Source organism: Lytechinus pictus, chromosome 12 (genome assembly GCF_037042905.1).
Source record: "Lytechinus pictus isolate F3 Inbred chromosome 12, Lp3.0, whole genome shotgun sequence".
NCBI classification, from domain to species: Eukaryota; Metazoa; Echinodermata; class Echinoidea; order Temnopleuroida; family Toxopneustidae; genus Lytechinus; species Lytechinus pictus.
Genome location: NC_087256.1, coordinates 6838461 through 6982639, shown reverse-complemented (window position 1 = coordinate 6982639; position 144179 = coordinate 6838461). Strand labels below are relative to the sequence as shown.

The 144179-nt window shown below is 37.1% G+C and overlaps 4 protein-coding genes across 4 annotated transcripts in view; 1 reads left to right on the top strand and 3 right to left on the bottom strand.

Annotated features, from left to right (window-relative positions):
- Positions 1 to 60050: 60050 nt before the first annotated feature.
- LOC129273247 (nanos homolog 1-like) lies at positions 60051 to 65540 on the bottom strand. The gene is made up of 2 exons (XM_054910272.2): positions 64882 to 65540; positions 60051 to 60128 (listed from the first exon to the last, which is right to left on the bottom strand). Exon 1 carries the CDS (start codon positions 65454 to 65456, stop codon positions 64908 to 64910), a length of 549 nt encoding a protein of 182 aa, XP_054766247.2. The 5' UTR covers positions 65457 to 65540; the 3' UTR covers positions 60051 to 60128; positions 64882 to 64907.
- Positions 65541 to 88038: 22498 nt separating this feature from the next.
- On the top strand, positions 88039 to 94258 carry LOC129273445 (actin, cytoskeletal). Its single transcript, XM_054910475.2, has 6 exons — positions 88039 to 88204; positions 90012 to 90178; positions 91060 to 91299; positions 91602 to 91848; positions 92296 to 92487; positions 93149 to 94258. The coding sequence occupies exons 2-6, from the start codon at positions 90053 to 90055 to the stop codon at positions 93472 to 93474; spliced, it is 1131 nt and encodes a 376-aa protein (XP_054766450.1). The 5' UTR covers positions 88039 to 88204; positions 90012 to 90052; the 3' UTR covers positions 93475 to 94258.
- Positions 94259 to 96899: 2641 nt separating this feature from the next.
- Positions 96900 to 120470, bottom strand: LOC129273444 (phosphoacetylglucosamine mutase-like). Its single transcript, XM_064108060.1, has 16 exons — positions 120400 to 120470; positions 118041 to 118170; positions 117665 to 117760; positions 115639 to 115712; positions 114902 to 115029; positions 114343 to 114501; positions 113652 to 113694; positions 112975 to 113055; positions 112376 to 112419; positions 109626 to 109739; positions 108567 to 108668; positions 107573 to 107628; positions 107137 to 107200; positions 105165 to 105287; positions 101847 to 102020; positions 96900 to 100661 (listed from the first exon to the last, which is right to left on the bottom strand). The coding sequence occupies exons 1-16, from the start codon at positions 120446 to 120448 to the stop codon at positions 100569 to 100571; spliced, it is 1530 nt and encodes a 509-aa protein (XP_063964130.1). The 5' UTR covers positions 120449 to 120470; the 3' UTR covers positions 96900 to 100568.
- Positions 120471 to 140430: 19960 nt separating this feature from the next.
- LOC129272879 (histamine N-methyltransferase-like) overlaps positions 140431 to 144179 on the bottom strand; it is a 6462-nt gene continuing 2713 nt past the window's right edge. Inside the window, exon 3 of the mRNA XM_064107854.1 lies at positions 140431 to 141073. Within this exon, the coding sequence (XP_063963924.1) occupies positions 140778 to 141073 (296 nt within the window). The 3' untranslated portion in view covers positions 140431 to 140777. The remainder of the gene's footprint in view (positions 141074 to 144179) is intronic.

Here is a 144179-nt window from a genome sequence, read left to right as displayed (position 1 = left end):
AGCAAAGGGGCGATTCATTTTATATACGTTACAATCACCTGCCTAGGTAAAATCGTGCAGACGGAAATAAAAGTCACGTTTAACACAAGTAAGCATTCTCTTGATCAATGGAAGCCTTAGGCAACAGTGATGGGAGTCAAATAAATACATGACACAGGAAACCCTGTTTGCATGAACTATCGTCTTTCTGTAAAGACAGACTATATTATTTAACAGACAGTACGTTATTAAGACGTCTTAATGATCACTGTCTGTAATATAGTGAACCAGCTATTTTATAGAATCATGCGTTATTTTTGTGAATTGAGTAGTTTCACATCTACCGAAGATGGCATGGGATTTCTTGAGTCATACGTTTGGTATGACAAAACTGAAATAGGAACAGGGAGCGTTTACAGATCATATATAACATGTGGCAACTAATTGACTTTACCCTATCAATTGAAATAGATCGAAAGCCTTCTTAATGAACATCAACATATTTTTAGATTTAGATAACATGGTAACGAATGATTGAAACCCGGGTTGGCTTGTCATACTCGGCTTACAAACAAATAGTTTATGATGCAAGAACCACAACATCCACTGAATTTCTATCTTGATCAATCACCATTGCTGAATTCATGAAAGGAATTGTTCATTATTCCTGACGCGTATGGTAACAATATACACCCGAAAAGAGCCATTCATAAGTCACCGAACTTGATGATTTTAAATTTTGTTTAAATCTACACTTTTTAAACAAAATTGTAAAGTGATCATAAAGGAATTGTTGGAATTATCGACAACTTTTCGATAATTTGCATAATGTTTTTTTACCGTCAACCATATCCCATCTTTTGCATTACCATAATCCCCGGATCAGTGGCGTACCTAGGATTTTCCACAGGGGGGGGGGGCAAAATTGGCCGCCAAAAAAATTGACAAGCAAAAAAAAAAAAAAAAAAAAAAGGTCTTTAATCAAAAATTTAGGTTTTTGTACCAGAAAAAAAATTGACAAGCAAAAAAAAAAAAAAAAAAAAAAAAAAAAAAAAGGTCTTCAATCAAAAATTAAGGTTATAGTACCAGAAAAAAAAATTGACAAGCAAAAAAAAAAAAAAAAAAAAAAAAAAAAAAGCTCGTCAGGGGGGGGGGGGGGCAATAAAGGTCTTCAAGCTCGTCAGGGGGGGGGCATAAAAGGTCTTTCAAGCTCGTCAGGGGGGGCAGTGATATGTATTTTGTATGGGTTGTGGCTCGTCAGGGGGGGCAGAGTGCCCCCCCCCCCCGTAGGTACGCTAGTGCCCCGGATCTATATCATATTAGTCTAGCATAACCCACTCAGAATATTCATCAGAAAGATAAATAGTCATAAAAATGCAGAAATGGCGATTATCGCAGCAATACGATATTTACAGTTAGCAAATCCTGGAATAAATCAATTTCTTTTAAAGGTTATACAAACAACGGGAGCAGTAAACTTGTGTAACCCATTCCAGAATTCCTGTTTATTCTTCATTTTATATTTTGTCTGAGAGACGCAAGGGGTATAGGCTTAAATCGACTTCTGCTTTGTGTAATTGTTCGGATATTTCAAGACCCCCTCCCTGAATGAAATTAATTGCATGATATGTTATGTTTAGAATGGGTTATACTTAAACAATTTTTATGTACTATCCAAATCAATGTGGCAAAATAGTGTTTAAAACTGAAAGAATCGTTAAATGCGTAATTTACTAAATAAAAAATCTTAATCCGGTACAAAGTGAATTGAAATGGATATACCACGCATTTTTTTTCAAAGTGAACTGTCTCTTTAATTGAGACAATATAAAGAGATAGATCTTGTCTTCCTTTCGGTCAGTGCACATCTATCAGAATGAAATCTGAATATTCAGGCCTAAAGATTTAGTTTCTATCAGGTCAATCTTGTCACTTTCCAGCTGAAATATTATCCTATAATCTGCTTTCCACTCCACGTATATCCTTTATTTCATTTCATTTCAACGACCAATTCCATCGCCTGACAAAATGTCCCTTAGGGCCTAGGGGAAAACGTCTTTCTCTATCACGTTTGTCTAAATTGAAAGTCATCAAAAGATCCTGCGATTAACAGTATTTCATTTGGAGTCCAAAAAGAAATCAAAAGATGCGGGAACATAATAAAACGAAGGTAGTGGTATTTTCTTAAACGAGGTAAGCTATAACATTTCTTCTAGTTTGAAGGAGGAAATATATCAGTTGGGTTTATTTGAAAAAAAATTAGCTCTTAATTCGTTATTCCTATCTATTAATATCTCTTTAGTTTTGTTACCACGCAGCTAAAAACACTACATCAACTAAGAAAAAAACCACATGGCAATCAATCATCCGGTTAAATAAATCGTACATCAAAACTGCTACCCAGCAAATAACTACAGAACTTTGGATTAAATAAACACCATCTGATCATGATCACATAAACAATCAGAAATGCATACACGAAAAAAAACTAATCCTGAAAGAAACAAAGAACAGATATATCGTGTCGTTTAAAGGTAAATTCCAGTTCTGGTAACGTTCTCAAAATGACTTTTTACAGAATCTAATATAATGACCACCCAAGTGTCTGTTTGAATGAATAAAAAATATTTGCCAAAGGATTCTGGAAGAAATTGTGTAATTGCTGAGAAATAAGCAAAATAAGCGCGGATTCGGTCACTTCCGTCGGGTCTTTATTCCAGCAACAATAATACACTGTCCCACGTGTGCCTATCTGTGTTGGCGATCTTCAGTGTGATCGTATTTCAGCTTAGATTGTATGATTTCACAAAGTTCAGTCTATGTAACTGTACCAGATCTAGATCCACGATGATATAGTCATACTTAACCTTGGTTTTACAGACTTTCTCACGAAGTTAGTGTTTTACTGCAACTACTGTCATTTAGTTTAACGTTTAAAAGATCATCTCAAAATTCCCAACCGGTTCAGAGAAAACAGTATCAAAGTCAGGACTGTTGCTCAATCTTGGTAGATTATGAAATTAATATCTTTCATGGGTTTATAAAGGGATTAACATTCAGTCAGTGTCCTCAATATGTCAAGACCAGACTAGATTCATTGCAGGGGTGTGACGCTTTGAAAAGTCATGACAGTTAAATAATCCCGCCGATTCGGAGAAGTCGCGGTATGTTTAAACAAGCAGGAAAACGTACACAAACGTCCTATGGGATGGCGTAATGTTTCTAAAAATATACATCCCTTGCGGGCATGTTTTATCCTGTGATGGGCGATTCCATGCAAGAATCGGCTATTTTCGCAATTTTCAACCTATTGTCCAAACAAACGAAGAACTTCAATTTGTTTTGTGGTAATAATAAAGTACTACTGGGTAGACACATGAAAAAATGACAACCAACAAAAATATGCTGTCCATGGGTGAGTTAGAGGTGAAAATGTTGCTTGTCGTACGGGACATTTCTGAGTCCCGTACGACACACAACATTTTCGCCCTTAATTCAACCATAATCAAATATTTTTTGTTGGTAATCAGTTTTTCACATGACTACCCACTACAACTTTATTATTGACCAAAAATGATTTTTCATTGCTCTAGCAATCAGCTAAGAGATTAGAAATTGTTGGCAAAATGTCCCGTACGACATGTATGGAATCGCCCTGATCCGGATTTAAGCATTCGATATGTTTCAGTGAAGAAGATTGTATTGTGCCAGACCTACCTAGTTTGATTCCAATCGATTTATTCAAGATTATTTTCAAACCCGCCCTGTTTACGAATTCGACGGGGTACGTTTGAGTCCCCAATAACCATGATTTCTGTTGTATGAAAAATCAACTCATGCATGCGATCTTAGGTATTCAAAAATAAAACTTCAGTTTGATACGTTGAGGACCTTGGGCGATCGATTATCAGGCCTACACAGGGCCATTATTTATGTCGTTAGGAAGCAAAATGGCATTTCATATATAAATAAAGTTATTTAGTTAGAAATGTGCGTTTCGCGCAAGGACAATCAGGCGGAAACGCAAACGGGCAGAAGCAATGAAAATATAATCACACCTTGGTATTACGTGTGGATGCCAATTATTCTAAATTTTATTTTACGCAAACATACGCCCACACAATACGTATTTCATATCCACAGAAAGCTCTTTGCCCACACTGAAATAGGCCGATCCCACGCAGTCGTCCTGTCATTTTCAAAAGAGGAGGTGCCCTTTTCCCCCTGTGCCGCCCTACCCCCCCCCCCCACCACCTTTCAACTTCGCTGTGCCGTCCATGTCGCTCTCATCTCTGTGATTTACTTCAAATTATAAGACATATAATCGTAAATGACAAGGCAAGGAAAAACAGCCTTCAACCTGTATAGCCAGTGTGTTCATTTGCATGTTACCTTCATACCGAAACAAATTCCACTGAGGACCCTACGGCGTTCTGGCAATCAGATTCCGATGGTTGCATCGAATCTTTGACTTTGGGCTATGGCCTTTTATTACCTAAATCAATAGCAAACCAAGGACGATAAACAAAACAATTACAAGAAAAGCGATGCCGGGTACAACGGCAGACAAAATCTCACATCGAATAAAAGAAGCAACGGTCAAACAAGAAACAAATATAAAGAAAAGAAAAGGTATTGTATAAGATTGATTATTTCTATTTACATGCAAATACTCCAGAAATAACGCATAAACGAAAATATGAAGAATCCCATCGGCGATTCTGTAATAGGATTTTTTTAATTTTCAGCCATCGTTATTATTTTGAAGTCACTTTCGTTTGATATATCTCTATATTTGATTGTTTAAACCATGAAAACAAACAACAATTTTCATAAAAAACGCAAGGGTCTGTTTTGAGGGACTGAATTTCATTATGATAGCTGGAATTTCAGTTCATCGATCTGACAGCAATTTATCCGGACTTGAGTCCAGGTGAATATTTAGTTTCAGATCACTAATCATAAATGAAGAAGGTCCAACATTGTATACAGAGACACATACCGGGTCCATGCATGCTTGCCGGGTGCATACTGGTGTTTGTTATATCACCCTAGTTGTTGCGGTACAGAAGATTTTTTTCAGGTGAAATGTAATTGAAAGAGACAATGGCCCGTATTCTGAAGTCGGGTTTAACTTAAACTCAGTTTTAAAGTTGTGGTTTAAGTATGGACCGCCAATTGTTACATAATCACTAACAGTAGATATATCATACTTCAGCTCATTCGGCTCTCAAATCATTCATAATTGTGTAGGAAGTATAAATAGATGATTGTCTTCACCATCGATGAATCAGGAAAGAGCACAGTAAACATAAGAAACATACAACTTAATAAAAATTTTGATACTTTTGGCTTCCCATACTTAAACCACAACTTTAAACCTGAGTTTAAGTTAAACCCGACTTCAGAATACGGGCCAATGAACTTGTGATTCTGCAGTATAATTCCCATGCAAATTTATTGCCCTTCAATGATTCAATTACACAAGAGTTTTCAGAGTGACTACACTTTCTACAATATTGTCGGGACACACATTCATTCAGAAGGCATACGAATAAAAAAAGAAAAAGTATGGATCTTATAATTCAAAGGGAGACAATTTGATATACACACACACACACACACACACATATATATAGTTCGAAGGACTTCCGCCAAACCTCTATTGGCAATAAAGTCAAACTAAAGAGAGGTTAGGGTCACCAAGCAATAGTCCAGTTAACACTATGTTTACAGAAAGTATAGTCCTCCCGCAACGTGATTTCTTGTGGAAATTCATTTTTCCTTGTGACACAACGAACGACATGCAGCTCGAGGTAAAGCCGTTGTAATAATAGTTATACTTTCTAGAGCCACTGGAGAAAAATTTCTATAGAAATCTTTCTCTTATTATCATTACACTCTCAATATCAAACAACTGAATAACTCAGGGCCTTTTCACACGTGAATCTTGAATCATCATTATAATAATGATTGCAATTCGTCTTTAGAATCATCGGACCTTTCACACGGAAAAAACATTATTTTTTACCCTGTGAAAGGGCGGTGACTTACTAGTATTTCACTTTCTTTTTTAACGTAGGAAAGAAGCGGTGTGCGACACAACACGATCATATTTTTGTAATTTCAATTACAATGGCAACTTTAAAAAAAGCAATCTCAAAACAGGTAAGCCAGGCAAGAAGAGCGATGTTTAGTGTACCAAATAAGGTCAAGAGACTAAGTTTTCCAGTTGATATTGCTTGTGATTTATTTGATAAATTGGTAGTCCTGATCGCTTTGTATGGCAGCGAGGTATGGGGATTTGAGAACTTGGTGCATATAGAGGTATTTTATGGAAAAATTTTACGGAATATTTTGAGAGTTCATAAATCTACAGCGAGTTGTATTGTTTATGGTGAAACTAGTCGCTATAAGCTGTCAAAACTGGTAGAAAGCAGAATGATAAGCTTCTGGTGTAGAATTTTAACTGGGAAACAAACAAAATTATCTTATATGTTGTATAAATTAGTTAACATTTTACATAATGATATAAATAAACCCTTTCATTCGAAATGGATCACCAAAATTAGAAATATTTTAGACACCTGTGGGTTGGGAAACGTTTGGGCACAACAGGAAGACGTAAATCCTACATGGCTAATCCCTGCTCTAGAGTTACGCCAAAATGACATGGCTTTTCAAGACTGGCACAACGACATTTTAAAAAATAACCAATGTGTAATTTACAGGATTTTCAAGGACACCCATAACTTAGAGCCTTATCTCATACAACTTAATGAAAAAGATCGAACATTATCTCTGTAAATTTAGATGTGGCAGTCATTATTTGCCTTGCGTCAAGGGTCGATATGAAGGTATTCCTAGACAGAATAGATTATGTAATCTTTGTAACCTGGGTAAGATTGGTGATGAATTTCATTATTTATTTGAGTGTTCTTACTTCAAATTAGACAGAAGCAAATATATTCCCTCTCAGTTTGCCAAACGTCCAAACACTTTAAAAATGCATAGTCTATTTAATACTAAAATTCCCAAAACACTGTCAAAACTAGCCAAGTTTGTTAATATCATTATTAAAAATTTGTGTAGATAAGTACCAAATGTATATACCTGTATATTAATCTGTTATTACATCCTTTTTCTATCTCTTTTTGTTATTCATGTGTTCAACAGTATTATCTTTTGCATTCAAGGCTTTCTTCACCTTTTTTTTGCCATCTTGTTATAGCTTTTTATATTTATTCATGTTTTGTTATGTATGTATTTATGTACGTATGCATACTATGTATGAATGTATGATGTATGTATAACTGTGTATATTCTCATACTCCGAAAGGGGTCGACAGAATAAAGTTTCAGTTTCAGTTTCAGTTTAAATATTTTTCATTTTGTCTGTAATCATCGACGTTTTATGTTTGGAGTTCACCTGCCAAGACTAATGTTTCATTTTCTATTCAAACGTAGGAAACAAGAGGTGTGCAACACGTGATGATCATAGTTTTTTTTTTGTAGCCGATATCTCCATTCATCATTTTTTTTTTCTGGAATGATCCACGTTCTAATTCTTAGAGTGCATCTGACAAGGTTGCTGATAGACCTAGGATGACTGATTTGCGTTTAAACATGATGTTGAGTATATAAATCGGTGATGTGATTAGAATATCAAATCAATTATCCGGAAATGAAATTGAAAAGAATAAAAGTGTTGAAGCATCTTCAACGAGAATATCAATAATATCGCTTAAAATTCTGACGAGCAACAGTTTCGGATTCAAATACGTGTTTACAGGGAAATCTATTTTCATTTGTTGCATATGACCAGACTTAATAGGCCTGCGTAATTTATAAAGAAATCCATCAATGCACAAAGGAAACCTAGAAAAATGGGGAAAGTAAGATATATAACAAAGTAATTCTGAAAGTTAATGTGTCTTCTGACAATCAAGTCCATTTATCGTAGATAAATACTCTAATTATCGAAGTCATAAGTCTTTGTCAGGAATTTATAATGAACTGAAAAGAAAGATAATCAGCTAAACATATAACATTTTCAGTAAAAACGGCATATTTCGTGAACCGAACGGGCGCCAAACCTAAAAATTCATAGCACCCTATTTGACCATGGAGCTATAAAACACAGATAGCTCCATGATTTGACTATATTACGACACCAAATGATACCTTGAATACCTAAAGGCGCGAAAAACCTTCCATGAATGCTTCCTGAACTTCAACCGAACTCCTCCAACTGTAAAAAATAATGCTTCCTAAATAATTGTTATGAGCTTTATATAAACACAAAATCAGCAGGCAAACCAGCTGTTCATCGTTAAACGCAGCCCCCATCTTATAGATGGAATTTCGCAACACAAGAAATTATCGGTCCCATGAAGATCCCATATGCTTTTAAAGTATGGCAGGCAGAGAAGCATATATTCCCCAGCTGATTAGAGCATGGACCTATATACAGTTTGCATCGATTTGTGTGTGTGTGTGTGGGGGTGTATGTTTGTTATTTTGTATGTTTTCAAACTTAAATTTGACTGATAATTCACAAGAGTTACTTTAATCAGGAATTAAAACAAATCTTTATCCAACTTTAAGCATTTTAGTCTGGATGATCGGTGCAAAAAATAGCAAGAATTGTTCAAATTATGGTACAAGCATGAAATTTGGCTGACAGGTAGAGTAAACAGTGCTGAACAATTTTAGCAGGGGGTGCCAACCTGATCTCTCCTTGTATAGCAATAGTTGCTAAGTAACATATTTACCTTAACAACCGCCATTTTGGGGTGTTATCTACATTTTAAAAACTATATTTTGACTTCTAAGTGCCAATTTAACAATCACATATCAAGCAACGTTCCAACCATGTACAGCAACAGTTGCTAAGCAACACATTTTCCATAGCAACTATAGGTAACCCTGATACAACATCTGTTCATAATATTTGAATGAAAATGGTTAGTAAATTGGTCAAAGTATGAAACCTGGGAGTAAAAAAATATCTCATAAGCCTGACAAATTCAGAGCAGTCCAAATAATTATAATATCTGCATAATAGTTGTATCTAGGTAACAAACCTAATTTTGATATACATGATTTAATTATTTTTCTTCATACTTTTTATTCATACATGACACAGCTAACACACCGACAAAAATCTTCACTGGGTCATTGAATGTGCTTACTATTTAATTATTATATAGGATCTCGCCTGTTATGAAAATGAGAAAATGAAACAGGGTATTGTAGTGAATGTACATGGAACACAGGTAAAGACACTGGACTTTTAGGGCAAAGGGAAGCTGAAATCGCTCCCAAATGACAAAACTTCATTGGAAAGCAATGGCGATCAATGCCCACACACTTACTTGTCAGTAAAGTTTTGATATTATTGACTGACTTGAAGAGCATGTACAGTAGACCTGAAACAGACTCAAGCATCATTGACTGTATGTGCACTGTTAAGCATGCACAGTAGACCTGAAACAGCCTCAAGCATCATTGACTGTATGTTCACTGTATAGCATGGACAGTAGACCTGAAACAACTTTAAGCATCGACTGTACATGCACCACTTGTGAATATGTCAGGAAGCAGTACATTTGTCGATTATACAACAAATTATTTTAAGAGAAATGGTTATCTCTGTAATTGACACTAATCATTAACGCCGCATCCTACAAATCATGAGATGAAGCGGTAATATGCAAGCTGTTGTATGTTGTACCAGGTCATCAAAAAGTATGGTTGGAAGAAAGCAATGTAAAGGTGTTGGTACAGAGCTTTCCGACCTGCTTGAAAGACTTTCTTCATCATTCTTGCCCATTATATTTAAGCATCTTTAAAAAAACACTAATGATTCTAATCCCAAGTTTACTTGAAGCAATTGCCACTTTATGTATCGCTTTTATTTGGTCATAATGCCGGGCACTTGAGTCATTTACATAATTTACATGATATTTTGCAAAAGTTTTCAGATAATGAGGGAAAATAAATTATTTATATTTACACTGTAAGCTTCCAATACCTTGGGACTTCGGGTACAATTCTAGCGAATTAATCGAACGTACATTTTATGTGTTGCACATGCCTAATCAAAGTAGGGCATAATTATATTTAGTCCAAAATTTAAGTTAAGACTGTCTGGGTTAATCATAAGTACGGGCAGGGACCTGAGAAGCGGGGGTGCTGGGGGTGCTGAAGCACCCCCAAAAATTATCCTGGGGGTGCTGCGTGTATTATTTTCCATAGGCAGCACCCCCACGAAATTAGGTTCCCCCTGTATTTTTTTTAATATGTTATAATGTACATAATTATCACATCAGGCAATCGCAAATCATTTATATAGTCTTTCACATATTCCAATAACATCCCTCCTATATAACGCGACTCAATCAAGCTCCAGCGGGGCAGCCACTCCACTCCGATACAGACGTAGTCGCGCGCAATACGTGATACACACTGGGGTGGTTGAAACTTCCAGGTTTTATGTCGAATCAAGTGAGCGCGCGCCCGACCGCCCGTGTATTGTATACAAAAATTACAAGTAATAGAAATCAAATTTCACAGTCTTTTTTTCGCCCTGCCCCATGGCCCTACGGGCTGGGAAGCGGGGGTGTTCGGGGTGAAGCAACCTCAAAATTTGGGGGTGCTGCGTGTGTTATTTTCCATATATATAGGCAGCGCACCTCCTGGAAATCTAGTGGTAGGTATGATAAATGACAGAAATGTAATGAAAATGAACGACGTTTTGTAGAACCCCCCCCCCCCCACTTCAGAATTTTCTGACACATTACTTGAAATAGTGTTTAAATTCACCCTCTTTCAGATCGGAATATCAAATGTTTTCTGCTCGCGCTTCGCGCTCGCATTATTGATTTTTATCATAAAAATTGTATTTAGAATGCCCAGATACTATATAGGTCTAACTCTAAACACGCGCACGCATGTTTTATTCAGATACGCAGCTTCACCAGCTTGATTTTTTTTTGGGGGGGGGTACTCCGGGCTGAAAATATTTATATCAAATACATTTTATCAAAATAAATAAATTTTATCAAAATCTGATAACGATTAGTTAAGTTATTTAATTCTAAAGTTTAGCAATATTTTTATGAAAATGGTGATATGCATGTCGTCATGAATATTTAATAGGTGGGCTGATGCTGTCACATCCCCACTATCCTAGCTGTTCCTTGTGGAATCAAAATTGTTTCATTTTTTTCATACCAGAATGAATGATATGTCTCCCTTATAATGAAATAAGTTGCAGCAAAGAATATCTAATGGACTAAATCAGTTGTCAATTCAACTGTTTTGGTTCTTGAAAGGAAAATATTGAATAAACCTAATTTTATATAATAAAATACAAAAGTGGGGAATAATGCTAATCTTTAAAATGCAATAACTGTGATTCCTTGTCTGATTTTAATCAAATCTTTATTCTTATGTTCGTCTGAGTTTTCTTTATCTGTTCAAACCATTTTACATTCAGTGTGGAGTTTCAGATCAGAATATCAAAAAATTTCTGCTCGCGCTTCGCGCTCACATTATTAATTTAAGAATATATCCAATTACCCATCATTTTCTTGATTTACAAAACATGAATGGAATGTCCCGTTTTCAGGTCTGAAATCTCAATTTTGTTTCCGCTCGCGCTTTGCGCTCGCATCAATTGTATAGTTATATACCTATCCTGTTCATGATTAGAAAAGTGCATAAGATGTCCCGTTTTCAGGTCTGAAATCTCAATTTTGTTTCCGCTCGCGCTTTGCGCTCGCATCAATTGTATAGTTATATACCTATCCTGTTCATGATTAGAAAAGTGCATAAGATGTCTCGTTTTTAGGTTTGAAATCTCATTTTTATTTCCGCTCGCGCTACGCGCTTGCATCAATTGTATAGTTTTATACCTATACTCATCATGATTAGAAAAGTACTTAGAATCTCTCGGTTTTTTTGGTCTGAAATCTCAATTTTGTTTCCGCTCGCGCTTCGCGCTCGCATCAATTGTAAATATACCTATCCTGCTCATAATTAAAAAACGTGCTTAGAATGTCCAGTATTTAGGTCGGAATGTCAAATTTTTCAGCTCGCACTTCGCGCTCGCATTATTTGATTGTTGATATATGTATCGTCTTCATGGGTAACTGCAAAACAGTCCTTATAACACGTCCCTTTCGATCAGGCCAGAGCGTATATAAAAAAATATCTGCTCGCGCTCACAATTATTATTTGTTACATACGCATCTTGGACCACAAACATTGCTCAAAATGTTCAATTTTCAGGACAAAATACATGAAATTTCCACAAAAAATAGCTCGCGCTTCGCGCTCGAATTATCTAATTATATATTTATGTTCTTTTATAAGAAGAAAGCCAAGAAGTGACTGTCATATATATGTATATTTATATATATGTGTGTGTGTGTGGTATGTGTAATTATGTTAAACTCAATTGTGTCTGTCCCCCCCCCCCACCTCTGAGGAGAGATTTCAGCACCCCCACTGAAAAAATCGTTCCCAGGTCCCTGAGTACGGGAAAACAACACCACTGTGAAACATGCAGTACACTTTACAAAGAATATCAGATGCAACAGAGGAATATATCAAGAAAGTTACAGTCATCATCCTCTTCGGTGGGACAATTAATTGTTAATCAATCAAAGTGTAAGAAACATTTCTCTCCATATGATAAGAAAATTATATTGCGAAATAAAGTGGTAGTGCCATCAGCAGAATCATTTCTATCTGAGTTGGACATTCCAAGAAGTATTGGAGGTATATGGAAGGAAGAAGCATATCTGGGCCCCGTTGTACAAAGAGTTACGATTGATCCGATCAATCGCAACTATGGAAAGCCAGCAAAGTCAACATACGAAATGCATGTTTGTTCCAAAAAAAATCTAGATATGAATGCATATCCATAAATTCATTGATTTCTTGACAATCTGGAGTGTTCTCCTTTGATTACAAAGGTCATTTTGCAAATTTCCTTTAGAAAAAATTATGTCACTGATGGATTTCCATAGAGTAACGATTGATCGGATCAATTGTAACTCTTTGTACAACGGGGCCCAGAACTTCATGCTACTGTTCTGTGACCGAGTATGGATCGCATCGAGCCAACCTATATCACAAGTGCTTCACATACGTAGGTGACAGAGTCAGATGCGCATAGTCCAGCAAGATCTATCAAGTCATGATCGATCTTGAAGCTGCAGGATCCCGGCCAAAATACCTGCAATTGGAACTTACAGGTGAAATCAACTTCTACACAAGCTTTCAAGTCATGGATCATGGAGGCTCCAGAATAGAGCGGGAAGAATTATTATTCGAGTCAACCCCTATGAACATAAATCAGTTCATCATATTCACCAGATGTTGAAGTGGGAAACTCTAAAGTCTCGTCGTAGGAGACACATGTACGCATTATTATTTAAAACATTCCATAAGTTAACGCCCGATTATATGACTGATAAATTTGTTTTTAACGAAAAGCACTATGGACTAAGATCAAATTCAGACCTAATGCTTCCCAAACCAAGAACAAATCAATGTAAACGTACATTCTTATATCGTGGATCTGTCTTGTACAATAAACTACCACTCAAGCTACGCCAGCTGGACACACTTAATATATTTAATAAACACGTTCAGATTTTTTTTGACTATTTTGATATTTGAAATCCGCAATCCCTTATTCACTGCCATACGATAGTAACCGGTGTAATAACAGACTAAATTGGGCGTTTAAGTAATCAATAGTAGGGTGGGTTAAAGGGGAGGGGGGCATTTCCACAATGGGATATATTTTAACCGTAAGTTAGTTTTAGTCTTTGCATTTTTTTCCTTGTTATGTTACTGATTAAGTATTGTGTATTTTTTTGTTATAATACGTATTTACCATGTTTACGTTGCAAAGGACCCCATGGAAGAACAGCGGCATTATGTTAATGCCGCTGAAATGGGCAATCCTCCATATTTCATTTGACGATTTTTCTTTTTCTTCTTGTAATTTGATTATGTATATTATTTGTTTTATATGGAAATAAATACATACATACATACATACAAGCTGCAGGATCCCGGCCAAAATACCTGCAATTGGAACTTACAGGTGAAATCAACTTCTACACAAGCTTTCAAGTCATGGATCATGGAGGTGCAGGATTGATCCAGGTCAAAACACCAGGAAACAGAAAGGACAGGTCCAAATCAACTTCTGCAGGATCGAGTCATGGTAGATCAATCATATAGCTGCAGGATCCAGGCCAACATGCCTAGAAACGGAACTGACACTGAGGTCCAAATCAACTCTAGCAAGATCTTTCACATCATGATAGATCCCAGAGCTACATTATTAATCCAGGTCAAAACACTGGGAATAGGAACTGATATGTCCAAATCAACCTCTGCAGAAGTCACAATATATCATGTAGCTGCAGGATCCAGACCAACACGCCTGAAAACGGAACTGAGTGGTCCAAATCAAATCTAACAGATCTTTGAAGTGATGCTAAGTCCTGGAGCTGCAGGATTGATCCAGGTCAAAACATTATCTAATGTATTAACCCTTGATTATGGAGTGCCTCAGGGGTCAATAATAGGCCCGCTGTTGTTCTTGATTTTCATTAACGATTTACCATTGTTCTTTACAAAGTGTAAGTTGCATTTCTATGCCGATGATACGGTTCTGTATTATTCCCATAATGATGTTGATGAGATTCAATCTGTATTAAATGAAGAGTTAGGTAACCTCCAGTCTTGGATGAATATAAATAGACTCATGATAAACTCTAGTAAAACAGTGTGTATGTTAATTGGAACAAAGAGTATGCTTTCTAAACGTCATACTCTCAATATCAAGTTAAATTCAGATAGACTAAATCAAGTGACGAATTTCAAATATCTTGGATTAAATTTGGACCCTGAACTTAAATGGAATATTCATATAGAGCAACTGAACAAAAAGATTGGGAAAATTATTGGTTTTCTAAGGAGACTGAGATATTTTATTAACGAGTCAAATCTCAAATTGATTTATTCTTCTGTGATTTTACCCCATTTCGATTATGCGGACACTGTTTGGCAAAGTACCAATAAAAATTATCTTGACCAAATCCAGAAGCTCCAGAATAGAGCGGGAAGAATTATTCTTCGAGTCAACCCCTATGAACATAAATCAGTTCATCATATTCACCATGTGTTGAAGTGGGAAACTCTAAAGTCTCGTCGTAGGAGACACATGTACGCATTATTATTTAAAACATTCCATAAGTTAACGCCCGATTATATGACTGATAAATTTGTTTTTAACGAAAAGCACTATGGACTAAGATCAAATTCAGACCTAATGCTTCCCAAACCAAGAACAAATCAATGTAAACGTACATTCTTATATCGTGGATCTGTCTTGTACAATAAACTACCACTCAAGCTACGCCAGCTGGACACACTTAATATATTTAATAAACACGTTCAGATTTTTTTTGACTATTTTGATATTTGAAATCCGCAATCCCTTATTCACTGCCATACGATAGTAACCGGTGTAATAACAGACTAAATTGGGCGTTTAAGTAATCAATAGTAGGGTGGGTTAAAGGGGAGGGGGGCATTTCCACAATGGGATATTTTTTAACCGTAAGTTAGTTTTAGTCTTTGCATTTTTTTCCTTGTTATGTTACTGATTAAGTATTGTGTATTTTTTTGTTATAATACGTATTTACCATGTTTACGTTGCAAAGGACCCCATGGAAGAACAGCGGCATTATGTTAATGCCGCTGAAATGGGCAATCCTCCATATTTCATTTGACGATTTTTCTTTTTCTTCTTGTAATTTGATTATGTATATTATTTGTTTTATATGGAAATAAATACATACATACATACATACAAGCTGCAGGATCCCGGCCAAAATACCTGCAATTGGAACTTACAGGTGAAATCAACTTCTACACAAGCTTTCAAGTCATGGATCATGGAGGTGCAGGATTGATCCAGGTCAAAACACCAGGAAACAGAAAGGACAGGTCCAAATCAACTTCTGCAGGATCGAGTCATGATAGATCAATCATATAGCTGCAGGATCCAGGCCAACATGCCTAGAAACGGAACTGACACTGAGGTCCAAATCAACTCTAGCAAGATCTTTCACATCATGATAGATCCCAGAGCTACATTATTAATCCAGGTCAAAACACTGGGAATAGGAACTGATATGTCCAAATCAACCTCTGCAGAAGTCACAATAGATCATGTAGCTGCAGGATCCAGACCAACACGCCTGAAAACGGAACTGAGTGGTCCAAATCAAATCTAACAGATCTTTGAAGTGATGCTAAGTCCTGGAGCTGCAGGATTGATCCAGGTCAAAACACCTAGAAAAATAACGGACAGTTGCAAATCAACTTCTGCACAAGCTTTCAAGTCATGATAGATACCTGAGCTGCAGGATCCAGGCCAGCACGCCTGAAAACAGAACTGGCTGGTCAAAATCAACTGTTGCGAAATCTTTCACGTGATGACAAATCCTGGAACTGCAGGATTGTTCCTGGTCAGAACACCTGGAATCGGAACTAACAGGTGCCAATCAACTTCTGCAGAAGTCATGATAGATCACGTAGCTGCAGGATCCAGGCCGACAGGCCAGGAAACAGAATTGAATGGTCCCAATCAATACTAACACATCTGTCACGTCACGATAGATCCCTCAGCTGCGCAGGATTGATGTAAGTTAAAACGCCTGGTCAAAATCAACTCCTGCCCGTGGCATTCGGTTTGGGAACGGCATGGAGAACTAATATGATCTTCATTACAGGCTACGGAACAGCGGAAGGGAGTGGGTAAACCAAGGCAAAGAGTGTTGGCTTTAAAACGAACGACTACTGTTAGCAAGGGATAACGTAGTATCCAAGCACTCATTCTGGCAAGATTTTGATGTTTGAAATAATTCTAAACTTAGTTGACTCAATCAATTCTTGGTGGTTATCTCTCTAAGATCAGATATATTTAGGTTGTAAGTACCTATGACCTCCTAGTGAGCTCTATATAGTAACCGTTCTTCTACAAGAGTGACTGACCTCTTGCTAAATGTTGATATTGTGGGATTCTTTCCAATGGTCGATCTTTTACATATGTTTAGGTTAATTCAAAATATGGTTCAAAATAGATAAAGATTGGTGTTGAGGTTCTTTTAACATGCAATAAATATTATTATACCAATAATATGGAACACATAGACATCGTCTTTGGAAATATGAACCATATCACGAGGTAGTTTAATTTGTGCAAGTTTCTACTTTTTAAGTATCTATTAGTACCTATATGATTTACACACATCAATGATCTTACCATACGACCTTTAACCATTGGTTGCTACAGAAAACATATTACTTAGCAACTGTTATTTCGCATGGGCTTGAATACATGGTATAATTGTTCTTGGGTTGTTGTGATTAATGTATTAATGCTTTAATAGAAAAGATGCGATTCATAGAAATTATAATCATGAAAAAGATACCCTATAATAATTGGTTACCGTGGAAAATGTTACTTAGCAGCAGTTGCTATGGTGTTCATTTGTGTCTACCTATTGAAACATTCATCACATGAGGAATCTATGGGCCAGATTTGATTTCTGAGCTATTCCGAGTAAATTATAATGATCTGAACTAAGATAAAGAATTTGTTGCTACGGAAGAGGGTCACTGAGCAACCGTTGCTATGAATAATGGATAAAAACTGTTGTGATACAAAGGAACATGCTTTAGATTTAAATTTGTATGACATATCGCTTGTGAAATTGTTACTCAAGCCCAATTAAGCTCAGTTAATAGGGTAAATATGTTACCTAGCAACCGTTGCTATGTTTAGTGAACTCACGTTGGCACCCCCTGCTAAAAATAATTAGAATAACTTACTCTACCTTTGTACCGATTTTCATGCTTGTACCATTTTTTGAACATTTTTTTCACCAATCACCTAGACTATTTGTTCTTAAAATTATCATAGGTTTTGCCTCAGGTCATACGGTAATGAGTATGCAGACCAGTCAAGTCAGAAGACTTTTATTACCTCTATTCGTATTAAGAACACGGATAGAATGAAAAAAAAAAACAATAACGGTTATTCTTCTTGTCAAAGGACAATGTCCTCTGATCACGCTGTTTGAACAAGCATTATACAACAAAACGAAATATTTTTATGTTGAAACAATCATGATTATGTTACTACATGGTCGAATGCCACCGATCTGAGGCTTAACAGAGTCTTCAAGCTTCAAGCCCCGCGGAGTCGAACCTGTTTAAATATATTACCCAAGTTCTCTTGGATTTCCCAGCACCTCGGGGGCATTCATGATCTAGGGACATAGTCTGATCTTGAAATGATATAAATTTGCGTCTTTATTCCGATTTGGGATGACGTGGGTTCCACGGGCTTTACTTCACCATGGCAACACACACCGCACATCGGCAGACGACATGCCTTGGCAATCGATAAGAATCCGCTGGGCGGGGAGAGGTGACACTTCGGCACTAGGTCACGTGGCAAACAAAGCAGGAAACTATAAATACGCCACCCCAATGATTTACCGCGACGTCAAACAAATTTCAAAGTGGTCTCGATGTGAACTTTAATTGAGAAGTAGATTATGGGGAGGTGGGGTGAATGCTAATTGGATTGAAGTTTTCCTGATAGCATTTAGTTCGTTTGCGATTTCATTCCAATCATAGAAAAGCCAACGTTAATGTAGGATCTTAGCAGCCAATGGTCATAATGATAATCACACAAATGGTATGAAGGAATAAAAAAAACAGCAGCATGCCTTCTTTGAATTATTTTAATTGCCTTTTAAATTAATTAACAATAGTACCTGCAGATTTTGTGCGCCTATACACTCTTAAAATGTTGGGCAACATGCTGTCCACGCAGCAATTGGTTTAAAACATTATCCAACTCTGGGTAGTTTTCAACCAATACTGTGTAGTTTTCACCAAAAGCACACATTATTGGTTTAAAGCTACTCAGAATTTGATAAAGTTTTAACCAATTGTTGTGTGGACCGTATGTTGCCCAACGTTTTTAAGAGTGTAGTATAAAGTTGAATAATATATGGCACAACTTCCCACTTTTGTTGGGGTGGACTTGTCCTTTAACAACATAAATGAGTCTTCATATAAAAATTACTGATATGTATTGTTAACAAAATGCAATTTTTCATTTCAAGAATAGAATGAGTGATATCAATGGGATTGATGAAAAAGAGAAAAAAAAGTCTGGTAATACGTAAAATACGTCGGCATGCTGGATAAAAAACGAAGTGCGACTACCCCCTCCGTTTTCTTCTTTTCTTTCATAAGTTCTCTTAATATCTGAGATTGGGGACCCTGACAATACTCGAATGGGTGATCGGCTGACCGTGTATCTGGACGTAACCCAACAACGTAGAAGTGTGTCGACTCAAAGGGCAGATAGCCCCCCCCCCCCCTTCTCTGACGTCACATCAACGATTAACAAGTGGACCGTCACCCTCACATGCACAATCCGTTGGCCTTTTTCAACCTGACGGATGATGTTAGTTCATGTGTTATCCTGTACGGTGTTCTCGAGTGGAAACTCATCCGTAAGGTGGGATTTTCAAGAGGAACCCGAGCGAAAGATCCACTTGTCCAGAGATTTACAAAATCCCTCTTGCAATTTAGGCGACAATGTATACGTGAAGGTTCGGGAACATCGTCAAAAGATCGTAAGATGCGAAAAAAAGAAAGCAAGGGGAAGTAGAAGAAGTAGGAGAAAGAGATGAAGATAAATAAGTGCGTGGTACCGCAAAATCATGAAATAGCCGTTAATAAAAACGGACATACTGAAGCTTTTCGACATGCACTCATCGGAGTAATATCGAGAGATAAGATGATGAAAAGACAGGAAAAATGTTACATGGTATAGTAGGAGAAAAAGAAGAATTGGAAATGGCGAGATGGTGAAAAGGAGTGAAAGAAGAAAAGGGAAAACAAGGGGAAGATAAAGATGAAGAGGAAGGGGAAGAAGGACAAGAAGAAAGAGAAGATATATTCTTACAAAGTATAAAGGAAGTACGGAGGAAGAAGACAAAAAGAAAAAGAAGACGAAGACGAACAAGCAGGAGGAGACGAAGAAAAGAGGAGGAGGAGAAGAAGCATCCCGACTGTCAGAAATTTGAAACTACCATAGAATAGAGAACGACAATGATTATTTCCCATTATACATTATTCAACGAAAAGTAGGTTCCAGCATGGCAAACGATGCAGCCCAAGGACATTTTAAACTAATTTTTGTGGAAACCTTCGGGGAATCTCGATCTACAGTATTTGAGTACATCTTGTTGGCGTCATTTTATACGTATATTTCACTTCATTCTTTACCCCGGCAAAATTCAAATGATCCATAATTACGTTTATATTGAATCTTTTACGTCACTTTTTTTTTCATTTTAAATCATTTTTTTTTCCAATCCTCAGAATCATCAGTAAAGGATCCACGGCAAAATTAACATTCATTGCAATATGTGTATGAACACCTTAGCCATCAGGGGAAAATACGCTTCCATGATTGCCGTAATAAAAAACATGAGGTCTGCATGGAATATCAAATAGGATAGATATTTTAAGTATTTATCAAATTGTCTTATAAAACTGGTCATTGTTTGTTAATAAGTCGTCAGTGCAACTGATATATGTGTATATTTTTGCAAGCCATAATGAAAGATTATATTTTCAAAGTAGATATGAAACATTAAAAATATATTGATAGTTCATGGATTATTTTTGTTATTATGAGTAGGCATTTAGTGTTGGTTTCTTCGTTTTTAAAAGACAAACAATTTCACTTTCATTCGCAATTTTTAAGTTATCTGGTTATATTATGCACATGTATCACTTACAGTGGTCTCGGTATCATGTTAATCATTTTAATTCTAAAACCATGAGGAGCCATACGCCTATACTAACAATGAGCAATGCCTCATCCTGACGAGACAACCATAACAGCATTTGTTTTACCTATTAAAAACAGACTTAGGGGAGGGAGACGAGGCGGAGAAAAATCTGTTTGCAACACACGATACCCTACAATCTTGGTGGAAACCGCAGTCACTTATGAGATGCTTTAATGGCTTAATGTTTCGCCTTATGAAAGGAATTTATACATACAGCTTTTAATTCAATCTTTTATGGAAATATAGGGATAACCGGAGGCTGAAAAGCATTGTGCATCGACAATTGGGATTTTCAAGGTCTACCACGGATGTGCAAAATGTGATTTATAAAAAGAACGCTGAATAATTTGTGTGACTTGCGATGACATTTCTAGTACCCGCATATAAAATGTATGAACGCAAAATGGCGTAATGTGTTTTCAACTGTAACTTTACGGAATAATCACCATTAAAAATGTAACATGACATTTTACTGAGGTGTTTCAGGACAATTTTGGAATTGCTTGCGCTATAAAAATTTGACATTCCCGATGGACTTTGCTTTATTTCATTATAATTCAAGAGATGTACATCCCACGCAGTTATGATGCACATGGATTTGGTTGATTCTTTATAAAGAGAAAACATGATGTCACTTCTAGAACAATCGTAGAGAGAGTCCCAAATTGAGATTCTTTGTCAAATCAACTGTGAATGCACAAGCGAACACACACACACCCACGTTCATTCAAAAACGCACAACCAAGTCCACGCAAGAACGCACGCCCACGGCAAGCAACCCACATCATAAATATCTCAGATCCCACTCATATCACTATGTTGCGTGACTGGGCTCTTTTTTATTTCAAATAAGCATATGATGAATTATTCAAACTTGCTGAATAACTGTGAACTTTGTTATTCCAGTCATATTAATGATTCACAAGAAACAACAGCAAACGCCGGCGATTGATAGAAAGGAAATAATTCACAAAAACAAAAAGCAAGAGAAATATTTTTTTTTTTTGCGCCAGATTTAATTATATAATTCTATCACTTTTGGAAGCCATGATACAATGTCTTTCTTGCATTGTTTTAATCTACGTCGCCGTATTTGACCAAACCGTAGCCAAAAATATGTCTTTGTCTATTTCCCACCTTCCATTAAGGCTCTTTCACATATGCATGGCACAGAAAAGACGAATTAAACGTTTAAAAGTTGCCCCCTAAGAAAAAGAAATATATTTGTCTACAAAAAACTTTGAAGAAAATCACATTTATTGAAATTTGACACGTCACTGGTGCGTCAATTAACGCGAGTGGTACAGTGGTACAGTGGTCTCATGACACCGTGGACCTCTAGCATGTCTAGGAAGAACAGAATCATTATCGATGGCTATGAATAGAGTGATACTTTAAGTTTTATATATTTAATCTTAATATTTTGTACAATGTATTTTGTTGTAATTTTCATACGGTAAATAAAACCAAGCCAACCCCCCAAAAAAAATGTTTCACACAAAAGGGGTGATGAGGGGTGAAAGCCCCCCCCCCTCGATATTTAACGGGATTACCATCCCCTCTTGATTTTTAACTACTTTTATAATATTATGTACATATTTTTAAATTCAAGCCAAAAAGCCACAGTTAGACGAATGAAGTACATAATTATTTCATAGACCAAGTGTCCATGTGTATGACAAAATTACCCCTGTTTTTCGATGATTATTTCACGAAAGATTTCAGCTCAATCGGTTCGCTCACTTGCAGAACACAGAACATTATAAAATCGCCGCTCGTGGTGTCAGTTTACCTGACCACTCATTAACAATTTCTTAACTTAATTTCGCGCGGCTTTATTTTCACGCTCTGTCGCGCGTCGTCCACATGGTACAAAGTGAGAGTCCATGCCAATTTTTACCAGATTTATTAAACTTATTGACCATGTTACAACATCAATTTGGCAATTGATATCGTTATCGCCATGAAAACAATAGTTAAAAGTGCGTGAGTGGAACACCCAAGAGAGAGAGAGAAAAAAAAACCCCGATGTATCCCTTCTCCTGAGGTGGCGTAAGTGGGTGGATGAGAAGGCCTGTTGCTTCTCATCTACGCCTCAAGCCATATGACAATTGAACCTGTATAAAAAGGCACCGTTTCTTTCATCCCCCGATGTCGATGTTTACAAACGCCAATTTTGGTAACCAGCCTAAGGCTGTATTTCTATATATCTTGATGTATATTTAGATCTATTGTTGATTCTTCCTTCATATCTTCTCAGTATCAGTCTAATGCCACCAAGTCTGGTAATTTCGAGGTGCAGATTATCAGGAAATTCAAGTGCACGCGGGCATTCGAGTGCAAGAGACAAAACAAAGATGGATCGGATGTTTTAGAAACTAGAATTGTAAGTGGATATGTGGGTGGGGAATAGCGTGCAAAAGTCCAATCAAAACCTTTGTGGAGTCAAACTATTTCTGGAGAATTACTAGTGGGAATACACCACAGATGGGACACGAGGAAGATATAATTATTCACATGCGGCTGTGTCCCAACATGCAAAATCTTTATATCCCTATACGCACATTAGGCTCTTTCTTTTTGCGCATACGATATGGAATACAAGAGGAACGGCGTGTGAATGGGCGTGGGGGTGAGGTGTGGGTGGGCGTGCGTGCGTGTGCATGTTGTGTTGCAGTCAGAGAAGCAGGGGTGAGTTTTGTGGGAGGGTATGGGTGTTTGTGGGAGGGAGTGTACCACGGAGAGACAGGGGATAAGGGTGTGTATACATGCATATAAACATAGGGGTGAGTGTGTGTGTGTGTGTGTGTGTTATGGGTGTACATGTACACGGCGGTATTAATATGAATAGATATGGGGGAGGGGCAGAATGTGCGATTCATGAGTATCAGCATTGCATTTTACCCTTTCCCAACGAAAGACAAAACACCCTGCTCAGAGCCAAGAACGTGATTCCGCCACTATCCGAGCGGACCTTTTCGATGTCATACGCCTTTGTTCCCTTTTCCTTTAAAAAAAAACAATTCTGACCGTTTTGAGCCTTTAAATGTCATCGTTGTATTTACATATCTCCCCATTAGGGCAAGTTTTTAATCGACCCGCAGGGAAATCAGAGTTATGAGGATAGTATTTAAATGTGCTGCCATGTGCAACGAAGAAAGCGATCAAGTATAGACTCACGTGACGATTTGGTCACGTGTCTCTGACGGAATGATTTTCTTTTTGATATATATTTTATTAAGGCTTCACCACCGACTCATTTTTATTCACCTTTTCGGTTTCCGTATTTAATATTTTCTAACATTAAGTCATGCATTTTTCTTTTCGTTTTAGTGATATTAGAAACCACGTCATAAGGGCAAGACAGTCATGTGAACAATGAGGTGCGGAACGGGCAATTAACCTAAATTTTCAAAATAAACAAAACATGGTCTAAGTTCATTGACCCTAAATTACCTTTGACCTTGATCATGTGACCTGAAACTCAGACAGGATTTATAGTAAAACTTTATTACCTTTATGTCCAAGTTTCAAGAACTAGGTCTATACATTTTCTAAGTTATGATGACATTTAAAAAACTTAACCTTGGTTAAGATTTCAATGTTGACGACGCCGCCGCGGCCAACGGAAAAGCGGCGCCTATAGTCAAAAAGACAAAAATGAGTACTCGATTTGATTCTGCGATTCGGGCGTCAGTAATCAATTAAAACATTTTTCTCATCTTATCGTTTAGAAATAATCATTTGCATTGATTTAAAAATAGCCGGGGAGCGTTTCATCAACATTTTCATCCGACAAGTTGTCAGATCTGACAACTTTCCTTCATTCTGATTGGCTTAGATGCACTGTTACTATGATAACTATCGCATAAATCAGGACTTGTCGGATCAAGTCCTTTCATGAAACGCTCCCCCGGTGGCATCATGTTCCGGACTTTTTCAATACCATTCTGTCCATTGCGGTAAAAATTGATATCATCTGGAAAACGAAAATGGAAACTGGATACTGGAACTTCAATATTGGGCTCTACAAATCATATCTGATAATGTAGATTTAAAGACATTTTCGAGGAGTAGTCTGGACATTTTTGCTCATTCCCCAATTAAGAGGAGGCTATCATCTAACATCCGAACTTAGAAGACATTTTCAGTGATATTCCTTTAGAAAGAGTTATTTTTCACTATTTAACCGATTGGAGTGAATTTGGTCTTCAAAAATGATTCAATTTTCAGTAAAAATTATGACGTCGATGCAACGAACAGCGATCGCGTTTGACGTCACGATGCACGGCGCTCACAATGTTTGACGCCACGTAGCACGACGCTCACAATTTTTGACGCCACGAAGTACGCCGCTCACAATGTCTGACATCACGAAACATGGCGCTCACAATGTTTGGCGCCACGAATCACGGCGCTCACAATGTTTGGTGCCAGGAAGTATGGGGCTCACAATGTTTGACCATACGGAGTACGCCGCTCACAATGTGGTTTGACATCACGAAACATGGCGCTCACAATATTTGGTGCCAGGAAGCATGGCGCTCACAATGTTTGATGCCACAAAACATGGCACTCACAGTGTTTGGCGCCACGAACCACGGCGCTCACAATGTTTGGTGCCAGGAAGCATGGCGCTCACAATGTTTGATGCCACGAAACACGGCACTCACAGTGTTTGGTGCCAGGAAGCATGGCGCTCACAATGTTTGACGACACGAAGCATGACGCTCACAATGTTTGACGCCACGAAACGCGGCGCTCACAATGTTTGACGCCACAAAGTATGGCACTCACAATGTTTCACGCAACGAAGCACGGAACTCGCAATGCCTGACGCCATGAAGCATGGTGCATACACGACCTTCTTCAGCAAAGTCGGGAATAGGTGGAATCGAAAAGTTATAGTTATTTCACCCTCTTTGATTTGAACGTAATACCCCTTAAAAACAGCACATAAGGCGGCAAAGGACACGTGTAGAAATTACATTTCGCCCACGGCAGAGTGAGAAGAATCGAAAAAGGGTTGGTTTTAAGGGTATTCTGAGTGATGGCGATGACATTTAAGGAAATTTCCCGGCAAAACAAGACTTGATATTTTCTTAAAATGTTACTTCAATCTAATGAAAGCATTCAATTCACGGCAGTTCTTCTGGCATTATAAGAATTAAAGGTCACATCTCTCTTCCTCCCCCCTCTCTCTCTTTATTTTCCTCCTGCATCCTTGAACGTCAAAGCTCTTCGGGAAGATCCCTATTGATTTGTAAAGAATACGGAAGCACGAGTGTAAACCACAGTGACGAATATTTTGATTTCATAAGACAAGATGTTCATAACAAATCGGAACTTTTAAACCAGAACATTTTGTTCTACGAAAAGTATCAAAATGACATTTTATCTAGATACAGCCAGATAAGTCAATTATGCGTACACAAGTCGAAATGCTTCAACCTAATCGATATCGTGGTTATTGATAATATAATTAAAGTCTTTTTCTATGTTGTAGTAACGTTCGTCATGATCGAAATTGATGATAAAGAGGTACAGCAATGCATGGCAGAATCTAGGCCTCAAAAGCCTGATGATAAATTGATATTGTTCTTTTTTTCATATAGGGTATTGATATCAATGGTAATTAATCATAATGTAAGCATACAATGGAGTTTACTACACCCTCTATCTCTGTCTTCTTCTCCTTCATCTTCTTCTTCCTCTTCTCTCTCCCCCGCTCTCTTCCCCCACTCTCTCTCTCTCTCCTTTCTCCTTTGTCCCTTTCTCTCCCCTCCCTTCCTCCCTTCCACCCCCTCTCCTCCCCTCCCTCCTTCCTTCTCATCGCTCTTTTAATTTCACGTTTGAAAAGGAGAACAATATACTTTTTGAACCAAACTCTGAAATAGGACAAGCCACGGTCCTGGGGGCCGTTTCATAAAGCTGTTCGTAAGTTAAGAGCGACTTTAAGAACGACTGGTGATCCTTTATTGTGGTAAATGGTATATTCATTGGCGATGGTTACGCGCGTAAGAAAGGTTCACCAGTCGTTCTTAAAGTCGCTCTTAACTTACGAACAGCTTTATGAAACACCCACCAGGCCTTGTCCACACGTGAACCTTTTAAGGGCACTCATAAAAATCGGCTTGTGTTTATTCTTGTGGGCATGGGGCACGGAAATGCCTTGTTGGTTTTTCACAGGGACCTTTTCATTTCTTTCAAGCTCACACTCTAAAGACGGAATTGAATTTCAGAAACCCAAGCAGGCGACGCCGATCTTGTGACAACACATCTAACCCTGTGATTTGCATACATATCGCATGCATTCAATTGAAGTAAAACCGCCAACTAACAGTATTGCCCTTAAAAGTGTGTGACGCTTTTCCGGTTCAAATAAGTGTACCACAAACTGTACTTTAATTTGACTTGATGTGATAAGTGAGTTTTATCAACCATTTTTTCCACTTTACGACAAACTTTATATTATGTGAACTTGGTTATGGACTCTGGCACCAAATTCTACAAAATGTTTTTTTTTTCTTTGTTGGCCATCGGGGTGGAAATCGTTTGAAATTTGAATATACAGACCCTTTGCATGTAACAATCCTTTTTTGAACAGCGCCATGAAAATTCCTAATTAAGCACACATACCAAACATGCAATTCCAAATAGATGTTTATCTATTGCCATTAGCATTAACACTAGTATTTTTCACGTGTGTTATGCTACAGTCACACCCATGATATTAAGCGCTTAGAGACATTCTTTGTGATAAGCGCTATATAAATGATGTTAATTATTATTATTATTATTATTATTACTGAATCCAAACCGATCGATGGTGTGTAATTTGAAATCACATAATAGATTTGGTCGGTCTGGAATTGATTTTGCAATTGTGACTGGGGCACTGGTTTATCTATATTCAGCTGTTCTGAAAAACTCACGGACTGAAGAGCGCGTTTTTTCTCTTATTGCACGATAGTTGAACTATCGCGCGACCTCGGAAAGTTGCACTCTCGGTAACGGGATTCTAATTATCGATTAACCTGGCGCAGCAGCAAGAATGATACGTTGCAAGCCGAATATTCGATGGAACACTCACATTTTACTGCGAATCGTGAAGCAAGGGTCCAATTCAGCAACGAGATTTACATACTTACGATTCTGGAGGATCCTTCTTGCCGGTCGGATCATTCTCCAAGATTCGCGTTTTAAAGTACAGTGTTTTGTATGAGGACCAAATATTAAAAAAACACAGGATACAGAATGGAGGTATAGAGGAAAACGTTATAATGTTACCGTTTATATACGTTGTGAGCATTATTATTAATGTTATATAAAATCATTCAGAATGCAGTCATAGTTTATTTGAAATCTTGTGATACGTTCATATTCATGGTTTGTATTGAATTTAAATCGCAACTTGACGATCAATCCATGAGAGAAGAAACGACAGGAGCGTCAGCCGGTACATAATTATGGACTACCCCCCCCCCCCCTCCCCCGTGATTTTGAACTGATGAAAACATAACAATGGTAATAATAACAACGAGGAAACAAGAAATAATATTGTGGTAAGAGGTGACTTTCTCAAGCAACTGTAAAGTGCCCCTATTTCTTATTCTAAACTGAAAATAAAATTCCCATCCGGATATAAGTTATGTTTAATGCCTCAATCCCTCTATATCAAAATTTCATGACGCCACCCCCGCAAGCCCTGCGAGGCACACCATGTCTTACAAGAATCACTAAAACGTCGAGTTGCGAACATAATAGCTTTAATTTTTACCAGGGGATTTGCACTTGATTTTATAGGGCTCACTTTTCTTTTCTCTTTTTATCCAGAATACCTCTTCATTATTTACGGGACTTATTTATATTGATGAATACCTTGGAACATCGTGATGATTACATGCACATTCGAGTAGAAATATCATACGATCATAGCCCCCGGTTTCTCCCTCGTGCATTATCAATCACATTCTACCCTCAATCAAAGATGAATGATTGTATGTTCCTTCGCAAGGAACATGATGAAAGGAAAAATGTTAGCACGATTCTTTAAAATGTATTTAAATCTAACCGCCCTTTCACACGGTAAAAAAAATCGTAATTTGAATGATTCCAGTGAAAAATAAGGCTAATTGCGAATTTTTAGCACGCCTGTAACCAAAATAGAATCACGAACCAAATCACAATCACAAATTCACACTCCACTCCGTATGTGAATTCTAGTTAAGTTTCACTCAAATTACGGTACGAATTTTCCATGTGAAATGTCCGATGATTCTAAAGATGAATTGCAATCATCATTACAATGATGATTCAAGATTCACGTGTGAAAAGGCCCTTACTCTGAACTGTACGGAAAATCTAAAGTGCCATGACGATATTGCGAAATATTGCAAAGTCGATTTGATTACCTATCATGTCCCCTTTATTTGTTGGTTGGTATGAGGAAGTCAATATCTTGCCAATTTCGACTTCTATAAAAATACATCTCAAGATGGTAATATAAATAATCTTACTACGTCGACTGAACAAAAAAAATAGTGTTGCGGTGCCAACATTTAACTTTTTATTTATGTCGTCATGTCCTAATGTATCTGTATAGAAGTCGACTTATCAACATACTTGAAGTCGTCATATCAACTTAGAACTTTTTTATATATTTTTCTTTACATTATTTTTTAATCACTGTGTCGTTATTTTTTTTTTTGAAATTGTACTAATGCTTTGGAATCTTTGGAAATGATTGTTGAATTTGATTGAATTGAATCACGGATTATGTCTTTTATGTCCGTGTATAGTGTTTTATAAAAATTTATCTAGTCATGCTAGTTCTATAATTTTTATATATGATTTTATGTGAAAACTTGTGGAAGCGTTTATTCCTGGGAACTGCGATTTAAAGAAGTACTCCAGGCTGGAAAAAAATGATTTGAACAGATTAAGAAAAATCAGACAACCAAAACACCGAAAAATTGATAAAAAATCGGACAAAGAATAACAAAGTTATGGCATTTCAAAGACTTGCATTATTCCGATGAAACAGTTCTAGGCATGTCTTCATGAACATGCGCGTATTCCGGGGTTGGTCCTCGAGGCCCCCACTCCCGGACAGACGAAAAGGGGGCGCCGAATAGATGTTCGACATAGGGCTCCAAATTGATGTTTTACCAATGGGCACCAATTGATGTTCGACATGGGGGGGGGGGGGAATTGATGTTCGACATAGGTGGGCGACGAATTGATGTTCGACCTAGGTGGCGCCTAATTGATGTTCGACCTAGGGGGGGGGGGCGCCAGATTGGTATTCAATCTTGGAGGCGCCGAATTGATCTTCGACATAGGAGGGAGCGTCACACTGATGTTCAACCTAGTGGGCGCCAGATTGGTGTTCAACCTTGGGGGCGCCGAATTGATGTTCGACATAGGGGTGCGCCGAATCGATGTTCGACATAGGGGGGAGTGCCAGATTGATGTTAAATCTAGGGGCATAAAATCAATGTTTGACATAGGTGGCGCCGAATTTATGATCGACCTAGGGGGGCCGAAATTAATGTTTGACCTAGGGGGGTGCCAAATTGGTGTTCAATCTAGGGGGGCGTCGGATTGATGTTTTAAGTAAGGGCGCCTTACTAATGTTCTACCTAGGGGTGCTGAATTGGTGTTCAACCTTGGGGGTGCTGAATTGATGTTTGACATAGGGGGGGGGGGCGCCAGATTGGTGTTCAATCTAGGGGGCGTCGAATTGATGTTTTAAGTAGGGGCGCCGAACTAATGTTCGACTTAGGGGGCGTCGATTTGACATTCGACCTAGGGGTGCTGTATTGGTGTTCAACCTTGGGGGCGCTGAATTGATGTTCGACAACGGGAGGGGCGCCGAATTGGTGTTCGACCTTGGGGGCGCTGAATTGATGTTTGTTCCAGGTGGGAGGGGCGCTGAAATGGTGTTCAACCTAAGGGCGCCGAATTGATCTTCGACACAGGGAGCGCAAAATTTATGATCGGTATAGGGGCGCAAAACTTTTGTTCGACCGGGGGGGGGGGACCGAATCAATGTTCGACCAGGAGGCGCCGAATTGATATTCGACCTAGGGTCGCCGAATTGATGTTCGACATGGGGGTGCGCCAAATTGATGTTCGGTTCGAAATAGGGGAGGCCCAGATTGATGTTAGACCTAGGGTCGCAAAATCAATGTTTGACATAGGTGGTGCCGAATTTATGATCGACATAGGGGGGCCCAAATTAATGTGTGACCTAGGGGGGTGCCAAATTGGTGTTCAATCTAGGGGGGCGTCGAATTTATGTTTTAAGTAGGGGCATCGAACTAATGCTCGACCTAGGGAGCGTCGAATTGACATTCGACCTAGGGACGCTGAATTAGTGTTCAACGTTGGGGGCGCTGAATGGATGTTCGTTCCAGGTGGGGGGGGGGGCGCCGAATTGGTGTTCGACCTAGGGGCACTGGATTGGTGTTCGACCTAGGGGGCGTCCAATTGACATTCGACCTAGGGGGGCTGAATTGGTGTTCAACCTAGGGGGTGCTGAATTGATGTTCGACAGAGGGGGGAACGCCGAATTGATGTTCGACCTAGGGGGGGGGGGCACTGAATTGATGTTTGACCTAGGGGCACCGAACTGGTGCCTTAGGGGGCGCCAAATTTATGATCGATAGAGGGGCGCCAAACTTTTGTTCGACCGGAAGGGGGGGCCGAATCAATGTTCGACGTAGGGGGTGTCCAATTGACATTCGACCTAGGGGGCTGAATTGGTGTTCAACCTTGGGGGTACTGAATTGATGTTCGAAATAGGGGGCGCCGACTTGATACTCGACCTAGGGGGGCGCTGAATTGATGCTCGACAGAGGGGGGGGAGGGCTGAATTGATGCTCGACAGAGGGGGGGAGCGCCGAATTGATGTTCGACCTAGGGGCGCCAGATTTGTGTTCAAGCTTCGGGGCGCCGAATTTATGTTTAACATAGGGGGGGCGCCGAATTAATGATGGACATAGGGGGCGTTAAATTGAAGTTCAATCGGGGGGGGGGGGGCACCGAATCAACGTTTGACCGGGGGGCGCCGAATTGATGTTCGACCTAGGGGCGCTGAATTGATGTTCGACTTAGGGGCGCCAAATCGATGTTCGACATAGAGGGCGCCGAATTCATGTTCGATCTAGGGGGGAGGCGTCGAATTGGTGTTCAACCTTTGGGGCGCCGAATTTAAGTTCGACCTCGGGGGGGGGGGACACCGAATCAATGTTCAACCTGCGGGGGGGGCGCCAAATCGATGTTCGAGCTGGGGGCGCTGAATTGATGTTCCACCTAGGGGCACCAAATCGATGTTCGACATAGGGGGCCGAAATGACATTCGACCTTGGGGTGCCGAATTTATGTTTGACCTGGGGTGGGGACACGGAATCAATGTTCAATCTGGGGGGGGGGGGCGCCGAACTGATGTTCGACATAAGGGGGCGCCGAATTGATGTTCGACATATGGGGGCGCCGAATTTATTGACATTCGACCTAGGGGTGCTGAATTGGTGTTCAATCTTGGGGGCGCCGAATTTCTATTCGACATGGGGGGCGCCAAATTTATGATCGATATAGGGGCGCCAAACTTTTGTTTGAACGGGGGGGGGGGGGGACGAATCAATGTTCGACCGGGGGGACCGAATCAATGTTCGACTGGAGGGGCACCGAACTGATGTTCGATCTAGGGGCACTGAATTGATGTTTGAGCTTAAGGGGAGTTGCAGAATTAATGTTCGATCTATGTGGGAAGCGGCAAATTGATGTTTGACAGAGGAGGGGGCTGAATTGATCTTTGACAGAGGGGGGGGGGGGGCGCCGAATTGATGTTCAACCTAGGGGGCACTGAATTGATGTTTGACCTAGGGGCGCCGAACTGGTGCTCAACCTTAGGGGGCGCCAAATTTATGATCGATAGAGGGGCGCCAAACTTTTGTTCGACCGGAGGGGGGGGGACCGAATCAATGTTCGACTAGGAGGCGCCGAATTGATGTTTAACATAGGGGGGCGCCAAATTTATGATTGACATGGGGGGGGGGCGCCGAATTAATGATGGACATAGGGGGAGTTGAATTTAAGTTCGATCGGGGGGGGGGGGGGCACCGAATCAACGTTTGACCGGGGGGGCGCCGAATTGATATTCGACCTAGGGGCGCTGAATTGATGTTCGACTTAGGGCACATGAGAGTAATTCATCTGCGCGCAAAGCATGTCGGACAGGCGTAAGTAAAGATCACATGACTTTATTGATTAAAATAATTCATTAAAAATAGAGCAAATGTTTGTATATCAAAAGAAGAACAATAGAGATGTTCATACTCTTTCATGATTAAGGCGTTTGGGGAGGCTAGACTGCATTTTTGGCTTTCATTTTAATTATTATTACCCACAATGCAGTTTTGTTTTTTCTGGCAATGAACTGGCCGAAATTATGGTTAGTCTTATTTCAGGCCATTTAACTTTTGATTGAGCTGGGCAAGTACCTGATTAACATATCAAGTCTTAATGTACTGTTAATTGTGACTAATGTCAGTGAATTAAAGCAAAATCTATTAAGGGATTGATTTTTAATGATTTTTTGATGAGCTATGATATAACACGTGAGTGAATGGGGGTCTGTAATACTCATGTGTGCCCTTAGGGGCGCCAAATCGATGTTCGACATAGAGGGCGCCGAATTCATATTCGATCTGGGGGATGTTCGACCTAGGGGCGCTGAATTGATGTTCGACTTAAGGGGCCAAATCGATGTTCGACATAGAGGGCGCCGAATCCATGTTCGATCTACGGGGAGGCGTCGAATTGGTGTTCGACCTAGGGGTACTGAATTGATGTTCGACCTCGTGGTCGCCAGATTGGTGTTCAACCTTTTGGGGCGCCGAATTCATGTTCGAACTGGGGGGGGGGGGGGTCACCGAATTGATGTTCGACATAGGGGATGCCAAATTTATGATCGATATAGGGGGCGCCAAACGTTTGTTTGACCGGGGGAGGGAGGACCAAATCAATTGTCGACCGGGGGGCGCCAAATTGATGTTCGACGTAGGAGCACTGAATTGATGTTCGACCTTACGGGGGGTTGCCAAAGTAATGTTCGATCTAGGTGGGAAGCGGCGAATTGATGTTTTACGTAGGGGCGCCGAATTGATGTTCGACATAGGGGGGCACTAAATGGATATTCGACCTAGGTGGCGTCGAATTGACATTAGGATTATTGGTGTTCAACCTTGGGGGCGCTGAATAGATGTTTAACATAAATGGGGCACCGAATTGATGTTCGACATAGGGGGCGCCAAATTTATAATCGATATAGGGGCACTGAATTGATGTTCAACCTTGGGGCGCTGAATCGATGTTCGACATAAGGGGCCGCCGAATTGATGTTCGACATACATGTAGGAGGGCCGAAATGACGCTCAACCTAGGGGGTCACTGAACTGATGTTCGACCATAGAGATATATACTAATAACGCTAGAGGGCGTACTTCGTCAAATCTCTGTGATTACGCGGAGACCGGCCGCCATTACTCGATAGGTCTTCGCAGCCTGCCATGCGCGTACAGTACCTAGGGCATGTACAGTGATAGCACAGAAACGGAACAAAATGATGACATATGAGCTCGAAAGCAAATGGAAAAGCAAAATTGTAAATCGTACTGGATTAAAGTTCAAATTAACAAAGAATCTATCAAAACTGAGGACAAAACTGCCTATATAGACCTATCTATAGGGCATAATATATCTATACAGTCCAACGATATACATCCCCAATCGTTTTTGCTTTGGTTATAACATTTAGATGTATCATATATATGACTTCTATTTTCTGATGATTTGGAAGGGATGAATATTAAAAATAACATGCAGCTAGGCCTAGGCATATCGTTCTAGGTCCTGCAAATTTAACATGATCTGTTGTTCAAGTTGACCTTATAAATTCCATAGGCCCTGTCACAGTTACTTGCATCCGAGACATAAGGTATCGAAAAAAACACGATTGCCTTTTTTTCAAGTATAGCTTCCTAATTACTATGATGCTGATAATTTATTTCTTTACTTTTGAATATTCTTATAATTTATTTTCCATATAGAGCTACACATAGAAATCATAGAATAAGGCCTAATTCTTTTCCCCATGGTTTTAAACGTCGATGTAACCAACATCACAATAACTCGTGAGTCATAAAATGACTTTTATTGATAATATTTGAAAATGATTTATGCATTGGTCCAGTTAATTGATTAGTTTATGATTTAAATTTCCAATGCTGTCAACATATTGATTATATACGTGCGAGCAATTTAGAAATGTTTGTTGACAGCAAAATTTGCATATCAAATGCGCGCATGCAGTAGTACAATTTTGCAATGTAGGCCTACAGGAGGCCATGGGGGTAAAGTGTAGGATGTTTACAGTGTATAATTGACTTCCAAAAATTTCAATATTTCGGAGAGTAAACAAATTACAATGCGTGTTTAACGCAACAATTTCACTTTGATTTTCTGGAAAATCTAAACTTGATTCACTCCGGCTGAAATACAATGCAGATCGGCAAACCAGCTGAAATATTATGTTGATATAATTATGGCCGGCGTTTGTGATCCTATAATGATTGGACCAATATTATGTGAACAAATCAAGGATAGAATAATAAGAAGGAGAGGAATAAGGAGGAGGAGGAGAAGAGAAGAAAAAAGGGCGGGAAGACTGAGGATATTTGTATTATACTACAAAGATTATTATTACTAAAACTGAGTGTATAAAACCAGTTGATAACAATATCATGAAAGAGATTCATAAATGCAAACTCAATAAACTTATCATATAAAAAACGGTTGCAAAATTGTGAGTACTAAAACCAAACATAATATTATTTGAATATTGCAAAACTGAAAATACTTGGAATAAGATGTTATACAAATTGTCAGCTGTTGAGTGATCATCATAATTACCTGTCTTGAAATTGTGTTAATTAACTGTGTCTGTGTTTACTTTATGGCAAAGATTTCAAAACACTAGCTGGCACCGGCCTTTGTCATAAACTGGTAAACACGCGTTTTGCATATTCAGTTTTGCCGTTTGTCATTTTAAAAGTATAACTAATTTGATCTTCTAATTTTCTTCTTTTAATTTCATTGGCTAGCCTATGGACCTGAGTTTGATTATTCAGGTTTGTTTTATAATAAGGTTTTCACGGATGAACAAAATTATAATATCATTTACATACGGGGCCGCAGAATGATTTTGAAACAGGGGGTGCATAAAATCACAATAATTTATTATGTCATGTTCATTTTCACTTTAGGGAGGGATCCATGCAGTCGCGCCCCTTGTATTTTATTTTGATCAGTGTGTCAAAGGTGCGTATGACACTTTAATTACACTAGTTATTAGAAAACGTCATTCTCTATATACATTTTTTAATCAATATTTCATTTTTGGTGCCATATAGGCCTGCAGATTTTGGGAATTTGTTATGTTCCTATGAGAAAAAAAAATCAACACGTACACTCTGAATTCCATGGATTTAAAATAAATCCAGATCGGCTGTGAATGGTAACCAGCCAAATTTTTTGTTATTTTTAATCTGTAGGATTAACTTTTAAATCTCAAATGATTTAAATTCAAATCTGTTAACTTTATATGTTTAAATCCTATATGGTTTAAATCTTAATCTAATATTCAGCTGGTCACTATTCACAGACGATCTGGATTTATTGTAAAACCTCGGAATTTAGAATGTACACTGGTGTAACGCCAAGAACAGTAATGAGATAGGCCTACCCTTTATACTACTTGCTATTATAATAGCGCATAATCAAAGATCAAAACACTAACTTATACAAATTATTGTTAATGATATATTTCTTACAAATTAAAGCAAGTTACATATAGTAGGCCTATATAGAAATTGAAATATTATATCCAACATAAACAAATTGGTCATGAGAACATCAAGTGACGTGAATGAAGGAAACTGGAAAAGGACGATGCAGTTTTAGGGATATCCAGCGGAGAAGGTGGGCTAATTCACTGTCTTTTCAATTAATTGTCCATCTTTCCATTAATGTACGTTGTATATTTTTATTTTTATCTGATATGATAAATATTGTTATCTATTATTATCTAAAATAGGCCTATAAACAGAGACTCTGAGGTAAATGCAAAAATTATATAAGAGAATTTCATCCCGAGAAGTCAGGTATAAATGCCAAATTCACAGCATAATCCCCATGTAATCACACTAATAGTTAATTGAGATGCAATTTGTCATTAATATTTTCGATTGTAATGAAGTTAGATTCTTTTCTTAAAAAAAAAAAGGCTGGAGACGGCATCCCTTTTTCACAGCGTTACAACGCACGAGCTATGTGTACATCCGGGTACTTCTGCAAATCAAGACCTATCGAGCAATGGCCGACCACGCTCCGCGCAATCACAGACGTTAAGTACGCGCGCCTATTGCGACTCCGCACTCTAGCGTAATTAGTATACATCTCTATGTGTTCGACATAGGGGTGCACCGAATTTATGATCGACGTAGAGGGCGCCGAATTTACGTTCGATCTAGGGGACGTCGAATTGACATTCGACCTAGGGGTGCTGGATTGGTGTTTAACCTTGGGGGCGCTGAATTGATGTTCGACATAGCAAGTTACGAAATGATGTTCAACCTAGAGGGTCGCTGAATTGATGTTCGACCTAGGGGGGCTGAATCAATGTTTGATCTAGGGGAGAGGCGTCGAATTGGTGTTCAACCTTTGGGGCGCCGAATTTAAGTTCGACCGCGGGGGGGGGGGGGGCACCGAATCAATGTTCAACCTGCGAGGGGGGGCGCCAAATCGATTTTCAAGCTAGGGGCGCTGAATTGATGTTCCACCTAGGGGCACCAAATCGATGTTCGACATAGGGGGGCCGAAATGACATTCGACCTGGGGGTGCCAAATTTATGTTTGACCTGGGGGTGGGGACATGGAATCAATGTTCAACCTGGGGGGGGGCGCCGAACTGATGTTCGACATAAGGGGGCGCCGAATTGATGTCCGACATATGGGGTCGCCGAATTAATGTTCGACCTAGGGGGCGTCGAATTGACATTCGACCTAGGGGCGCTGAATTGGTGTTCAACCTGGGGGCGCTGAATCGATGTTCGACATAGGGGCGCGTCGAATTGATGTTCGACATGGGGGGGGGGGGCCGAAATGATGCTCAACCTAGGTGGTCACTGAACTGATGTTCGACATAGGGGCGCACCGAATTTATGATCGACGTAGGGGGCGCCGAAGTTACGTTCGATCTAGGGGGCGTCGAATTGACATTTGACCTAGGGGTGCTGAATTGGTGTTTAACCTTGGCGGCGCTGAATTGTTGTTTGACCTACAGGGCGCCGAATTAATGTTTGATCTAGGGAAGAGGCGTCGAATTGGCGTTCAACCTTTCGGGCGCCGAATTTAAGTTCGACATGGGGGGGGGGGGGACACCGAATCAATGTTCAACTTGCGGGGGGCGCCAAATCGATTTTCAAGCTAGGGGCGCTGAATTGATGTTTCACCGAGGGGCACCAAGTCGATGTTCGACATAGGGGGGCCGAAATAACATTCGACCTGGGGGCGCCGAATTTATGTTCGACCTATGGGGGGACACAGAATCAATGTTCAACCCTGGGGGGGGGGGGCGCCGAACTAATGTTTGACATAAGGGGGCGCCGAATTTATGATCGACAAAGAGGGGCGCCAAATTTATGTTAGATCTAGGGGCGTCGAATTGACATTCGACCTAGGGGCGCTTAATTGGTGTTCAACTTTGGGGGCGCTGAATTGATGTTCGACATAGGGGGCGCAAATTTATGATCGATATAGAGGGCGCCAAACTTTTGTTTGACCGGGGGAGGGGGGACCGAATCAATTGTCTACTCGGGGCGCCAAATTGATGTTCGACCTAGGGGCACTGAATTGATGTTCGACCTTACGGGGGGGGGGGTCGCCGAAGTAATGTTCGATCTAGGTGGGAAGCGGCAAATTGATGTTTTATGTAGGGGCGCCGAATTGATGTTCAACATAGGGGGCACTGAATCGATATTCAACCTTTGGGGCGCCGAATTTATGTTCGAACTTGGGGGGGGGGGTCACCGAATTGATGTTCGACATAGGGGGTGCCAAATTTATGATCGATATAGGGGGTGCCAAACTTTTGTTTGACCGGGGGAGGGAGGACCGAATCAATTGTCGACCGGGGGGCACCAAATTTATGTTCGACGTAGGGGCACTGAATTGATGTTCGACCTTACGGGGGGTTGCCGAAGTAATATTCGATCTATGTGGGAAGCGGCGAATTTATGTTTTACGTAGGGGTGCCGAATTGATGTTCGACATAGGGGGCACTAAATCGATATTCGACCTAGGTGGCGTCGAATTGACAATAGGCCAAGGCAGGCGCTGAAATGGTGTTCAAACTTGGGGGTGCTGAATTGATGTTCGACATAGGGTGGCGACGAATTGATGTTCGATCTAGGTGGGGGCGCCGATTTGATGTTCGTTCTAGGGGAGAGGCGCCGAATAGATGTTATAACAATATAGAGGCACCGAATTTATTTTTACGTAGGGGCGCCGAATTGATGTTCAACATATGGGGGCGCAGAATTAATGTTTGACCTAGGGGGTTTCGAATTGACATTCGAACTAGGGGCGCTGAATTGGTGTTCAACCTTGGGGGCGCTGAATTGATGTTCGACATGGGGGGGGGGGGGCGCCGAATTGATGTTCGACATAGTGGGTTCCGAAATTATGTTCAACCTAAGGGGTCGCTGAATTGATGTTCCACCTAGAGGCGCTGAATCGATGTTTGACATAGGGGGCGCAGAATTAATGATCAACCTAGAGGGCACCGAGTTAATGTTTGATCTAGGTGGGAGGCATCGAATTGGTGTCCAACCTTTGGGGCACCGAATTTATGTTCGACCTGGGGGGGGGGCACCGAATCAATGTTAAACCTGGGGGCGCCGAATCGATGTTCAACAGGGGGGGGGGGCTGAATTGATGTTCCACCTAGGGGCACCATATCAATGGTCGACATAGGGGGGGGGGGGCGAAATAATGCTCAACCTAGTGGGTCGCCGAACTGATGTCCGACATAGGGGGGCACCAAATTTATGATCGACATAGGGGGCGCCTAATTTATGTTCGATCTAGGGGGCATCGAATTGACATTCAACCTAGGGGAGCTTAATTGGTGTTTAACCTTGGGGGCGCTGAATTGATGTTCGACATAGGGGGGGGGGGCGCCGAATTGATGTTCGACATAGTGGGTTCCGAAATGATGTTCAACCTAGGGGGTCGCTGAATTGATGTTCGACCTAGGGGCGCTGAATCGACGTTTGACATATGGGGTCGCAGAATTAATGTTTGACCTAGGGGGTTTCGAATTGACATTCGAACTAGGGGCGCTGAATTGGTGTTCAACCTTGGGGGCGCTGAATTGATGTTCGACATGGGGGGGGGGCGCCGAATTGATGTTCGACATAGGGGGTTCCGAAATTATGTTCAACCTAAGGGGTCGCTGAATTGATGTTCCACCTAGAGGCGCTGAATCGATGTTTGACATGGGGGGCGCAGAATTAATGATCGACCTAGAGGGCACCGAGTTAATGTTTGATCTAGGTGGGAGGCATCGAATGGGTGTTCAACCTTTGGAGCACCGAATTTATGTTCGACCTGGGGGGGGGGGGGGCACCGAATCAATGTTCAACCTGGGGGCGCCGAATCGATGTTCAACAGGGGGGCTGAATTGATGTTCCACCTAGGGGCACCATATCAATGGTCGACATAGGGGGCGCATAATTAATGATAGACCTTGAGGGCGCCGAATTAATGTTTAATCTAGGGGGAGGCGCCGAATCGGTGTTCAACCTTTAGGGCGCCGAATTTAAGTTCGACCTGGGGGGACACCGAATCAATGTTTAACCTGGGGGGGGGGCGCTTAATCGATGTTCAACAGGGGGGCTGAATTGATGTTCCACCTAGGGGCACCATATCAATGGTCGACATAGGGCGGGGGGGGGCGAAATGATGCTCAACCTAGGGGGTCGCCGAATTGATGTCCGACATAGGGGGGGGCACCAAATTTATGATCGACATAGGGGGCGCCGAATTTGTGTGCGATCTAGGGGGCATCGAATTGACATTCGACCTAGGGGCGCTGAATCGATGTTTGACATAGGGGGGCGCAGAATTAATGATAGACCTAGAGGGCGCAGAATTAATGTTTAATCTAGGGAGAGGCGTCGAACTGGTGTTCAACCTTTAGGGCGCCGAATTTAAGTTCGACCTGGGGGGGACACCAAATCAATGTTCAACCGGGGGGCACTGAACTGATGTTCGACATAGGGGGGCGCCGAATTTATGATCGACATAGGGAGGCGCCGAATTGATGTTCGACATAGGGGGTTCCGAAATGATGTTCAACAGGGGGGCTGAATTGATGTTCCACCTAGGGGCACCATATCAATGGTCGACATAGGGGGGGGGGCGAAATGATGCTCAACCTAGTGGGTCGCCGAACTGTTGTCCGACATAGGGGGGCACCAAATTTATGATCGACATAGGGGGCGCCGAATTTATGTTCGATCTAGGGGGCATCGAATTGACATTCAACCTAGGGGTGCTTAATTGGTGTTTAACCTTGGGGGCGCCGAACTGATGTTCGACATAGTGGGTTCTGAAATGATGTTCAACCTAGGGGGTCGCCGAACTGATGTCCGACATAGGGGGGGCACCAAATTTATGATCGACATAGGGGGGCGCCGAATTTATGTTCGATCTAGGGGGCATCGAATTGACATTCGACCTAGGGGCGCTGAATCTATGTTTGACATAGGGGGGCGCAGAATTAATGATAGACCTAGAGGGCGCCGAATTAATGTTTAATCTAGGGAGAGGCGTCGAACTGGTGTTCAACCTTTAGGGCGCCGAATTTAAGTTCGACCTGGGGGGGGGGGGGGGACACCAAATCAATGTTCAACCGGGGGGCGCCGAACTGATGTTCGACATAGGGGGGCGCCGAATTTATGATCGACATAGGGGGGCGCCGAATTGATGTTCCACCTCGGAGGGGATGGAATTGATGTTCGACCTAAGGGCATTTGATCTTCAACATAGGGGGCGTCGAATTTATGATCGACTTTGGGGGGCGCCGAGTTAATGATCGACCTAGGGCGGCACCGAATTGATGTTTGATCTAGGGGGGGCTGAATCGATGTTGACCTAGGGGCGCCTAATTGGAGTTCAACCTTTGGGGCGCCGAATTGATGTTCGATCTGGGGGGCGCCGAATTGATGTACGATCTAGGGAGGAGCGTCGAAGTGATGTTCTACATAGAGGGCGCCGAACTTATGTTTGACCTAAACGAAATTGAAACACCAAAGTGATTAAAACTCTATTCTCTCTGGTCGTTAAGTAAATTAAACAGAAAATCGCTCATGCTTCGTTCTCGCAATTTTTCTTTAAAAAAAATGTTATTACATAAAATTCATGGATATCTTTTTTCATGAACTTAATATCATTAAAAAGGGGTGGTCTCCAATTGTCTTTTTATATGATTCTTCAACATGCATTGAAGGCACCAACCTATGTTTGCCTGAAGGGAAGGGAGGCGCCATTTTTTGATAAGTAGCCCTATACTGGGGCGCCAAAATCAGGTCGCCCCCGGGGGTGCAAAATCCCGGATACGCGCCTAAATGAATATAAAATGAGCAAACTGATAATGTCATATTCCCTAGTTTTCGTTTGTACTTTATTACATGAAATTAGGATTATTCTTTTGTTTTCCTTCAAGAACCAATCATATTTGAATAACTAATTAAGTGCATTAGATATTCATTGTTGCAACTTATTCATTATAATGGAGACATACCATTCACACATGAAAAAATGAAATAATTATGATTTCATGTGATAGTATAAGAAAAAGGAAAGTTGGGGATGTGACATCATCAGCCCATGTTCATGACGATGTGCATGTTACTGTTTTCACAATATATTTCTAAATATTAAAATTCAATAACTTCGCTATTTGTGATCAGATTTTGATGAAATATTCAGCATTTTGCTTTTTGAATTTTAATCTATCTATGTAGATATAAATATTTTCGATCCGGAGCATCCATTTAAGTAGGTTTCCTTTCAATGTCTTTTCATTACATTGTATTTCGCAATTAACCTTATTTTTGTAATTGAACATTTTCAATGAGAATTTATATAATTTCAAAACACAAATGGACTAATGTATGTTGTTCTTAATAACAAAAAAATGTGTAAGAAATAATATACACATACAATTTCTTTTACACTTCACATTTAATGCTTAACCCTTATTAAACTGGGGGGGGGGGTCAATTTGACCCCCCCCCTCAACAAATTTTGTCACTACGCCGTCGCACGAATTTTTTTGACTGCGCCGCTCACTGACTTTTTGCTTTCAAGTCTTGCGCATCTTTTGAGACCAAATTTGCGACGCCCGGGTACGCGATTCCAAAATTACACAACGTTTTGTAAGTGCATGTCAGACCAGACATTGCTCAAAAACGTGATTCCGTGTAAAAAGTCAATGCAAATTGTGTTTTTCAACCAAAAATCATAAATGTATGATTATGTTTAGTTTCGTTGGTTTAAATGGATTTATTTTATGCTATTTATGATCGCAAAATGATCCTCGACAAAGTTCATCGGGAAAAACAATAAAAAACAAAGGTTTGAAAAAACAAAGAAATACATAAGAATTAAAAAAACAATAAAATACATAAGAAATTAATCATATTTTTGCTATTTTTTGTAGATAATTGTTAGAAATGTAATAATTGATACTCCCACCAAAAATTAGCATTCTACTAGCTATATAAATTGAGTTAAATGCAAATACATACACAAAAAACCAAATGCTTATTTGCATAATTAATTAATGAAAAATATATTTTTGAAAATTTTACTATACACTCTTGTAGTTTAAATCCGGCTCTACGCGCTTGCAAATTTAAGATATTCTCTGATTGCTTTCATTCCCATCTACACGATCTAGTCGTATCAAGTTTCCAATGTTTTAGAGATTGATAGGCCGTTCACACTCGCATTTCACATGAGTGATTGATGTAAATGCCTTTTTCGGATGTTGTATCCGATAGAGTCTGTTCTATCTGACAGCTACCATAGTAACAGTCAGTCACCAGCGTTCTAAGCCAAATATACAATGTTGTCAGATCTGACAATTGTTTGTTTAATGAAAATTATGTAATTGAAAAATACAATACAAAGATTTCACTGAAAATCTAGAATTTGGGGCTTGAAACCCATCCCCACCTACACTATTTACAAGTAGGCTACGCCAATGATAAAATCAACTTTAATCATTGTTCCAGATGGATGCATCATTCGATTAATGGAACATCATCAATTCCCCTTCGGAAAAGAAAGTTTAAAGGCAATAGAAAGTAACAAGGTTTCATCGATTTCCTTTAAAACCTGATCGAGCAGGTACTTGGTACTCCACTTCCGATTGCTTCTCCCTTTCGTTCACGAGCACAATTATATGTATTTTGCAGTTATTCCAACATAAGGTTTGATGGAAATTTGAAATATGAAATCGAGACGTAGGCCTAACTGATGATGAGCTAAAATGCAATGACAAATGTGAACGTGCAAAATTCAGCTTTTGGCTTCCAACCAGGCAAGCACATTAACTATTACATATATTGATTTGAGTCAGGTTGTAGGCTTTTTGAGTTTCTTGAAATTATCAGAGCTGTTATTTTTTTCCTATTTTTTATTTTGATACTTTAATAGTTATCTTTCTCACTTTCAGTTTACCGAACTAACCACAAAACCGATTCAATTCTGAGATTCCGTACATGTAGAAAATTGTAAATCAAATTATTCAACGCGTTTGCGTTTTTTTTTTATCGCTTGACATGGGACTTGTTTAAGAATATCTAATTTTAAGGTAAACCAGAGCAAGGTAAAACTCAAAAGGGATTTCAGTGATAAGATATTTTTTATTTGAAAACACCAAATAGGAATGGTTATACTCATCAAAATCTATACAGTTTTTTTTTGTCATGCCTTTATAATTGTATGTCATCCATTTTTGTAACTCATCAAAATCACTGAAATCACCAATTATTGATTCTTTTTCTTCTAATAATGGGAAAGAATTATGCTATTGTGCATCGATTTACCGTATCATGACTTTGATTAAGAAATGTAATATCGATCCTAATTGTATTATCATGGTCTTTATCACCAGTATTTACTTTTCTGACATCTTAATGGCATGGTTCATCTTTATCGGGTTTATTTCAATCAAAACATTTCATTTTTCTTAATTACTCTTAGAAATATGATAAGATAATCAAATACAAATCTCGGTTATTCAAGCCCAACGTGACGTCTACGAGAAATCTAGATGGTTGAGGGCAAACGCCAGACTTAATTGCTTTGGTCCGTAACCACTGATTAATGTCAAGGCGTATTATACAAATCTACGTCATCACTCTGTAAATATTGTTTGGCCATTTTTTTTTTACTGAAAAGAAAGTAATTACAAAGCACCAGTCCTGTAGATTAGTCTCTAGTGAAATCATGACTTAAAAGGAGATATTTGAAAGTTTATCTAATGTCGAAGAGAGGCAGTGGAAAGGTCATAAGCATATTATTTTGACAAACAATTCATTTTTTTTCTTGGATACGTCTTCGGTGAATCACGTATCTAATCTAATCCTTGCTATTCATGAATATATTTCAGTTTTATGTCTATCACAGATAATAACTTTGTAATTGCTTGGCATTATAGAATATCAATGAGCTACAGTCAGTGAAAAAAACAAGAGTATATAGGCTAACAATCATCATGTATGATATGAAACAAGACTTTCGAATAATTCTTACGAAATTTAATTACTATTTTTCTTTCAAAACTGAGAAATATGGACGAAACACATATGGCCTGAGGTTGAAAGCCACAGTTTATCAAGACTGACGTGTGCACACGGTGTAGTAGGCTTTTAATCAAACAAATTGGCTGTTTCATTCTTACTGCCCTCCGGATTACTAAATTTTCATTTTAATCATTTTTTTTTGTCTTATCGGTGGAACGGACGGAGTACCTAAGGTGTTCTCCAGTCTTCGAAGAAAAAATGAAAATCAGGTCGGTCAAAAATTGGGCTCCAGGGCAAATTTATAACGGTGTTTGAAGAAATAACGTATACGTGTTGATTGAAATTGATAAATTTATGACTTGTTTAGGTTTTTAATTTGCTAGCACTGTTGTATATTGCGATGTAATTATTTCAATTATACAATTTGTATGTCTTTTCTCGGTCGTCCAGGGACCCCATGTTCACATTGACACTTTAGTGGATAAAAGATATCTTAACAGTGAGAATACATTTTAACTTCTGTGCCTTTAACATTGTTCATAAACAGAAATATGATGGGAGCGATATTTTGTATTTTTAAACAAAGTCAAAGAGGCTTATTAAGTTTAAAAAAAGTTGACTCATTTCAGAAGAGACTTTAAGAAATAAGGAGTTATGTTTTCATCGGGTCTGAGAACAATGGAAACAAGCCCCAGCTAATACTAGCAATAGTAATACCGGAATATAGTGTTTTATTTACTAGAGTTTCATCGTCAAAATAAGTAGATTTCGTTTCCGCTACACAGAACGCATTCAGGAACACATAAAATGTATTAAACATGCTCGTCAAGTGACAAAGAACAACTGGAAGGTCTTTGTCGAAAATTGGTGAACCTGAGCAGCATTTTTTCGTCCCAAGTTTCGGAGCCGACGAAAAATTGCAAATATGTCGTTTGTCCAGAGTCCGGGACAAAACTACTGTTTTGTTTCACCAATTTTCGACAATGACTTATATACTGGTTGTCCATGTTCTCGAATCTGCCGTGCGTCGTGTAAACGAAAACTCCCCATTTTTGTTCACAGAACGAACGCTAGTTTTCGTAATAATGTCAAGGAAACCATTTTGACGGAATACGGTAGAAGTGCTCATGCATGCTCATCCCGATGCTCATCAGGACAGATTAAGTGATATGTCACATATGAAAACCTTTCCAGCGGATAGTGTCCTAAATAATAAAACATGTGATGAAAATGGCTGCTGACAAAGCAAGGTCTGGTGGTTCCTACTCACCGGCAAATTATTGTGCGAGGATTCCTCGTTTGGCATCATCGTTAGCTATAATACATGGATACTAAACTTCGTATAGTATTTTACGTGCTTTAAGACACAGAATTCTCAGTCACAATTTTAGTGCAGGTATATGATTTTTAAACTGTTTTTCTTTATTATACAATGATTTCTAGAAAGTAGCATTTAATTGCGCCGATCCTTCATGGTCCTCTATAACTTGGACATGAAGTAATAACCGGCAACCATCACCATGATCACGAGCAGTCATTATCACAAGTCTCAGTGCGTGGTCTCTGCAGAGGAAATCAAATTTTCTCGGTAAACACGTGGGGGTTGTAACCTTTTCTGGGGGTTTAATCGCATAATGCTCACAAATTATTAGGTCTTCAAATGTCATCGTTTCAAGGACATAATAGAGAACGCTGGATGACAAAACATCAAGAGAATTGTACACAATTTCAGCTCTCTGTATAGTCAGAGAATGTGATGTTGACAAAATGTGTCATAAGCTACGGAAAAGTGTACATTTTGAAAGGCAATACATGCCTTCAATCCAATACATTCAATTCAGAACAGAAACGCCATATTTTGAAATCGGACTTTGCACGCAAACCATGCCAGATATTGGCAAGTCCTACCTTTTAATTCCAGTAGTTACTTTGTGTCCAAACATTAATATTTCTCATGGTATGGCAATGACTGAGGTCACTTGGAGTATTAACATTAGGTTCGTCAAATATACCCGTGGCATTCATCCCAAATCCTGTTTTCTTTTGTCACCATCATGACCATGGTGACAGCAGCATTATTTTAATATTTATTTTCATGTTCTTCAAATATGCCAAGTATCAATTTCATGACATTAAACCGAATGTTGATGGAGACTGTGCCTATGGCTCAAACATGAAATTCGATAATGGAATCATCGTTATGCATCTGGCAATAAGGAGTTCTCGCAACAGTACGCAGACGCTTTCTTGAACGTAGGGAATATATTGTCAAAAGCCCTTCATGACAAAGCAGTCTTTGTCGAAATTTTTTAATAAAAAAAGCAGTGTTTTGCGTGACTCTGGACAAACGAATTATTTTTTCGTCAGCTCAGAGGTTTTTTTTTACCATCAGCTGTCCAGGTTCGCGCATTTTCAGCAAAGACCTCTCAGCTATTCATTGTGTTTTTGACGGGCATTTTCAATAGATTATCTATGTTGCAGAATCTATCCCCGTTGCGATTGCGAAAACTCGCTAATGTGAGAATGATGTCAGTAAACCATCTAGGCCTACCGAAAATCAGTGCTAAACTGCTTACTATGAAAGATTTGAATTTAAAAACAAAAAAGAGTAGATTACATGTACGAGTGACTGTAAGGTGAAAATGTGTTTTTTGCCTATTTCCTGTATACAAAATAATCTTCGAGCGCAAGGGGTCGGTATATGTTTTAAGCGCAGATACTAAAAGACACTCTAAAATTAGTAAAAACGCTAGTGCATTCCAATTGTAAAATCAACTTCGTTGCTAAATTTCACATTTCCCCCCTCACTACTTGAATAGCAGCATGGATAGGGGGGGGGGAGAAGGGGTTAGCTTTCCTAGTCGTTAAAACAAATCGATCTTATTTGAATAATGATAATGCAAAACTAAATTAATCACTATATGAATCACACACAGTTCTCTAATTTTTCTATGAAAATAAAAGGATTCACACACACAAACACACAATTTTTTATTGCGAAATGTCAAAACTCTCATCGAGCTCAATCAAGGATGTTAAAGCAACCACTCATGTTCGTCGACAAGCAGGATAGAAGGGGGGGGGGGCAAATTTGACATTAGGCACTCCCTTTCATGAGAAGTGCATTTCTTTTGTAAGTAACAAAAGTTTACTCTTTTATATTTGCCTTTCAGATTTATTTTTTTAATTTTTGTTATCTTTAATTATTGTTTTATTTATTTCATTAAAGAATCGTTCTTAGGGGGATTACGTCCTTTACTGTAGCGATACAATTTTTCAGGTTTGTGCCCGTCTGGTAATTCTGAATTTCTGAGCCCCCCCCCCCCCCCGCAACCTCAAGCTGAATGCCACTGCCCGTCGTTAGCATAGTAACAATGCCAATGACTTACTTTTTGGTCATAGGAAAAATAGCACCTTGACACACTTCTCAACGTATTCAATTTATCTTCGAGACGACACGGTACGACCACGCGTAAAGTGAACTATGTAAATATTTAATTTTTAACTTTTAAATCATTAATCAGTTGATTATACTTAAATAAAAGAGAAATAATCAGTTGATAGTTATTTTCATCACCCTCTGGTGCATCAATAATAATTATTTCATTAATTAGAGAGCCGTTTGTCAAAGGCATGTTCTTAACGTGGCCAATAGGTTCTCTCGACATTTTGCGGTACTCATTCATCAATTTGATGGGATATTTGTTTCTATTTTGAAAATATAGAGCCTACATCAATACAAGAGCGCTATCATATCCTGACTGGAAAGACTGAAAGAACGCAATTGTTATTAAATAGTTGAAAATGCTTTAAATAAACTATTTATTGGAGCATTTTGTGTTCGCACTGTGAGTCTTCGTGTTCATTCCATGAGAAATTGTTCACAAACGAGCATTCATAATCATCAATTTTGATAACATCATCGAATTAAAAAAAGAAACTCATCTCTCACTCAACCCATTCCCCAAAATGCCAACATCTCACGAGTTTGTACCCCTGAAATGGAACACGGAGGGAGAAAGCAGCTGTGACTTTACATTATAGATGAACAAAGCTTTTATTTTCAACTTTTTAGAAAACAGTGACAATATAATTGGAGTTGAGCCTAAGTTTTCTGAAAGGAACAAAAAGAAAGAAAATGAGAAGAATGATCATATAGTCTTACCTCAAATGCATGAAGTTAGCAAGATCTTCAATGAAACAGGTACAAGTGACAACTGGAAATGTCCAGCTTGATCAATGGAAAATGTTCATGGATCGATCAATACATATCCACGATACTAGCATCAGTACTCAAAGTTCTTCATAGTTGAGGCACAGGTGTAATTACATATCTCTGCTTATTACACTCAAATGGAGTCCCCTTGTGGGTCTACGGGGGGTCCCTTACCCCTCTCTCCTCAATCGAGAGGTTCATTAACTTGTTGGCGTTGAAGTCGCTTCACCTTAACATGAAAGAAATAATTGCGATTGGAGGGCACATTCATAATGTTCAATTTGCCCTCCGTGAGGAATCTCGTTACATGCTGTGTGTTTACGAAAGAGAACATTCCACGACGTTAAAGGGCCGGTGTGTACAGGTGCATGTACGAATTAAACCCCTGATAGCGTCGGGTTTGAAGCTGGCTCGAGATCATTACACCCCCTGTTACATGGTCCGATGCCTGCAATTGCGTCTCTATACTTCAGCTGATTTCATGTAGCCTTATTCATGCGACACGAGTCACCTAAATTTTGCATTGTTCTTGGAACGTTCGTTAGTTACAACTATTGTTAACTGTAACTATTGTTTAAAATTTCTAGTTCAGTGGTCAAGCCTTCCTGAGTCCACTAGGGGGTGTTTCACATACCAATTGCAGAACTAAAGACCGAGGGCTTCATACCACGTACAGAGATCCGAGCCTATTAGCCGGCGTCAGTTCGGCTTTTAAAAGGCGGGATGTTACTTATTACTTATTTGTACTAATTACTTATTTGTTCACATAGATACATATGTGTGTATTTGTGTATATATATATGTCATTTATATGAGTATGATGACCACATAAGACGATGGTCATTGTTCTGTCTGTTTTAGAATAAGATATATCTCTCTTCTCTCTAGGTTATATTCCTTGTACTTAGTAGAGCTTATTATCCATTTTGGGGAAAAAAAAAAGAGAAAAAGAAAGAGAAAAGAAAGGAAAAGGAAAGGAAGGAGGAGAAGAAATGAAAGGAAAAAGAATAAAGATGAAGAAATGGAAGAAAGGGAAAAAAAGGATATGTATATGCATGTGTGTATATATGTGTATATATATATATATATATATATATATATATATATATATATATATATATATATCTTGTTTACTTACACCATCTCCATGTCCATCTACCTTACAACCTTGATTTAACAATGCACCATTTCATGTATTAAAGCCCTAATTTTGGATGCCCCCATAAATTTCGAATCATCCAAAGATCCCCATATCAAAATGTATCTTTTTTCTTTACAAAACGAAACGGACATACATGTATTTGATTGGTATATGCGAGATCTTTTTTTTCACGGGAAAAGATTTCTCTATTTTTGTTCCGAGTTTCAAGACTATAGAGTATCCCAAAGGGAGCCCCCTGTCTACACCGGAGAGACAGGACGATGTCTGGACGGTGTCATAAGAAGGGACGGGATCATGCGGTAACCTGTAAGATACGATGGTCTTTATAATAACAATTATTAAAAAAAATACAAATAAAATAAAATTTGAATTTAAGAAGAAAAAAAAAAAAAAGAAGGAGAGGAACGATTTTAAAGGACACGTCGAAGATAAGAAAGAAATTAATAGTAGGCCTAACGAGTTGGCGGTAATAGTCAAATATGACTGGTCGCCATTAATATCCAACAAACAACAACAACAATCAAGTTGATTAATTGGGCGTTGTGGCATGCGCCTGTAATCCAAGCCGCGCTATAACGTGGGAAAGTTACAAATTGATGGAGAGGTTCGAGGTTCGAGCCCAGGTCACGTCTTTCGGATGGTGACGTCAATTTCACACACACACACACCCGTCCTCACCCACTCACACATAAGTCGAGCCACCTCTGAGGCTGGCCTCAGTCCACTTTCGACGAATGTGTAACACCCACCTTAGAGGAAGTGCGCCATTTATTTGACATTTTCTGAGTGAATGGTTCTCGCTATCCTTAAGAGCCCCCGTCGCGACGCGTCGCCTCGACAAAAATAATCAAGGAAGGTAGACTTATATATACAATATATATATTATACAACGCACAATATGGAACAGAAAAGAGGGCATTATGCTCAAATCCCCCCCCCCCCCTTCTGAATCCACCCCTTGAACTGAGACCTTTATGGACGGCGCCACAATACAAATTTATTGATCAGTCGATTCTCACCTATTAAAATTTTAAAATGTCTCGAGCCAGAGGCTCGACACTCGACAGACATAGTAACGGGTAACTGGAATCCAAGTCATAATGGTAGTTCATTCCTCAGATTTCTCTCTTGACTATTAGTTTTCTAGGAAATAAACATCAATTTGGGTCACTTAACAAATAGACATATCTAGCTTTATATGGTCCATGTTCAAACAATAATCACAATGACAAGTGCCCCTTTTCAGATTCACATGCAAGGTTTTCATGATAGTGAGAGAGAGTAAATAAAATATTAAAAATAAGACCAAGGGGAGTCTTAAAACCTGTTTTGAATGAGGTAAATTTCAAAATCAATAATTTTAAAATCTTTCATTGATTTTTATTTCTGAGATTGATTATTGAAAATACGTGATATTGATTATTAAAAAATAATAAAGACAGGATAACCATCTTCAATAAATTATCCTGGCAATTATTTTTACATAACTTTCCACAAAATGTCTTTAAAAGGAAAAGAAAAAAAAAGGTTTTATTCATTTCATTCATCCATCTGTCTACATCTATCAATCCATCTATTTATCTGTCTGTAACTCCATCTATTCCAGTGGACCTAATAGGTCCATGATCTATCTATCTATCCATCTATATATCCATCCATCCATCCACTCACATACCCATCCATCCATCCATCTATATATCTATTTATCCATCTACCTATCCATCTATCCTGTTTCACCAAACCAGTATACCGTCATTTATATAGTCTTGGCTAATCCTAGAATTCTACTCCCGTGATTGAAGACTATCTGATATAAATCATACTCCATCTCCCAGAAGTCGGATTAGATTATGGAACTCCGATAGGGAGTGCAGTCGTTGGATTGCAAGATCGAAGTGATTAGTAGATTCCAATGAAATGTTTGATTTACGACTCGGAGGGCGATGGTCTTGCCCGATGTGTAACCATAACTTTTGGATGACTGCCGAGGTCGACCTTTCATAATCTGACCGCGGGCGAGCTGGATACAATTTAAAAAATGATTTATCACATACTTTCTGCTTCAAAACAAGTTAAGTGTTCACGGTTCACAGAACGAGATTATAAATAAATCAGTAACTAACCATCTTCGTCGAAAAGAGTTTTCAGACTATTGATATTTTAGACAAAGCCAGGGGATTTTTTTACATATTCTATGCATCCAGCCAACCTTCAGTCATACATGGCTTATACTATATGCGTAATCAATTCCATTAAGTGTCATTTTCGTAAAATGTCAAAATCAGCTGTTCAACCATTGCCTAATTTGACACAATGTAATTACAAGCTTCTATGAAAATCCAGTACAATCAATCATCACGAATCATTGAAAAATGACAAAAATACGGAATTCATATCACATGACATCGTAATGCAGCTGCTCGCATATCACTCCACAAAATGAAAACTTTAAAAAAATATTTAATATAAAATACCAGTTGTGGTAACGATCTCAAAATGAGTTCGAACAGAATCCAATGAAATTACCACCAAAGTGTTTGTATGTATAAATGAAAAAAATATGTGTCAATAGTTCTTGAAGAAAATGCGTGAATGCTGAGAAATGAGCAAAATAACACGGAACTCCATCAAATGTCGGGTATTTTTCGAAGCATTGTCCCACATATGCTTTTCCGTCATCAGATAAGTTTACATTAACGTACCTGATCTAGATGTATGATAATGTTTTGATAAAAAATAACCTTGATTTAAAAGACTTTTTTCTCATGAAATAATTATTTGTTGCTACTGTCTTTTACCTTTAATCTCAATTATCATATGTTGGATTTGCTCTAAACCAGCATTAGCACGATTGATATCTCCCTTTTCTACTGTTATTAAAGGTCAACCTGGCTCCGGGGCCCGGGGGGGGGCACTCGACCAAAAAAGTGGTAGGGGTGTGCCGCGGGCGAGGCAAAAAACGGGGGCCTTGGAGCGGGCTTATTGTAAAAAGGAGGGTCCTCGGAACGGGCTTCGGAACTACAAATATTTGTGAAAACGGGGGTCCTCGGAACGGATCTCCGTATCTCTGTGAGTGCGTATGCATCCCTATGGAACGGGCAATCGTGCATGACGCAGCTAGCGCGACCTCCGCCTGGTGCGCTCGCGCTTAGGCGATGGTCGAAAAGCGCTCTACGGCCGCTTTTCACCAAAATTGCAGCTCCTTGTAGCAGATCAATGCGACCGGAACGGCGTAACGAAAAATATGCGAAGCTTTGGAACGGATTTCTTTCTTCTTTTTTCTCGATAAGAAGGAAATGCTATGCCTTGGAGCGGCTTTCTTTGTTCTTTTTCTCAAAAAGACAAAAATGCTATGCCTTGGAACGGAAATTTGAGTGTAAAAATGGGGGTCCCCTCCGCGGCACATACCCACTATGCATTATATACTGAGTGTGTATTTTCCTTTCAAAGTTTGTAAATTAATCTAATTGATATCCATAATTTTGATAGAGCCATTCATAATAACCCCTGCCGAAATTTATTCTCTGTTATAGATTTTGGGCCTACATATAATACTACTTTATTTGTTTAAACATGTGAGAAATAACTTATCATTCTCTGAGTCCATAAAACTTTCAGTGTATTACTTAACGTCGTATAATTATGTGGTTTTTTTTATTCATCATGTTTTTAATGGCGGGGTGGTGACTGGTGAGTCGTAATAATTAGATAAATATAACTTGAAGAAAAAAAGATTCCCCCCGTGCATACTATCGATCTTATTAACAGTACTAATTGGATTAAAGCTAGCAAAAAACATTTTGATTTCATCTTAACTTTAGGTCCACCCAAATAAGAGGTTGAATATAATAAATAGAGAAAGTTGAAATCAGCAAAAGACAGAAACAATTTCATAAAGAAAGATGTCGCCAACCCACTCGTTATATCTTTTGCATTTCCATTAAAAAAATACAATTTATTTATTTTTTGTTCCAATAATACAAAATATTCCCTGAAATATTCCATGAAACTCCAAATGGAACTTGAAAAATTATCATAGTTATTTCTTTTGTTTGTGATACAGTAAAAAATCGGGGGCTTCTTATTTAACTTTTGGACTGACCTTTAATGATGAATTTAGAATTTCCTGCAATGATTCGATTTAAATGGTTTGCTATCTCTGAGCAAATACCAGTCATCTATTCAGTATTTCGTCTGACATGTTTGGGTCTTGTTCCGATTATATTTGCATATCATAAAACAAGATTCATTGAAGGTTAATGATAAAATAAGCGAGACGGAAGGTCGTTTCCATGAATATCTCCGAGACCGTTATCAGCATAATTCCCTTTATTTATATCAATTGGGTTTTGATAGACAATTATATATACACATATGAACACTCACCACACTCTCACACACATACACACGTACGATTTCTAATTGTATAAGTGATTATATAAATTATGATAAATTGAATATGAACGAAAATCATTAATTGAATAAGTATATACAAAAAATATATATAGAGAGAGAGATAAAAGGAATCGATGGATAAATTATTTGATATGAATTAACTTTTGTTTCCTTCAGTTATTTGTACAGCATCAATGGTGTACAGGTTCTAGAACTTTAGGGCAATACCCCCACCCCCGAAAAATAAAGGATCTCCGCCAAGAAAAAAAAAGGGAGAAAATGAAAGAAAAGACAAAAGGAAAGGGGTGAAAATTACATTGTTTATTTAATTATGTCTAAATCAAACACAAAATAAGATGTTCGTACTATTTTTTTAAATTTTTCTTCTCATTTTTAGTTTCCTGCAGAGTATGCAAATTTATGTAGGTATACATCATAAAGTTGACCAACGACAAAGACAACAGAGACAAAACGACTATGATTGCAAGTTGTAGGATGTTAGAGGGAGCCCTACCATTATATTCATCGGTTTTTTTTTTCTCTCTCTCTCTTCTCTTTTCAAGCCGAATGCACGTTTTAAAAATGTATAGTAAAAAGGTAACTCCTTGGTAAAAACTACAGAATTTGCATTTAATAAGTACGATACATAGGTTTGTTTACAATGTCTATCTGACAAAAAAAAAACATCTAAATAATATCTGCTCGTTTTTTTTTCATTCCGAAAACAATCGAGGAAATTGTCACAAATAAAAGGACCCCCCCCAAAAAAAATAAAAAAATTACGATATGCCAGTTTTAAAACATATGAAAGGAGAGAGAAAGAGGGGGGGGGGGGACATATGAAATATGAGAGAAATGAGTGGTGGTATAGATGAAAGGCTGATCACATACATCCACTTAGCACGAATGAGAGCATTGATAATTGATACTTGGGAAAAGGGGGCGAAAAGTAGATAGTAAATCTGTCATGAGCCCATAGAATGAGAGGGAACCTCCAGAAATTGTTTAGTCGATTTACATGATTTATATTTTGCGGTGTTTGGTGTGTCAAAGGTGAGAAAGGACGGACCTTCAAGCGAAGCATTTGTAATTGTTCAAGAAATTAGTTTTCAGCTTGTGTAAATAAACTTAAATCTTCGCCGTAAATGAAACGAAGATCAAATGGGACGATTGCTACTTTACTATTTGCTTACAAATAAAGCAGTCAAGGCTTCTGATTTTGTTGTAATGAATGTGATTTCTATCGTCATTGAATTTACAATATGAAAGAATACATTTCCCTTCAAAACTCGTTTTATTTTTATTAGTATTATTTGCTTCATGTACTGTAGAGAAAGAAAGGCGATGAAGGAATAAAAGGACGAAATTACTGCAGGTCATAATCGACACGAGCTGGCGTCCTCAACAGTTTGTCATTCGGACTATCAAGTTTGTCATGCATTCTAGATAAACGCAAACGGATTCCTTCGAGTTTCATAATACTAGGGAGAGGTAAAACAAAATAATTGCCGAACCATACGATGCCTTTATGTTTCAACAAAGTAAGTTCCCCATTTCTTATCATTTAATGGGGTCCGTCGAAGGAGTTTATTTTCATCCACTTTTCTTTACCTCTATTACTATTGATATCATCACCCTAGTCCTTATTCGACAACCCCATGATCATGGTTTATGTTCATGAACATCAGTTTTACCACCACCACCACCATCATCATCATCATCATCATCACCACCACCACCACTGGCATCATTTTCACCACAACCACCACCACCGTCATCATTATTAACCGCTACCACCACTATCATAATTATCACCAACACCGCCACCATCATTATCCCCACCACCACTATTACCATCCTCATCATCACCAACACCACTACCATCATCCTCATAATTATCGCTACAATCACCACCACCACAATCATTATCACTACCACCACCACAAACACTTTTATCACCATTATTAGTTACCATCATTCATCATCATTACGATCGCAATCACCATCAGTCATTAGTTCCTCAATCATCATTACACGCATAATCATCATCATCGCCATCATCACCACCATCATCATTTTCATCACCACCATTAGTTAACATAATTAAAATCGCAATCATCATCCATTCGTATTTCCTCCATTATCATTGTATTTTATCACACGCATCATCATCATCATCATCATTCATCAGCATTATCATCATCATCATCATCATTATTCATGATCATCATTAAAATTTAAATCATCACTCTCTTTGCAACATCACAATCCTTTGTCTGGGCCTTGAACATTAATGCAAGATTGGTATTGGTAAATGAATTTACCCTGTAACACATTTCACGTCATCTTTCTCTATCTTTAATTAACAAAGTTACAAAAATAGGATGGTAATGATGTATATACAGTGTAAATATTTCATCAATACATTGATTCGTGTTCAGTGACTACGTGTCTTCTACTACTGAAACAAGTCGCAATAGGGATTATAATTCTCTTTCCAACAACATCTTTATAACATGTACCATAGCTGCATTCAAACAAGACAAAAATGTCAAGATTTTCAACATTACATGTTGGATCATAACATGGTTGGATAAATGATGGCCTGTTTAATCTAGAAATTTGTGAGTACATTAATGACACCACTGGGGATTGATGGCACAGCGGCATCCGATACAAGTAACGCCCTTGAAACTAGCTGGTTGGTCCACTCGGTCTATCCTGACAGTGACACGTTAGGAATTCGAAATGCAATAAAAACTGGATTCCAATTATCACCGAATAACATAAAAAATACATATATCATCTATCTTCTTTACTATTTGACGGACCTATGAGGTAGGTATTGTTCAAACTCCCAGGTACTATAGTATATAGCCAAGTTTTTTTAAAACATTTTTTATAATGCTCGTTCGAGACAAAATACAAGTAACCAGGTTTCAATGAAATGAACCAATCCACGAGTACAATGGATCATCACCATAAAACAAAACTACAAAATCGCAAGCAACAGCGGATAATGAATGAAAAAAAATCAACAAAAATGAAACCATTATTGGTGCATGTATCCGCTCTGCTTTAACACAGCAATAATAAAAAGTTGAGAAATGAGGGTGAAGCGAAAAGTCTATGGGGTGTAATGAAACAAGTAAAAGGAGAGGATAAGAGACAAACTAATGAGACAACGGACAATGACAATAAGTGTAACGAGAAAATCATAAGCTACTTGTATGTATACGTTATCTCTTTAAAGGGCAAGTCCCTCCCAACAAAAAGTAGATTTGAATAAAAAGAGAAAAATATATCAAGAATAACACTGAAAATTTAATCAAAATCAGATGTGAAATAAAATAGTTATGACAATTTTAAGTTTCGCTTAATTTCACCATGGACCTATAGGTCCATGATTTCACAAAACAGTTATATGCACACCCTGGCTGGTATGCAAATGGAGAGACTGATGACGTCATCCACTCACTATTTCTTTTGTATTTTATTATATGAAATGGTCTAATTTTCTCCTCATTGTCAAGTAAAACAACGATTAATTCCTCCCTGAACAAGTGGAATTGGCATTTTGTAATACTATATGGTCCAGTCAAGTTGGTCCTTATTGCCAAATCTATATAAAAAATGAAATATTGTATAATTCAAACAATAAACACAAAAGAAATAGTGAGCGATGGACATCATCGACTGACTCACCTAGTTGTGCATATCACTGTTTTGTGAAAAATAAGCGAAACTTTAAAATGTCATAACTTTCTTATTTTACATCCGATTTTTATAAGATTTTCAGCACTATGCTAGTTTGATTTTTCTCTATTTATTCAAGTCAGCATTTTCCTGGAGTGGACTTGACCTTTAACAGAGAAATATTATAATCCCCACTTCGTAAGTAAAAAAAGTAAGTAAAATGAAAATATTTATTACAGTAAATGGCAGTGATATAACCTGATACACCAACTTATTTTTTCGACAAAAAAACTTATTAAATCTATTAGTGCGGCTCTGAAAAGGTATATATTCAAATTTGAGTAGATTGTTTAGGGGAGAACAAGAGAAAAGGAACGAGTGTATACTATAACTTTTTTTACAAATAATTATGCAGTTTACTGATACAAAAAGATCAATGACAACAAAAATCGCAAGGCCTACGCTGAGAATTATGCGTGAAAAAACTCCCCTGTCTTCACAAGTAATAACGATTCCCAACTTCACCCCCCCCCCCCCCACCATCACCAATCCGGCCATAGTTCATTTACATTCATTGCACAGGACATCAGGACAGTGGCTTTACAGCGGTGTTACTGTTGAAAACGAAAAACTATATTGTTGGCCGTTCACACATCAGTCAGGGAGGTCTCGAACTGAAGTCGTTGTGTAATCCCCGGGGGTACAGTCAATTACTCGAAGCAGCATATCTCCGTGGTATAATCGTTCTGGCGATTGAAAAAATAAACATAAACTCATTTACACTATAGTTAAGGTGCAAAGTTTTTTATGACAAGAAAATAACTTGAATATTTTGTCTCAGATTTCTTGGAGGTCATGTGAAACAGGTAGAGGAGGGATAAAGTGAATGGAGCTATTGATTGATTAGAGGCTATTAAATAGTGGTAAAATTAATAGGGTTGAAAGCTTGCATGGAAGAGAGAATACACCATCTCAATTTAAACTAGAAGTAATATGGGCTTGAAATAATCATATCTAAATTAAATAGACTAAAAATCACCGAGCAAAACACCGACAATTTTATCAAAATCTGATATAAACAAGTTCAGTTATTTAATTTCAAAGTTTGGCGATATTTTGGTGGAAAAGGTTATGTTCATGATAAAATTGAATATGCAGTAGGTATGATGATTATGTCATATCCATATTTCCCCTTATCTCATATTATAACCATAATAATGTTTCACAATTTTCAAACACGTGTATGCCTATATGATATGACTCCCTTATAACAAAAAAGTTGCAGCAATTGTTATCTTACACATTCGATTAGCAGTCAAATCATTTTTTTTTTCCATTCTTGGAGGACAAAATTTGAACATTGGCCCTAATTACATAATGATACAATACAGATTGTATTGTATCATTATCATCATCTTCGGCTTGCTCAATCATGAAGACATGGGAAGTAATGCAAACTTTAATGCCATAATGTTGTTATTCCTTAAGGCGACCGCACACCTTACGACTGGTCTGCGACCCGATTTAGGAACAAATCGCATTTTGCTCATTTTCTGAAGATGTGAATGGAACATATCATTTTATTTGAGGTTGAAATTAATTGAAATAATAATATTATAACAATTTTGAAAGATTGCAAGTCCTTATTCTGGAGTAAAGTCCAAATTAGGTTCAAATCGTGGCCAATCGTAAGACTGCTATGACGTCATTACGACTAGATATTAAATTCGCTTTTATTCTAAGAAGGATGATAGCATAGTCACAAATTTGATCATAGGTATTCGTATGATGATTTCGAACATTACACAGTAAGATATTCCAAGTCTCAATATTAGCATCAAATTCTATTACATTTTATTCTGAAATCGGGTCGCAGGCCAGTCGTAAGGTGTGCGGTGGCCTTTAGGCTTATCTAATTTCGATCAAATCAGTGTTTTGTTTGTTTTATTTTGCATCTGCTCAAATCATATCATTATCAGCCTAGAGTACCCCTTTGAGTAGTGTTGATTCATCATAATATTTTTTTAAGTGTTGACATTTCGTGGAATAAACATTCAAAGATCAGTAGAATATTTTGACTCGCCGTCTCCACTATCCATGGACTATCCGACCCACTGTTGTCGACAAATAAAAGGCGTCAGGGGTCCGTTGCAGAAAGAGTTGCGTTTACACGCAAGTCAAAAAATCAGTCTCAAGTCCCAAATGCGCGCTGTTAATTGGTTGAAAATCAAGCTGCGCATGATTTTTAGAGTTGTTGCAATCGATTGCAACTCTTTTTGCATCGGGCCCTTATCAGCAGATGAGAGAAAAAAAATCCGGTGACTGAAAGGAGGAGAAGGGGGTGATGCAGTGGTAGTCTAGTTCTAGACGATTTCAAACGAATCTATTTGCACCACGATATACTAGTAATACGTTCTATTCCGTGCGTACGCCCAGCCGAGTGTGCGCGCAAAACCGAGAACCTGTACTCCGTACACTGTTTGTCTTTTTTCATTTGTCTGATTTATGGTCGACAATTTCACCCCCCCCCCCAGCCGCCCCCGGCCATCCTCTCATCATGGATAGCCCCCTGAGTTTGAAAAGAATTCCATATCAATAAATCAAGGACATTGTAATGTAAATCTCGGATGCAATCTCATTTATATTCAATATTCTACATTAACCCAGGGAGCTCCCCGTGTATTAACCCATAGTATACTCACGGGACTAGAGTAGATTATGGTCAAAATATCTAGCAAAATAAATTGTGAAAACAGAAATTATGCACTAACCACGATTATATGGATGAAGGTCTATCGTGTGGCAGTATCCTGACATCGAGGCACAGACTGGAACCTCAAAAAACGAAAAGTTCTCTCCTTCTACCCCAGTCTCGATCGGCCATTTTGTAATGAATTTTGAAAGAATTAGGAGAGCTACCGCGACAGAACTTTTCGTTTTTTGAGGTTCCAGTCGGTGCCTTGATGTCAGGATACTGCCACACGATAGACCCTCATCCATATAATCGTGGTAAGTGCATAATTTCTGTTTTCACAATTTATTTTGCTAGATATTTTGACCATAATCTACCCTAGTCCCGTGAGTATGGGTAAATACACGGTGAGCTCCTGGGCTCCCGCCCGCTTTGCGGGCGGGTGCTCCCTGGGTTAAATCTACATTTGTATGATTCGATTACACAACAGGCACAAACCTAACAATAAACACATTGAAATCCGTGTATGGGGGGATGACTGAAATATTTTGGCATTTTTTTGCAATCATGTTTTAGATATGCAAGGAATTGCCAATGACATGTCCACAGTGGCGTACCGTGGGTCACGGCGTTGGGGGGGGGGGCACCAGCAAAAATTTTGAATCACTGAGTGAGTGCGCTAGTGACCGTGCGAAGCGCGCTCAGTTGCCAGTTATACTGACCTAAGTAATAGAGACATTTTAAGGACAATGTCATTAAACTGATATGTATCTCACTGATCAAATAATGCGAGCGCGAAGCGCGAGCTGAAATTTTTTTAAATTCACACCTAAAAAGGGACATTATAATCAAATTTGTGTAATCATGATAGGTACCTGTCTCGCTAAACAATGCGAGCGCGAAGCGCGAGCTGAAAATTTAGATAATTCAGACCTGAAGTGGGGCATTCTAAGGTTTTTTTGTAAGAATTAACTAGGACCATACGTATTTCATTAACCAAATGATGCGAGTGCGAAGCGCGAGATGAAAATTTTTGATATTCAGATCAGAAGGGACATTTTAAGGACTGATTTTAGGAATTTATGAAAAGCAGACATATCTCACCAATCCACTAATGCGAACGTAACCACGGACAGGAAATGTTTCATATATACGAAGACCTTAACATGGGGCAATCACTTTTTGAGTCGTGAAAAAGAAGCATATGTCACTACATAAAACAATGATAACTCAAGTGCTAGGAAATATATTTGGTTTATATTGACTTGAAAACGGGATGTTTTAGTACAAGTCAACAGGATTATATATCACGTTAAACAGACAATGCGAGCACCAGGAACAATGAAGACGTAGGCCCTGGGCAAATTATGTTTCCTAAAGTTATGATAAATATGTTTCTTATGTAATGTAAAACATAATAATAATATAATTATAATATAATATAACATTATAATGAATAATATTTTCTTCTTTCCCACTACGTTTCTCTTCCTTTCTCCCTCTTTTCTCCTTTTCCCCTTTCCCCGTTTTTTTTGGGGGTCAGCCGATGGGGGGATGTGCCCCCCCCCATGCCCCCCCGTAGTTACGCCACTGTATGTCCATGTGGCAAATACCCCTCCAATATTATTATCTTTTTACCCTATGATGGTTTAATGGTTTTATTAGAGATTACATTCAAAATTTGTTGACATTCCATCTTATTCTTAAAGGAGAATGAAACCCTTGAAACCAGCTGAATCCATATCAAAGAGAAAAATCAAAGAAACATATTGTTGAAAGTTTGAGGAAGATTGAATGAATGATAAGAAAGTTATGAGCATTTGAATATTGAGATCACTAATGCCATGTAGATCCTCCAATCGGCAATGCGACCAAGATCTGTGATGTCACACACGTACAACTCCCTCATTACTTTAGTACTTATTTCACTTATATTCTCACTTTTATAGAGTCTATCACAAGGTGAGGTGTTCTTAATTATGAGATGACAATTAAGTACAGAGGTTTCACAACATCATATCATTGATGAATTATTTGTCATATGATTAGAATGAGCAAAAAGAGATGTTTTGGGGTATATTTTCAGTGTCCAAATGGGAGAGTTGTACGTGTGTGACATCACAGATCTTGGTCGCATTGCCAATGGGAGGATCTCCATAGCATTAGTGATCTCGACATTCAAATGCTCATAACTCTTTTATTGCTAGTCCTATTTTACTCAAACTTTTGTTGATCTTATTCTTTGATTTTTCTGCTTTCACAAAAGCTAACTTGCTCCAAGAGTTTCATTCTCCTTTAATCCCTTCCCAAAGACCCCAACATTGATGAATTGGAAGAAACGGGTTTTTTTCTTCAATGTTATTAAGGACATAAGTATTTCGTTTGGAAATGGTGAACTGGCTCTTTATTTGCATTTTATGATTCAATAATATTGTTTTATTTGTTAAGCGGTATTTTAGGAAGAATTTTGACCAATAAAACAATTATCTCTTGTGATTTTTTGTCATTTCTTTCGTAAAAAGTGGGGGGATGTTTGTACAGGCCACCCCCCCCCCTCCCCCGGGATTTACGCCAGTGTCAGAAATGACCACTATTCAAAATCACCAGCTACATTGTCTGTTGCGGTAGAGAAAATATGGATCTACGAATTTTCTAAACAGAAGCTTAGAACATGTAAGGGTGTCCAAACTCCAAAATTAATTAAATAATTAGCTCCATTTCTAAAATCTTACTTTGCTTCGCAAGCTTCGTGAAGAACATGAAAAAGAAACCCAAATTAACACACACGTGCGAATATCATACTGTACCTCAAGGTCTTTGGATTCTTGATTCTTCAGGGTGAGGAACTATCTGACCATCTTGACACTGATGTCGTCCTGCTCCTAAACTTGTCCGATTCCATGGGGCAGTATTTGATCGTATGGGCATTGTCACCCTTGGCCCCGCAGATGGGGCACGTGTAAGCCCGAAGAACAGGGCAGATTACCTTCCCTACATCGTCCTTCAAAACATGGGAGCTGTAGAAGCTCAGAGTTTCTTTATTGTTCTTGCAAAAGACGCAGTAGGAGTTTAGGTATTTCTTCCTTTCTTGAGAAGTGGAGAGAGCAGTGTCATCAGGGCTGTAGCTGAAGATGAATTCTTTGCCATGCATGCCATGCGGAGAAGGTGAAGAAGATGATGGGACAGGTGGCGGTGATGATACGGTGCGTGATGGGGTTACAGGTGGCCAGGAGAACTGCGGGGATTGTGGACTCTGCTGAGGCTGTGGCGGGGAGCATGGGGATGAAGGCAATGTCCGTGAATAACAACAGTTCGATTTACCGATCAACTCGCTTAGGTCCAGCCCTTTCCCTTCGAAAAGATCCCAAGAACACATCTCCATTGTAATCGTAAGTTCTTAAAAACTTTCTGAAGCAAGAGCTCGGAAAGCAGGACACGGGTGCAGTGGACGGTACTCGTAGTATGCAATGCGTCAAAATTGTTTTGGTGAACCACATACTGCAAACCGAACCCCCACTTTGCGGTCAAGCAAAGTTCGAGATTACGCAATTTTCTCATCACCCCAACTTTCACGATGGTGGGGGAATAACCCCTGCTTAGTTTTATTTCAGGCGGCACTAAACATTTAATATATTTTGCTTGTATCAAAATTGATTCTAGCGTAGTGATATGGTTTCACATTTTGAAGTAGATCAATTATTATAAAAAATGTAACATAATTATTGAATTATTCTCATTTTAGGGGAATTTTGCATTTAGCTGAAGCGTTGATTAAGCTGAAATAAATGACAAAGACTGGGCAATAGTGATTAATGAGACCGAACGCAACTTCTGACCTCTGGGCCGAACGGTGCGGCTGGAGAAACAATAGTCTAGAAATCTAAACATTTTACTTTCAGTGAAAGGAGCAGTGGTCGATGGGTGACTGGGATCTTTCCCGGATCTTTCAGATCAAACTCGTTTGGAAAATGAATCAAGGTAGCGGTAATTGTTTTTAGTATTGTATACGCCATAGTATGTGGCTACAAAATGATAATCTCCAGAATAGTTTGCACAATCGGATCGAAGGATTTTTGTTCAGGAGAAGCCGGGAGGAGAAGGTATATGAAATGTAGAAGGAAAAAAAAGAGAAGGAAGATGGGAGGGATAAGGAGTGGAAGGGAAAAAGGGAAGAAAGAAAGAAAGAAAAAGAAAGACAGACAGAAAAAGGAAAGAAAGAAATAAAGAAAGGGAAGGAAGGAAGGAAGATAGAAAGAAAGAAAGAAAGAAAGAGAGAGAGAGAAAGAAAGAAAGGGAAGAAAGAAAGAAAGAAAGAAAGAAAGAAAGAAAGAAAGAAAGAAAGAAAGAAAGAAAGAAAGAAAGAAAGAAAGAAAGAAAGAAAGAAAGAAAGAAAGAAAGAAAGAAAGAAAGAAAGAAAGAAAGAACGAAAGAAAGAAAGAAAGAAAGAAAGAAAAAGAAAGACAGACAGAAAAAGAAAGAAAGAAAGAAAGGGAAGGAAGAAAGAAAGAAAGAAAGAAAAAGAAAGACAGACAGAAAAAGAAAGAAAGAAATAACGAAAGGGAAGGAAGGAAGGAAGGAAGAAAGAAAGAAAGAAAGAAAGAAAGAAAGAAAGAAAGAAAGAAAGAAAGAAAGAAAGAAAGAAAGAAAGAAAGAAAGAAAGGAATGAAGGAAGGAAGAAAGAAGAGAGAAAGAAGAAAGGAAGGAAGGAATAATAAAAGAAATAGATAAAGAAAGACAGTAAGAAGAAAGGAAGGAATGACGGAGAAAGAAAGAAAAATAAGAAAAAATATACCGGGTCTGCTGGTGGAGAATAGCATGACAAATCGCAGAAATACCACACATCGAAATAGCCTGTCCTATATCACCCAGAAATCTGTTATTTGTCAAAGGGACATTATTCCCATTTCATGTTTTCAAGGTTCTCTGTCTCAAACGAACTGATTATCAGATTTATGATTTTCTTTTCAGATAGCTGAACATTATTTTACCTCAATTTATTAGGCCTACATATCGTGCAAACGTTTCCAGGCTTTTTTAAATACATTTGCCCGCTTTGTGTGGGAGCCAGATTCATGCAGATTCATATTCAATTTCAGTTTAATATTTATCCATGCCTTAAAAGGAAAGAAGACGAAGGTCATATAAATTTGACCTCATCTGCAGGGACCTGGGAACGATTTTTTCAGTGGGGGTGCTGAAATCTCTCTCCTCAAAGGTGGGGGAGGGCACAATTGAGTTTTCCAATTTTCGTTTATACACACACCCACCCACACACATATATATATATATACACATATTAATATATATGACAGTCACTTCTTAGCTTTATTCTTATAAAAGAACATAAATATATAATTAAATAATTCGAGTGCGAAGCGCGAGCTATTTTTTTTTTGGGGGGGGAGGAAATTTCATGTATTTTGTCCTGAAAATGTAACATTTTGAGCAATGTTTGTGGTCCCGAACAAGATGCGTATATATGTAACAAATAATAACTGCGAGCGCAATCAGCATGAGCAGATATTTTTAATATACGCTCGGCCTGATCGAAAGGGACCTGTCATAAGGACTGTTTGCAGTTACCCATGAAGACGATACATATATCAACAATCAAATAATGCGAGAGCGAAGCGCGAGCTAAAAATATTGACATTTCTACCTAAATGCTGGACATTCTAAGCACTTTTTGTAATTATGAACAGGATAAATATATAACTATACAATTGATGCGAGCGCGAAGCGCGAGCGGAAACAAAATTGAGATTTCAGACCTAAAAATGAGACATTCTAAGCACTATTCTAATCATGAACAGGATCGGTATATAACTATACAATTGATGCAAGCGCGAAGCGCGAGCGGAAACAAAATTGAGATTTCAGACCTAAAAATGAGACATTCCATGCACTTTTCTATCATAAACAGGATAGGTATATAACTATACAATTGATGCGAGCGCAAAGCGCGAGCCGAAACAAAATTGAGATTTCAGACCTAAAAATGGGACATTATTCATGTTTTGTAAATCAAGAAAATAATGGGTAATTTGGTATATTCCTATATTAATAATGCGAGCGCGAGCAGAAAATCTTTGATATTCTGATTTGAAACTTTATGATTTAAGCACGTTTAAAGGGGTACTCCATGCAGACTGAATGTAATATGGTATGAACAGATAAAGAAAAATCAGATAAACAAAAGAATGAAGATTTGATCAAAATGAGACAAGGAATATCAAAGTTATTGCATTGCCGATGAAACAGTTTTAGGCATGTCTTCATTAATATTCAATGAGCAAACTGATGATGTCATATCCCCCACTTGTTCTTTTGTATTTTATAATATAAAATTAGATTCATTCAATATTTTCCCTTCAAGAACCGAAACAATTGAATTGACAACTGATTTAGTCCATTAGATATTCTTTGCTGCAACTTTTTTCATTATAAGGGAGACATATCATTCACACTGGTATGAAAAAAATGAAACAGTTTTGATTCCATGTAATAACATAAAAAAAAGGATAGTAGGGATGTGACATCATCAACCCACCTATATATTCATGACGACATGCATATCACCGTCTTCACAAAATATTGCTTAACTTTGAAATTAGATAACTTAGCTAATTGTTATCAGATTTTGATAAAATTTATTTATTTTGATAAAATGTATTTGAAATAAATATTTTCAGCCTGAATAAATTCAATCTGAATAAACATGCGTGCGCGTGTTTAGATTTAGACCTAGTATCTGGATATTCTAAGTACATTTCTTTGTATTATAAAAATCAATAATGCGAGCGCGAAGCGCGAGCAGAAAATAATTGATATTTCGATCTGAAAAAGGGTGAAATTAAACGCTATTTCAAGTGCTGTGTCGGACAATTCTGAAGGGGGGGGGGAGGTTTCCACAAAACGTCGTTCATTTTCATTACATTTCTGTCCGTTTATCATATACCTATACACCTGTACCAGATTTCCAGGAGGTGGTGCCTATGGAAACACACGCAGCACCCCCGTTTCCCAGCAGGGCCATGAAACAGGGCGAAAAAGACTGTAAAATTTGATTTCGATTGTCTGACTTGTAATTGTTTATACAAAACACGGGTGTTCGGGCGCGTGAACACTTGATTCGACATAAAACCTGGAAGTTTCAAGTACTACATAACACCCATGTCCCTCCAATAGAGATATATTACTAGTTTGCTAGTATCTCTGGTCCCTCCCTGCTATCGAGGAGTGTATATGGGTTATCACGTATACCGCGTGCGACCATGTCTGTATCGGAGTGCCGGAGCTTGATCTGTTGATTAAGTCGCGTTAGGAGGGATACATGTTATTGGAATATGTGAAAGACAGTAGTAAATGATTTGTGAATGTCGGATGTGATTATTATGTACATTATAACATATTTAAAAAAAATACAAGGGGAACCTGATTTCGTGGGGGTGCTGTCTATGGAAATAATACACGCAACACCCCGGGGGGGGGGGGGGCACTCAGTATATAATGCATAGTGGGTATGTGCCGCGGAGGGGACCCCCATTTTTACACTCAAATTTCCGATCCAAGGCATAGCATTTTTGTCTTATTGAGAAAAAGAACAAAGAAAGCCGTTCCAAGGCATAGCATTTTCTTCTTATCGAGAAAAAAGGAAGACAGAAATCCGCTCCAAAGCGTCGCATATTTTTCGTTACGCCGTTCCGGTCGCATTGAAGCTGCAATTTTTGGTGAAAAGCGGCCGAGAGCGCTGTCCGACCATCGCCTCTGGCTAGCTGGATCATGCACGCATGCCCGTTCCATAGGGATGCGTACAAACTCACACGCTGGCGATCCGTTCCAAGGACCCCCGTTTTTACAAACATTTGTCGTTCCGAAGCCCGTTCCGAGGACCCTCCTTTTTACAATAAGCCCGCTCCAAGGCCCCCGTTTTTTGCCTCGCCCGCGGCACACCCCTACCACTTTTTTGGTCGAGTGCCCCCCCCCCCCCGGGACAACACCCCCAGGAAAATTTCTGGGGGTGCTGAAGCACCCCCAGCACCCCCGCTTACCAGGTCCCTGCTCATCTGGTACATAATGCTACTTTTTTTTTTTTTAACCAGGTGGATGTGTGTTCCTTTTACTTTTACAACAGATTTTAATCTAATAACTGGATGAGATCTTTGCAGCACAGCTATACAGTGCATATAAAAAAGGGACAGTTTTGAAAAGTCTATTAAAAAATTGTTTCAAATTATGACATCAATTTTGTTCATGCTTGAGCGAACACGGGATGTTTTTGTCTGAGGTTGAAAAGGAGGCTTGCGCCAAAATGGCATAAAATGGTAAATATGATGATCGGACTTCTTGCTAATCAGCAGACTTCCTCTTAACCTTTTCATTAAAGGACAAGTCCACCTCAACAAAAACTTGATTTGAATAAAAAGAGAAATATTTAACAAGCATAACACTGAAAATGTCATAAAAATCGGATGTAAAATAAGAAAGTTATGACATTTTAAAGTTTCGCTTCATTTCACAAAACAGTTATATGCACATCTCGGTCGGTATGCACATGAGAGAACTGATGACATCACTCATTCACTATTTCTTTTGTATTTTATTATATGAAATATGAAATATTTTGATTTTCTCGTCATTGTCATGTGAAATGAAGTTTCATTCCTCCCTGAACACGTCGAATTCCATTATTTTAACATTTTGTGCTTCAGGCAAGGAGGTCCTAATCATCAAATTCGTAAAAATTGAAATATTGTATAATTCAAACAATAAAAACAAAAGAAAGAGTGAGTGAGTGACATCATCGACTCTCTCATTTGGATGTAACTGGCTCGTTCATATAACTATTTTGTTAAAAATAAGCGAAACTTTGAAATGTCATAACTTTCTTTATTTACATCCGATTTTGATGAAATTTTCAGCATTGTGCTTGTCTGATTTTTCTCTATTGATTCAAATCAACATTTTTCTGAGGTGGACTTGACCTTTAAGTTTGCCATTATTTTCGAATTATGCGGTAAAAATTCATTTTCGAATCTGTTTATTTGCTTGAATTGTTCTGTTGTTGTTTCTTTTTGATATGTTCTATTTTAGCTTTCACTATTCCTTCTTTAAGCAAAAACAAAATTTTTTAAACCAAAGTATTTGAGAGCATGTATTTTGTTTCCAAATCCTTTCATTGTGTGTGCTACAAAGTTTATAGTGCCTTTGAACAGTGGCATACAGATGGGCGGGGGCTCGGGGTGTCCCCCCCCCCCCCCAATAAAAACACAGAGTGGAAAGGAAATGAAAGGAAAGATAGAAAGTGAAAATGATTTATTTTCTGAGTATTATGTCAAAATCTATCACAAAATTTGATATTTTAATGAAAAAGTGGAATTTTTGCTTGCTCGCTTCGCTCGCTCACAACTTTTTAAATACATTTTATCCGATCTGCCATATCTAGCTCCATCAAAATTGGCTCAATACATTGCCATTGAAAGACATGAATCCTTTCCTGTTTGTCCTGTCAAGCACATAATTAAACTTGGTCAAGGAATCAATAACCTCTTGAAAATAGGATTTATGTTTTTTAAGTTACCATAACATAATTTGTTTCACATAATAAAAATTTATTTGAACAATTACAAGATCTCTCAATTAATAATGCAAATCTTCTTGCTTGGGTTGACAAAAAGTCTTCTTTTCTTACTTATGAAGGAAAATTCAAAGATTAAAGAATTCTTAATGAAAAAAAACAAAATAATTCAAGTAAATAAATAAATATATTTATAAATGAAATTTGACAGCATGATTCGAAAATCATGGCAAAGATAATGAAAAGGTTAAGAGGAAGTCTGATGATTATCAAGAAGTCTGATCATCAAATTTCTCATTTCTGCCATTTTGGCGCAAGCCTCTTTTTGAACTTCGACAAACACGTCCTGTGTTTGCTCAAGCATGAACAATTTTTTTTTAATTGGCATTTCAAAGATAAGATTTCAGAGCATCTATTAACATCAAAATATAGATATCATAATTTGAAACAAATTTTTTAGACTTTTCAAAACTGTCCCGTTTTTTTTATACGCACTGTATAGGACACAAGCTCATTACCCACAACAACAATACTTGCAACAAAAATAACTCATTTTTGCGAGGCTTTGGTCGAAAGGACAAGCCCACCCCCAACAAAATGTTAATTTTGATAATAAGATAAAAATCAAACAAGCAAAACGCTGAAAATTTCATCAAAATCGGATGTGAAGAAAGCTATGACGATTTAAAGTTTCGCTTAATTTCACAAAACAGTTCTACGCAAATTCTGGTCGGTATGCAAATGAGGACACTGATTACGTCATCCACTCACTATTTCTTGTGTGTTTTATTATATGAAATATTTTGATATTCTCCTCAATGTCAAGTGAAACGACGATTATTTCCTCCCTGATCATGTGGTATTGGCATTGTTTGATAATATATGGTTCAGTCAAGTTGGTCCGTAATGTCAAATCTGTAAAAAAATGTAATATTGTACAATTCTAACAATAAAAAAACAAAGGAGACATCATCGACCGTCTCATTTGCATTCCACTGAGTTGTACATATCACTGTTTTGTGAAAGATAAGTGAAACTTTAAAATGCCATAACTTTCTTATTTTACATCAGGTTCTGATGAAATTTTCAGCGTTATGCTAGTTTATTATTTCTCTATTTATTCAAATCAATGTTTTCCTGGGGTGGACTTGACCTTTAAATTGGTCAAACATGGACCTGTACATGGAGGATTATCTATTGTTACTGGGGGTGCTGTGACAATGCTCAGTACCCTCCGGTAACAATAGAATAATCCTCCGTGGACAGGTCCCTGTGGTCAAACCTAAAGACCTTGTATCTTTTCATGTACTCAGTCTGATCATGGATTTAGAAGGATCCATGGTCTTATATTTCGAGGTATCTCAAAACATAAAACAATTTTATATAATGTCTGCACTTCGTCAAACAAGTGTATGGCGCCCCTGTGTAAATGCAACGATCACATCACAGAAACCGACCGATGATTTGTCATAATAGCAGTTTCTTTGGTGAGACTGTTTTCATTTCGCGGTGACTGACTCGACACAGAATATTTTGTAAATACTTTGCTGCGAGGTTATTCTCTATCTTGTATACAATGTGCAGATAAATAATAATTCATGGAAACAATTTTTTTTCTTCCGTTCGCTTTTTTTTATACCTGATATACGAATACTTCCCATTTCTGCGAGAATCATTCCGTTCTTATCTTGTTTTATTATATTTTATACTTTTTTCTTTATATAATTATGGTTGGTTCTTTAGGTCCATGGTTCTATAGTCACATATTTCCAGTGAAAGGTAATGTCTTATTACTGCTCACATTTTTGTCTGAAATCATGAGTAATCGTAATACATTTGATTCTTAAATAAAGTTAAGCACTATTCTTGGGGTGGCCTAATCACTGAATCAGCCCCCTTGCAACAATGTCCCTTGTTTTTGTTGTATCAATGTTAAGGGGAACAGGAATGATGAACAATCCATTGATTAAAGGTCATGTCCACCCCAGAAAATTGTTTATTTGAATCGATAGAGAAAAATCAAACAAATATATCGCTGCAAATTTCATCGAAATCGGATGTAAAATAAGAAAGTTATGACATTTTTAAGTTTCGCTTATTTTTCACAAAACAGTTATATGCACAACTCGGCAATATGCAAATGAGAGAGTCGATGATGTCCATCACTCACTATTTCTTTTGTTTTTTATTGTTTGAATAATACAATATTTCAATTTTTACAAATTTGACAATAAGGACCAACTTATAACTTTACCATAAACTGTTAAAATAATGGTAATTCCACATGTTCAGGGAGAAATAAAACTTAATTTCACTTGACAAGGAGGAGAAAATTAGAATATTTCATATTTCATGTAATAAAATACTAAAGAAATAGTGAGTGGGTGACGTCACCAGTCTGCTAACTTGCATACCGACCAGGATGTCCATATAACTGTTTTGTGAAATTAAGCGGAACTTTAAAATGTCAAATCAACTTTTTGTTGGGGTGGACTTGCCCTTAAAAAAAGAGAAATCCAAATTAGCCACAAGTGAAAGTAGCGTTGGGAACAAACGCCTAGTCTGCAGGCACAGACCCTGATTGAAACTTTGATTAACAAGTGTGTCTCCACGCAAAGACTAGCACATACAAAACTTGCTGTTTCAATCAGAGCAAGACGGCCTTCAGTACAGACATAAGGCATGAGTAGGCTGCATATTCAGACCCTTAACTCGAGTGAAGGGTTGCACAGCAGACTATTAAACAAATGCCCGACTCGACAGTTAAAGGTATTGTTTAACTTTGTGAGCAGCCGATTAAAAAATTATCAAACCAAGATGAAACATGTGTACAAGTGCATGTATTAGAACTAATAAACCCTGAAAACAACCATTAGTGAGAATGAAAAGCTAAAACTACAAGGCAAACCCCGATTTTGTAAATGGCGTCTTATAGACGCCTAAATAGTACACATAAGTGTATGGGATGAAATTAAGATGGTGTTTTCGGTCACTTTATATTTTAATTTTTGAAGCACTAAATAATTATTTTCGAACGCAATTTTTTCTGGGCTTAATTTTTGTAACATATCACAGACACAGGTGACAAGTGTGACCTTCTAGCTCAGATTTTTTTAAAGTCAAACCAATGTTAACCAATCACTTTAATTCATGAACTCCACCCATCGAGTTTCTCTATTTGGTCACCGTACACCCGATGCTTTCTGAAAGCACTTAATTTCATACCGCCATCTACGACATATAATAGTTAGTTTGGTAGCAAAGTTGTCAAGATTTCCTATTTTGAAACCTGGAAAGGATCCCACTTTAGTGTCTACTTACAGACCAATTTCTTTATTATCAACCCTTTCAAAGTCGTGGGGAAAAAAGATTGAAAACCATCTGACTTAGTCTTCGGATAAGAAGAAAAAGTTAAACCCTCTTCAATCAGGATTCCTTTAATATCGTAGCGTTAAGGAGTCAGACTCGAAACAGAATACATTTAGCATTGAAGGACAAAAAATATACCGTGGCAATTTTTTTTTTCTAGACCTGGAAAAGACCTATGATTCGTTATTGAAAGGAGGTCTTTTGAGATATTAGTGGAAAATTATGCTTTTTTGATAGATTTTTTTTAAAGAATAGATATGGCAATGTTTAAGTTAACAATAGTATGTCAGAAAATTACGTATTAGAAGACGGTATCTCACTTCAAGTCCTTTCCTTTTTACATTGATGTTAAATGACTTAAAGATTAAAGGAAATGGAGTGAAATTATCATGTTACGCCTATGATATTTTAGAGTGAAGGTTTTGCGAAATTCACCAAATAATGATAAAGTAATGGATTCTTAATCTTATAATTTTGTGATTTCTCGTGTAAGTAGAAGAGCGTGCACCCCCCCCCCCAAGTGGCATTCTTATAAGAGCTTTACAGTTATTTGACATGCCCATACAACATAATCAGATACATATTTTCATGTACGCTTAACGAAAATTAGCCGTTGTGAAAGTTTTTGTTTTTTTACAAATGCCATATCATCTAATATGGGGAGCAGTTACTCGGTAAATTGCCAATTCGTCTACTGCCATTCCGTCCACTCACCACATGGTCTACCTTCATTTTGTCTACTGCCATTTCGTCCATCAACATTTCGTCTATAACCATTTCGACTACCATCCATTTAGACTAATTCCATTAAGGCTAATGCCAACACGTCCATTAATCAGTTCGTCCGATGTTCATTTAGTCCATTAGCCACGTCGGCTAATATCAGTTGGTCCAATATCCAAATCGTCTACTTATCAACTCGTCCAATTTCCATTTCGTCTAATTATCATTTCGTCCACCATCCATTAGGTCCAATAATCAGCTCGTCTAACAACCAAATCGTCTAATAACCATTTCGTCCAATTCCCAAATCGTTCAATAGTCATTTAGTCTAATAGCCAATTGGTCCAATAGCCACTTTGTCTAACACAAATAGGTTGCGTTATCCGAGCGGGGGCGACGAAATGACTTCTTAATTATACCTTGATATTATTGAAGATAAAAAAAAAATTATATAAATCGAGCTTAAAATAGTGTAAAATTATATGACAAGATTTACCAAACAACAGGTGTAAATAACAAATCACAAGAGCAACAAAAGAGTCGAGTCAGCAATACACAGGCACCGAACACGTAGGGCTGCTAGTAGTTGACTGTTTATGATTGTAGACGAAATGAATATTGGACAAAATGATGATTGGCCGACATGTCAATTGGACCTATCGGTAATTAGACCAAATGGCAATCAAACCAAATGATTGTTAGACGAAATGGGTTTAGGCGAAGTGACAGTGGACCAACTACAGTTAGACCAAATGGAACATAGACGAAATGAAAGTAGACTATGTGGTCATTAGAGCATTTGCCTTTAGACCAGTTGGCTATTGGACTAGATGGTAACAGACGTAATGAAAATGGACAAAGTGGCTATTGGACCAATAGGCAAAAAATACAATTAGACCAATTGGCTATTAGACCAAATGATAGACGAAATGGTTATTAGACCAACTTGCTCTTGGACAAAAATAGTAATTGGACGATGTGGATAGTGGACCAACTGATGGTAGACGAAATGACATTAGACCATGTGGTGAGTGGACAAAATGGCAGTAGACGAAATGGCAATAAACCGTTGTGTCATGTGTCGTCATAAAATAAAAGCTGGAAATTAGTAACCTATTACATTCTTTTGATCGATATTTGTCACACATAAAATTTATAATAATAATTATAATAATAATTATACTTGCTTATATAGCGCTTAACACTTACTTTGTCAGAAGTCTCTAAGCGCTCTACAGTATATGCAGCATAATTACCCTGGCTTTAGCAGTATTATATCATTATTAGGGTAAATAGACTTCCTTTTAAAGTATATCTTTTAGCAGAATAATCCACTTTGTGCTCAAATATAAAGTGCAAAAAAGTGAGATTGTATTATTATAAACCATTGCGTCAAGCTGTATAATGAGCCAAACATTTTGTTGAGGTTGCCTTTAACGGATGGAGCAAAATTTTGGACCTTTTTAATTACAAAATCATGATTTTTAATATATAGATTTAACGCAAAATTTATAAAATACAAAAAAAAATATTTCACTCTTTCCCTTTCCTTTGTTTTTTCTCCATTTAAAAAGTTTTATTTTTTTAAGGGGGTGGTCGTAAAACCGTCCAAATCATTCAAATTTACTGGAAAATCAGATTACTTGTATGGGGGAATTGTGTTACAGGCTTAAAAGTTTAAACATTCGTAGAAAGTAATCCAATATTCATAAAAAAAAATCTAATTAACAAACTTAACAAACTGGTTATTAGTTTGAAAAATGTTTGGTTTGCTTTTTTGAGAAGCATGCTTGTTTTTTTTTAATTCCAACCAGGTCGTAATTTGGATGGACATACAGGGCGGCGTTACAAAAAGCTTAAAATCGAATGCAGGTCGATGTCTTGTCCAAAAATCAATCCAAAGTCTTTAAGTAAAAAAAAAACAACCCTATATTATATTTTCAAAAAATCACTTATACATAGAAATAATATTAGATATCAAAATTGATAGCAATTACATATTTTTTGCATTAGGTCTGGCCCATCCTAAACAGCCTATACATTATTTTCACCTGTCCACTAGGGGTCATTTTGGATAAGCCACCACTTGTGCTTTTTATGATCCCCCACTATACTAATATTGAGATGTGTTGAACATTGTATTGATTTGTATATATTGTTGCTTTTAAAGAGGAAATAGAATGAATTTAATTGAATTCATTGCGTTGAATGACTGGAACAAGAATGTTCTTGAACACCATTATATACCTGTGCAGCACTAGCGTACCTACGGGGGGGGGGGCACTCTGCCCCCCTGACGAGCCACAACCCATACAAAATACATATCACTGCCCCCCCCTGACGAACTTGAAAGACCTTTTATGCCCCCCCTGACGAGCTTGAAGACCTTTTTTTTTTTTTTTTTTTTTTTTTTTTTGCTTGTCAATTTTTTTTCTGGTACAATAACCTTTATTTTTGATTGAAGACCTTTTTTTTTTTTTTTTTTTTGCTTGTCAATTTTTTTGGCGGCCGATTTTGCCTCCCCTGTGGAAAATCCTAGGTACGCCACTGCTGTGCAGGTCTGGTAGATATAGTAAACAAAAATGTTCGACATGTATGGAGGGTTAAACAATATATGAATAAGGAGGACACCACTTAGATCTTCGACTAAAACCATTTATTTTCATTTAAATACAGTCATTTGTACTTTCCTACATGCAGGAACTAAAATACCTAAAATATTAAAGAATTCCCCATGCAAGCGAGAGATCGAGGTAACCTACACTAACTGATTGTTTAGTATTTTCAAATTGAAGATCTAGTGCATATATTATGTCTACCTTGTTGGAATTTTCATTTTTTTAAACATTATATTAGGTTTTAAACATTTTTGGGAGAAGGGGGCAAGAGGCCCCTGCCCCCTCCACTTCATAAAATCAGGATTATTAAATTACTACGGTAATTACTCGATGTATACCGTTGTCTATTTGCCATGGGGCTTATTATCATAGTAAATTTCATATGAATAAAAAAGAAACAAGAAACATGAATGTATTACTGTACTTAAGGGGAAAACCCCCAGACACTTACACATAGCCATACCCTCATCAGAGTCCTACATATGCTTTTTGTCATAATGATATGATAATCTCGGCCAAGACCGGGAAGTTGTCGGTTTATTGTGATAATCTAACTCAAAATACTAAGATCAACAAAACAAGCCTATGGGACGAATTTGGCTAATTTGTAATATACTCGGGTCGGAAACCCAAACGTAAATAGAAGTTTGATATTTATATCCCACAAAATGATTAAAAATAGAATGCCTAATATTTTTATCACCGAAATCGAGCCATGAGCTGCTAACAAAGAATGACAGATGCTTGTTATCATCACGCTGGTTTTATTAAGTTTGATAAGTTTATATGTGATATGAATATGAAAATTTATTTTACCACTTCTCTAGTATGACACGCTTGTTATGTATCCAAACCGAGATACTTGTGGAATGCGAGAGGAAAGCCTCTCCCTGCCCCCGGCTAAGCCCCATTTACCATTTATGAACAGAGCGAGAACGCACCAACGAGATTTCCCGACCCCCAGCGACGACTCGCAATAAGTTATGAATATGTATTAAGTTGTTGTTATTATGGACAAGGTCGATATATGAGTGTGTCATTTTGGGGTTGAGTGATGATAATTATAATTAAACACTTCATTACTATCCATACTAATTATCCATTATAAATAAACACTCGCTGATTTTCTTACTATACAGTGGGCTATGTTGCGGCTCAACTTTAAAAGGAAAGATAGTGAAGCAATATCACCCCCAACTAAAACAAAACAAAAAACATTCGCATTGTCGAATAACAATAATTTCACTCGACATAACGAACTCTGATTTTCTTTATTTGGTCGTTGAACTCTACCCCCAATAAACATAACTTATGTTGTAAATAGAAATACTTCTATATGGATAAGAGTATACAAAGCTATACTCTGCACACAAGGTCTATTCTAGTATGATTACATCTGCACATGCTCATTGTCTCGGGACGAGAAGTATAGTTATCCCCTCATTATATTCTTCATATTTCTTGCATTATAAACAGGCAATATGCATTCCATCAAATATAAGTTTTATACACAAGTTAACAGTTCATTGAGATAACTTGTGTGTTTGGTATGAATTATGCATCGTACCGCGTACCTCGCTCTCTGCCAACCCATACCCTTATATGGGTCGGCACGTGCCCCGTCGGTCATGAACGGGAGGGGGCTGACGGGCGATGGCTTCGCGTTGCTATGGTGATCCCAGCTCCGATGTGTGTTTCAACGGTGATCGGCTGCTGACACAGAAGTCATAGATGCTTTTTGATTCGCAGTTCGATATTCATCTTTTTTACTTCTTATACATGATATTGAAACTAATTAAGTTCACCATTCCTGATCTATAAAAAGGCCCGATGTCCATTCCTATTCCAAACATTTTGATACGAGGTACTTTGATTGTAGGGTACAATTTATTTTCATTACTAGTATTTCATTCCATCATGCGAGTAAGAGAAGGGATATACTTAAAGATAAATGTTGTGGTAACGATCTCAAAATGACTTTTTACAGAATCTAATATAATGACCACCCAAGTGTCTGTTTATATGAATAAAAAATATGTGCCGAAGGATTCTGGTAGAAATTGTGTAATTGCTGAGAAATAAACAAAATAAGCGCGGATTCGGGCACTTCCGTCGGGTCTTTATTCCAGCAATATAATATACACTGTCCCACGTGTGCCTATCTGTGTTGGCGATCTCAGTGTGATTGTTTTTCAGCTTAGATTTTATGATTTCACAAAGTTCAGTTTATGTATCTGTATTACCAGATCTAGATCGACGATGATATAGTAATACTTAAAGGGGAATCCAACCCAAATAAAAACTTGCTTTTAGAGGAAAAAGGAAAATCAGACAAGTTGATAGGTGAAAGTTTGAACAATATCGGAACACCAATAAGAAAGTTATGATTTTTTAAAAGTTGTGAATATTGGTAATCACTATACCTATGGAGATTTCAAATTGGCAACAAATGTGATGTCAAAGTGATGTAAGGCAAGGACTAATCTTACATGTACTACAATACATAAAATGACTAAAATTACATTTTTATGAAATGTTTTACTTCAAATTATATTTTTCTTTCATGAGGACATACAACAATATACTACCTAGGCTATATTTAGATTACAGCCCCAGGGGAATAGGTACTTAGGAGAAAACCACAAATCACTGATAATAAAGTACATGGCCTATGAGAAAGTTGTCCTTGCCTCCTGTCGTAATTTCCTCACCCAGTTGCCAATTTGAAATCTACATAGTCTTAGAGATCTCAATTTTAAAACAGCCATAACTTTCTTATTGCTTGTCCGATTTCTTTCAAACTTTCACCATTCTGTTTTATTTATTTTTCTCCTTTTAAACACAACATATTATGACCACGGCTGGATTCCCCTTTAACCATGGTTTTACAGACTTTCTCACGAAATCAGTGTTTTACTGCAACTACTGTCATTTAGCTTTAAATAAACTGAAAGCTAATGCCTTATGGCAGGGGCATGGCCCTGGGAAGCTGAGGTGCTGAGTATGTTATACACCATAGCAGAAAACCCTGGAAAATAGGTTGAACTGTTAAGAAGTAGAAATTTACCCCCCCCCCCCCAAAAAAAAAAAAAAAAAAAAAAAAAAAAAAAAAAAAACCTCCATTTTGGAGCGAAAACATTTTTTGTTTGCTTTCATTTTTTTTCACCAAACAAGTTTGGAGTGAAACTTTTTTTTATCTTTTGCAAAACCAGCATCCCTCTTTAAAAAATCGTTCCCAGTGCCCTGGGCATGCGGGGCCAGTGTAGGGGTGGTTGATTCCCCTCCACACCCCACACACCTTTTTCAATATTAACGTGTACAAACGAATACACTTTGATGTAATTTTTTTTTCATTGTCAGCCCCCAACTTTCAAAACAATCCCGTGGCCCTGAATGGTAAGCCCACAAGATATAAACTTATATTTAAAAAATGAAAGTATATCATTGGGCACCCTTCACCAATGAACTCTCGAAATAAATCCCCGGTGCTGTTCCTGTATGGGGATGCAGTAGTCAGAGTTGTTTGATGAAAAAAAAAAGTAATATTATACTATCCTATTTGCACCCGGACAAGGATCATCTTTTTTTTATCGATTATCTGGAGTGCGGAGTGCATACGAATCAACATGTTGCGTTTATTTTCACGTTGCCAACCTAAATATAATAACATAACGAAAAAAGAGTTGGACGGAAAAACTCATAGCGATACTATTCTAATTTTTGCCATACTCTCTTTGTCTTTTTTAAAATATGGTCGAATCTAACTTGTTGTCGGACATTAACATCCCCTTCCTATCCAAGAAAAGAGTCAATTCCCTTCTTGGGAAATAGACAAAGATAACGAATTTCCATTTTCAATCAATCTATTATGCATATATTCTAGAAAATTAGCATTTAAAAACAATTCTTAGAACTCTGAATTATTCAAAAAATTTGCTGTTTGTATTCCATAATAGGATTATTTCCATCTTGTTTGTACCATTTCTATATGCCTGGTCCCCTGGATTAAACTGGGGGCTTGTCTTTTATAAACATCTCTTCTTTAAGCAGGTCCCTCCGTTTTCATTTACTACCTGTATTAGAGGAAAGGTCAAATTTATTTTAAATCGTTTATAGCCTATACATCAATATAGGCTATGAACGATTTAAAATAAATTTAGTTATTGAATTTCGTTTAATTCTAAAGGAAGTATACTTTTGTCACGGAGTTGAACATATACAGAGTGAGTCAGAAAAAATGTCCCACTTTTGTAAAGTTGAATTGTTTAAAATATGAATATTTAATCATTAGTTTCATGATATGTCTTGATAGAGGTATCCTCCAAGTACATTCAGGTACCATTTTCATTTGATCCCGTGCACGCATGACTGAACATCGGACAATCTTTAGAAGACTGTCAGATCTCACTTGCGCCAAGTTACTGGGTGATGAATAAAACAGTGCTTTAGACAAAGACAGTCAGACAGACAGACTGGCATGCTCACACACACACACACACCCAAACACACACAACACACATGGTAATAACTGGTTCATGATTTTCTCTTTTCTGATTAAGCATTGATTTTTAGCAAGATCGCTGAATGTTTAAGTGGCAATTCCCGACAATCTTTCCCCTTAAAACACATTCGTTACCACCATCATATCATCATCCTCATTGTCATCATCTTGATCTTGATCTAAAATTCATCATCATCATCAAGTGCACATAAATCCAATATGCTGGTTATGTCTTTTGTTGGTTAACAATGAAAATTTACAATGGATGTCTGTGCTTTTGTTGCACTTGCCTATAAAAGGGCTTGCCTGATTTGGCAGCAGTCACTTGAGCCTCTTTTTACAGTAGCAAAAGAACACGAATCATGGTTCGTCCTCAATTCACACCACAACATAGGTCATTTATTTGTTCAAAAGAGTGTTTTATTCCCCACCCTGTAACTTGGCGCAAGTGAGATCTGACAGTCTTCTAAAGATTGTCCGCTGTTCAGTCATGTGTGCAGGGGATCAAATGAAAAAGGTACCTGAATGTACTGGGAGGATACCTCTATCAAGACATATCATGAAACTAATGATTAAATATTCATATTTTAAACAATTCAACTTTACAAAAGTGGGACATTTTTTCTGACTCACTCTGTAGTGTACATATATTACGATGATTTGGAACTTTTCAAAGGGAGATGTTCCTTATTTTGAGATTCGGCACAAAAATACAAAAAAAATGTTACGACGCTTTATTCCAAAATGAGGTCGTAGACTATTCGTAAGGTGTGCGGTTGCCTTTAATTCGAATGGCGTATCTTCGGTCGGTTTGGAGTCGGTTATAGCGCGGCTGTAGCATTAGCATGAAGCGAGAGAGCTAGGCGATCGAGCTGATTCAGAGAACAGGGTCAGCATATTTCAGTCGAAAGTGAAGGGTCTCGTGCAGGTCAACTCGTTGGGTAGAATTGTATGTGAAAATTTGCATTGAAAGAAAAACAAAGAGTTGACTTTTTTTTTGGGGGGGGGGCATTTATCATTACATTCATGGTTCAGCAGTGTTTACCATATTATTTTGGGTTATTAAATCTTGTACGATGACACAACATCATGGCATATATTCAACCACCGCTTAACTCAATACCTTAAGAAAATAGCCGGGAAAACAGTTTCATTTGAGATTGTAATCTAATATATTTGCAGGAGTCACTGCAGCCATTGTTAATCACAATTATAATACAAATTGACACGTAATAAACATTTAACATAATAATGTGACAATTTGATGACAATAACAACAGGAAATATACATAATTGATCAATATGAATAAACAAATTGCAGGGAACAGTTGTCATGTCAAAATGCACCGTAGTACATTGGGGTACATTCAGCCCAGCCCAGCGTGCCAAGGGAATGCGCTACGGCTTCAGTCAGGGCCAGTCATCATTACCCTACATTCTTACGCTCTCCCGAGGTTGGGACGAGAGCTCATAGCATTCAAGAAATTCCTTCCTATTTAGCAGCTTAGGGATGTGTAGTTGCAAATATACTATGGATTTATGTACTGCCATCCTAACTAAGGACCCATGGCCATGGGAGATTAACACATTGTTGAATGGGCTTCCCTGTTTTTTTAAACAAATAAACAAATAAATGAATAAATAAATAGATAATAAATAAATAAATGAATATCATCATATAATTCGTACTCTAAGCAAACAAGTTTCCAATACTTTTCTTAGCGATATTTATTTTGTAAATGTTCTACTTAAGTCAAGTGTGTGTATATGCTCAATGAGGATTAGATTCCTAATTTCCTTCATATATTTTGTTGAATTATGTACTATGTCAATGATATCATAAAGTTTAGTTTATATTTTACTGTTATTGTGTTGTCTATAGGATAACTATTCTCATTTCATCGATTCTTCAAAAATTGAATATTTTATCTTTGAACATTTTTTGTATTAGTGATAATTCTGATTTTAATGTTATTGAATTCATTCATTATTTGTATAGAACCCAAGTTACACTTGTATCTTTTATGTATATATTGTTATTTTATTTTTACAGGACCTTGCTGAAAATCAGTCAATCTGAGCTTGTTATCCTGTATAAAGATATTTTAATAAATGAATAGTTAAAAATAAATAAATAAATAAAAGGATATAGTCAGGAAAGGCTGTATCTGCTTTTACTCTTTTTCACCATTTTGTTTCATATATGATAGTGTGGTGTGAAGCAGTCAAACCAGAATCAGTGCAATTAAATTTTGTAGTCGCAAGTCATTCCTCCTGGTCGGTGTGCAAGAACTATAAAATTAAATAATTTTGTTGGGCGGCCGGTTTGTGTTACGGATTAATTTCCTTGCGATAGCTTGTCATTAGAAGCACATTTTACATGAAGGATTTTTTTACAGAGTGCATAATGGGTGCATATAAAATAATTTTTTTAAACTATATATACTAGGTTGACTAGCATTATGATTGCCTAAAAGTAAACATGATTCACGCGAAAGCATTTTCAGAATACTTTTGTATTAAATGCGAATGACTATTTTGTATGATTATTTTTTTGGTAATTCTGTATAATTGTTAATTAACTTCATGTTATATTGAGATCAATTCATGGTGCTACAGTTTATAGTTTGAATTACTTAGTTCACACACACTTTAAAACAATTAAAGTATTAGGTGGGTATTTAACAAAATTTCTATTAAAATCAATGAAAATTTTACTGTCAAATATTGTAGATAGAAATATTAACTTTTACAAGAATCTTTCCATTTTTAATGAAGATTGTTTTAAGTGCCTCTGACATTGGATATTTTTTATACTTGAGTAGATTTTTTAAAGAATATAATTCGCATAAAGCCTTCGTGTATTTCGTATAATTTTGTTTGGTCATGACTAGACCTATACTAGACATTGAATCATGTAGAAATAAATGGATGGACGAATGAACGGATTAAAAAATATTTAAAAAAGAAGGAAAAAAAGAAAGAAATAAAGGAAACAAAAAAGAAAGAAAATTGATGAAAAATAAGTATGACTATATTACGTAAATTATGGTTGGATGAAAAAATAAAATTATACTATATATTAATTAATGGATTTACGTAAAATGATGCATTAATGATACTTCTGCTATGATATTGATATAACTATTATAAATCAATAATATCTCAGTACTATATCAACACTAACTGCACAACGACTAGCACACCAGTCCCGCCAGTATCTTTACGAAGATGGTAACGAAAACAAGGAATTCAGTTGCCCTCCTTTTTATAGCCTAAATAATAATTCAGATATTTAGCAAATAATTTTTCTCTTCTTAAGTGCATCATTTCAATGCAACGGAGGTTGTGTAAGCCGATTCATGTAAGCAAAACTATAAACATGTACAGCGAACAAAAAATGTATATTGTTTTGGTTCCAATTTGTACTGTGTTTCTTCAAAATAACTAAATGCAAAAAGTGCATTGCTACACCGGCATAAAAACCAATGCAATTCGTTCTTTCAGAAATGATGATGTTCAACAGATTTCATTGCTTTTTTGCGAGTTAATGAAAATCTGAGTATCCCACGGTGCACGCCGAGATCATGTAGATCAAGCACGTGTATATAAATAGGGGAATTCCCAGATTCTAAAAATAGGATCATTGTGCTCGGGCTAAGAAACACTGTCTCTCCTTCAAAACATCACGGCATAATATTTTACATGCATATTGTGCAGATTCACATGATATATGGCATTCGATGCCAATTATTGTTCCTTCGCTCGCTATATTGTGTAGGCCTAATCTGTTTTAATCCTTGATAGAGTATTATGATGATCATATAATTACTTCCCATTATTCTCCCAATTTATTACAATAGTCAATGATATTTTCCCAAATGTCACATTTTGGTTCATTCATATTTTTTGTGTAATGCTAGAAAAATTAGAAAATATTGAATAACAGATTTCGTTTTCAACATTTAGAAATATTTAGGGGCCAAGTCGACTTCTTGTTATGAAATATATTAGCAAACTTGTATTTTAACTACTAATTTCATGTTTGTTTTAATAACCATATTTGAATAGAATGTTGTACGTTTCCCCTTAAAAAAAAAATCCCGGTTAAGTTGCATCAAGTTTATTTACTTTATTATTATACGCTAATAAAAAATGAACCGAATGGGGCCTAAATAAGCTTATAATTGAATTTAAAAAATTGTGTGAAGTATAGATGAATAAAATGTATAAAAAATGATTTAAAAAATATTTTAAATAATACATCGCGTTATCATTCATAAAGGGCTTTGAGTACTGCGACCTATGTCAATGTAGCAGTATTTTGATAAAAATATACTAAGCCATGATTAATTTGCAATAATCAAAACAATATCATAACGTTTGTTGTACTATTCTGATTCACAAATTGCTTATATCTTAATTGTTTACATAAATGGCAAGATTTTTTTTCTCACAAGTTCTTTTAAAGATAATTTTGCGCATTCTGAAAAAAAATAAGTATGGGGAAGGACATGATTAGATTTAAAGGGATACAGTCGACGAGGCTATGATTGTTGGATATCTTTTGAGAGACAAATTGCAATAATTGTTGTAAAATCTGACAATATGAGTATCATTATACTTTGAATACTCAAGAAGAAGACTCGGCAGACACTAACGAAAATAATTCCGAAACTGAATGCAAAGAAAGTGCTCTTTGGTAGGGTGCCAATAATGTTTAATTGCATGGAAAGGTCACATTACAGTTCCTCCTTGAACAATTGAATGAGAACGTATAGCATGTGTGGATGTATTGGTATATTGGGGTATATCAAAATATGAACAATAATTTGTTGCATGCATGTGGGACTATTGGTAGATGTAATGCTTTCCAATTTATGGCGCCGCTGCAGGGAGCAGGGGACTCACCTAAACATACCTCCTATTAATGCATTCCTCCCTCCCCTCCATGCACCTTCTCGCCTATCAGTTCCCCGATGCCATATTCGGTCGGCCGTCTTGGTTGATCCAAACATAGGTCGGCCCCGTTCTCATTGGCCGCCCCATCCACCTCTTCCGAGAAAACTTCCTGTCATGCATATTCATCATCATCCATATTCATATCGTATTCATGAGAGAAACTCCGCGGGCCAGTCGCAGGGCGTGGTGCGTTCCCGCGCCCGTCCGTTAAGGCACACGAAGTCCCGTTTATGTCGGGATGCAGATTGTACCCTAAAATGGGCAGGGTCGATTGGTGTTTCGCAGAAAAGACCCACTTCCTCCGGTATATAAGTCGGAGCCTCCACCTCCAATCTCCACACCATCCGTGAACAGCGGCAGCAAAAGGAATAGCGAAATCGGTGAGTTGAGTTGTAGACTTTATACTGCGTCTGTTTCAATGTAGCTGTATAGTTTCTTCAATCATCTGTGCATCTGTATATAGATGAGGATGTGGTTGCTTAGGATACACCGACGGGCATCTCACCCGGTGGATGATAGCTCGGGCAAGGATGAGGATACGCGCCTCCGACAGTCTGGATATATCTTAATTAGCCATTCAGGATTTAGGATATAATTTGATTTCATTATTTTGAAGCACTAGCTGCCTTAATAGTTCATCTCTCTTTAGCGCAGGAAAATACTCTTCCGTCATTGGTCAAATTATTGTGACAATCATTAGATTTAAAACAAAATTTTAAATTGGTCATTGGTTGGAAACAAAGTTCACTTTTTGGTTAACTCGTTGATTGTAAATGGAAGGAGTCGATGACTTTGATGTGTCGTTAATCATGTTAGCGTATGTAGCCTACTCTAACAATCATTCATGTATCTTGTCGTTTCACTTTTGGCAATCCAACTTGGCAATCCAACTTGGCATGGATTCACATTGCATCAACCATGCCAAACTGTCATTGAGGCATAGGTTGAACTTTATTGATAGCATCTGGGAATCACCCAATTAATTAGTAGCACATCCTTAATTAAATTTGACTTCAAGTTATGCGCGTATATCCTAATTCTTTGATAATTATGTGAGAAGGAGCACAGATAGAACTGAAAGATTGTTTTACAACTTCGTTTGCTTAAATTGTACTTCATGCGTTTATGCATTCTTGAATTTTAGCTTTTTAATGAATTTGCCACAGGTCTGCAAAAAGATTATGCCTTCAATAGCGCTTTACTGTTTAGAGAAGCCGCGATGCATATTCATAACGCTCATTCACTTTTTTTATTGGTCAAAGCTTATGACCGAAGAAGGACTTCGAAATGCGAAAATCCGGCATTACCGAAACACATGAACGACATTGGCTAGACATTGGTTCACTGCCACGCCCACTTTACTCCGCACCAATGGAATGTCTAGCAGCACTTCCTTATTTGGTATTACTACTCTTGGCTGACCGGCCAACCAGCGACGCTCGCTCTCATTCATTGACCTTCTGCGCCCATCAACCCAAATGCACTTCATTCGTGAGAAATAACTCGGCATAAAAAAAATTACAATGGCATTCGAGAAATCTAATTTAGATTCTGCTGTTGGAAGTTAATTTGATCACCGGCTAATCGAAATTCCTTTTGCAAGTTCAGGTCACGAATGATTCAGAGCAGAGTTATTGCAAATTGCGTTTTCACTTTGAACGCTGCGATTTTTGACAGTTGTTCTTTTTTATCCAAAAAGCATTTAGATTACAATGTTACTCGGCTAAAGTCCATATAATATTTTCGCTCTTCGCATTTTACTAACTTGGGACTTGGAGATAATTAGGGCCTATAGGGTCTATACGTACACACAAACTAACGGTTAGGGGTGTCTTCGAATTGTGAATTACATGATTTGAGGTTTTTCAAATCTCGATGCGGCACAACAATATCTTTTGTCAAAAAAAGAAGGCTCTATATACATTATCGCTCCCAGCTAAGGGATATACTATATCATATAGTTAAGTATATCTTAATGATAACCTTTAGCATTCCGTTCGGCAAATTGAAATATTATTCCATTAAAATATATATTTTTGTAATTGTCGCTTGAAAAAAGAACAGCAATACATCATCAATTTGTGCGTTCAACATCTTCGTTTAGTGTTGCCTTTTTAGATCGCATATTTTATTACATTCGATAAAATAATATAATTTTCTTTTGTCTTTCTTTCTTCCACTCTGCAGGTCTTTGTTTTAAAGTCCCGTAAAATACATAAACAGTCACCATGTGCGACGACGAGGTAGCAGCTTTGGTAGTAGACAATGGATCCGGTATGTGCAAGGCCGGTTTCGCCGGAGACGACGCCCCAAGGGCCGTGTTCCCATCCATCGTCGGAAGGCCGCGTCACCAGGTACGTTCACCTTGATCTTGATTCGGTCTCGCGTCATTTTGAGATCGTTGACGCGCACTATATTGCGACTATTTTGGATGGAAATATCATATCAAAATTAAATGCGTTACTTCATGTACTTCCTGAAATTATGGGAAGTTATCATGGGAAGCTGATTTAATTTTGTATAGATAAATCATCAATTATCGAGTGCAAACCACTCGGCAGATTATACAACGGCACTAATATAATATCTTAAATATATGAAAAGTCAGTTTCTCTTTACTCGATTTTTAGTTTTCTCGGTTTCCAAAAACACATCTGAAATAACTCAACAGTTTATTTTTCTTTTGTTTTTATCGATTTTGCACTCATGATGATCGTTATGATTTACTCTTAAAATGAATGAAAAACTTTTACCAATATATGCAATTTATTGAAAGTGGGTTCTTATATTCTTTTATTTTTTAATTTGGGCGCGTTTGCTTTCTCAGAATTTCACCCACCTTTGTTTTGCGTATAAAATCTTCGGCGTTATGTCAATCAGTTTTATTTTCCATTTTGAAGAATTCCAAATTTGCCTCTTGACTTAAAAGGAAAACATTCATCTAAACTTGCGATACATGCATATGTCTTAATACACTACTCCAAAATCCTAACCAATATTTAGGCTGACCACGCAATGAAAATGTTGGTATATTCATGTAATAATATGGGGTAATAATCCAAATTTTATCTATCGTTTGGTTATCCATTTGCGATAACCTTTCCTAAAAGAACCCCCTCACCGTAACCGGAACAGCACGATGTGACGTTAATGTTTCATTCTTCCAATGTCTTATTTGATATTTCTGCCAGCAAATCCTCCCAAATGCGATATCTTTTTCTCTCTCCCTATCCAGGGTGTCATGGTAGGTATGGGTCAGAAGGACAGCTATGTAGGAGACGAAGCCCAGAGCAAGAGAGGTATCCTGACCCTCAAATACCCCATCGAGCACGGTATCGTCACCAACTGGGACGATATGGAGAAGATCTGGCATCACACCTTCTACAACGAACTCCGTGTTGCCCCAGAGGAACACCCCGTCCTCCTCACCGAGGCTCCCCTCAACCCCAAGGCCAACAGGGAAAAGATGACCCAGGTAGGTTTCATATTAATGGTCGTCATTATTACACCATTGGAACTTCTTCAAAATTCTGACAATTCTCCCAAAACGAAAATTCAAATTTGATACTTTTTCTGGACAGTGAAAAATTGCTTTAAAGCGACTTCGATATCGAGAACAGATGCCCAACATTGCAAGAAAGATACAGGCAAACTATATATTTGTTTCAGAAAAAACTTGACTTGCGTGTCAGTAAGCGTTGATTGTTCGTCAGTTCATTTCTCCACGTCGTATCATTTTGCCATCGATTGTTTTGATTTTGTTTTCTCCCACCCCAGATCATGTTCGAGACCTTCAACGCCCCCGCCATGTACGTCGCCATCCAGGCCGTCCTCTCCCTGTACGCCTCCGGACGTACCACCGGTATCGTCCTCGACTCCGGTGATGGTGTCACCCACACCGTCCCCATCTACGAAGGTTACGCCCTCCCCCACGCCATCCTCCGTCTGGACTTGGCCGGACGTGACCTCACCGACTACCTGATGAAGATCCTCACCGAGCGTGGTTACTCCTTCACCACCACGGGTACGTTTCTTTCACCCCCAACTCGAAGTCTAAACTTCTCATATCTGACAAAAACTGGAAAGATATAACAATTTTCACAATAAAGGACTACAGATTATAGCCCCTGGCTACTGAAAGTAATTTTGTAGCCCATAATCTTGCTTTCCTTGTTTCCAAATCCCTTTAACAGATTCGAGATTTTTCTTTAACTATATAACGTCAAAATTTCATATTGTTTTTAACTGGTGACAGAAAAATTGATATTTGGATGTTACTTAGGGACCGTCTATTCTCTTTATAGAACAATGTTTGTTTTTCTTATTAATTTTATTTATTGCTTTGCCTGTTCAATACTTGGCGCCTTTTAGCATGGTCAGCTTATTCTTGACAAACTTCAGTAACCCCCCCCCTCGAACTTCATTTTTGTTATTACTTCACTAACCATATACCTTTCTTTGCACGCAACAGCCGAGCGTGAAATCGTCCGTGACATCAAGGAAAAGCTCTGCTATGTCGCCCTGGACTTCGAGCAGGAAATGGCCACCGCCGCTGCATCCTCTTCCCTCGAGAAGTCATACGAGTTGCCCGACGGTCAGGTCATCACCATTGGCAATGAGAGGTTCAGGTGTCCAGAGACCCTCTTCCAGCCAGCCTTCATTGGTAAGCCTTCTGAAAACACTTTGACCTGAAAAGATTTTATAACAATCCACAGAGGGTAATACTTTTATAAAGTGATATCTCGCTGAAGTAAATGGGATTAAAACGAGCAACTTTCGCATCTTAGAAATTGAAAATTTTCCTCAAGCCTCTTGTATGAATACCTGAGAATTACACCCGGGAATTATAGTTCAGTGGTCATGGTGGTCTCTGAATTTTCTACATTATTTCTAGTCTTGGTTTCTGATATTTCATAATGATTCAGTTCACAGTTCATGAGACTTTTAAAGCATATTTGAGCGCTGTTGTTATACTTCATCAATATCATCATTGAAATGATAAAAGAATTAGCTGTAAAATCAAAGACAATTTTATCCTGTGTAAAATGACATACAACTTTAGAATTTCAGATACGATCTCTTTGATTTATATCATATTCATTTAAATGATTCATACATTTAGCCTCGATCTATTTAAACTTTTCATTGTGTTTCTTATGCGTTTATGCGTTTCTGTTTATTATTTTCACGATGAATGATATATCGGGTTCAAGCCTTTATGCGTTTCTGTTAAATCATGTCCAATAAGACGTTCCTCGTTTCGATTCTTTTCGACCACTCTACTTGACACCGCCTCTACTATTTTTTCCATTCTCCGACCCCAGGTATGGAATCTGCTGGTATTCACGAGACCACATACAACAGCATCATGAAGTGCGACATTGATATCCGTAAGGATCTTTACGCCAACACCGTCCTCTCCGGAGGCACCAGCATGTACCCAGGTATCGCCGACAGGATGCAAAAGGAGATCACCGCTCTTGCCCCAAGCAGCATGAAGATCAAGATCATTGCCCCACCAGAAAGGAAATACTCCGTATGGATCGGTGGCTCCATCTTGGCTTCTCTCTCCACCTTCCAACAGATGTGGATCAGCAAGCAGGAGTACGACGAGTCCGGCCCATCCATCGTCCACCGCAAGTGCTTCTAAACGTCTCGCTCCAGATCCAAATCAAACACCGAGATGGACACGTGCAAAGACACTCTTGGCGCGCAGGCTAGGTTGAACTGTCACCTGAACCTAGACCTTGGTCCGGAATACGTTCCATCTTGGTAACACCAAGAAACTTCTATACAGTTAAGCCGCGTCTCTTGTTCTTTTCTTACACCACGCGTCACATGACCCTCAAACCATGTTTCAAAAGATTTCTTTTATGTAAATTTGCTCTCTCTCTCCCTCTCTCTTTTTTAAAAAGTGTCTCTGTCTTTATATTGTGTCTTACATCAACGGATAAGGGCTCACTGGTCTAGGAGGGCTGACATTGGCAGTTATTCTTTGTGCAATCTGTAGTCGGAGCCCTGTAGGTTCTATATTAATTTTAGAGTATCATTTATAGAATATTGTGACGTCACCCTCTTTCTGTCATTCATCTTCCAAGATCACGCCCACGACATGGGTCGCCCCTCAGGGGTAAGCATTGAGAGCGTCTAACTAAGGTTGATTATGTTGAATGTCCGATTTTCTTACATGATGGATCCTCTAAATGATGGAAAGTCAACTGGATATAAGATCTAATGGATTGGTAATTGGAATTCACCAGAACTATATGTTTCGAAAGATAACGAACAATCAAAAAGAAATAGCTTTTTTGATCGGCAAAGGCAATATTTTGTGACTTCTTTATTTTTATTATTTATTATTTCTAGGTTTAGTTGGAATGTAACTTTATATGGTTTAGTATTCATATCAATAAAAGTACTGAAAGCCGTTCAAATCACTCTGATATCTTTTTACATGCTCTGAGGTAATATTATTGCCGGTGAATTGATGAGATGAACTGTTTGCGATTTTTTTCCGCCGACAAAATTTCCCATTGACGAGATTTTGTCGCTGGAGAAAAACGTTTGCGAGCTGCTCTTGTGAAGATTGGCTATCGTTTAATTTGTCGAGTTGGTTGATGTGAATGTTTGCTTTGGTTATATATATATCTTTTTTTGGTGAACGTTGATTCGAGAGATGTATTTGGGTAGAGTAAATGGCTGGTAGGGCGTGCATATCGAGATAGTTGGAAGTAATCTGGGAAGTAAACAGCTGAGAGAAATAATGAGAGGTAAACAAGAGTGAAATGAAAATTCAATTGTGCGAAAGAAATATCAAAATAAAGAGTGGTTGTGTTCTCGTGAGCGTTAGAGAGTGTGTGTGAGAGGGAGCGACAGAAGAACAGAGTTAAACTTTGCGAAAGATATGAAATAACGGAAGTGAAGAGAGAGAGAAGGGGAAAGGTGAGGTTAAGAAGAATTAAGAGCAGGCGATTTCGGAATAGAGCTCAGAATTCAGTAAAAAAATATCTACCCTCATCCTCCTTCTCTCTCCCCCTCTCTTTACTGCCACTTTTTCTCTCTTCTCCCTTATCTCGTCCTCTCTCTTTTCCAACTCCCTCGCTCTCGCCCGCTTTCTTCCATTGTTTTCCCTCTTTTTCTTCTTTCTCCCCCCTCCCCCTCTCTCTACTCAATGCAGTATCCTTCCCGCTTCCTCTCTCTTCTCCCTCCTCCTCTCTGCTTTCTCTCTTCTTGTCATTATACATTCATTCCCTCTCTCTTCCTAGCTTCGCCTCTCTCCACCACTTAATTCTTTCATTTTCTCTTCTTTCGCCCTTTCTGTCCTTTTCCAATTATATCCCCTTTCACTCTTTTCTCCCCCCCCCCCCTTCTTTCTCTCGTTCTCATGCTCTTTTCTTCCTCTTCTGTATGTCCTCATTCTCTCCTATCTCTCACACAAAAACACACACCCATTCTCAATCTTTGTCCCTTCTTTCCTAACCCTCCCTTCCAATCTTCCCCTTTTGTGCCTCCCCCACACTTAATTCTTATTCCCCATCTCTCTTCAAATCCTGTCTGACCTTTCGTAAGATAATTTAATGTTTAATTTATCCACCTTTTTTTAAAGAACAAAACAATAAGAGTACCTCCCTTAATTTCGATCATTCTCCTAAACACTGAGATAGAAAGTGAATAAATAGAACCACAAGTGGGGGGAAGTGCACTGTAAAAAATGAAGTGCTAAGTTAGCACTTACAGTGCTTGTATAGTGACTGCACTACGAGTGCTGATTTTCTATTTTAAATTTTAACTAGAAAATCAGCACTCGTAGTGCAGTCACTATACAAGCACTGTGCTAAATTAGCACTTCACTTTTTACAGTGTGATTGCTATTGATTATGAAAGAGGAGAGAGCAATTTGTGTGGGAGATGAGATGTTAACGGGGCAAAACTAGAACCAGGGAGTTCGAGTAGACTCCCTGCTGGAACAGATTACAATATGTTCGAAAAACATGTACGACCAAACTTGTCACAATGGCTCCCCTGAAAATGTTTGAAAATTAAAGAATTGGTGCACCATTATTTTGTACAAGGTATAAAAATAATTTCTGGGAGAGATGCCTTGCTAGTTGCCCCCCCCCCCCCCCAACAGCCCGCTGCACACCACGATATTTAAAAAGAGTTTTGAATGTATATTGAATGATTACATCACCCACTGGGATAATGAGCCAAAATTTTGAGGAGGCCAAATATGGCAGATGGGGCAAAAGTTCTAAAAAGTTGCGAGCAAGCATGAAATTAAGGAATAAGTTTTACCATTTTAATTCAAAACTATAGAATATCCAGAAAATAATGCAATATCTTGTAAGGCTTTTGTCTTCTGCCATGAGTTGGAAATAAGTCATAAATTTTTGAATGAATGTAAATATAGAGTTGCCACGCCAAAGTCCCAACTATTAAAAAAAAAACACTAAAACCAAAAAACTGGTCTACACTACACAGTCGATTTTACATGTATTTACACATTTTATAGGACTTTGTCATTTATGAGTTTATCCGCTCATTTCACATACATAAAGATAGTGAGATTTGGATGGTAATTCAATCGTACTTGCATTCTCTGTATGTATTTATCACGGTGACAGGACATTTGCTCCTACGACAATTGCTCTGGGCTTAATTTCGTCTAAGATGTAGGGTTAGGGTTGCAATAGGGTTTTATGTTAAGTTTAGGGTAGGGTATAGTGTTAAACCCATGGTTGAAATTGGTAATTCGATTAGTGTGTGGAGTTTAGAGTAGAGCAATTGTCGCCGGAGAAAATGTCATGGAACTATTTATCACACGAACTTCAAACACAAAGAAATCTGTGTGACTATTTTCAATAACACTTAAAGTGGGATTTTTAGAAGAAAACAACTGATGAATATTAGCATATCCATAACTGAACACACACATGTAACCATGAATCTCTAATCTGTATGTGGGAATGAGTTGTTAACGATACACATGTACCACAAAGAGCTTTGAGTGGGGATAACCAAATATTGTTTGCATTAAAAAAAATAAATATAAAAACACTTGATGGACTTTTGAAGTGATTTTTTCACGGTTTCACCTTCACATGATTAATACATGTTTTAATCATATCATGTTGTTCTTATTTTGCAACATTGCCAAGCATTATCATTTTTATGTATGGTGTTGAAGTGGAGGTTATGAAAGTCCTCCTTTTACTGAAATCCACAATGATTTCATGTGCACTGTATTGCACATACATGGATCTGAAACCAAATGTGAAAATAAATGAAATATGATTGCCAACAGATATTATATTTTACACCAATTCCACTTGATTAACATATACAGTAACAAATGAACTTCTCTCACACGAGGAAAGCTGCAAAATTGATTCTTAGATCTAATAACAAAAATATTTACAAGTATCTTATCTCGTGATCTCATACATATGAAATAAAAGTTTAAACAATAAAACTACTGAATATCTTTGCTTGCTATCAATAACATGAATCTGAAAACAAGGAATGGACACATCAATAACATTTGTTTCCAGCAACGATCATTACATCAAAATAGTACCAAAAAAAGACAGACAAGAAGAAATTGTGTTTCATGTCAAATCAATATTAAGTGCACTGGAACTACACAAATTGTTTACTTTTTTTTTTTTCTTCCTTTCTAAAATGGCACCAAAGCGCTACAGTAACTATTGCACTACAGTACAAGACAGTAAAAATATTGATACTACTTCTTTCACAAATAATATTTGGATGTTATTGAAGACAGATTAATCAGGCAATTGCTGGAATACTCCCCAGGGGGTGGAGTATGTGTATACATAGTGTGGAGGCAATCCAAAATCTAAGAAGACTTGCTTGTGTTATTATGTTGTTATCAAGTGATGAGAGCCACCATCAATGTGTAAACTAGGAAATAAGAAATTAAATAATTTTCATTTAAAACGTGTGTTTTTATCATATATTGTCATTATATTCAGGATATCACAGAATGCAACCTTGGATCCAAAAGGTATTCCAATGAAAGAAACGAAACAAACATACACATAAATGGTTACATTAACAGGGATAGCAATGTGTGGATATATTGCTCTTTCTCTCTCTTTATGAACATTGTAATAAATAATAAATGATTTGTATAGCCAAGTGACTACCTTGTTATGTGCTCAAGACTCTCCTATATTACCCCAGCTGAACTAGTCTACCGATTCAGGTGCTCACAGCTTTTTGAGGAATTACTTCCTGCCACCTAATATCTGGGTTGAGTGCAGCACAATGTGGGTAAATTTCTTGCCGAAGGAAAGCACGGCATGGCTGGGAATCGAACCCACACCCCTCAGATTGGAAGACGAGAGTCTTCACCACTAGACCACGACACCCCCATACTTACTTCATACTTTTACGCTAAATCTGAATATTTTCATCTTTACAAGGGGGCCAGGGGGGGGGGTGGATGAATACAATCATAGTTCACAGAAGTGATGACACTTATATACTGTTCAATAAACAGAGACACTACTGTGCAGAAACACTAATAACAGTGGAATGTTATTTAATCTTTGGTGCGATATATAGGGTTAAATCGTCTTATGAACAGCCGTCTTTATCATATCCTGAAAAAATTGTTCAATGTCCAGTTTCCCAGCTGTCTCATTTTCCCCCCTATAATATTTTAAAATCATATTGATATCCCATAATTAGTGCCAAACAAATTCAAATCAGCAATCATCATGAAATAAATAGGTGCACTGAATGCCAACAGATACATGTACTGTCTTCCTGTCTGAGTAAAAATGTACAGAAAAACTGTTAAAACAAAGACTAGACCATTCTGAGTTTGTTTTTTCCAGCCTTGCTTGAAGCTTGAAAGCGGAGCAATTTATGGACAATAATTCTAAATTAACATACAAATAAACATACAGGAATTACAGAATACCATTGAAGTGTTTATTAACAGTATATAAATTTCTTGATGGAATTACGATATAGTAGAAACAAAGAATCATGCAAAGTGAATGAAATGGTGTGTCAATGAGCGCTTTTTCAAATTTTACAATCCATCCACCAATTCTCAAGAAAAGAACACATTTATCCAGAAAAATACCATTAAGTGTCTAGATTTTCGAAGTGCACTTACAGAAGGAAATTCAATACTCACCTGTCCACTATTAAGAAATATACACAAAGCGTACTTTACAGAATAACCTATGCACATGGCAGATGGAAATGTAAAATGAGAAAACTAAAATTTGGCATTATACTACAATATCTATTTTTACTGATAACATCTTTAATATTATATACATGTTTCTAACACCTGCATAAATCTATAGAGTTTTGATGTATACAACAAGACTGAAAATAGAAGTCAACCCTGATATCAAATAAGTTACAAAAAAAATATAAGAATAATGATACAGAAGGTGCAGTCGATGATGGCATCATTAAGATTTTGCTTTATTCCTATAGAGAGGCTCAAAAGAGATTGGAATTTCAATTAAAGTATTTATACCACTATTTGGAAGTTTTGATCATTAGAATGTTCACATATCAAATGCTATTTCAAAGCCTTTGTAAATTGAATTGCAATGGATCATGTAGTGTGCAAGGGCCTTTAAAAAACAATTTTATATACTTCATGATGTACATGTAATTCATGTACTAAGTACTGGAACTCCATAATTATTTAAAAAAAAATACTAAATAATACTGCAATTCATATGGAAGTCATAAACATGTCAAACATGTTTTAATCACCATTTCCTTGTCACATGACAAGCATTGTGGGCATTTGAATCTTATACTTAAAAAAATAAGCTATATAATTTTCTCACGAGTGATATGAAAGTATATCAGCAATAAAAACAACTGAACTGTAATTCACATGAGAGTTATACACAGGTTTTGATCACCATTTCCTTGCCACGTGACAAGCATTTAGAGCATTTGAAAAGTAACTCTTTCCCCCAAAAATATAATTTTCCCACAACTGACATGGAAGTATATATGAAATGAAAAAAAAATGAATTGCAATTCACTTGGAAATCATGAACAGGAATAAAAAATAAAATGTTATGTCTTCACTTTTACCACAAGGTTAAAATCATTCTTATTTATTAATGATTTTAACTATGTTTCTTTTATTTAGTAATTCATTAGTAAGCAGGTAATAAACATCAATACAGTGCATCATACAGTGAATGGATGACCATGTCGGAATGCTATGCATTTTATGGTCAAAAGTGTTATATTATTTAAATTGGTAACACATAAAAACAAAATTAAATCATCACGGTACACTACAAATTGGCAAAACATCAATGAACTGTACTCGGCACCTAACTATGCATTTTAACACTAATGTCATACCACTGAGTTGTAAAATGTTTTATTTTAGAAAATAAAACAGTGTGAGAAGGCTTATAAAGATTGAAAAATATTTTATGACTGTGTAACAATGCAACAATAGATTAAAATAAACTATGATGCCAATTTAATGAAAAGAAGTCTATAAAATATTTCCGTTTCCAAAGAGGTTGGAATGTAAAAACAGCAAGTTAATGGTTAAAAAGTCTAAAATATCAAATATATGTATGACAATGTAGCACTTAAAAAAAAAAAAAAAGGAAACAAAATCTTTGTTGTCAATTTACATAACAGATTGTAAGCTCTTTGATCCTTTCCTGAAGATATTAGAAGGCGATTTCAGAACAATACAAGATGATCAGATCAGCTTGATGGAGCTACTGGACGATCACCAACACCGTTGGTTAGATCGTATACTTTCCCTGCCACTTCATAAGCTAGTTTGTCTGCTTGTTCCTGGTGAAAGAGAAAGATACTAATGAAAATAAACATTTTGTACTGCAATATCAACAAAGATTCTCCAACCTTGTGTACATCACAAAAATATGCATAATATAAAGGTATACTTACAGGTAAATGCCAGTTGCGGTAATGGTCTCAATATGTGTTAAAACAAAATCCACTAAAATTACCATCAAAGTGTTTGTAGGTATGAATAAAAAAATATGTGCCAAAATGACTTTGGTAGAAAATGTGTAATTGCCAAGAAATGAGCAAAATAAGCACAGAATTACGTCAAATGTCAGGTATTTTTCAAAGCAATATTAAAGGGATGGTCCGGGCTGAAAGTATTTATAGCTTAATAAATAGAGTAGAATTCACTGAGCAAAATGCTGAAAATTTCATCAAAATCGGATAACAAATAACAAAGTTATTGAATTTTAAAGTTTAGCAATATTTTGTGAAAATAGTCTTCATGAATATTCATTAGGTGGACTGATGATGTCACATCCCCACTTGTTCTTTTGTATTTTATTATATGAAATTAGGTTTATTCAAATTTTTTCCTCCAAGAACTAGAAAAATTGGATTGACAAATGATTTAGTGCATTAGATATTTATTGCTGCAACTTATTTCATTATAAGGGAGACATATCATTCACACAAGTATGAAATAATGAAAAAAATATGATTTTATGTAATAACATAAGAAAACGAAAAGTGGAGATGTGACATCATCAGCCCACCTAATGAATATTCATGACTACTGTTTTCACAGAATATTGCTAAACTTTAAACTTCAATAACTTTATTATTTGTTATCCGATTTTGATGAAATTTTCGGCATTTTGCTCAGTGAATTCTACTCTATGTATTAGGATATAAATATTTTCAGCCCGGACCATCCCTTTAATACATTGTCCCACATCTGCTTTTCTGTGTAAGTGATCATCAGAATTATCGGTTTCCAGCTTTCATGATTTCACAAAGATTAGATTACATTAATGTACCAGATGTAGATCAATGATGATATTGTGACCATTAACCTTGATTTAAAAGACTTTGTCATGAAATAATTGTTTGCTGCAACTATTTTCTTCTACCTTTAAATGATTCAAATGAACTGTTGCAAGAAGTAAATACAAATTGGACCTTAAATCAAATCTAATCATCCTTCAAAGTACGATCATAATTACTCACTCTCGTTGCAGCTTCAGCATAGACCCTGACGACATCTTCTGTTCCTGATGGTCTTACAAACGAGCGTGCTGATTGGTAGTTCGCTATCAGGGTGTTGATGGCATCCTGTAAGCCAGCCGGTCTGGTGCACTGTCTCTCGGCATCTGTTGTCTGGACTGCTGTTCGGTCTGCCACCTGAGAGGGGATGATTTACCAGTCTTCCCATTACATTCAAAGCAATTATTTGGACAGGTGAATCTGCCTAATTCAAATCTTTTGGAACCACAGAAAACTGCTCAGCTAGGGCAAAATTTGAATTAGAAAGTATGAATTACACATGTTTGCATATTCTAGTCTAGGAAAGTGCTTTGACTTATCAAATCATTTGATTTGTGGAATATCGCCTTAAGCAGTGTCTACTGTATTTGCCGTCTTCAGTCTTCATGTTTTACCACAAATATTCTATATGAACCTTGTATATGACTCTTCCCTAGAATAACTGAACTGTTTGTAGAATTGTGCATTGGATTGCTTAGCAACATTTCACAAATTCGCCGATACTATCCTAGTCTACAAAAAAATAATCAAAAAGTCAAACAATCTGGTAAAATATTCTTTTTTTTTCTAAACTTCATACTTCATAGCAAATTTGTACAGTAGGAATATTGATTGTTAGGCAATTCTATATAAGATTTTTTTTTGCGTGTATCCTACACTGTACATGTATATGTGGGAGATTTCTTAAGTCATTTCTGTTTTTCTAGTTTATATGAAAACTTGAACTGATATCGAATCATCATTACTTGGGAATTCATAAGTGAGTTGATAAGAATGAAGGAAATAGGGGTTCAGAGATACATAAAGGTTGATTATTGTAATAGAGCTTCCCTGAAGTTGGGTAAGCAAGAATTCCCATATTTTTTTCTATTTTTAATGCTCATTCCCCTATTTTTGTCCTGAACACATAACTGCTTGTTTTCAAATTTATACATGCTGTCTTTGGTCCCACTTCAAATTTCAAAATGGCTACCATAGGAATCTCTTGACTAGACATAAATGCTCAAAGAAACACCATTAATGATAATATGGGTCAAAAGTATGTTTTTTGTATTTTCATGATATGTAGTATTATGCTTATTTTTTCTCCCAATTTATTAACAGTTTTCTGATTCAACATGGCCACCAAAGTGACAAGACTCATCCTTATATAAGTTATCATTGTAAAATAGAAAATGATATATATTTTTTAAAGAAAAGATGTATTTCATAAGCCTTTAATTATTTACCGCATTCTTGTTTAAGTATTTAATCAGTTCAGAGGGTTTAAGGATGAAAGATTATTTCTTCATTTATTCTTTTATCTATTTAAATCTCCCACATATGCTTAAACTCAACAAAATGTAGAAAGTGCTCTCTTGTGGACAGAATGGGAAATTGATAAAAACTTTAACATATTCTGAGGTAGTCTGTGATTAAAATCAAATTTTGTATTGTTTTCTGGACAAAATTCACATCACCTCATTTGGCTCACATTGCCCAAGAAACAGAGCATCTCCTGTCTGGTAATGGAGAAGGAAATAAAAAATCCAGAAATCATAATCTTAGCAGGAGTAAAGAGAGGAAGAAGCCATATCCAAACTTCAAAAAGTCTTGGACACACTCAACATGTTTGAGGAATGCAAGGAAGAGACCAGGAACCGGATGATCAAACTTATAACAAAGGAAATAATTCAAGAGGAGGTTGCAAATGGCATACCATCAGTTGAAAAGATTGGAAAGGAAAAATATGAGAAACTTGTGAAGGATCAACTGAAGGGAGAAGAAAACCTACGGAGTAAAATGGCAAAGACAAATATTCAGACATGGAACAAAACTGCCAAACCAGTAAAGATGAAGACAGGAACAGAAGCTGTATTGTTGACAGCCTCTGCATCTCTATGTGCAAGACTCCTGATCATCACCCAATCTGGGAGAGAAGGTACTGACCTCCAGGAGGTGACTGGCAAACATGGATTTGCAGGTACAAATAAATGATAAAAAACCCATAACAAGTGCACACCTAGTTACCACGAATGCATTTAGCATTTCCATTTATTTGAATGCAGATAAAAAGAGCACCGTCGATTAAATGCCTTCCTCACCGGCATAGGTGCCAAGAATAGAACCCCTGACTTTCAAACGTCTAGTCAGGGGCCTTAGACCACTCAGCCACAGCACCTCCACAATTTTTGTTGTTGTTGATTGATTGATGAGATTTAATCAATCACTACATCGAGCTATTGACAAAAGTCAAGTACTACACATTTTGTGTGTGGTGTCCGGTATTGCAATAGTTATTGTTCTAGCATCAGTAGAGGTGTCTCCTAACTTGTGGTATGGCTGTTTTTCAGGAAGTGATGGCAGTAGGAAGCTTCCAAACCTGCAAGGATATGGCTCGTATGTATGTGCAACATACAGATGCAATGGCAAAGCATTATGACCAAGCCAGAGCTGTGTTCGACAACTACACACCAAAGTCTTCACTTGAGGAAAACACAAGGCAACGACGGTGAGGATGTATGAAGTCAGTGATGACACCACCTCTATCAGGGACAAAAAGGAATTCCTGTTCACCAATGAAACAAAGGAGTCACTCACACTTTACCTGACAGATGTCATAGTTCGACTGAAAATCTGGTGGCGGCTAATCGCAAAGATGCAAGGTGCAGTAATGACTTTCCAGTTACAACACCAGTAAACACACATGAGGAATCTGACACTCTTCTTATTTTACATGCAGCTGAAGTTGCAATATTAGGCTTTGCTGTCTGCATCTGCTCTTGTGATAGAGATGCACTTTTGTAAATTACACTAATTTATTCATGAAATCATACTTGTTGCTCTAATTCACTAAATAAAGGTTCCTAGATCGCTAATTTTTTATGCAAATATTCTTTATAGCTTTCTTAACATTTGTCCTTGAAAACAAAATTCTGGTACCAAAATAATTATTTCTTATGTATTTGATTGTTTTTTTTTCTTTTTAAAGTTTACCAGCATTATTTCACTTATGCACTTACATTATGTTGCATAATTTCATAACCGCATACCCGGACGTCACAAATTTGGTCTCAATGCAAGAGACTTGCAAGTAAGAAGTCGGCGAGCGGCACGGTAAAAAAACTTTGTGCGGCAGATTTATCGCTAAAAATGCCAAGCCCCCCCTGTAGTATTAGGGTTAAACATTGTGAGAATAAATAAAAAGTAAATTCTTCCCCATTGTTGCAAACAGAATATACAGAATAAATAGTGATCCATTTCAGCAATTTGAAAAACCATACAAGATATGATGGATCTCACCTTGACTTTGAGTTGTCTGTTAGGGAGGTCTGTATAGGATGCATTCCATGTGTCTACTGTCCATCTTTTAGCCCAGAGAATGGTCTCTACCAGGAGCAGATCAGAAAGTGCATCTCCTACAGTCTGTTGGGAAAAATAATCAAGATATAAGTCATAGTCTCAGACTATCAAATAGTCCTAAAGATCACTCAAGAAATCTCTATCATCCCCAATCATCATCATCATCACCACCATAGCCACAATCAACACCATCATCATCCGCCCCCATCATTATTACAACATCTACATCAGGGCAGGGATTCTCAAATGGTGGCGCGTGCCACTTGTGGCGCTACGAGCCTTGCAGAGTGGCGCGTGGGAGCCGGTATAAAAATAAAAAATAAAAAATTGAAAAATGGGGGTGCAATAAATGTATCTACCAGTAGGCCTAACCTGGAAATGAGGATTTGGTGATCATTTTATTACAAAGAGAAAACAAAAAAATCCTTACTTGACACTTAAATGCTAATTGATTTCCTCAGATTGTGTCAAATTTAGCAGGAGGATCAATATGGTGTTTTTATTTTATTTATTCTGTTCTGTACAAAGTTTCTGTGCCACACAAGTGATTTGAAAGCCCGGTTCATAGGATTGCTACTTCTACGGCGAGTAATTTTGCATTTCCAGAGTATATGTTTTGGTTAAGTTTTAAACATCAAATAATATGAAATTCCAAGAAAATCCTGTTCATGGATGAATTTGAGACATATTAACAAGCATAAACTTTGTTTCCGAAGCCGATTAAAATCCAAAGATGTAAAAGTGAAATATGCTCCGATGTATTGTCTCTACCGTGATTGCCTGCATGCACTCTTGCTTAACACGGACTGAATGAATGATACTGCACGTGAGTTGTAGAGAAAGAGGGGCAGATTGGGGCGTTCGTGCAGTGCAACGCCTGATTTTTTCAGCCCTTGCAAAATTAGGGAATGTATGGCGTACATATGGGGATGGGGCTTGGGGGATCCCCCAATGTTTCACGGCCAAGAAAAAAAGGAGAAAAAAGAAAGAAAAGGAAAGGGTAAGAGTGGAACATTGTATTATTTTCTTAATATTATGTAAAAATCTATTAAAAATATAGATTTTTGTATTGAAAAGTTCAACATTTTTTATAGCTCGCTGCGCTCGCTCGCATATTTCAAGAAATTTGCTCCAGCCGCCATATCTGGCCCCCTCAATTTTTTACTCATTACGCCACTTGCTTGAGCCACTAGATCTGGTGCAGAACAGTCTGAACTAGTGGTATCACTCACTGTAAAAAGTATCTGTATTATTACAACAAATGCTGTCAGCAGAGTTTCCATTGTGTGCAAAATTACAGAAGTTTTTTTAATTTTTTTTCCTGGAAATATTCAAGTGAGAGAAACAAAATATACATTGGTCAGAACTAACACATTTTATCTGTTTTAACTAAATATGTAGGCCTACTCTATAAAAACTGTTTTTATTATTTTTTCTTTCTAATTCATGGAAAAATTAACATCAATACTGTAAAAAAAAAATACACACATTTTATGGCAACTCTGCTGACATCAATTTTGCTGTAAGAACACAGATTTTTTTTTACAATGCTGGTAGGCCTATGTTGTGAAAACGTCACTAATCATTTTTCTTTAAATAAATTGTGTAGATTGTTGGCATTTGTATTTCTTCTATTGATATTATAGAGCCCATATTCCAAAGCTTTGGGGGCTCTGCCCCCTTGACCCCCCTCTGCAATATTTGGCTTGTTTGCGTAATGGATAGTGGAGCATTATATATTCTCAACAAGAAATGTGGAGCTTCAAAAAAAGTAATTGAGAATGGCTGATCTACATTATCACAATCGTCAGCACCATCACCACCACTACTATCACCAACACAACCATCATTGTCATCAATTACCACTAAAGTCCAAGCAAGTATCCTATATCTGACTCTGAATCATCTTTACCTGGTTTGTGAGGTCAACAAAATGTTTCAGGACGGTAGCGGATTTCTGCTGATCCTTTGAAAGGCTGTCCAAGAAATATACGTAAAAAAAAAATTAATGATAATCATTTTTTATCGCTTTCCAATTTACAAAATGGATGGGTTTAAAGGAATTTTTATCAATACATGTATCCGTTGGTTTAAATCCAAGATCAAGAATTCCTGTAGCTAAACCCACTTTTGCTCCAAACATCATCAAATGTTAGACCCACTCACGCTGACTGTAATCTGACAATGTGTGACTCTTAAGTCACACTTAAATCTTTGAGAAACACCCCACCCCCCCCCCCCCCCCCCCCCGAAGTCACGTCCCAACATTTCACATTATAATGATTATTTGTGTTCCAAAATGAGATCTTACTCTCTCTCTCAAAATGAAATATTGTTGTAGTGCCTACCTTGGATCTTCACAGGCTTGCAGGATTTTCTCCTCTGCATTTTTACTGTAAAGTACCTATAACAGATCAAAAATGAGAGAAGCAGAGAATCATGCACAAAAACTACTGTCATAGTCATTGCTATCATTGTCATCATCATCATCATCACCACCACCATTATCATCATCATCTTCATCACAATCATCATCATCATCTTCATCATCATCACCATTATCATCATCCTCATCACCATCACCATCATCTTTTTTATCATCATCATCTTCCTCACAATCACCATCACCATCATCATCATCATCTTCTTCAGCATCATCTTCCTCACCATCATCATTATCATCATCATCAACATCAACATTTTTTTCCTAATAATTCATTCATTCATTCACATTCCAACCGGGTAGCCCATTCAACAAGTCTATCTTCAATAGGGTCCTGAAAATACATGTACATCCAAATGCATCCAGTTAAAACAATAACAAATATATTGTAAGCATGGATTAGATATGACACATCAAGGTATTCAAATCATACATGTACAATGCTGAGTAGTGGCTAATGGTGCTGATACTGTTATTACAGGGTACCACTTTTTCCCTTACTTGAGGAGCAATTGTCATACCATATGCTCGATCAAATATTGATGGCATGGAAAATAACTGTAAAATAGCCTTAAAAACGGACATACTGAAGCTTTTCGACATGCACTCATCAGAGTAAAATCGCATAAATGACTAAAACGCTAGAGCAAAACAAAATATAATAGAACCAAAACCAGACATTGGACGCTAAATGGCGAGCCGTGATTGGCTGTCAAGCAAACAGGTTAGGCTTGGTACCAGCCATATATTGAAGCGAAGCAACTAAAATAACGCAAGGGTCCTTACGAACTCCTTCTGGCGGCACAGAATCGGGTCTGTTAGCTGAATATACACTGCAGCAGTGATAAGTTCCTTTTCACTGTAGCAGTGATAAGGAACTGATTTTGAAAGCTACTCACTGTTCCATGTCCATTGGCTTCAAAGTAGACTCCAATGTCAAACTCCTGAGCTTTGTGGTGTAGATGTTTCACGCCTGTATTTACACAGGCAACAGGCACTTTCTGTTTTGAGAAACAATTATTATTTTCTATTGAATTTTTAAATCATCTTTTGGGCTTGAAGATACCATCATAATACCATGAAAAGTAGACAAATTTACCAAGCTATAAACAATAATTAAAATAACTTATACACTATGTTTGCATACTGTATATTTAGAATAACAGAAGAAAGATTTTACCAAATATATTAGATATAATCAAACACGATTCTTAAATCTGCCCATGTTGGGAGCTATAGGAAATATGTAGGCAGGAAGTGAGTTCTAAAGCTGAATCGTCCCTGGTATGAATGAAGATTGATGGAGAGACGAGTTCGACAGCCATTGTACCGAGTTACTTGTTTTATTTCCCTTAATTATTAATTGCAAAAAGAAGCTGCTGAAAACTGCTTATCTAATAAAAGAGAGCCAATGGAGTAAATTAGAAAGTCAAAATGTAACCATTTTGCCTCCGACAAAGATTCTGCTAGGATCGAAAGCTTAGGCCCCTATTGACTTTTTAATTATTAATTGTAATATTCATCGGTGGCCTGAAAGATGATATAATCATGAAAAATAGAATCAAATATATACATTTAATCATGAAAATTAATATAACGTCTTCATTTCATTGGAATTTGGGTAAGAGCCAGCAAAGTTTGTTTTTATGTTCCAAACTATTCTTATCACCTTATAAATTACTGCAATGTTACGTTTATCATTTAGCCTGGTGGTTAAGTCGCTGCCCGGAAATTTTGAGAGACGAAATAGATACTGAGTCTGCATTCCACAATGTGGTTTGTATTTATAAAGGAAATATCACATAATATGCCACCTAATTAAAAATATATCAGTTCATATTTTGAAAGGATCTACATGTTTACAGACAGTAAATATTTCTATACATGTATATCTACAAGATAATGAATACGTTCATTTAACAATTTCCCTATGTTCGTGGGTTCATTACTTGACTTACTAGAGTTTCTGAGACATATTTGGTGGAACTTCCATTGGCATATGCTGTCTGCACAAGACCCAAATTGAGCTCCAATCCACTCTGTGTTAGTAATTCTTGAATATAACCAGCAATCTGAGAAAGAAAAAAGACACATTTTAATACACGGTGTTTATTATGCCTAGCTTTTTGCACAACATCAAGTTGAAACTAGAGATGCTCGGCGGGTTGCGCGGCCAAGCACATGTATCCCCCGAACCCACCGCGTCATCCGTCATTGCGATATATAGGGCTCAAACAGAAATTTGACAAATAAATACAATTGTCATGGCGACAATGACCCTGCCCACATTTTGCCTGTGGGTAACAAATTTGATGACAATAATATGACGTAGCAGCGTGACTCTGTAGAACCTAAAGTAGGCCTATTGTCCAGTACCACCTGTTGGGGAATACAATTATAGAGTAATCTGGATATATTTTGTAAACCTAACCCTAAAAATTATAGGCATCTTCGCTTCACCTACTAATATTGCTTGTGTGTGCCAACTGTAATGACAAACTGGAATAAAAGCAACCAAATTTTTCACAAAAATATGGTTACCATGGCAACCATGTCTCCACCCACTCCAAAATAATTAGACAGCTTTGCTTTACCATAATGGACCTTCATGACAAATTTGAAGATAATTGGAGAAGAAATGCAGCCAGAAGAGCACTCACAAGGAAATCTCTGCTATTTCCACAAAAACTCTTGTTACCATGGCAACGATGTCTCCGCCCACACCAAAATCGATAGGCGGCTTCGCTATACCATACTCAACCTTCATGCCAAATTTGAAGATGATCGGAGAAGAAATGCAGCTGGTAGAGCGCTCACAAGGACATCTCTGATATTCCACAAAAACTCTTGTTACCATGGCAACGATGTCTCGGCCCACACCAAAATCGATAGGCGGCTTCGCTATACCATACTCAAACTTCATGCCAAATTTGAAGATGGTCGGAGAAGAAATGCAGCTGGTAGAGCGCTCACAAGGACATCTCTGCTATTCCAAAAAAACTCTTGTTACCATGGCAACGATGTCTCGGCCCACACCAAAATCAATAGGCGGCTTGGACTTACCATAATGGACCTTCATGCCACATTCAGAGATGATCGGAGAAGAAATGCAGCTGGTAGAGCGCTCACAAGGACATCTCTGCTATTTCCACAAAAACTCTTACCATGGCAACAATGTCTCCGCCCACACCAAAATCAATAGACGGCTTCGCTATACCATACTCAACCTTCCTGCCAAATTTGAAGATGATCTGAGAAGAAATGCAGCTGATAGAGCGCTCACAAGGAAATCTCTGCGGCGGCAGCGGACGCGGCGCGACGAGGCCAAATCCATAGTATCCTCTGAACTCTGTTCGGGGGATACAATAATAACTTTGAAACCCCTAGTAATATGTAAACGTCATTCTCCAGGAAGCTGACATTTTTTTATTTATTTATTCTTTTTTTTTTGGGGGGGGGGGGTGGATGTCCTCCTCAGGAGCCAGGCTTTAAGGAGGAGATCATCTGATGTGAATTATTTCAAGGGTGGTTGTTCCCCTGGGACAGCTACCCTGGGATTGTTCTATTTTCTACTTCACATGAAAACTTGTAATGCTCTCAAATCTTCATAAATTTTACATTTTCCCCATCATTTAACCAGAAGGACTGGCTACATCATGAGGAAACCAAACCAAACCAACATAGTTTCACCTTTCTTTCTCATGACTGTATATATTTTGTTTATTTCTGTCACCTTTGGTAATAGTTGGTAAGAGTTAAATATGAACCCTATACACACTTAATCAAATCTCTGCATCAGCCTGATATAACAATTACAATAGAGATCTATAAAATATTGTTTTGTCCCCAACAGAAATTTTGTATTTTGCATCACTCTAAGTGCACCGACCCCATATAATAAGCTAGGTCGATGTTGTGTATACAATCATTGATGCAACTATAATGTATTCAAAGTAATGTTGTGCATGAACAGTTAAGATATTCAGGTCACCACCTGGTGTAGTTACTCCATACATTGTAATCTTACATGTTTAATTTGAGCTATTGAATTGCATTATTGTTCTTGAGTGAAGCCACACCTAAATGTACAATATTGAATCAGACATTAAAACTGGACTCAGAGTCAATACTGAATTTCATTACATCTGCTGTCTCCATTGGCTCTTATGTTACTTCAACAACACTACAGTCGAGCAAATATGCTGATTGAATAGAAATATAAATTTTTAGGGGGTGAGGGTGGGGCTGCTCATGAGTAGGCCTACTTGAAATAAAAAGAAAGATCCTTCACCTCCACTCCTTTTAAAACTACCTGTTTCTATTCAAAATATTCAAGGATGTATGTTTTGATCCTGCATGTACATGTACAAACTCAGAAAAACAAATCTGGGTCCCGTTTCATAAAGACCGGTTATAATAACAATTGAAAAGTTTCTATTACAAATCTACCATCAGCCAACAGATTGACAAATTTCAGTAGCTTTTGACTGTTATTGCAAATTTGTTATTATAACAAGTTTTATGAAACTGGGCCCCAGGGCCCTGTTACACAAAGTACAGCCCTTGCTTGTAAGGTTGATTTTTACCCCTCATTACATTGATTATTACGTGTAATCAAGCATACAGCTCAATTATACGATCAATTGAAGGCTTTATGTTACAGGCCCTAGAAGTAAATGAAAGCTAGGAATATTCAACCAATTCTCACCAATGTTGCTATTTTGTCGCCATCAAGGAGATGAAAACACTGATCTGCAGAAATATCAAAAGAATAATTTAACAAATCTTTTCTACGTTTGCAAACACATCTACACTTTTAAAATGTAATATGTAACATTTATATATTGCTTAACGTAGTGTCTCTAAACACTGTATATAGGCCTACAGTTTCCTGGTGGTAGGGGTATGAATGTGAAGAATGAAAACATGTTTACGTTTACAGTGAACTTCTTTTATTTAGTCAAGTTTGAAAAAATCATTTAAAAAAACAACAACAACACTACACATGCCAAGAGCAAGCTCTCTAATCCTTAATCTATACACATCAAACATTTTTTTGTACCATCACTTGTATATGTTATTACATACATGTAAATAGTTGGGTCACTAATACAGTAACCAAACCTCAGTAACAGATGTCAACTTTCTCTATAAACATACTTAATATAACATAATTAATGCATTAAATCTGCATTAAGAATGGTTTTAAAGCACTGATTTTAAAAACCTTTGAGAATTCAGGATTCAATGAATCATGGAAGAAATGAGGAATTTTAACATGTTGGGAAAAAGTCCACTCATTCTTACTTGTGTCGGTGTAAAAATAAACAATTCGATCTGCATCGCCATCAAAGGACACACACTTCACTGCTACTTGGCTTGGCATACCTATACATACAAGAGAAATAAGAAAAGGTATCAAAACTATTCATTACTACCAGGATAATAATCAAGATGATTCTCATATGCTGTAATCATTGTCTTCCAGATTATGATCTCCACAAAGACTTCAAGACAAATTCAGTTTATAGAATTAGGTACTGCAGGTTTAATCTTCAATTAGCAGGGTAGCCAGCAGACATTTTCACACACTGACAAACATGATATGATATATTAGTATTTGTACACCTATTAAAATCTGAAATGGCAGGGTAGCCAGTACACTCAATATACATGTAGATATATCAGCTGTTTGAAGTGCATTAGTATTTTTATGGCCCTACAGAGCACAATTATAACAGGAAGCAATAGACAGACATCAATCAAATTTGAGTTATCAATATTTCATATTTCAGGAAGTACTCATTCCTTATGGCCAAACGATGCACATTAAAACTCATCTTGCCAAGAGATACATTCTGAAAGACAACACTATATTGCACTGACGTTAGTATAAATTGACAGTTGCTTACTACGCCTTACAAGGAATGTTACTTTTGTCACTTGCTTCCTTTTTGCAATTGTAAGGCAGAACATGAACTTACCTGATGATGGCTTCTGTTGAACTTTTACATAGTCAGCTCCACACTATTGAAAAATAAAGGATTTACTACTATTGTATTTTGTTTCCTCATAATTCATTTTAGACACACAGGTTGATTAAGTATTTTGAAGCATTGTTAAAGCTCATTATTTTTTCATTCTTCATATTGGCAAACCATATATTTATGTTTCTTTTTTCTTAATATCAATGTGACTGAAATAAATAGAAATTGATATCATGGATGTTTTTCAGAAAAGAATACTCTACCTCCCAACCGTCCACTTTCTTGCCCCTCTATTTCACCTCTACCTCAATCCACTTATCTCGTTCCTTGGGGCTCATCGCATGGTGTACCAAAAACACTCCATCAAATGGTCGTGAGGGATGTTTTTCTGTAAGTAATTTGCCTATTTTGCAAAGAAAGGATTTTAGTGATCCTTCCTTTTTAATGATACAAAAAAGTATTGACAATCTGATTGGAAAATTTGGTGTTGGAGGTAGGTAAGGCAGTTGATTCATGCTCTTAACACTAACTAACACTGTACTTCAATCAACCTCATTCATCCCAAAACGATACCTACACCTATATCAGCACTAAAACCAATATCAACACTGTACACCAAAAACAATTCCAGCACCAATACCAGTACTGTACTTGAATTCTCCCCAAGAAGATTCAAAACCGCCCTTACCATCTCATTGAGTTTGCCATTTGATCCGTCGTTACATACAGTAATATTAAGAATAGAGCTCTCCATATGGTTTAGGAACTGCATCACTTTGAGGGCACCGACCCCGTTAGCTCCATCAAGCAAGATTTGATTACTGTAATCTCCGCCTCCTACATCATTCTGAGGAGAAAATAAATACAGAAGTCTTTTACAATAATGAAAGTTCATCTGTGTTGTATGGGTAGAAGATATTGAAAAATTAAACTTCTGTTTTCAACGCACTGGACAATTTACCTTAAAATTTTAAGCAATACACTGCAGCCACAATCCATGATGTGACCAGATCTAGCTATGCCGGTGATGTAATCATGAATATCAGATTGTAGCAAGGTGGACATTTTGGAGGTGCTGCAGATTGTTGAAAATATTTACATCCAGGCGCTCAATCCTACTTGCCAAAAAAAGATTAAGGGCGCTACAAGCTTCCGAATGTCTACAACTCAATCACTCATCATTAAATCCGTAGGGTCAGATCAGATTACTGTTCCACAACGACTATTATAAAAGGAAGGGATCTTACCAGTTTGTGAAGACTTTGGAACGCATGGGCCAATTTCTTGTAATAGCCTTGTTCTGTATGCTGTCCATATGCTTGTTTAGTGTTGTAGCACCTTACCATATAATGAAGCTGGGGTGTTGATAACAAACCTAAAAATTAAACATTTCAGGAATTTGTGGATATTCTCATAAATTTATGATGTACATGTAACATGATACCCCTACTACCAAAAAAAAAAAGACTGACGGTTTTGTAATGTTCTTATTTACATGGGTTTGATCGTTAATTACCAAATTGAATGGTGTTTGGTAAAATGAGCTACTAAAACCCAATTCACTTAAAATGCAAAATGATTTGATTACCGTAAAACATAAATAATACCCCCAAACAGACATGAAATATCACATGTATGAAATTTTTAAGTTTAGCTAAATTTTACAAAACATGTTATACCGCAGTATGCAAATAAGAACACTGACTAATTGATTGTATTTTAAGAAACAAACTAAAAAAATGCATATTTCTCCTTCTCCAATGTGAAGCATTAATTGTCCATTATCATGATAACCGTCATTACTGGAACTTTTATGAGTCAATCAAGAGCTTCATTATCACTGCAACAATTGTTACTTATTCAGTAACAGTTACTTATTCTCTCATTTGCATATCACCTTCGTTGTTGGGTATACAAAATCTATCAATCTAGTATGGACCTTGCTCACGAAAATAGATAAAACCATCTTTCACAAGGGGCTTACCATAATCCGTTAGTTGGCTTTCCATAGCAGTGACACCATCCTTCAGAGACTGAGCAAGAGATACACTGCTGGGTCTGAAAAAAAAGTATCAAACATGAATGTAACATTTTGAACCCTAACGTATGTTGTACATACATGTATACACATGCCAAGCAGTGTTCCAACTTCTCTTTCCTTGCAATTTAATCTTAATAATGAACCATTAAAGGACAAGTCCACCCCAACAAAAAGTTGGTTTGAATAAAAAGATAAAAATCCAACCAGCATAACACTGAAAATTTCATCAAAATCAGATGTAAAATAAAAAAGTTATGACACTTTAAAGTTTTGCTTGATTTCAATAGTTATATTCACATTCTGGTCAGTATGCAAATGAGGGGACTGATGACATCACCCACTCACTATTTCTTTTGTATTTCATTAAATGGAATATGAAAACTTCTGATTTTCTCCTAGTCATGTGAAACAAAGTTTTATTCCTCCCTGAACATGTGTAATTATCATTCTGTGGTTCTAACAAGAGGAACCTTATTGTCAAATCTGTAAAAACTGAATAATTCAAACAATAAAAACCAAGGAAATAGTGAGGGACATCAGCGACACTCTCATTTGTGTATCACAGAGTTGTGCATATATGTTTTGTGAAAAATGTGCGAAACTTTCAAATGTCATAACGTTCTTATTTTACATCCGATTTTGATGATATTTTCAGTGTTATGCTTCTTTTCTTTTTCTTTTTTTCTTCAAATCAACTTATTTCTGGGATGGACTTGACCTTTAAATATTTACATGGACAGTTCAGTGAAAAGAATATCATATATGAATTTAAAAATAACAATAAAAAGAATCAACGTTTTGGAATACAGATTTTTATACATGAATTAATGTTTTTACTAACATATGACTAACAAATAAGTTAACACCCCCTTTTTTTACATTTTTTCAACACTAAATAGATATTGACTTTTGTTCAGACATGTATTATATGTAAATAGTTTTTGTTGTTCTGCTCTGAAGCGCCTTGAGCATCTAATCAAGATGGAAAGTGCGCTATATAAATCTCATGTATTATTATTATTATTAAATAGGTAGTGTACAAGAACAGGCAGGTTTCCATAACTAGGGAATAACACTATTTGTAGACTGAATAGCAAAGCACTAGCCTACAGAAACATTCTGAACATAAAGGCTGAAATTTAAATAAAAATGTGCCATCTGTTTACAAAGTGTAAACAAACTGCCTTAAGCACGCCCAGGATTCAAGTGCACCTCAAAGCTTTATTTGCTCTTCTAACAGAACACATTGAATTTTCTCACATTCAATGTTTGCTCTGTTGCTAAGCAACTAACTAGCAAGCACAGCAGAAAAAGTGAAATCTTGTTTACTGGGGTAACCACTTAAAGAGGGGTGTGGGTATATATTTAATTGTCAAACCCTGTAAACGTTCATGATACCAACGACTAAGGGATATTGAATCAGCCATAAATTCTGGAGACACAAGTGACTAAAACAAACAAGATATATTTTTACAAAACATTGAACTTGGAAGGGATTTTCTTTCATGAAAATCATTATTCTTTATCTTTATTGATAATACATTATCAATACATAGGGAAAGGTGTCTGGGAGAAAACTCTGAAGTAATGACAATTTCATAAACAACAAATACAAGATTTATCCTTAACACTTGAATCAACACCATCTTGCAATTTGCTATTTTAATACATCAAAAATGCTTTCATTTTCAAGCAAATATTATTTTTTTTATTTTTATATAAAAATTATTAAAAAGAATTATATTTTTAATATGAGTGCATCTGTAGAGCAGTCTTCTGCAAGGAACTCAATACTGTTCTGAATTAACAAAAAACAAAAAAAGGCTCGTCATAACTACTTCATTTTTCCCACAAGTTTGACTGTGCCTCTCTCTCAAGAAATAGCACTGTTGCCAATAAGCACCAAATCATACACATAAACCCCATAGAGTTGCAAGTCATCTGGCAAGTATAAGAGATAACTTCCTACCTTGTATCTCTGGCTATGAATACATTAGCAGGCACTGAGAGGTCTACTTCTGCTTCTTTGGTCACCTTCTTCACTGTGCTGTCAAGATCCTCATCGCTGCGATCAGATCAAAGAACAAAGAAATTTTACAGATTGTTCCTGTACTGTAAAGTAACCAGTTCCCAATTTCTAAAATTTGTTCTTCAGTGTTCTAAACATCAGATTCTGTATTCGTCTTTGACATGAATAAGACATACATGTACAGTACATGTACGACATAGCAATTGCAGGATAAAGTTACACAAGATAAAACATATCTAGAAGAGTTAAGCCACAATGAAGGTAGTCTATCTGAAAATTGTTTTGGACCGTGCGTATAAAGTATAAACATCCATACCTGGAGTTTGCCATCCAAGTTGCATAACGTTCCCAATCTGGAACTAGCATCTCACCCATAGGTTCCACCAACTTCACACCGTTATCCTCCTCTGGATTGTGGGATGCGGTTATCATTACTCCAACAGTGGCTGGTGTTTGAAAGAGAACAGAGCGATCAATTGTAGCAGGGGCAGGGGAATTATTTGTTCTTGAATATTATATCACACTTTATGCTATTGCCATTGCTGTTATTATCACTGTTGCTCTTGATATTGATTTTGTAATTATCATCACTATCAATCACAATCATAGACATTCGTCATGAATAATTAACATTGTCAACGCCATCATCATTAGCAGCATCAGCCCCCCCAAAAAGCAGTACACATTCACTATCATTGATCATCATTGTGTAATCACAATGAACATCACCACCATCAGCAGCAGCCCTGCAATCCATTGGCAATATCATCGTCATCACCGTCATCATCATCATCATCATCATCATCATCATCATGATCACCATCATTATCATCACCATCATCACAATCATCACCACCAACACAAACACCAACACCACCACCATCATCTTCATCATCATCATAATCATCATCACCATCATCACCACCATCACCACCACCACCACCACCACCACCACCACCACCATCATCATCATCATCATCATCTCCATCTTCATCATCATCATCATCATCACTGTCATCATCATCATCATTACCATCACCATCATCACCTTAATCACCATCACCATTATAATTATCAGCATGGGAATAATTAACATTGTCAACGCCATCATCATTAGCAGCATCAGCCAAAAAAAAAAGCAGTACACATTCACTATCATTGATCATCATTGTGTAATCACAATGAACATCACCACCATCAGCAGCAGCCCTGCAATCCATTGGCAATATCATCGTCATCACCGTCATCATCATCATCATCATCATCACCATCATCATCATCACCATCATCATCATCACCATCATCACAATCATCACCACCAACACAAACACCAACACCACCACCATCATCTTCATCATCATCATAATCATCATCACCATCATCACCACCATCACCACCACCACCACCACCATCACCACCACCACCACCATCATCATCATCATCATCATCATCTCCATCTTCATCATCATCATCATCATCACTGTCATCATCATCATCATTACCATCACCATCATCACCTTAATCACCATCACCACTATAATTATCAGCATGGGAATAATTAACATTGTCAACGCCATCATCATTAGCAGCATCAGCCAAAAAAAAAAGCAGTACACATTCACTATCATTGTGTAATCACAATGAACATCACCACCATCAGCAGCAGCCCTGCAATCCTTTGGCAATATCATCGTCATCACCGTCATCATCATCATCATCATCACCATCATCATCATCACCATCATCATCATCACCATCATCACAATCATCACCACCAACACAAACACCAACACCACCACCATCATCTTCATCATCATCATAATCATCATCACCATCATCACCACCATCACCACCACCACCACCACCACCATCACCACCACCACCACCATCATCATCATCATCATCATCATCTCCATCTTCATCATCATCATCATCATCACTGTCATCATCATCATCATTACCATCACCATCATCACCTTAATCACCATCACCACTATAATTATCAGCATGGGAATAATTAACATTGTCAACGCCATCATCGTTAGCAGCATCAGCCAAAAAAAAAAGCAGTACACATTCACTATCATTGATCATCATTGTGTAATCACAATGAACATCACCACCATCAGCAGCAGCCCTGCAATCCATTGGCAATATCATTGTCATCACCGTCATCATCATCATCATCACCATCATCACCATCATCACCATCATCATCACCATCATCACCATCATCACCATCATCACCATCATAATCATCATCACCATCATCACCACCATCACCACCACCGCCATCATCATCACCATCATCATCATCATCACCATCATCATCATGATCACCATCATCATGATCACCATCATCACCATCATCACCATCATCACCATCATCTTCATCATAATCATCACCACCATCACCACCACCACCATCATCATCATTATCATCACTGTCATCATCATCATTATCATCATCATCACCTTAATCACCATCACCACTATAATTATCAGCATGGGTACGAGGGGTGATAGGTGCATTCATCATATTGGACATGTAATGTTTGTCAATTTATCTCTTCATATTGGGGTACATATCACACAAATTCTTGTCCCTGATCAACAATTTTCATTAAACAGGTACATGTATTTATAGATTTACAGAGGAAAAAACAGCAACATACCTTTTGTCTGTTTTGATCGAAGTGCTGCAAGGATACCCATCCTATACATTACAGAATCCAGAAGATTTGCCCTGAGATTTAGAGGGAATACGTAAAATACTTTGACATAAAAACAAAATGCTAAAAACTTAATTGGAATAAAATTTAGACTCAAAGCTACCCTGATCTACCCAAAGAAATATGAAAGGGCAATAAGTAAGCTTTTTTGGTATTGGATTCCTTAATACTGGTATTACTATTATGTTCAATAATCTATATTGTTATACCGATCAATACCATTTCTATTTCTGAGCTGAATTGTTTACGAGCCGCAAGGGGGCACCAGCAGCGGATCTTTCTTTTTCTGTTACTCTACATTTTTCAAATACATGTAAGTTCTCAAAACAATCACTTCCAAGTTCTTGGTATTGGAAAAGAGATCATAAGGAGTGAACATGATTTTTAAAGGGGAAGTTTATCCTGAAGAAAAGTTTGTTGTAAAAATAGCAGAAACATTAATAAGAAATATTGGTGAAGGTTTGAGGAAAATCTGTTAAAAATTAAGAAATTTATTAGAATTTAAGTTTTGAATTTGTGACGTCATAAACAAGCAGTTGCCCCATATTATGTTATGTAATTTAGAATACATGAATTTCATTTTTTAATTGTTCCTGATGACTCAATTTTGTTTTCTTTTCATGATCAGATCGGGTGTGAAATGATTTGTCTATTGATAATCGAAAGGTACCGGGTATAGTAAACACCATTTTCAATTTTCTGAGAAAATGACTTTTCATTGATTTTTTACCATTCGCTATGTAGGAATGCTGCTTGCATATGATGTCACAAATCAAATAATTAATATTCTAATAACTTTTTAATTCTTTATTGGATTTTTCTAAAACCTTCGGCAACATTTTCTATTATTTTGGGGCTATTTTTACAATAAACATTTTGTAAGGGTGAACTGCCCCTTTAAACAATAGGCGGGGCGGAGTGACGTCACAACGACGACAGTACTGACCTTAGTGCGATGAAAACAAAGTATAAGAAACACAATGAAATAATGTCAGAAACCATGGAAACAGCACTGAAAATTTCAGAAATATTCGTAAACTTCCAAATAACAAATGGGTAAACTCGATTATCACAACGTTCAGCATGAAGTAGGAATACAATGTTTGTGTATTATGCATTGTACACAATTGGGGCAATTTTAAAAAATGACCCCTATGACCCTTAAAGGGGAATCTAACCCAAATAAAAACTTGTTTTTAAAAGGAAAAGAAAAATCAGACAAGTTGATAGGTGGAAGTTTGAACAATATTGGACAAACAACAAGAAAGTTATGAATTTTTAAAAGTTGTAAATATTGGTAATCACTATACCCATGGAGACTTCAAATTGGCCGCATATGGGATGTCATAGTAATGTAAGGCAAGGACTACTCTTCCATGTACTCCAGTGCAGATTATGGCTAAAATGTCATTTTTCCCAAAAGTTTTATTTCAAATTATATTTTTCTTTCATCAGGACATAAAACAATATACTACCTGGGTTATATTTAGATTACTGCCCCAGGGGAATGGGTACTTAGGAGAAAACCATAAATCCCTGATAATAAAGTACATGGCCTATGGGAAAGTTGTCCTTGCCCCTTGTCATAATTTACTTACCCAATTGCCAATTTGAAATCTACATGTACATAGTATTAGTGATCTCAATTTTAAAACAGCTATAATTTTCTTATTGCTTGTCCGATTACTTTCAAACTTTCACCATTCTCTTTAATTTATTTTTTTCCTTCCCAACACAACAATTTATGGCCAGGGCTGGATTCCCCTTTAAGTACAACACGGTCAAGATGACCATTAGGAATTTGTCACCAAGTTGAAAGTTGTTCCTTTCGATGTCACCAATTACATAAAGTGGAAAATCAGACTTGGCCAATTTTTCGAAGTAGATATTATGCTGCCTGACTAAAATATCTGCCGGTGGCTGTGCATATGCTGTAGCCGTTCACCCATTTGTTCGCCACATGTTCGCATGATTTAAGTCGCTAACTTCAGTTCATATCAAAAATAATGGCAAAGCAAAGCAAATTGATGTCTGAAATTAAATTCAGACAATGACATCAAGATTGGAGCCATTAATTTTTATTTCGTTATTCGATCTAAATCTACAGCCGTTCCTGATCACGATATTAAATCAGAAAAAAGGCAAAGCAAAAAAAAAAGCAGTGCCAGGGCAGTGGGCATGTTTCATTGACATTATTGGAATGTGACTGAGTGGGAGACTTGGTGTGACTTTTGCAAACGATTCCTGGCAAGGAAATTTGGGCACTAATGCAGTTTCGCACCGGCCGATTACCAGCATACCTCATCACCAATACTTGTTCCCAAATGTCATGACAAGTCTCTCAGTCACATTTCGAGGTCAATATACCCACCTCTTTTCCAAATATCGCGATCGGCTGTATTTCAGCTTTGATCTCGATGTCGTTGTTCGAATCCTCAGACATCACTCCGCGGATCGCTTGGATTCGCCGTGCGCCGTAATGTTGATATGGACTGAAGTTAGCAACCAAATCATGCGAACATGTGGGGAACAAACTGCCAGCATGCTGCAGGCGAATCTTTTGGTCGCATATCTTCAGTCCATATCAACATTACGGCGCACGACGAATCCAAGCGATCCGCGAAGTGATGTCTGAGGTCCTCATTGAGGATTCGAACGACATCGAGATCAAAGCTGAAATACAGCCGTTCCCGATCGCAATATTTGGAAAAGAGGTGGGTATAGTGACCTCGATCTCGAAATGTGACTGTGAGACTTGCCATGACATTTGGGAGCAAGTACCGTATGGGCACTAGTATTCAACCCGGCATAATGAAAAGACTTGGACAAATTCCCCCAAATATTTAGAAATATACCTTTGTTATTTCCAGGGTAATCTGTTGTCGGTATTTTCTTTATCAATATGTCGACTGTATGCGCGGAGGATCAAATTTTGCGGCGATGACCTTTTGCACTGAATTGCACTAGTATTCAACCTAGTGATGATAGATAGCTAATCTCAAAATGGTTTAGATTGCTATATTAGATCTAGATCTATGTAAGTCTCTGGCTTTGATTAATTCCCTGTTTGGTCTCATCTCAAATGGTCTAGTCCATAGTCGGATGGGACAAGGGCAGATTCACCCATGGGTTCATATCATCTCGCGTGCGAAGGAGTATGTCATATGCACACGACACACACGACACATCCAAAATATACTGGGCTTTTGCCCACATAAAATATCACGCATAATCTGGTATTTCACATTCTGCTATGACACTTACCGAATCATTTAGATCCTTCCGTGACTTCTCCTTGAAGTTTCTTTTAAAAATATGTATATTTTCTTGATCTTTAGTGAAGATTTCACGGAGATAAAAATTGGTCAGCGTGGATATCAATTTTCACCTAAGATTTATATTCATATCAAAGACACGACAAGGGAAAGACTAGGCACCTACGCTATTTTACACGCAAATCGACGCAAGGCATTACGCGAAGTCCGTGAAGTGTCCAATCTTTTCATTGCATAGACTTTGGTATACCGTATTATTGACGTTCGTTAAAGCTTGTACTGCTGGTTTCGTTCCAGGCATGTGTATTTTTTTTTTTATTAGTCATCGTTTTAAATTAATTGCAAAAAAGTGTTATCATCGCCAATAGTAATCTTGAATTTTTTTTTTGGAGGTATTTCATTTATTGGTGCCCATAATTAGTAAATTAATCATAAGAATTGCGCATTCAAAGAATTTAGACAGTTATAAAATTACCGAGGAGCTGAATCAAGGTTGTGAAATTTATTAGCGCCACCAACGGGCTTCCTTGTATTTCCGTATAAGAGAAAAACGAAGTCACTTGCTAGGCCCAGGTAAGCGAAATTTGCTCTTTTTGTAATGAAATTATTTCCAAATCATATGTATAATTTTTTTATGTATTGCTACTAACCGGAAAGAGCCCCGGTGCGTAGCGAGAAGGAGTTTCGGCAAATATTACTTCAGCAATGAAGCGATGTTTGCCGACTACTTCGAAATCCAGGGTCAAACACGGTCCCTTGTACGAGGTTAGTATATATACTAACCTCGTATTAGTGTGAGTGGGGCAGATTGAGAGACAGGGCCATCTTCCATCGCTAGGTTGAATACTAGTGCCGACGGATTGAATACTAGTGCCAAAAACCATCGCCGTATAATTCGATCGCCCGCGCACACAGTCGACGGGTTGAATAAAAAAATAACGGAAAAAGAATAACCAGCATTTGCTCTTGGAAATAAGACGGGTCTGAAATTCAGGTTAATTCTATATTTCTATATATTTGTGGAAACTCTCCAAACGGGTTTAATACTAGTGCCCTTACCGTATTGGTGATGAGGTATGGGCATACTCGTGATATAGGCCCCGCTCGAGAAAAAAATCGTAATCGATCATACCTCAATATCTAGGTTGCTAACTTCAGCTCTCTATATATATGCCTACTCGTGATATAGGCCCCGCTGCTGTGTTGAATGGCTTAGAATGTCCGTTCGCGGGGCCTGTTTCACGAGTATAATACTATAATCGTTATATAGGCCCCGCACTACGGCACTTCAAACACTCCAACACAGTAGCGGGGCCTATATCACGAGTATATTATTAAGCTTGCATCCTATTAGAGATAGTCGCGAAACTGGCCCCGTCCAATGCGCTTTTCCCAGCATTCGCACGTGTGTGGGGCTCGGATGACGGCTATTAGTATACTCGTTATCGAGGCCCCTTGCACTGTTACATGTATATCATGGAAAATAACGTGGTCGTGGGGCTTGTTTCCCCGGCCGGTGAGAATTATCATGGGCGGCGCTGGAGGGGGGGGGGAGGGCCTCCAATTAATTTTCCAAATAAACAAGGAGAGAGAATAATACAAATGTGTATATCAGTATTTACTTCTTCAGAAATTTATTTGTCAATTTACTTATATATTAATATAGTTATTAATTTATTTATCAATCTATTTCTATTGATTAATTAATGTATTTTATTCATCATTTAATTTATTTGTTTTCAGTTTTTTTTTCTTTTGTGATATAGAGAGTCAGAAGTATCATTTATTTCAATCTATTTTAATTGATTAATTAAACATTTAATTTATTTGTTTTCAGTTTTTTTTCTTTTGTGATAAAGAGAGTAGAGGTATCATTCGTTTTTAATTATTTCTACGAGTGGAAGTTCACTCATTTCAATCTATTTTAACTGATTAATCAATGTATTTATATTGATTAATTAATGTATTTATATTTATGCATTAATCATTTAATTTATTTGTTTTAAGTTTTATTGTCTTTTGTGATGTAGAGAGTCAGAGGTATTATTCGTTTTTAATAATTTTATGTGTGGAAGTTCATTTATTTATTTATTTATCAATCTATTTTAATTGATTAATTAATGTATTTATATTTATTCATTAATCATTTAATTTATTTGTTTTCAGTTTTTTTCTTCTGTGATGTAAAGGAGTCAGAGGTATCATTTTTAAAGATTCTAAAAATTTATGATATACATACATTTACCCTTCACACTGCAAGTTTTATGTTTTCATACTACAAGAATCAGTTGCCTGACACATTCAACAGTTATTTTAAAACAAATCGCAGTGTAAACAAATATAATACGAGAAATTCTGATAATTTATACATTCCTTTTTACCGCTTTTCTTTCTCAAGAACAGTCATAAGTTATAGTGGACCACTCGTATGGAACAGTTTGCCCCCTGAAATAAAAGAAAGTCCTTCGCTAAATTCATTTAAAGTAAGATGTAAGTCTTACCTTCTAAATATGTATACTTCACCATGTCCTCAGTGAATAAGCTTGCTTGCTTTTATGTGTATGTTTTTTAAACATATTTTTTTGTAATATACATGTAGTTGTTTTTTTTTCTTCAAATTTTTCATTAGTTTGTTGATTTCGTTTATTTTGAAATGTGTGTTTCTTGCAATCTAATCAATTGATTGCAAGATGGTCTTTTTTCGGTAATGAATGTTAATCAGGGAGTAGCCTAGATAGGTCTATTTGGCTTTTGCTATTCCCCCACATCGCATTCATTACCCTATGTATTTTGTTATTTTTGTTAATTTGTCATTTTACAATATTCATTACTCCTTTACTATGGAATCATTTTGATTGATCTCGATATATTGTATCTTGTATGTTTTTTACAGATGTGATATAAATGAATTTGAATTTGAATTTGCTTTTAATTCTTTTTATGTGTGGAAGTTCATTTATTTATTTATCAATCTATTTTAATTGATTAATTAATATATTTATATTTAATCATTAATCATTTAATTTATTTGTATTAATATTTTTCCTTTTGTGATATAGTGAGTCAGAGGTATCATTCGTTTTTAATTATTTTTATGTGTGGAAGTTCATTTAATTCAGTCTATTTTAATTGATTAATTAATGTATTTATATTGATTAATTAATGTTTTTATATTTATTCATTAATCATTAAATTTATTTGTTTTCAGTTTTTTTTTGTGATGTCCAATGCGCTTGTCCAAGCATTCGCACGTGTGTGGGGCTCGGATGACGGCTATTAGTATACTCGTTATCGAGGCCCCTTACACTTAGTCATGGAAAAATAGCGTGGTCGTGGGTCTTGATTCCCCGGTGAGTGATATCATGCGCGGCGCTGTAGGGGCCCGGGGGGCTCCAATTTATTTATAAAAAAAAACAAGGGGAATAATAAAGAAGTGAGTATAAAAACTCTGCATGACAATGGAGTAGGATCCATGTGGGCGACTTGTTTTAGGCATGATGTTATCCTTCCAGTTTTCAGAGAAAAATCAACCTGGCCCCTCACACCTGACGCCGCCCTCGTGTTGTTAATATTTTGCTTTTAAAGATCTGCTCTCTGAATAACTTTTGATAAATCCGTGAATGATTCATTCATTTGCTATTTTTTTTGGAGTGTTTTCGATGTAACGTTAGGCCTATATATAGTTATTTTTGTTCCATTATCCATCGTAATTTGTATTTGCTAGTTATTTGATAACCTCGTTTTATTCAGCATTTCATTTGAATTATTTTTTTGAGGGGAGGGAGGTGTCATTAATAATTAAATTATATAGTTCTTGTATAATTTCCCCCAATCTTTCACTTGACGTAATGCTGCGAATGAATCCATTTATTCATTCATGTATCATAATCTATTTATAATCACCTCGATGTAAGAAGTCAATATACATTTTTTTCAAATCGGCTTTCTTCTCTTATTCAATATTGAATCATTCATCTGGCTTCCTGCGTATTATCAATTTGTATTTTTTTTCATTCCTTTCATAAAATCCCCCCCCCCCCCCCCCCCGCTTCCCCACTTTTCATCCATTTAAGTTCAGAAAAGAAAACGAATAGGCATATTCATTCGGGGAAAATGTATTAATTTTCTTTTGGTCACGCTATAGTTAACTTAATCTATATTTTACTGAGACTTATCCCCCTTCCGGCCCCCACAATTGGGGATAGGCCTATCATTATCTATATTATCTAAGTACGTTAAGTACGTTTTCTCTTTTACCTAATTATCAATTTATTAATCTTTTATTTTTTAAAAAGCTTACTTATACCATTCATTGATATCCCAGTATTTCTTCAGCTAATTAACCTATCAACTTAAATTATTTTCTCATCCTGCATTCATTTTAATCAATCCACTTGAAGATTGTTTGTAACTATATTTGATAGCATGGTTTTAAAAATGATGGATTTCGATTGTGTGCTGGTATACATGGTATAGTAGGCCTGAAATAACGGCATTCCGCATCAACAAATCATTAAAAAAAAACATTTATTGATCGATCGTCATTTCATTAACTCTTTAAGAGCCATTGGCAGCTATAGTTGCCCATAGCCCTCTAGTGCCACTGGCAGCTATAGTTGCCCAACTAAATTTTTTTTGTTTAACCAATTTTACAGCCAGAAAATCAACACTATATTCTGTGTTTTTTATGTTGTTATATTGGCAAGGAATTCACAATTGATTTTGTTATATAATGAATAGTGGTTTACATAGACATTTTTTGAGTAAAATGGCATTTTTGCATCATTATTTTGAAGAGTTGATTTCGGATATTGCCGCGATCTGAATCAAAATTTCCCCTATAGACACGTGTGATATAAAGAGTGTGTGTAGCAATACACGTACTTCTACGGGCAGAGCAAAGGCGAGTGTGCGGAGGCATTCAGCTCAGAATTGACCAATGACAGAGCGGTACGATGTCTCTCATCCAACGCTACTCGCCCATTCGCTATTGTTTTATGAATATTCATGAGCTATCGATCGGCTCTTCTGCAGGCCGGTATGGTAGTATTCTTGTGTCAAGGCTTTTTTCTGTCTGCAAATGTGCACGGTTTTGGGGAGATTTTTGGGGGGTAGGGGGGGGGGTGGGGGAAAGGTCTTATACTTTGTTTTTTTAGCATTCTCACAAAATTGTTCTCGTTATAAATATATGAGTAAAGAAGGCTGTCATTTCCAACTCTCATCGCACTGCAATCATCACACTCATTATTTATTTATTCATTTATTATTATTATTATTATCATTATTAGTATTACTATTATCGTAATCATTATTATCATTATTGTTATTGCTATTATTATCATTATTATTCTCCTTTACCTTCTTATTATTAATGTTATTGCCATCAGAATCATCATCATCATCATTATGATTATTATTAAAAAATAATTGTTGTAATCATATCAATTGCATTCCTTCTGCAGCCAAACTCTCTCTTCATAAACTTAAGATCAGGTAAATAACGGTTCATATTCGTTTGTGTTTTTATAGCCCAAACCATAAAAAAGAATGATTGACATTGTTATGCTTATCAATATCATATTCAAACTTCTCACAAAAATATGAATCGTTCAATATTCTCCTCGAATCAAATAGGAAGAAGCAAAACAAATACATGTGATAATTAAAACGGCCGATAATACCGCTTTATTCGTCTCAAGATGTTTTGAGGAAAAGAAAAAAAGGGATACATTAACAAAACCAATCAGACCGACCTGTTAGTTGCTGCATCATTGACGTCACTATCAAGGGGATTTTAAAACGACTTTAGAGAGTAGAAATGAAAATGATAACGATGATAACGGGTTGAATATTACATTTCTTTATACCACGCATATTATTGTACACTATGTTATCTGAACAAATAAATTTCTTTTACCACGGATAGTGCTACGAGCTGGGGAGGCCCTGGGCGGATGCAGGATTTTTCTGTAGGGGGGCAAATTGTTTTCTCTTTACCTGGGTCACCCATAAGAAATCAATACCGGAACCTTTGAAAGTATTCAAATGTCAAATCAAAAGACGCGCGTGAGCCCCGATTTCTATGAACATCCTGTGCTAAATTACTCTCCTAGATAATAGGTCAGAAGGGAGCGCGGATTAGAGATTCCTCATGAAAGAGAGTCTGGGCATCTATTGTTCATGACTTGGTGGCATGACCAAAAGAATGTAGTCACGTAGAATGTTAACAGGTGGCTACTTTGGTCAGACCAGTAATACAGAACAAATAGGCCTATTTTCTTTTTGAAAATTTGTATTGATTTTTTTGTTTGTAACTGATTTGCATTCCCTCTTCTTTGATTCACGAAAAATAAACTTTTTTTTTCTTACTTCTGTGCACTTTGCCAAGAATGCCCATATTATTTTGTGGGATTTTATACCCCAAACTTGTAAGTATTGAAACTGTCCGACCCCTCTTTATCTTTATTTCAATATATCATCTTAAGTTCTTTTATATTTTGTCTCCTTCTGACTGGCAATAACTTTGTTTGTTACACTACGAATAAAAAAAATTACAGAGTCTTATTTTGAAGACTACACGAATGAAAGGGTACGGTTGGCCGCACTTTGAAGATACATGGCTCTAATATATTATTGTGTGTGTTTGCGTGGGGATCGCAGCTGTGCTGTGATTGGTCACTTGATCGGCGACAATGCCCTTTTTTGGAACAGGTCGCTTTATCGTACTTCAGAGGAAATAACTTGAATAGCAAAATAGTATTTTATTCAAAAGAGCATTATTTTTCGTTATTTCTTTTTGTTCAATTTCATTAATAGATACGTCATTTGAAAGGGTAAACATTGAACTTTCATTTTATCTTCTTAATTTCTTGGTATCTCTACAATTCCTCAGGTTATTTACTTTTTGAAATGTTCATGAAATCATAATTTTCTAGGTTTTACTTATTGAAAAAAAATGATGTAAAATATTACATCTTTTCTCCATTTTTCCAAACGCAAATATGAAAGATAATAACACGACCATAAAGCCCATGAACCATGCATCATTTCATGTGTAGAAGGTTTTATTATACAACGTACGGGTAAAGAATTATGACCGTTTTAAAATCAGTCGCTGCTCACATTTCGGTCAATTGAGGGTTCCCTCGAATATCCCTGGCAGTAGAGGGGTATTGGGCCTGGCAGGGTAAGAGTTAATTCACCATCCAAATATTGCATTTTTTTTCTTCGCCTATATGGTATTCATTTATTTACTAATTCATACACCCTCGCCCCCGATTTTATCAAAAGATTTAATAATTTCGGAATGTGTTCTTATAATTTATTTTCATGCACAAATTATTCTACTATTTCCTTATCTGTGATATTTTATTTCAGGAGTTTAATGTGTCCCCCAGATCCGAGATTTTGTAGCGGGGGGGAGTGCAAATTTGAGAAGACAATTGGTGGCGCATAGGTCTGTCTGGTTGAATGCGTCAGAAAAAAATATACACACAGGTACGGGTCCAGTATTTTTAAAGGGGCGGGGTACAGGCCGGTTGGACACATTGCCATTCATGAAATCCCTGGTCGGCCACTCAAAGAGTAAAAGTTTTTTTTTTTTTTTTGGGGGGGGGGGCGTTGTGATATGGAAGTTTATGTACATTTTACTTTAATATTTACCAACAAGATAGGCCTACCATGACTATATACGGCCGAACTAAACGAGAACGCTAACTGTGAAAATTGTTTTTTTATTTAATTATAATCCATGTGATAAAAGCTATGAATGGGGCACACTAAGCTCTTATTAACCCTAAACAACAAACATTTATTTAATATTTTAATTACTGAACTGAAAATGGGAAAAGGTCTTTACAGTGACGCATGAACAGGATATGAAAGAGGAGCGCGAGCTGATTTTTTTTCACACTTGAAAATAGGATGCGAATGCAATCGAAGTTCGAGATGAATTTTGTTGATATATATCGACACGAAAAGGTTGTTTTTAAATACTGCTGACATGTAGGAGTGAGAGAGCAGGGGGGGCATCTTGTTCAACACAATAACTTTCCTTGTTGAATTTGATCCATTACAAAGGATAATAATGCATTTTAAATGATTTTAGTATTGACGTTTTCCTTGAACCGCTGTGTTCTTTGAATTGATGGGAGCATAAAATTATAGGTCTATAATCGATTGTAATTCTTTTTTATTTGGGAGCAATAATTTTTTACCAAAATCCCCATCATCTTGGAGTGTAATGTTTTTTCTTCTTTTTTGCCATTTTTTCATACAAAACCCGCAGCACCCCCTACTAAAAATCGTTCCCAGTGCCCTGCTTGATCGTTTATCGAACATGATTTGCGTGGATATTTTTTTTATTTCTCTATATTTGAGATTTACATAATTCTTGGTTTAATAATCAGATCATGCTTCATAAACTTCTTTGTTTGTAAAATCATATTTCTTGAAGACGAAAGGATATGACTAATGTGTTTAAGTGACATTTGTTACCTTGTCAGTTTCGTCTAATAGTTTCTGGAGGGTAAGAAATTAGCTTTATTTGATTAGCATTATATTTAGGATATACAACCAAAATGATATTGCTTGGTCATGTTGGATTCATCTGTAAATATCAATATTTTACATCGATTTACATGTAGTTTAATTACCACTAACATAGTTTCCTGTTGCTAGGCGACATCCAACAATTATATAGGCGCTGTTTTTCATGTAGTTGCATCATACATATACTTAGTTGACAGTGAGGTCATGAATCGTGGCATGTTCTGATATTGTAAAAACACAAATTTAGAATGGGAAATCAGATAAAGCACAAAAGTTTTTTTAATTTCATTTTTCTGTTTTTTGATATACAAAAACCAAATCACAACACGTTATTCTCGTTGTGATTTCGTTTTTGTGTTTTCAAAAACCCCAAACTAAGGGGCTGATTTTCTTTTTCGCTTCTTCATGATTGGAACAGAAAAACAAATTATCCATTAGTACCTTGATTGTGCAGGTTAATGGGCAGGTGAAAGTGACATTCACAATTGATCTTAGCAAGTCATTCATTACATTAATGAGTAGAATACAATTTAATATAATAAACACTAATTAAAGTGTAAGAATGGAAATATTTGATTAGAGAATATCGAACTTCTTAACCAAAATGCGTGACAATTAAAAAAATATATTTTCAGCAAACCTTTAAAAATATTTTTTCCAGTTTCTGCTTTAATTATCATCATCTTTGCGTCAGGGTAAACTGCCCCCTTTAAGGGTAGGCCCATCGTGTCAATTAATAGACAACATTTTTTCCCAAAACAGCACAAACATGAACGAATAAATGAATAAACCAGGAAATGAATAAGTGAAGCAATACGAAGGAGAACTTGAAATAGTAATGTATTAGGCCCTCTCTCTCTCTCTCTCTATATATATATATATATATATATATATAAACGTTTCACGAATTGGCTTCAGTGGTATTATAAGGTAACACAATATAGTTTGTTATATATATAATAATATACGGTATAGAGAGAGAGAGATCAAATCCATACACAAAAAAGAAAAAAATTAACGATAATTGTTGGTCTAACATCAAATAAAACAAAATGTTTAATAAAAACAAATACATCAATAAAAAAATTAATTTAAAGGACAAGTTGATTTGAATAAAAAGAGGAAAATCGAACGATCATTACGCTGAAAATTTCATAAAAATCGGATGTAAAATAAGAAAGTTATAACATTTTTAAGTTTAGTTTAATTCAAAATAATAGTTATATACATGTACATGTATGCACATCCAGGTCGGTATGCAAATGAGGAAACTGATGACGCCACCCACTCACTATTTCTTTAGTATTTTATTATTTGAAGTATATTTTCCAATTTTCTCCTCATTGTCAAGTGCAACAATGATTAATTCCTCCCTGAACATGTGGAATATATGGTTCAGTCACGTTGGCCCTTATTGTAAAATCTGTGAAAATTGAAATATTGTATAATTCAAACAATAAAAAAAAAAAAAAAAAATAGCGAGGGACATCATCAACTGTATCATTTGCAAGCAAATGAGTTGTGCATATCACTGTTTTGTGAAAAATAAGTGAAACTTTAAAATATCACAACTTTCTTATTATACATCCGATTTTGATGAAATTTCCAGCGTTATGCTACATGTAGTTTGATTTTTCTCGATTTATTCAAATCAACATTTTTCTGGGGTGAACTTGACCTTTAAATGAAATATAAATTCCTTTTATGTAACGAAAAATAAGGTTATAACACCCTTCAACTACGACTAATTAAAAAAAGGTAAACGATTATTTTTAAATTTAGATTGTATATCTATACTTTCTTCAAATTGTTAAAGTCATTCATGCCTGAATGATCGAGGAATCTTCTGAGGATACCAGGTGAAAGAGTAGATATACTGAGCTTTACAACATTTGATTGCCGTCATCATTTTGTATATCCACAAGAACTTACAGAATGAATAAAAATAAATGAAATGTACGAGCCTGTATCAACATAAGACCTAGGCCTACACACGCCTCTCAGATAACAAAAAATATATATGTATAATAAATAAATATATAGATAATAAATAAATAAATGAACTTCCACACATAAAAAGAATTAAAAACGAATGATAACTCCGACTCTCTATATCACAAAAGAAAAAAAATAATACAAATAAATCAAATGATTAATGAATAAATATAAATATATTAATCAATCAATTAATATAGATTAATAAATAAATAAATGAACTTCCACACTTCGCGACTATCTTAGGATGCAAGCTTAATAATATACTCGTGATATAGGCCCCGCTACTGTGTTGGAGTGTTTGAAGTGCCGTAGTGTGCGGGGCCTATATAACGATTATACTTATACTCGTGAAACAGGCCCCGCAAACGGACATTCTAAGCCATTCAACACAGCAGCGGGGCCTATATCACGAGTATAGAGCTGAAGACAGTGAAGATAGCAACCTAGATATTGAGGTACGGTATGATCGATTACAAGTTTTTCTCGAGCGGGGCCTATATCACGATTTTGCCGAGGTATGCTGGTAATCGGCCGGTGCGAAACTGCTTTACCGCCGGAAATTTGTTCGAAGTCAAAACTGAATCAGAGCCTGAACTCGCCAGGTGCGAAAGTGCACTTGCGCCGAATTGAGTCCACAACCCAGCTCCGCCGCAGTTGACGGCGCAAACCCGGCGGTCGATACCCTCCCTCGTTTCTGTCTCGCTTCGTCTCAGCTCACGAGATGAAGCTTGAAAGAAAGGAAGTTTCACTTACCGGCAACGGAATCCCGCGGTACCATAAGAATAATTCTGATCGATAGGTTTACCATGTCGAGCAGAGCCTGTAGCTATCTTTTTGTAACACTCCATTTTTTTCTCTTCTGAGGTCTGAGGATTCCAGGTGTGAAAATATGTCAACGACACGCTAACACGTAGATTTACATGTGCTAAATTACACTTTTCAATTTATTGACTATGGTACGCCAAAATGGGAATATTGTTCCATAAATGAGGCCTGGTGAAAAAAAAAGTGATAGGAGAGCAGGGGCGGATCCAGGATTTCCAAAAGGGGGCACAGTTTTATGACCAAACTTTTCAAGAAAAAAGGGGTCCTCGCTTTAAAGGGGCACACTTGTGTCACAACTGCATTTTTAAAGGGATGGTCCGGGCTGAAAATATTTATATCTAAATAAATAGAGTAAAATTCACAAAGTACAATGTTTAAAGTTTCATCAAAATCGGATAACTAACGAAGTTATTGAATTTTAAAGTTTATACTTTTTTGTGAAAATAGTTATAGCACATGGTCATGAATATTCTTCATGTGTGCTAATGATGTCTCATCCCTACTTTCCTTTATATGTTATATATACATGTAAGAAGAAGTGTAAGAGCAATTACATGCATTTATTTAGTTATTTCCTCTTTAAGGATATTCATAACATAGAATGATTAAGAATATTCCAGAATGTCTCGGTAAAGCTTTGTTAGACATGAGTAATCTTTTATTACTCTTTGTTATTTCTAAATAGAGATTGCTACACAATAAGATTCCCAGTGGTAGTGGAAATGAACAATAGGATTAACTATGTTGTTTACAATTGTTAATTTCATTGAGGTCATTCAAGAGTCTTCTAGAACTAAATTGCTCCTGAAAGAAGGAGAATGTTCTTTTTGTAGACAATACTAGAAGCTTCCAGAATAGTGAATAATTTGTATATAAGCTGGCAGTTTCTTCAAGGACATCATCACATCACATCATATCAGATCAGAACTCAGAGTGTCACGTCAGACTTTATGTCAGAGCATATTTTATTTCCACCTGGAATATTTATATTCTGTGGAATTATTTGCACGTCATCAATGAACTGTTTAAATACTACTTTAATAGAGGAATTCTCAGTTCTCATCGAGATCATCAACCTGCTTTAATGAACGCTTTTCAACCCAAGGATTGCTGAAATTGACTGTTAATCATTATCAACATCGTCTTTACGAACATTTCAACTCGTTACAGTGACTCTTGTTATTCATCGTGCTTCAACATCAATTTCATCATCGCCATCATTGTGAACTTTAATTAAAGGAATCTTCGCCAACTGACTTATTTGGACTATCATAACCTTGGATTGCACATCTAACTCTTCAAGACATGTGAGATGTTTTTGTTTTTTTATTTTGTTGATTGATATATTTCCTGCAAAGAAAGGAAATCAAATTTAACACTAAATTTTCATTATTTGTTGCAGTATCGTAACCGTTATTTCATGAAATCATAATTTTTTATTTTTTCCATACATGTGTAAATGATGTGTCTCCATTATGATGAAATAAGTTGCAGCAATAAATAAATAATGCACTTAATCAGTTGTCAATCCAATTATTTTAGTTCTAGGTAGAAAATTTTTGAATAAACTTTATTTCATATAATAAAATACAAAAGAACAAGTGGGGATATGATATCATCAGCCCACCTTATGAATATTCTTAAAGGACAAGTCCACCCCAACAAAAAGTTGATTTGAAAAAAAGGAGAAAAATCCAACAAGCAAAACACTAAAAATTTCATCAAAATCGGATGTAAAATAAGAAAGTTGTGACATTTTAAAATTTCGCTTAATTTCACAAAACAGTTATATGCACATCTAGGTCGGTATGCAAATTGGCAGACTGATGACGTCACCCACTCACTATTTATTTTGTATTTTATTATATGAAATATTCTAATTTTCTCCTCCTTGTCAAGTGAAACAAAGTTTTATTTCTCCCTGAACATGTGGAATTACCATTATTTTAACAGTTTATGGTTAAGTTAAGTTGGTCCTTATTGTCAAATCTGTATAAATTGAAATATTGTATTATTCAAACAATAAAAAACAAAAGAAATAGTGAGTGATGGACATCATCGACTCTCTCATTTGCATATGGCTGAGTTGTGCATTTAACTATTTTGTGAAAAATAAGCGAAACTTTAAAATGTCATAACTTTCTTATTTTACATCCGATTTTGATGAAATTTGCAGCGTTATGTTTGTATGACTTTTCTCTATCGATTCAAATCAACAATATTCTGGGGTGGACTTGACCTTTAAAGACATTCCTAGAATTGTGTCACCGAAATAATGCAAATTTTTAAAAATCAATAACTTCGTTATTTGTTATCCGATTTTGATCAAATTTTCAGCATTTTGCTTTGTGAATGTTACTCTATTTATTGAGATATAAATATCTCCAGCCTGCATAGACCATCACTTTAAATAACAAATTTTGATTATGCCTCTCAGAGGGGGGGTGGGCACTTGGAAATTTCGAATAATCTTTTTTTTTTGTTCGCCCTTTTTCACAAGTTTGGGTTATAAATCGAATTTTTTTTTCATTATAATAAAGAGTAAAAATGACATATTTTCATGAACGAGTGACATCACTGGTTCGTTTGCATAACGTCCACTGTTTTGTTTTTTAATATCATAAATTTCTTATTTCACATTCGATTTTAAAGCTCGGTCCCACTGCACTTACGGATGCAGCGAGGACGTAAAACGGAAAAGAATCTTGCCATTCGTTGGAAAACGTTATGTATCCGTTGTGTACTCTTTGGATACGTGTTTCATACGTTCTATATCCATCGAGCATCCGGCTACTGTGATTTCATTGTATTCGATCGGATGAAAACGGATGGAAATTTTGCTTGTCCGCTGTATCCGTTATGAATACGTTTTGTGTCCGTCGGCCAGTAGGACCATGCAGGCCTTTAATGAAATTTTCAGGGTTGCCTCATGGGGAAGTCTTTAGATGATTTGCAACTCAACTTTCTTGCAATACACCTAACGCTTCATTTTGGGTCCTATGCCTGATTTGCAATTGAGGTTAAGTTTCTTGCAACTCTCCATATTAGACAGAAGCACATCAGCAGAGACCAGTTCAATTCAAGTTTTTGATTAATTTCTCTTTAACCCGAGAACCCGAGAAAGACACTATAAAGCAAATCATTTCACAGTAAAGATGACAATGTGCACAAATGAATATCTAATACAGTACGATATGATACAAAAATAAATCATTATATTTCGACATTCCTTCCAAATAATCTTTAGAGAGACAGCCTTTGTCAATATGCCAATTAAAAAAAATCATTATGTATGGGATGTGCGAAGTGTGACAAATGCAGTGGGGGGGGGGGGGGGTTCATCACTGCTATGGAATTTACTAAAACAAAATAGGAACCAGATATTGAATTAATTCAAACAACCATTTGATATCAACAGAAATAATGTGTATAGTCAAAAGTATATGATTATTACATTCTCATTATTAATATCAATCAATCTATATAAAACAGCGATACAAATAAATTATTTCAATTTCTTATATAAATAATCAAATATTCGACAATTTCAGAGTAAGTGTTTAATTTCTCAGCCGCGGAGGTATGAATTAACTCTTTTAAAAATGATTAATCGTGATTCCCCCCCCCCCCCCCCTCCTCCGCTGCTTGGACAGGATTTACGGGACTGGAAGTGCAAAATAAACTCCTCAAAAAAGTTTGGAAATCCGACTTTGATCGATATTCCCTCCTCGGTTTTAGTAAATATCAATGTGTAATTAATATCAATGAATAGATCATTTAATTCCCTTTAAAATGATACCCTACATGATATGATTATGGTTCACATGGAGATGCAGTGCCTTTAAATGTGGGGCAAGGTCAAAATTCAAAAGTTGCAAAATGACACAATATGTCACTGTTCTTTTTTCGTGGTGTTGAGTGAGTTTCTCAGCGGTTTCTTTTGACTTTGATTGATAATCCTTCCTCGGTTTTTAGTAAATATCAATGAATGGATCATTAATTATCTTTAAAATGATACCCTACATGATATGATTATGGTTCACATGAAGGTGCAGTGCCTTGAAATGTGAAAGAAGGTCAAAATTCAATAGTTGCAAACTGACACAATATCGAAAGTCACCGTTCTTTTTTCCGTGGTGATGAGTGAGTTTCTCAGCGGTTTCTTTTAGTTGTTTTCATGCACCTTAACATCAACATTAATATGCAATCAAACACACCTCTGCACAAGCATGACAAGCAAACGCCTAACAAACAAACAAACATGCATGGGTATTTCAAACCGAGATTCAAACCATGTTATCTCACAGAACCAACACACAAAACATAAAAAAATGAAGAAGCAGTGGCTTGATTTGAATGGATGTTCACCTCTATTGACACAGACAAAAGAATCATGTTCTGTATTGACCCTTCATGACTATTTCTGCTCGTTTTGCAGCTTTTCGATCCAGACCTCATCCAACACTTTTGAATCCTGCTCTTTTCGTGATGGCATGATCATAACAAGCATGGTATCATTTTAAAGAGAATTAAATTATCTTTTGAATGATATCAAATATGCATTATGTAAAATTTGGAGTTGGGAGAAATTAATGGCCAAACTCAGATTTCCAAACCTTTTTTGCTCGTTTTGCAGCTTTTCAATTCAGACCTCATCCAACACTTTGGAATCCTACTCTTTTTGTGATGGCATTATCATAACAAGCATGGTATCATTTTAAAGAGAATTAAATTATCTTTTGAATGATATCAAATATGCATTATGTAAAATTTGAAGTTGGGAGAAATTAATGGCCAAACTCAGATTTCCAAACCTTTTTTGCTCGTTTTGCAGCTTTTCAATTCAGACCTCATCCAACACTTTTGGAATCCTGCTCTTTTCGTGATGGCATGATCATAACAAGCATGGTATCATTTTAAAGAGAATTAAATGACCTTTTGAATGATGCCAAATATGTATTGTGTAAAATTGGGAGTTGTGAAAAATTAATGGCCAAACTCAGATTTACAAACTTTTTTGAGGGGTTTATATATTTTAAACGTTTGACATTGAGAGTAAGTTAATATTATTGTTTATCAATCTTACACACGTTCAAAACTATCTTATTCGATAAAATAACGATGTCACTAAAAGATGTTATTTAAATGACCTATGAATATATTTTTGTGTCATATATTTTTTACCTGTTGTATAAAAAGGAAATTTACATGATTTTGAAAACGTTAAAATCGAATGATACAAAATACAGATCAAAATACTTTTAAAAATCGTGTTAAAATATAAACGAATAAAACATTATAGAATTATTATTGTAACATGACTTGTGACTAACACGAGGAAAACAAAACAAAATCTTTCGTATATTTGTGAAAGACGTTATTTCGAAATCATTGAACATAAATAAATATCGATAAATCGATAACGTTACAAGCTGGGTATCAATATCTTTCTATGTATAGGATGTATCTACTAATTTTCTCTATGATCTATCCATCCATCCATCGTTTTATCTATCTATCTATCTATCTGTCTATCAATTCCATCCATCAATCGATCTAATCATCTGTCCATCTTTATATATATCTATCTACAGAGAATTGTACATTCAAACATTGTGCTACAGATTGATGCTTTAAGACGAGACCGGTTTTTGCACTACGACAGCATCCCAGTCATTGATTCGAGCACTTGCTTGACCCAAGAAAATCGACCACCTCTCCGTAAAAGTCGGGCGACGCCGTTCCACGCAAATCCTTGATCTGAGTGATGAAGTCGATGAGATAAGCTCTTTCCGTTGACCCTTCTTGGAAACAGCTGCTGATGTCGGCATGGAATGGTTGGCATTGTTCTTCAAAGGGGAGGCCGAGGGAGTAAAGGCATTGGCGCACCTGGTTGACGCACATGTAGTGTCCGACGATGTCCCGCAAACGGGGAAAGGTGTCGTACAGACGCCAGAAACCGCAGGTATCTGTAACATAATTATCAATATCAAGATTTATCATTTATGTCTATAAATTTCACAAATTAAACTTTACTAAACAGGACGGACAGGTAGCGTTTGGTAACGGATCTGAGATTGAACAATGGAAACCAATTGAGCTTTTACACCCTCGTCAATCATAATCATATTAACCGTGTCATGTTGTGTTTAGAACGCACATAATGCAGAACCACAGCATTGTTGCATCACCCCGTTAAGCCGCTATCGGAATTAGCTTAAAGTGACACCAACCTGCATGTAAAGAGCCAAAAGAGTCGTGAAGTTGGGGTCGCCTATTTGGAGGCAACCGTGCTCCTTTCGTCCATGACACCATCGCTCTGGTCGCAGAAGACGGATCCTCCAGGATCTACACGGTAATCCCCGAACCATGTCTGCATGATCCCCGGATCATACTAGATGCCAGATCATCGGAGAGGTCCGGGATAATTTCGCCCAAGATTCAGCATCGACGTGCGTCGATCATGTTGATGACTGTACACACGACATCAACACGGCATCTACACGGACCATGTTGGCGTTACACGGCGTCTACGAGGACCATCAGGGCGTCAGCATGGACCAACACGGCAGCTTCATGGACCAACACGTTATAGCTATACGGAGCAACACGGCAGCTACACGGATCGTCCCGGATTGCTCTGCCAAAATGGCAGTCCAAAACTACCGTGTTGGCCTTCCGGACGTTAATTTACCTGCAAGTACCACCAAGAATGCCCAATTCGTCTACATGGATCTATCCCCCGCAGTGGCGGATCCAGGGGGGTGGCGCAGGGGGCGCGCGCCCCCCCCCTAATATTTGAGCGGCGCCAAAGGCGCCGCTCAAAAAAATAAAATAAAAATTAAAAGAAAGAAAAGGCGCTGCTTGAAAAAATAAAGGAAAGAAAAGAAAAGGCGCCGCTTAAAAAAATTATACACTGATATAATATTAGCAACAGTAAGGAAAGACTATCCCCCAGCAAAGCACAATCATATCATCTTTCTTATCTTTTCTTTTAACTACCCTTTTCCCAACAACTTCGCCGGTTAAAAATAATCAGCAGTGCGCTGCCTGCATATAACTGGCGCCAATCAAGAATAATCAGCGCTACCTTAATCTAAATCGGCGCCGGACAATAATAATCAGCGCCATTTGGTTATAAATCGGCGCCAGTCGAGAAAAATCGGCACTGCCAGAGTCTTAACCGGCGCCGATCAAGGATAATCTGCACCACCTAAATCTAAATCGGCACCAGATAAAAATAATCGGCGCCATCTGGTTATAAATCGGCGCCGGTACAGAAAAATCGACGCTGCCTGAGTTCTTAACCGGCGCCGATCAAGGATAATCAGCGCCACCTAAATCTAAATCGGGGCCGGACAAGAATAATCAGCGCCATCTGGTTATAAATCGGCGCTGCCAGAGTCTTAACCGGCGCCGATCAAGAATAATCAGCTCCACCTAAATCTAAATCGGCGCCGGGCAAGAATAAACGGCGCCTCCTGGTTCTAAATCGGCGCCAGTCAATTATGAATTGCCGCTGCCTGAATCTTACGTGACGTCGGTAAAAAATAATCAGCTCCACCTAAATCTAAATCGGCGCCGGGCAAGAATAAACGGCGCCATCTGGTTATAAATCGGCGCCGGTAAAGCAAAATCGGCGCTGCCTGAGTTCGTAACCGGCGCCGATCAAGGATAATCAGCGCCACCTATATCTAAATCGGGGCTGGTCATGCATAATCAGCGCCATCTGGTTATAAATCGGCGCTGCTTGAGTCTTAACCGGCGCCGATCAAGAATAAGAATAATCAGCAGTTCAGCACCACCTGGTTAAAAATCGGCGCCAGTCAAGAATAATCGGCGCCTCCTGGTTCTAAATCGGCGCCAGTCAATTATGAATTGCCGCTGCCTGAATCTTACGTGACGTCGGTAAAAAATAATCAGCACTACTTGTTCTAAATCGGCGACGGTCAAGAATAATCAGCGTCCCCTGGTTCCAATAAATAGGCGCCGGTAGAATAATGAAGAAGGGCCTATTGCCAACCAAATCTAGATCGGCGCCGGTCAAGAATGATCAGCGACACCTGGTTATACATTTTATTGTTGTAAGGGCAAGCTTATCGCATGCCCTTACAGAGTGGACTGGGGCGGGGCAGTTGCCCACAGAATGACAGATGTCATGAAATCTTTAATTTATTTTAAAAATCCCAGAATCATACAAAAGCGTAGAGCAAATCTTTTAATTTTGATCTTATTTTCCAATGCTTTAATAAAAAGAAGGTCAGTCACTTTTCTTCTTTACACATTCCACATTGTGCCACCTCTATGGCCTTTAGTTTAAGAGAGCTACTATAGTGTTTTATGAAGATGATTCGATATCTTAGCCCAAAACTTTGCTAAAACCCGTTGCTAGTACCGGGAGTGTATAATTACGCAACCAGTCGTATATTGAGATTGAGCTACACAACTCGTTCTTTATTTAAAATCGTGCTTAAATTATCCGCTTCTCAGATTGGAATATAAAAATTTTCAGCTCGCGCTTCGCGCTCGCATCATTTCTGTAGCAAAACCCCATACTTTTATGATTAAATAGGTGAATAGAATGTCCCTTTTTCAGGACTAAACGTCAAAAGAACTCCCGCTTCGATTTGCAATAATCTTTTGCTGGATATAATCTTGTTCTTTCTTACAAACGTCCATTAAACTTTCATTTTTTTCAGATCGAAATATCAAAATTTTAAGCTCGCGCTTCGCGCTCGCATCTATTGTTTTTTTAGATACCCATCTTAATCATTGGTACCAAAAATGCATAGAATATCAAGCTTCCTGGTCAGAATATAAAGAAATTTCAGCTCGCCCTCGGCACTCGCATTATCTGTGTAGTGAAATATGTATCCTCCTCATGAGTTACTACAAACAGTCCTAAACAGGCACCCTTTTCCTGTTTTCAGGTCAGTATACTAACAAATTTCAGCTTGCGCTTCGCGCTCGCATTAATTTGTTGGTGAGATATGTGTTTCTATCTTATGAGTCATATAAATATATATATGCATATGTGTGTGTGTTTTTGTGTGAGTTTGTTTGTTTTGTGTGATA

Coding starts and splice junctions, on each gene's coding strand:
- LOC129273445 (XM_054910475.2), top strand. CDS start 90,053: ATGTGCGACGACGAGGTAGCAGCTTTGGTAGTAGACAATGGATCCGGT. Junction 91,300..91,601: donor ACAGGGAAAAGATGACCCAG/GTAGGTTTCATA, acceptor CTCCCACCCCAG/ATCATGTTCGAGACCTTCAA. Junction 92,488..93,148: donor CTTCCAGCCAGCCTTCATTG/GTAAGCCTTCTG, acceptor CTCCGACCCCAG/GTATGGAATCTGCTGGTATT.
- LOC129273247 (XM_054910272.2), bottom strand. CDS start 65,456: ATGGAGATGTGTTCTTGGGATCTTTTCGAAGGGAAAGGGCTGGACCTA.
- LOC129273444 (XM_064108060.1), bottom strand. CDS start 120,448: ATGTATAGGATGGGTATCCTTGCAGCACTTCGATCAAAACAGACAAAA. Junction 115,030..115,638: donor AAGCCAACTAACGGATTATG/GTAAGCCCCTTG, acceptor TTTAATTTTTAG/GTTTGTTATCAACACCCCAG. Junction 109,740..112,375: donor GCGACAAAATAGCAACATTG/GTGAGAATTGGT, acceptor TTTCTTTCTCAG/ATTGCTGGTTATATTCAAGA.